This window comes from Neospora caninum, chromosome XI (assembly GCF_000208865.1).
Source record: "Neospora caninum Liverpool complete genome, chromosome XI".
Taxonomy (NCBI): domain Eukaryota; phylum Apicomplexa; class Conoidasida; order Eucoccidiorida; family Sarcocystidae; genus Neospora; species Neospora caninum.
In genome coordinates, this window is record NC_018397.1 from 2,206,615 (window position 1) to 2,344,925 (window position 138,311).

The 138,311-nt window shown below is 54.6% G+C and overlaps 14 protein-coding genes across 14 annotated transcripts in view; 6 read left to right on the top strand and 8 right to left on the bottom strand.

Moving 5' to 3' along the window:
- The window catches only part of NCLIV_055750 (conserved hypothetical protein), a gene marked incomplete at both ends in the record, with an annotated part of 5,342 nt that extends 694 nt beyond the window's left edge, over positions 1-4,648 (bottom strand). The window contains 6 exons of the mRNA XM_003885129.1: positions 693-831; positions 1,004-1,269; positions 1,481-1,624; positions 2,323-2,782; positions 3,249-4,119; positions 4,545-4,648. Coding sequence (XP_003885178.1) covers positions 693-831; positions 1,004-1,269; positions 1,481-1,624; positions 2,323-2,782; positions 3,249-4,119; positions 4,545-4,648 — 1,984 coding nt within the window. The remainder of the gene's footprint in view (positions 1-692; positions 832-1,003; positions 1,270-1,480; positions 1,625-2,322; positions 2,783-3,248; positions 4,120-4,544) is intronic.
- A 3,787-nt stretch (positions 4,649-8,435) lies between these two features.
- Positions 8,436-12,452, top strand: NCLIV_055760 (conserved hypothetical protein; the record flags this gene model as incomplete). Its single annotated transcript, XM_003885130.1, has 6 exons — positions 8,436-8,934; positions 9,795-10,179; positions 10,596-10,843; positions 11,206-11,322; positions 11,801-11,892; positions 12,141-12,452. The coding sequence occupies 6 exons, from the start codon at positions 8,436-8,438 to the stop codon at positions 12,450-12,452; spliced, it is 1,653 nt and encodes a 550-aa protein (XP_003885179.1).
- A 4,165-nt stretch (positions 12,453-16,617) lies between these two features.
- NCLIV_055770 (conserved hypothetical protein) lies at positions 16,618-17,808 on the bottom strand (the record flags this gene model as incomplete). Its single annotated transcript, XM_003885131.1, has 2 exons — positions 16,618-16,689; positions 17,482-17,808. The coding sequence occupies 2 exons, from the start codon at positions 17,806-17,808 to the stop codon at positions 16,618-16,620; spliced, it is 399 nt and encodes a 132-aa protein (XP_003885180.1).
- A 2,519-nt stretch (positions 17,809-20,327) lies between these two features.
- Positions 20,328-24,027, bottom strand: NCLIV_055780 (conserved hypothetical protein; the record flags this gene model as incomplete). Its single annotated transcript, XM_003885132.1, has 2 exons — positions 20,328-22,265; positions 22,591-24,027. Coding segments are annotated over 2 exons (3,375 nt in total), but the record flags the coding sequence as incomplete, so codon positions are not given.
- A 2,512-nt stretch (positions 24,028-26,539) lies between these two features.
- NCLIV_055790 (conserved hypothetical protein) lies at positions 26,540-39,888 on the top strand (the record flags this gene model as incomplete). Its single annotated transcript, XM_003885133.1, has 15 exons — positions 26,540-28,105; positions 28,539-28,772; positions 29,080-29,306; positions 29,718-30,341; positions 30,721-30,892; positions 31,298-31,427; positions 32,116-32,256; positions 33,129-33,493; positions 33,934-34,305; positions 34,881-35,303; positions 35,733-36,176; positions 36,757-37,618; positions 38,260-38,600; positions 38,961-39,373; positions 39,801-39,888. The coding sequence occupies 15 exons, from the start codon at positions 26,540-26,542 to the stop codon at positions 39,886-39,888; spliced, it is 6,402 nt and encodes a 2,133-aa protein (XP_003885182.1).
- A 3,339-nt stretch (positions 39,889-43,227) lies between these two features.
- Positions 43,228-47,718, bottom strand: NCLIV_055800 (Serine/threonine protein phosphatase 5, related; the record flags this gene model as incomplete). The annotated part of the gene is made up of 8 exons (XM_003885134.1): positions 43,228-43,333; positions 43,648-43,709; positions 43,973-44,163; positions 44,596-44,731; positions 45,139-45,294; positions 45,810-46,324; positions 46,667-46,783; positions 47,205-47,718. The coding sequence occupies 8 exons, from the start codon at positions 47,716-47,718 to the stop codon at positions 43,228-43,230; spliced, it is 1,797 nt and encodes a 598-aa protein (XP_003885183.1).
- Positions 47,719-54,358: 6,640 nt separating this feature from the next.
- On the top strand, positions 54,359-55,697 carry NCLIV_055810 (hypothetical protein; the record flags this gene model as incomplete). Its single annotated transcript, XM_003885135.1, has 2 exons — positions 54,359-54,757; positions 55,461-55,697. The coding sequence occupies 2 exons, from the start codon at positions 54,359-54,361 to the stop codon at positions 55,695-55,697; spliced, it is 636 nt and encodes a 211-aa protein (XP_003885184.1).
- Positions 55,698-58,607: 2,910 nt separating this feature from the next.
- Positions 58,608-73,699, bottom strand: NCLIV_055820 (hypothetical protein; the record flags this gene model as incomplete). Its single annotated transcript, XM_003885136.1, has 29 exons — positions 58,608-58,753; positions 59,057-59,382; positions 59,546-59,813; positions 60,519-60,849; positions 61,183-61,320; positions 61,585-61,707; positions 61,802-61,900; positions 62,108-62,203; positions 62,542-62,688; positions 63,074-63,243; positions 63,361-63,481; positions 63,953-64,121; positions 64,388-64,545; positions 64,747-64,859; positions 65,007-65,214; positions 65,946-66,139; positions 66,447-66,528; positions 67,011-67,112; positions 67,543-67,656; positions 67,829-67,984; positions 68,467-68,676; positions 69,295-69,484; positions 69,814-69,973; positions 70,269-70,621; positions 71,149-71,274; positions 71,873-72,065; positions 72,475-72,627; positions 73,271-73,433; positions 73,583-73,699. The coding sequence occupies 29 exons, from the start codon at positions 73,697-73,699 to the stop codon at positions 58,608-58,610; spliced, it is 4,926 nt and encodes a 1,641-aa protein (XP_003885185.1).
- Positions 73,700-95,151: 21,452 nt separating this feature from the next.
- NCLIV_055830 (hypothetical protein) lies at positions 95,152-95,935 on the top strand (the record flags this gene model as incomplete). The annotated part of the gene is made up of 2 exons (XM_003885137.1): positions 95,152-95,347; positions 95,811-95,935. 2 exons carry the CDS (start codon positions 95,152-95,154, stop codon positions 95,933-95,935), a joined length of 321 nt encoding a protein of 106 aa, XP_003885186.1.
- Positions 95,936-97,369: 1,434 nt separating this feature from the next.
- Positions 97,370-101,566, bottom strand: NCLIV_055840 (conserved hypothetical protein; the record flags this gene model as incomplete). Its single annotated transcript, XM_003885138.1, has 4 exons — positions 97,370-98,166; positions 98,789-98,879; positions 99,639-100,662; positions 101,085-101,566. The coding sequence occupies 4 exons, from the start codon at positions 101,564-101,566 to the stop codon at positions 97,370-97,372; spliced, it is 2,394 nt and encodes a 797-aa protein (XP_003885187.1).
- A 2,088-nt stretch (positions 101,567-103,654) lies between these two features.
- NCLIV_055850 (uncharacterized protein) lies at positions 103,655-104,875 on the bottom strand (the record flags this gene model as incomplete). The annotated part of the gene is made up of 1 exon (XM_003885139.1): positions 103,655-104,875. One exon carries the CDS (start codon positions 104,873-104,875, stop codon positions 103,655-103,657), a length of 1,221 nt encoding a protein of 406 aa, XP_003885188.1.
- Positions 104,876-108,516: 3,641 nt separating this feature from the next.
- Positions 108,517-118,203, top strand: NCLIV_055860 (hypothetical protein; the record flags this gene model as incomplete). The annotated part of the gene is made up of 14 exons (XM_003885140.1): positions 108,517-109,325; positions 109,814-109,953; positions 110,413-110,554; positions 110,755-111,154; positions 111,595-111,790; positions 112,066-112,397; positions 113,434-113,878; positions 114,387-114,521; positions 115,013-115,185; positions 115,542-115,751; positions 116,317-116,454; positions 116,934-117,039; positions 117,491-117,774; positions 118,096-118,203. The coding sequence occupies 14 exons, from the start codon at positions 108,517-108,519 to the stop codon at positions 118,201-118,203; spliced, it is 3,618 nt and encodes a 1,205-aa protein (XP_003885189.1).
- A 2,019-nt stretch (positions 118,204-120,222) lies between these two features.
- NCLIV_055870 (putative TBC domain-containing protein) lies at positions 120,223-131,263 on the bottom strand (the record flags this gene model as incomplete). Its single annotated transcript, XM_003885141.1, has 6 exons — positions 120,223-120,337; positions 120,824-120,975; positions 121,253-121,598; positions 121,918-127,262; positions 127,760-128,188; positions 128,516-131,263. 6 exons carry the CDS (start codon positions 131,261-131,263, stop codon positions 120,223-120,225), a joined length of 9,135 nt encoding a protein of 3,044 aa, XP_003885190.1.
- Positions 131,264-134,968: 3,705 nt separating this feature from the next.
- NCLIV_055880 (ATPase, AAA family protein, related) overlaps positions 134,969-138,311 on the top strand; it is a gene marked incomplete at both ends in the record, with an annotated part of 10,365 nt that continues 7,022 nt past the window's right edge. The window contains 4 exons of the mRNA XM_003885142.1: positions 134,969-135,013; positions 136,155-136,263; positions 136,693-137,163; positions 137,743-137,849. Of these exons, the coding sequence (XP_003885191.1) occupies positions 134,969-135,013; positions 136,155-136,263; positions 136,693-137,163; positions 137,743-137,849 (732 nt within the window). The remainder of the gene's footprint in view (positions 135,014-136,154; positions 136,264-136,692; positions 137,164-137,742; positions 137,850-138,311) is intronic.

Below are 138,311 nucleotides of genomic sequence, written 5' to 3' on the forward strand. Positions count from 1 at the left end.
GAAGACACAGAGAGACACTCGTCCCCTCTAGGGATAAAGTAAAGGTTCTCTGCTTAAACTTCACTCTGAAATATATACACGCCGATGTCAAGTGTACATAAATACAACCAGTTCCTCAACATATGGGTATATGGACAGATATAGATTTATAGGTATAGATAAATGCATACATACTTAGCTACTCATATACCTACACACATGGATACGCATGTATATACATGAATAATTGCAAAAAAAGCAGAAGGGAGCAAGGCCTAGTTCGTTGTGGAAATAGAAGATGTAGCTACAGTTACACATTTGTAAGCAACCGGAGGTAGGTGCACGTACATCTACATGTGAGCCGCTGAGTGCGAACGCTGTCGAGTTTTTGTCCTTCTCGTCTACCAGGGAGATCCGGTTGTGCCACCGTCAAAACAAAGGGGTGAACGGTCCGTAACGAGAGGAAAGGAAGGACACAGACAGCAGCACGGACCGAGAGAAGAAGAGACGAAGAAGAGAAGACACGGGAAGAGAAGAGGCGACGAAGAGAGAAAAGACGAAGAAACAAGAGAAGAGGAAGAGGAGACGACGGGCGAATGCCACACGTTGCCTGTCCATCGGTTTTTCGTGGATAAACTCCACCAGAGGAACGTGCAAGTCTAGGACGGCTTCTTCGAGGCGTGACGCCGGTGAGGGAGGAGAAATGCGCTTACCCGTCGTGTTCTCGATCTGGACGTACATGAAGGAATCCATGAGGGCCGTTGTGACCTGAAGAGGCCGACGGACGCTCAGCGGGCAGAGCGCGCGGTGCTCGACGACTGCACTCTGCATTTTTGTTCGCGCGGCGGAAGCCTGGAGGCACAAGGCGCAAGCAGAGCACTGCTTTTCGTGAGGATTCGCTGCTTTCCTGTCTCTTTTCTCCTTCGCCCGAGGCCTGTCGACGTGTCTCTCCCTCGTCGACGCGCAGCCTCTCTGGCTTCCAGGCCGGAATCTCTGTTTTTGCGTCACTTTTCGTTGGCCTCACCCCGATAGCGAGAGAAGAGAGCGACTGGACAAGGATCTCCGTCGTCCTCCCAAGGCGGTCGCCAAGGCCGTCGTCGCGCAGCGGCTGTTCCTCCGCACCGAGTGGAGGCGCCCACCACGCTGCCGTCCCCGGGCCTCGCAGGTCCCTCGCCGAAAACGCTCCGAAGCGCGCGCCCGTCAAGGAGGACGAGAACGGGACACTCAGCAAGTCGAGCGTAGGAGCTGCCAAGTCGCTCTGGAGAGACACCGTGGAGGCCGCGCTCAGCCCTGAAACAGCCAGAGAGGAGAGAGACAAAAAGGCGGCAACGCGGGATCGGAAAGACACAACTGCAGGTCTTTGGCAAAACTGAGGGGCAACACGAGCCGAGGAGGAAAACGGTGGAGAGAGAGAGAGCAGGGAAAACGATGAGTGTCCTCAGGCCGCCTCAAGAGTGGAGATTCGACAAATGCGTGTGGGTGTGTAGGGCATGCGACCGACCGTGTGCGGCAGCCCAAGTGCTGAAGGGGATTTGAATGGATTCCCGCATGGCGTCGATGGGAGAGAGAGGCGACGAGTCGACCGGCGTGACGGCGAAGGCCAACTCGAGGAGCAGCAGCTTCCCAAGATACTGGGGATTGACAGCTGTAGACAACAGAGAAGCAAACGAGAGAAAGAAAGACAAGGTGGAGACACAGGAACGGACACGCGCGCGAGAGACGCGAAGCAAGACGAAGAAGAAGGAGAAGGAGAAGAAGAAGTGAACATCGACGGAACAACACAACTGCGGACCAGCGCCGCGGGTGAAGCGGGAGCGGTGACCAGTAACCAGTGAAGAGAGAGAAAAAAAGGGAGGAGGGCCCCACAGCACGTGTAGACAGAAGTGCAGAACGAAGAGGAGAACGAGAAAGATGTCAAAGTGTCCGAAGAAAGGAAAGCGGGGACCTGGCGAGACTCAGCTCTCACGCTCTCGGCCCAAAAACCATCACCACTTTAGGGAGATAAAAGCGCAAAGACCCATCCTGTTTCGTCCTCGTGGCGTTTCAGCGAAAGACGAAAACGCATACGAGTTTTCCTTGTGGTCCTCTTCCGCAATTTACCTTGAACTCGATAGTGCCGCTCCGTTTCCCCCGCCCCTGGTGTAACAATCGCTGTTGTGGCCTTCTCACGGTTTTCGTCTCGCGTCCTCTTGAGCTGTTCTTCCTCTCTCGGTCCCTTCTTTTCTTGCCCTCGCTCGTTTGTCAGTCGCGGCGGCGTTTTCTATCCGCTGGGACTCTGCTCCCCCCTTCGCACCTTCCCCGGGTGTCCCTGCCTTCTCCCATGTGCGTCTCTCCGCCGCTTACTCATCGGGATTCGAATGTCGACGATGAAACAGAATCTCTCGGAGCGAACTTGTCTGAGGACATCCTCAGAAATCCCTGCTTTCCCGAGCATGGCCGTGTCGATCCGCGTGACGGCGCCTTCTCGTGAATCTTCCCCGTCATCTCTTCGCGTCCCTTCTTCAGCTCCAGTCCCTTCCCTCGCTGCTTCAAGGCCGCCGTGGCGACCCGACGCCGCGAGTGCTGCCTGCGTCTCTGCCTCGTCAAAGACCCGCCGATGCTGCGTCTCTGCGGCCTCGCCGTAAAAAGAACGGGGCCCAAGCGGCGCCTCTTTCTTCTCTCCTGCGGGCGCATGCGCCGCGCATGCAACTGCTTCGTAGGTGTACGGCGTGACCTCGACGCTCGCGGACTCCTGAGTGTCGATCGGGAACGCCTGTGCCTCCCAGAACTGGCAAGAGAGCGCGGAAGGCTTCGACTTGCCTGGCTGAGGAAAGTGTTTTTGTCGCGACAAGAAGAGACCGCGAGGAGACTGGAGGCTTTTTGGAGACAGTGCGGGAAGGAAACGAGCCGAGAAAAGAATGCGGCGCGTGCGCGCGGACCGGATGGGATGGGGGCGATGCTCCCGGAAACACCGAGAAGGGAGTAGAGAAGAAGAACGAGAACGGAACCGGCGCACACACACACACACACAGTGAACGACGAAAGAAAAAAGGGGACAAAAAGAACGCGATACTCCCAGAACAAAACACGGAGACCCTAGGTCCCAAAAAATCGAGTCACTTATTTCGCAGTCTCTACATATTTACAGATAAGTACACATAAACGTATATATATATATATATGGAGATGATGGCCGGTCAACGTCTCTCTCCACGCACAAACACAGAGACGGGAGAAAGATGTAACTGTAGCAGATATGCGGAATGCTCGGTGATTTTCCTACGCCTCACCTTGCCGGGCGTTCCTCTGGCGTCAGCTGAGACCAGGTCGACGGTGGCAGAGAGCGAAGAGAATTTGCGAATCCATTCTTCGAGCGCGACGGGGCCCGCCTGGAGAACAGCCTCTGTGGGAAGGACAATGGCCGCCAGCTGAAGCAGCTGGCCTTGCAAGACTTGCTGCGGTCTCCACTCTGGCACGTCCGGCAGTCGGCCAGCCGCGAGGAGATATTTGCACACTGCGAGGACCTCATTCGCTTCGTCGGCGTCGAAAACGTCCTCGCCTGGTGAGCTGCGAGGCCCCAGAGAGTCTCTGTGTCCCTGGTTCTCGGCGCGTCCGGGCGCCTCCGGCAACGCGGCGGCCTCACGGCGCTTGCCTCGGTGTTGGGCGGCATCTCGGGAAGCTCTCCGAGGCCGGGGAATGATGCCTGCTGCGAAGAGATCCGGCGGATAAATGACATACACCGCTGCGTCGTCGAAGCCGCAGCCTTTCTCAGCTTCCGCCTCTGCGGTGCCTGTCTCCGGACGGTCCCTCTGCGTCTCTGGGCGTGCATGCGGCGCCCCGCCCAAACCCGCTCCGGCGCTCGCCCGCGCTGTCTCTGCCCTCTCGAGCCCGGCCCCGGTCTCCGCACTCACAGCCAGGGGACGCGAGGAAGAAAACGACGAGGAGGGACTGGCGAGAAAGCCGCTTTGGTACGCGTCAGCCTCTCCACGTCGGGGCGTCAAGGTCGGCGAAGCCTCTTCGAACGGGCGAGCACTGCGAGCGCTGCGAGGCGAGGAGCGCGAAGACGCGAGGGGACTCCGCGGGCAGGGCGGCGAAGTCGCCTGGCTAGTTGGGGCGCAAGACGACAGCGGCTGAGGCGTGGATGCTCCGCTCGGAGGCATCCTGAAACAGCGCAAAAGAAGAGACAAAGGAGCGACGCGCGTCAGGCGCGCAGCACCGGACAGGCTCGGCTTCTCGCAAGGCCTTTTGGCCTCGTGTCGAGAAGCCGCAGAAAACACCCGAACGCCAGGACAAACGCCGAAGGAGAGACCAAGGAAACACAACAAAAACCCATAAAGAATTCACATGTACGCAACGATACAGAGAGGTGTAAGTTTTTCGGGGTGGCTATATGTACATACACATAAGTATACAAATACAAGTGTATGTGTGAACATATGTATATCGATGTGTGTGTAGTGTCAGTGAAGAGATCCGCAACTCGAGTGATGAAAGGAGTCGATGGGCACTGGGGCGGTGAGGGGACGAGTACCAAGATTCAGAAGGAATGGAGAGGAAGAGCGAAGCCAGGATCAAAGTTAGCTTACCTGCCTCCGTCATTTCTGCCTTGACCTGGAACATTGAGCGACCGGGTCCTGTCCCCGACAGTTCCGCCTCCACCTTCGCTGCCATCTTCCGGAAAAGAAGCCATTGAGACAGGAGCCGGCAGAACAGCCCTGCCGGCCGTGAGGATTTTTGCGGGACAAGAGTGGAGACTGGACCGCCAAGCGCGTGTGGGGGCGTTAACTTGAAGAGATACCACGCTCTGTAGAATCTCTGGTATGTACACAGCGAGCCCTCGCCATGTATATCTATGTCTTACGTCTCCACATGTATATGTGAGGGTGTGTATCAAACGGTGTACGGGCGTCTAAGAACGGGTATGTCTGTTGCACAGCCCAGCTTTTTAGGCCCGCATAAAGGTCTTGGCAAGTGTGCGTCCATTTGAGGAACCAGACGGACTGCGCGCGGACGAAACCCCGGCAGGAGACGACAGCGGACGAAGAAGAAAAGAGCAAAAGAGAGGCTGAATCGTAGAGCAGACTCACGGGCACGAGGGGCATCAAGTTTCACAGTGTATGGAAAGCACAACCAAAGGAAAAGCCGAGAGAGAGGAACAATGGCCCACACAGCGTCTCACGTTATTGTGAGTACGAACGAGCAGTCGGAGCATCACGAGGGAGCGAGTGAAGGCTGTGCAGAGAGGAAGCCTTCCGTAAAAAGTCCGAATGCGGAGAAGCGGGGTAGGTCCGAGGGCGTCGGGAAGCGTACTCAAGAGAACGACTATAAACAGAGTTTTTCCACATCAGCGAGAAGCCGCCTTTTTGTCTCCGGTGAATCGCGCGGAAAGGCAAGGGTCGGAGAAGGCGCCGCTCTTAAGTAAAGCAGCGCGAACGGCAGAAAGAGGAAAACGAAGCGAGAGAGAAAGCGCCCTGGGGACGCGCTTCTTTCGGTCCTGGATCAAGGAAACGCCTTAGCAGACACCCAGGTCGTCTCAGAAACAGCCGCGCAGAGTGGATTGCAGAGAGGCCACGTCCGTCCGCCTCGTACACATCTGCATGTCCGCATCCGAATAGACAAATATGTGTTCAATAAACGTGGATGTGTAGATCCACAGATGCGTTCGCTTGTTTTTCGTCCAATCGGAAACGCGCAGTTCCTACTGAGCGAGCTCTGCCCGTACGCGGCGGCGGCGGCGACTCACTGGGTCCGCAAAAGCCCGCCGAAGGAAAGAGACGATTGGCGGAGAAAATTGAGCGGAAAGAGTACCAAACACGAAGTTTATTGGGAAACTTCAGACCATGTGAAGCAAAGCGTGAAAAAACCGACCAACAAAACGCCGCTAGCGCGCATGCAAGGTGGCTTCTTGCTGGCTCAGATCACGCGCACTTACGGTGTCTGAAGAACTCGATCGTTTTGAGTGTGCTGTACTCCGCGAAATTGCAGCCAGAAAAAGGATATTCCCCCGCAAAAGGTTTCCTGGAGTCTCCTATTGTGGGAAACGAAACGAGAAGCATAACTCGCCGACGTATTGTTATCTCTCCCCTGCCTTGGCGTAACGTTCGGGTCCTGCGGCGAATTTCTTCCGGGCCTCGAAACCCTGTTGAGTTGGCTCAGCGCTTTATGACGTTCCGAGCTTTTTTCAAGATCCCAACAAATAACCGATACTCTGGAACGTGGAGAAAGGCTCAATTCTCGTCAGAACAAGAGAATGGCGTGGATGTGCAGGCAAATGTCTAGCCCGTTCACCCACCCCCCTCGAAAAAGTTCCTGGCTAACGCCATTCTCTCGTTTAAAATCCCGAGTCGTTCCGCTGCAGTTTCCCTCGTTACACCCTTCAGGTGGAGCGTCCTGAGACCTTAACATAGGCATTCAATGAACTGGAGAAGAAAATCCCTACAAAAGTGCCTCTATCCCTCAAGTTGCAGGTCACTCGGAGGGAAAAAACATCGGTGGACATGGGCATCGGACACCTGCGTTCCAAGGTTCAAGTTTCCTCTGTTGCTGTCTTGGTCCCTGAGTAGCAGGGAAACCGAGGTGCCCGTTCTTTTCGAAACACAAACCGCCGAGATGGTTAATCGTATAGCACTGATTGTGGCCGGCCGGACAGTCTAGACACGGATTCAAGTTTTCCACCGGCTGGTCAGTGCCCGTCGGGGCGAGCTCCGGCGGTTCTGTTCACGGAAAACATCATAGCAGCCAATTTCTAGCGCTTTAAGGTTTCACGAAACGCACATCCCTGAAGATGAATCACAGAAGAAAAATCGCTGAAAGGGTGAAGTGCCCTTCCTGCGATTCACGCACCCTTTCAGCAGCACGACACAGGCCCGTCTTCGCGGCAGGGACAGCGCAGTGCGGTTATTCACCTCCACAGAAAATCTCAGTGATTCTGAAACCTTTATGGTTTTCGCTGCAGGACATCCGTACTTGGTAAGTACTAACATCTGGCTAAATGACTCTAAATAAATAGTGCAGAAATCAGTGGGCTTAAGCGTAGTTTTTGGCTATTCGTCAGTAGTCAGAATATCAATGCCGGTAGAGTCCGCTCGATCGAGGAACAGTGATACGCAGTAGTGTAAGATATACGTTACAGCTCTTGACTCAAGAAGATGCACCCCGGGAACTCCGAGCATCTAGTGAGCGATACTTCCTGTCGCGTGACCTTGACGCAGAGTAAGTTCCACAACATCGTGTGGCGTTCGGTCGAGCAGAAATATGTTGGAGGCACACAAAACCATTTCCGGCATGCAAGTCCGGTTTGCCAGCCAAACGAAACCCGAAAGTGAAACAAGTGCCACAAATGAAAGCAGCTACTTATGGCAGACAAAAAAGGGTTCAAGAGCATCGGTTCCTGTCAGGGGTCCGGGCTTCTCTCGGACTGCGACCGTGCTGTACCATGAAATCCGCTATAGCGCACAACTTCAGTAAGCTTGAACCGCATGGTTTCATCGTGTGAGGGAAAAGGTGTATGGCGGAACATTAGAACCTTTTCTCAAGTATGTGAGACAGTTCCATAGATGATAGCGGCTTCACGGGGGGACTCTCTTCTGACAAGCAAAACCCGTGGTAACCCTATCCGCGCCGCAGCTGCCTCCACTGTGATTGAACAGGGCTGAAGCTCCGGATGTCGTTAACAGGTCGGTAGCTGGATTTATTACGCAGCACGAATTGGGTTTTTTAAGTGTCATGGTCTAGCATTGTGTTTCCAGAGGTTCGTGTTTTTTTGTCAGAAATTCACAACCTCTGTCGACAGAGCGCGGTGTCGACAGCAGAGAACGCGAAAAGGTCACTCCACACTGGCTGGTTGAGCAGCATAAACGCTGCCGCCAAAAACACGTCTACCGAGTCTCTGACGCTCCTTCTGTCCCCTTTACAATCGAGGAGTTTTATGTCAGGATGACTCTTTGGAACACAAGTCTGCTCTCAAGGATGAATGCAAGCATAAACCGCAACTGGGCAGCGCGTGGTGCCTTGCATGCCCAGCGGATCTTGTTTTTCAAGACACGGCACGCGCCACGTGGTAAAGCCTTCGCTCAACTAGCTCGCTAACCCTGTTGAGGGCGAGACGACGGCACGACTGCTCATTGGAGATTCACGGCGATTGTGCCACCGATTTTTTTCGTGTGAAGTGTTGGTCAGAGAAAAAGTTATCTGCTCAAATCGGAGGCGATTTCCCGGTCCCTGCAGTGTCTGGACAGCTCGAGCCATGAGGCCGCTGTTGCCACAGGACGCCGCGGGACTCTGATTGTTGCCAAACTTGTTCTCGACGTGGAGTGCTGAGTGTCGGTCTCTTTTCTTCCAAAAATGTCCAGTCAATTCCCATTTTCCCTGCCGGTCTTGCAAGGAAAATGATAGTCAGGCTGTGCGGGCGGCTCTCGAGCCCCAGTAGGGCCGCCTCCATTCCCAGTCGCTCGTTTCGCTATCTGGCTCCCGACGCCATGGTCCCGCCGGGATCTTCCCGTTCGTTCCGCCTTTGTCTGTCGTCACATGTCTCTCGACAGGCCCTGCTGTTTTTTACTCTGTCTGCCCTACCTTTCTTTCTGTGTCTTTCGTCCCTCACGCCTGGGTTGCCTTTGCCTGTCCAAGCGCTTCCACCGCGGTCGCGCCTCCGGCACTCCAGCGGACATTTAGAATCACCTTCATTGAGTCCTTCCGCGCGGATCTTCCTTGAGACGTCCGAACCTTACGATTCCCCCGAAGACGATCTCCTCGAAGACGGCGATGATCTAGAACTCTCCGGATTGGCCGACGATGCATATCGCACGGCTGGAGGCATTCGCGGTACCGCCGGTTCGGGTGGAGATCCGGCAGACGCGGATGTGACAGCTTTGCCGGGTCCCGTGTTGCCCGCGTCAGACGCAGGCACAGAAACTACACCTCCCAATGATGTCTCTGCCTTTCCATCGCGAAGCTTGCCAACGGAAGATGGCAGCCAAGGTAGGGATTTACGAGCGTCACTGTTTCTACTCGACGATCGTGGTGCCCCTGTGGGGTTGTCCCTCGTCGAGATTATAAGGAAGGCACTTGAAATCCCAGGGAACTGGCATCGCGCTGAGACGCTTGGTTTCTTTCGAATAGTTGCGAAATTCTCATCCTGAGTGAAGTTGTACAATGAATACGCAGTGCTGTGCATTAGGCAATGCTCCCACTGGCCACAACGGTGAAGCCCCCCGAGCCATCAAGCTTGAAAAACTCAGTGTCCGTTTCCAAGCCGAAATCCAGAGGTCACATCAGAACAGGACTCTGTGAAAGTCGCTGCCTAACGTATATCACAGATCGGAGTGGTTGTGAAATTCGTCTCGCTCGGCCGCAAGTTGGTGCCCAATGCAAATCTCTCTTCTGATGAACGTGTCGCCTGTCGATCGTTTCGGCAAGCAGCTGAAAGACACTTTGAAATCCACATGTGGATCATGTTGTAAAGGGTCACGTTGGTGAGGATCCCAGCTTTGTTGGCGAAACAGACTCTCTTTGCAATACAACGGATGAAAATCTACGTTTTGTACATGCTGGGAAACGTACTATCTTCTCTATTTGCTTGGGGCAAAACCAACAGTGCGTCTTTTCTTTGCAAATAAGTGAGATACGGCAGGCATTCGGAAAGGAGTGCCGGGAGGTTCAGCCTTTGAGCAATCTCAAACCCTGGTCCGTGCTTGGGCCAAGCTTTGTTGCCTTCTTCGGCAAGCGCCACGCTGCTCCGCCAAAGTTCATTTGTGGCCGCAGCCAACGGCGTCATGGCGGTTTTCAGTGCTCTTCTTGTATACATCTTGTGTTCCCATCTTTCTCCTGTATGTGCGTAGATATCAACAATCTGGATGCCAAAGCGGACGCGCTGTCGGGGATTGGGTCTGATGGCAAACTCAACGATTATGACATTGACCTCGGCCCGACGGCGTATGAGAAAATCAAAATGAGTCAAGAAATTGCGCGCGGAGCAGCAGAAGAGGCCATCCCGAGCGGTCCAGAAAACACGCCCTCCGTTGAATCTGACGGTGATGTGTCTGAAGGCGTCGGCGGCCAGGCGAAAGAGAAAGCGAAGTCAAGTAACAGCCTGGAAAAAGAAGTTGCGCTCCCTGAAGCAGCCGAAGGCTCACCGTGCACAAAAGCCTCTGTAGAGACTCGCCTTAAGGAAATCGGGTGTCCTTTACAACTCACGAACAAACACTTCGCACTCGACTACAAACAGTAAGTTAGATGTCTATGTTTGAGAAGTAAACCTCCCAACTTTGTCGAATATCGTGAGACTGTAGCAGTCACCTGGTATTCGAACAATAATTCTGGTTGCACTTTGGAGCAATCCAAAGACACAGACATCGGGAAGACGATGCTGCGAATACTTTTCGCGGAGTCGAGTCAATACCGTTTTTCAAATAGGAAGTTTACTTTGGTACTACGCTGCCCATAAAGGTCAGGGTCTATGCAGTCGTTCCAGGGCGGAATACTGCAGTAAGCAACCCCACCTACCCGGGAATCAGACTCTAGAAGAAGCTTCTTGGGCTGTTCGGCACGAGAATGGAGAATCGTCGACCAGATGCAGGGAATGGGCTCGGAGCGTCTATTCGCTGTAACTGGCTTTTGGTCTGCCTCTTCTTTGCACTCAGAGGAGTCCGCATCAAGGGTCGCGAGTTTAGAGAGGAGAGAGCGTCGAAAGTTGCCTACGTGCCTCAAGCTGTCTCTGAAGCCCCCTCGTACGAACCTCTCGCGGGCATCGTCCTCGTTGCTGATATCGATGAGCCGGGGATCGGATCTGACGTACGCCTGTTGCATCTGGTCGTCCGTCCAAGCGTGTGCGAAGAAAAGGGAGCAGAGCGCTGTACAATCCCGTATCTGCTTCCTCCCGTCCCAGTTGGTGAGTCTGGGTTGTATAAAATTTGTCCTAGTTTGCTGTATGTTGTCCGACCGTTTTTACTGTGGCCTGACGTGTTCGCGTGTAGTGTCAGCGACAAAGGGTACTTGAATCCCGAAAGTGGTCGAATACTCTCAACCACACTCAGCTAGGCCCCCTCTGAGGTCGGTTACCCGTGTCTGTTTTCCTTGCTTCAATCAAATACCCGTATGATCGGTGTAGCCTTTTGGTGACAAGTTTCATCTCGAAAACGTATAATCAAGAGCAGTATTCTTACACAGATTTTGCTTTTTTGGGTCCTCGTACCGTATCGACGGAACACTTTTGGACGCGGTGCTGTATTCGTATCCTTTTCAACTTTTCAGCGGAACCGGCGCACCGAATCGTAGCTCTGGGTTTCGATTCACCAACGGGAAAGCGTTTTAAAATCACGGAGGTCTTGAAGCTTATTCAGCAGAAACCTCAAGATGTCGACCTTCGACGTAAGTGGTTGAGATACCAGCAGTCGGCACCCCGTCATCTGCACGGATGCGATTCGCTGGGGGCTTAAATCCCTGCTTCCCTAGTTCGCTTCCATTTCGTGTCGCTCGGGTTGTGCCTTGGCCAGAAAATAGGTTGATGCGAATCCGCGTACTAGTTATATTACTGATGGCTGACCTGCCAGCCTCCCCCGCCAATGTCCACCGACGACGTAGCGGCGTAATTTCGTTTGCTCCACGCGGCGAGCGTCTTGCAGTACCGTGTGTCAGACACTTGCGCAGGCTTGGTTTTATCGAGACAAAAATCGCGGGAAACTTCTGTTGTACTACTGCACACCAGCCTCCGGAGAAAAATGGGATCTACTGTCTTGGTCAGTATAAGTTTTCTTCCCTCGTGTCATGCTGATCGAAGGCAACTAGCGATATCCGTTATACATTTTTTCCCATATCATGCGCATCTGCTGCCCGCTTTTCCTCGTAGGTGTCTCTCTTTCAAGACTCATCGAAGAAAACGCCGAATTCTTTCGCGTCAACACTGGGACCACCGCCTCCCCTTCTTGGAACGTTTTCAAGGTAAACGATACGTGTTTTCTGAAATAATGTACTTCGGTCTACGCTACGGCGTACACGTTTCGTGCGGTGTATTGCCTCGTTGTCCCTTCGGTTTCAGTCGATGGGTTAAAACTGTTTGACACCTTGCGTCTGCGCTGGCGACTTTTCAAAGCACTCTTTCATGTCCTGCGGTAGTAAAAGGGCGTTGATTGCTGTAAGAGTGTGACATGCGGAGCAGCAAGATTGCGCATGTGGATGTGGCAATGCAGGTTTATAACGCGGGGCAGGCCGTGTCTTCTGGGGAAGGATCGAAAGCTCTTTCCGCCGTAGATGTGCCCAGTAACGAAGTGTCGAAGGACGCCGGCTCGGAGAAGCAAGCAACTGAAACTGCCGAGGCCCACGAAACCGAAGGTGATGGCGCAACGAAACCGGAGTTCGGCGGGTATTCTCCAGGTTCTGGGGGCCAACTTAAGCCTTCGACTATTTTTGGCTACGTGCTCGGGAGTTTGCTTGTCATTGCCGTGTTCGTCGGCATTGTCGTTGTCACATCGGACTGTGTCTCCGGAGCTACAAAGAGCTGATCGCTATTTGACCCTTGAACTGCCTGTGCAAGAACATATATATATATATATATATTGAACCGCTGACTGGCGAATTCCAACACGTTTTAGTGCCGCAAGCGCATTGCTGTCGAGCGGTTCTTTTTACTGCACCCGGTGGACAGTGGAGCGTGCACGCAGGAGCGGCTCTCATTTTGTTTTGTGCCATGAAATGTCGCTGGTGGCAATTTTCTTTGGAAATGCTTCAGCTGTACCTGCAAACCAAGGCAGTGCTTCACAGCTTGCACTCTCCCTCTCCTGAAAGTGCATGAAAATATATTTGCTGCCCTATGGTGCCTTTGACTTCGTGGGGAAACTTTCTTGTTGGTAGGCTTCCCCATATTACGACATTGGTCGACTGCCACTAACGCACGCGCGAGGTGCACGGAAGAAAACACGTGTTCACATGTCGAGGAAGTTATCCAGGAGAGGGATCAACGAGAGTAGATTGGCTCATTACAGGCAATACGTTCTTGCGGATTCCGCTGGACCATTCTAGTGTTCCAAGACGGCCAATGTGGTATCTAGTTAGCCGGTAGACCAGTGACAGCAGCGTATCTTAACGGCTTCACCTACAGTTGCAGCAGCCTCTGGCAGCGAAGGAAAAGGGAGCACGGGTGTCTAGATTAACACTGCCTGGGAAACACGGATGTTCTGCTGGTGCAAACGAGGTAGGTACTTCTCACAGAGTATGTTGATTGGGTATGGAATCTCTGCTGCGTGAAAGATGGCCACTAATGAAACGACACCCATCGAATATAGAGAGTTTGAATGTCGACGACACACCGCCAGCATGATCTAACGAATGTTTGCTTCTATCGACATGGCGTGGACCATAATGGTTTTGTCGTCGGCGAGAGGCAGCTGCATTTTTGTTGGACGGCATCGCTGAATTTGGCATTGTCCTGCACGCTAATGGTTACGCCTGATGGCAGCGCTATAGGCAGCCAACATACAGTTGCACGGGTTTTACATCGGCGAACACCAAGTAATGAAGATTGCCGCAATGGCGGCTCACGGCGTGCTTGTTAATGGGAGAGTGGACCCCTCTGATTCATTGTTTGAGTCAGTGTCAACCCAGTGTTGCCGCGAAAAATAAGAATTTTCGTGTGTGGGCGAATGTCATGTTCATGCGCTGACGGTAACCCGATCGGTAGTAAGTCGGCTGTCGACTGAAGTGAGAGGCTGCCATTATTCTAACAGCCCAGGAGACGCCAACTCTGGTTATGACCACACAAAATGTGGAAGTGTGTAAACGAGCAGAATGTCCGATTCGTGCACGCAATTGCTAGGGCAATGCACGGTTGCCGCGGGGCAGGTTGGTTTTCAAGATAAGCATACTAATCCTTGACACAATCGTCAGGTTGGTCGCGTCGTAGCCAATAAATCGTTGAGCCACCGCGGTCTCTTCAGCCACAGATATATCCCACGATAAAGTGAATCTGCTGTGAAATGCTTCTCTATTCAGAGATCTACCGACAGATGGAAAAGAGCTTCGCTGTTTTTTAAGCTAACACTTGTTCGACCCAACGCGACTTCTGTTGTGTATTAAGCACAACCATTGTCATTTCCGCTTCAACAACCTTCTTTATTTTCTGTACATGTCGCGGGCCAAAAACAAGTGGCGTTGGTCGCATGAAAACAGAAGAAGAAGAGAGTCAATTTGCCTCGACACACTAACCACAGAAGCGCAAAGCCGAAGCGTGCCTGCGGAGAAGCCGTGGTTATACGTTAACCTCGTTGAGGAGACGAATCAAAGGGTTGAACATCTCCGTCGGTCTTTGGATGGTCTATGCTCGTTCACCGACAAGAACTTGATGGCATCACTCTGAATCTCATTAACACCTGAAAACAGCGTGGGGGGGGGGGGTGCGAACGGATGAGATGTACCCACGCACTGTCTCGTTTTGGGGAAGTGGATTCGGTTGACAGATTTTCTTCTCTGTAAAAGTCAACACCCTTTTCCCTATTCTGGAGCTACGTGGCTCGTCAGTTACTCGATAATCTCTTTGACGTCTTACTCGACTGTACAAATAAAGAAAAGATGGACCGCCAAGGGCCAATACGCTTTGCGACTTGCACGACTTCCTGGCAAATGTACAAACAACTTCTGCCGACGGCTATTTCCCATTGCATTGGCATCCTGCTTCAGGTCGGGGGCGTTCTTCTCTTTTGCCAGGCTGCAGCAACTGGGTAAGCCTCTCGCAAGGTGATGAGTTAATCCAAGAGTTCCCTTTTTCGGCGACATACCCGGTTTCAACACGCCCTGGACAACATGCGCGGAGGCGCAGGAATTGCCGGTTTTTGGCTGTCACGAAAAAGACCTCGGATACCGAAACGGGCGGCCTGACTGATCACTATTCAGAATCATCAGTTCAGGCTAGCAGCCGAATTCAGCGTCGTTACTCCTTTGGAATAGGAGCTTTAGTTTTTACCGAGTCGCAGTCCCTGTCGGATCACTTAATCACCTGCACACGGAAGGGAACGTCAGTTTCTGTTCTGTCCACTAAGGAGCGTCCTGCGGCCGAGATCTTCAAACTGTGGACATCCACTGATACTGCACACGAAACAAAGGTACACATCGCGGAGGCTCGCCGCACGGATCACGCTGTGCTCTCCCCTGCACCGGTGTACCTTCCTTGCTTGTTAACAGGACGGAGCAACAGCCACCGATTGCTCCTCCAGTAACCGTTTCTCCGTCGGGCGGCACGATTGGTATCTTGGTTATTATGTTGATCGGTTCAGTCTTGGCCACATGGTGCAACTGGCACCTCTGGTTCACACGGAGACTCTACGCTGTACCGAGGACTGAAGGCTCACGCATTACCCGGTCCAGCGGAGAGTGGGCGATTCAATAAACCAACAGAGCCTCATGAACGTGAGAAGAGCGACAAAAGAGGCAAATCAAGAGCTGCTCATCCCAAAAGAGGACTAGCATCATAATCTCAGACGTGGCGTGGATCTGGGCGGCTGCTTCCGCTCTCGGGGTCCTCTGTTGCTATGAGAGGAAACTAAGCGCCGGGAGTGGCGCACTTGGTCGCACGGACATGCGTCGACCTTCAAATACCCCACCGGCCGGGTTCTCTGCGAGTTCCTTCTCCTAGTTGCTACTGCACCGATACCCCGTATTTGCAGTTTCCCGTCTACAAGTTGCATGCTTTTTCTGCGGTTCGCAGAATTCCACGGTGACGTATATATCGAGTCCTACCCTATGTGGCTGCAGGGCTCCATGCAAATTTAGACAGTGCGTGGAGTGTTCTGTTCCAGGTATGTCCATGCACTTTTTTGAGAATCACGTGTAGGGATTCCCCTCTCATACAACAGTTCGCATGTGTCTAGCAGGCCGCACACGCGCCGCACTGTCGTACCCATTTGGGACGTTCCAGTCAGTCTTCTTGGATGACTGACAGTTCCTCCATGCCACGCAAGACAAAAGTTCTCCTTTGTCCTCAGTCGGCGACGTGGAGCTACCAGCTAGATGTAAAGGAATCCGCTGGGGCATGTTCTTGCACTAACACCCACACCACACGTCTCCCGCAGATGAGCAACTTTTCGTGCGAGATCATAGGCCACGTCACATCTGCGTCTTTGTGCCAGAAGGGTGGGCTGGCTTGCGCTTATCCTACTCTTTCCCGTGGAGAAGTGATTCTCCAGGTCCTACGGAGCCACATATTGGCCACGGAAATGCCTGAGTGGTCCACAGCGGAATACGCATCACGCTACGAGTGGGTACTTTGTCACTGTGTGCGACGGTGATCAAACAGATGTGACTACTTCCCATGATGTCGCTTGCCTTCGCTAAATGTGGCATAATGCAACGAAAACGCGTGTGCACTCGCAAGCGGAAGTATTTCTAGGAGACACGTTCGGTAGCCGGTTGTACCGACAAACGAGGAGACGCGTTACAATATTCCACGAGACTCGGTCTTCACGCGCGACAAACGACAGAAAAGAAACAGCTCCCTGGAGCAGGAGCAACTTGAACTTTTCTTCAATCCTTGAAACGCGCGCTGCAATGGAGCACTCGGAATCGCGAGAGACCGACCGAGCAGGTGGTCCGGGGAAGATGGGAAGGGCAGCACAGTTCCGTTTTTATGCAAATTAGACCATCCTATGTTTTAACGAAGTTGTTGAAAAAAGTTTTCCCTCACGACAAATGGGTGTTCTTCCCTGCATCATAGTGGAACAGGTTCCATCCGGTCTCGTAGCGGTGCCCATGCTGCAAAGCGGGAAACACGCAGCAAGAAACAGCGAAACTAAGGTCGTGCTGGCACGACTTCAAAAGGACACTCCCGCGAATCCCAAGTGAATTTACAATGTCAGTGGCTTTGTCAGGTGTACCCTACGATTGAGCGAACCCGGCCCGCGCCTCTGAGCGGCAAAGCTAGCTCCAAGGGGGTTGTTCTCACATCAGAAGAAATCCGCGTGAGGAGTCGACACTAGCTCCCCCAAGACTACGTACTCTGAGCTCTAACCACGCTGCCACTCAACGCACGTGACTGAAGACCATGGATAATCTCTGTCTCTGCGAACACAACTCGTATCAGGGTCAGGATCTTCGAGATCCGACTGCACCTCTCGATATGAATGCATTGGTGCCACGGTTGCTTGGAAGCTGCCTTAGGAGTGTGACTTTGCAACCGTAGATGAATTCTCACGCATCCGCGACTCGAACAAAGTTTCTGTTGGTCTGAAGCCTCAATATTAATGATCCTTCATAGAGCATACATGAATGCTGCCACTAGCCATCTCCCTTGTTTCCACGCATGACGCGGGAAAAGGCAAGGTCATTCTGGTCAGCTGCAAGGGCGGTAAAAAATGGAAATTGTGCCTGTGGCACGGCCAAGCGTGTCACTAGGTTGTTGGCGAGGGTGGTACGCCTAACCCATATCGGTTTAGGGAGCGCTGGAGGGATCAGATACGAAGGCGTAAAGATAGTAGATATGGCCACAACTAGCTGGAGGCGACGACAGCTCTCATCCACAGCTCCCTCGGTTTCCTTTAGGCTTACTTCGCTGTAGTATTTGCTCAGTTCGAGCTTCGTGTGGATGCAAGGGACGGCGACAAGCAGCACGCAGAGAGCAATGATGCCTTTTGTAGGGTTCTTCTCGACTCCCGGTTGCACATTCGTCGCCTGGTTGCAGATTTCAGTCTGGTACTGAGTCGGGCGGGGCTTGGCAACGAGCATCTGAACGGTGTTGTCGGCCAAGCTAGCCTTGCTGCTGAAATATCGGCTCCGCAGACTCTGGAGAGAAGACGACACCGCACTGCGTGCCGCCCCCGAGCAGGCAGGACGCAGGAGTGCCCGGGCAGCTGCTACAGCGGCTTCACCCAGCATTTTGTCGGCCGAAGAGAAAAGTAAGCGGCACGCAATTTTGGTAAGAAGCAAAACTACATCCAAGGCGCCCCTTCCTGAACTGTGGAAACTGTCGGAAGGGATGACCTCGTGTGTACCGAGGATAAGCTATCGAAATCGACGCGGAAGAAAACCACCGCCGTGGACAGGGCACAATTGGCGAATTCGAGGCTGTGATTACAAGCCGGACTCTTATCCACCTTTATGTGACTGGTCTTGTTCACCTAGAATGCGTTTCTCAGAATGCAACCGCATGCAAAGGGTAACAGAAAATCCTGGCCAACGGCAGATTCGATTTTTACTAGAGCGCCGGTGTCTCACTTTCGCTCGCCGTTTATTCGGTCGCTCTCTGGGTTCCTAGTACCCCGGGTTGTGCATCCCTGTTCAGCAGCATCAGCATCCACAATAACTCCCTGGCTTAGCATTTTCTCTTCTCCTAATGCGCAGCTTTCTCAGTTTCACGGCCGATGACTTCGGTAGGAAGCTTCGCAACTGTTCAGGGGAGTCTTGGTCCATCAGGAACTTGCGGCGGGACCGGGCTAGGACGAACGGAAAGCAGTTACAGCTGGAACACGCGAAGTCCACCACGCCACGAAATCGTGAAGCGCCGCCGTCAGTCTAGCGTTTGTTCAATACTCATATATTTGTATTGCGCTGCAGTGTTAGCCGAGAGAATTGAGGAGTGGAAAGCGATAGGAAGCCTGGCCGCAGCATGTCCTCCGCATACGCTCTTGTAGAGTGACTGATCGCCAAGCAGAGAACATGTTTGAAGGAACGAGACACGCTAGCCGGTTGGTTTCTCGTATTTGTGAAAAGGAACACATCCAATCTCACTCTGCGGATGACGAGAGCGTTCCTCTTCGTCCCGTCTCCATTTCGAGCCGTAGACGACGTGGTCTGTTCCCGGTTCTGATCCGTGTGCTGTTCTGTCAATCTCGGGTTCATCTTCGTGTCGGGAACAACACTAGAGAAGCTTTGCCTTCCTTCTTGTCAGAACTGTGTACAAATCTTGAGGGGGCATGGCATCCCGCTTTGCCGTCAGCAAAGAGTAGGTATTAGACCCGGGGACTGGCAGCGAAGAACGACACATTGCTAGACGGAGCAGCGTACTGTCGCTGTTTCCTTGTTGGGAACGGAGACCGTTGTGGTTCTGCCTGTTTAATTCCTTCCATCCTTCAAGGCTAGATAGGAAGCCCGTTAACTCCCCTATGATCCTATGCTTTTTTTTTGGTTCGTTCTCAAGAGATTCAGAGCGACCTCGGTCTACAGACAGTTCCAGTGACATGTAGAACTAGACGTTTGCACCGTAAACATGAAACAGTTCGTGCCCACAATTATCGTGCAGATTTACCTCGATCGCATGGAGGAAAGTTGCTTTCTGCAGTTGTGAACTGAGTTGTCGTACAAAGGCACAGAGCTAAAGTAGAGGAGACACTTCTTGAGGATTTGGGGGCATCAACGTCGGATCGAACGGTCGTTTTATGTTTCTTTGCTGATCAACATACGCGCGCGTTTGAATTCCTGTAAGTACGGAAAGCTGTGTCCCCCTTGAAAAAGTTAGGATGCCGTTAACTCTTGCTGACAGATAAACGGAGACTATGAGGAAAAAAAGTACTCCCCAGAAAAAGGTAGTTTGTATAAACCTAGGAATCCCATTTTATAATGTGTAAAAATACACATAAAATGGGATTCCTAGGTTTATAGACTGTATAACTGGAGTTATAGTTATTTAACTACCGCTTGGAGGAAGACGAGACACGGCACTCTCCAAATTTTTTGTGACGAAAGATGGAACAGGCTAGTAGCAGAAAGCTGCGCTTCCCCCGTCCCACCATAAGTCTCCGCTGGACGTTTTCAAGCGAATCTTGAGCAGGCCTTTGTGAAGTTTTTTTTCGCTTCCGCACTCACTCAGTCTCAGGAGGACAGTGCTACTAGTGGCATGCCCTGTTTTCCTCTCTACTGCTTCAGAACTGTTCTCAGGGAAGCTAATTCAAGACACAAGTTGGTTAAAACCGTTCGTTGCGACAAACCAATTCTGACGAAATGCCTGGGATGCGCTGCGATAGGCTCCCTCCTCGCGACAACGGCCCATCCTGTGTTCTGGCTTTTCCTTCTGCTCAACACAGCTCTTAAACAACTCTACAGATGAAGCATTCATCGCCAAAAATGCACAATGGAAAACGAATCGGGAAAACACGGAAAACACATATGCACGCGCAGAAGCGCCAAATCAGTAGGTACGTACATACGATATCCATATCTTCATCCACACAAATACACTCCTTGACAGATGCATGCCGCCATGCTGCCTCTTAAACTGCTGTATCAGGAAGGAACACGCATATGCATAAATGCAGCTGTACAAATATACCCATACACGGATCTATTTATACATTTCAATAGACACGCTTCAGTTTATGTCGCAACTCTTGCTCAACTCCGATGTTCTGGCTGCTCGGATCTGCTCTTTCCGGTCATTCTTGTGAGCTCTGTGTCGCACCTTTCTGGCGTCTCTCTCTGATTAACTGCACAGCTCGAGCCAATCGGGCATTCGTTTCTTTCATCTGCCGCAGGACGGGTGACACGCTGGAGGCTTCGTTTCTGAATTTTTCCAACATTTCCATGTTTATTGTGCCTCGATTTGCACTTCGCAGAGCTTGAAACAGAGCTTGAGGAGAAAAGGAGGTATTTGCGAATCTTTGGTCCCTGCGTGTCCCCTCAAAACCTGAGGTGTCTATACATCCGAATTTCGGCGAAAATGCAGATCCGCGTTCTCTCTGCTGTTCCTTTCCGCAGTCAGACTTGTGCTGTGTCTCAACCGTCTCACTGTCGTCCACTACGTAAACACTCACGGACTGATGTTTCTTCACCCGTTTGTGCTCCCTTTCGTCGGTGATACCTTTCGAATTAAGGCTTTCTTCAAGCAGAGATATGCACGAAGAGAAGCCTGAGCAGCTTCGACCCTGGTGGACGCCCATCGCCGGCACGTCTTTGAGTGAGGCAGAAGCCGCAAATAAAGGAGAGAGGCACGACGAAGGGGATGCGGACGACGACTGTGAAGATGAGGAAGGCGACACAGGGGGAGGGACGGGCACAGTGGAGGAGGACGACGCGGAACTGACTGAAACGGTTTTTTTAGACGCGAGAGAGGAACTCTGAGACGTTGCGTTAGGCCCGAGCGGCGTCCTCGCCCGTCTCGGTCTCTCGCCCGCCCCGTTGGTGGTCCAAGGGCCAGTTTGAGCTGAAGAAGCATCCGGAGAGCCAGGAGACCTGAAGGCTGAGACGCCAGAACCAACCTGACGAGCGGCATCGCTGCCGCTCCCTCGCCTTTCTGTCTGTTGGGACCGCCTTTTCTTCGTCAGGATCTCACCAGCAATCTGGTTTCGTCCCTGCACGCCTTCTGGTCGTTGTTCTACACCGTTTTCTCTCGGCCTCGGTCTCCGGGAGTTCGCTGGCTTTTCTCTTACACTGTTTCCCTGGTTTCTTTCGTCACTGTCTCTCCCTTCCATGGAGAAACTCGGTTCGTCTTCGCACAAATCCACGATTTCTGGCGCACCTACCCCCCCTTTCTCTTCCTCTCTTTTCCGACTCTTTTCCTCTTTCCGAGATGGATTTTCCTCTTCGTTACCAGGGTTCCTGTCCCCTCGACAAGCGCGCGTGCCGTCTGTTTCCTTCTCCGGCGCAGTCGCGTCGCCTCTTTCCTTTCCTTCCTGGGTCCTCCGCGGCTCTCCACAAGAGACCTTGCCCTCCGGGCACCGCCGCTCCCCACCGCGAAACAGAGCTGTTCCTTCTTCTCCCGTGGCCGCGCCTTTCGCTTCATCCCCCCTCGCTTCGCCGCAGCCTACTCGACGCACGTTACGCCTCGGCATTCCACTCCTCGCCGATCTCGAGCCGACCGAGGACAAAGACGCCACCGAGGCGAGAACAGCACGCGAACAGCCGCGCTGTTCGCGCGAGACACCGGAAGAAGCGAGAGGCGCGCATTTGTCGGCAGTCGCCTGCGCTGAGGACGACGCGATAGACGCAAACAGAGGACGAGTCGGAGAAGCAATCTTGGGTTGTGGGAGAAAAGAGGAAGGACGCGAAGGGGAAAAGGCCGGGCTGCATTCGAGGCGAGGAGCACTGGGAGAGGGACAGGGAGATTGACATGAGTCAAGGAGAGAACACAAATCGGCCCTCCGCTGTCGACTGGCCGGAACAGTAGAGACGCAAGATGACTGAGGAAGGAAGAGAGATGAAACGAAGGAATATGTTGGAGCCTGAGCCGAGGAAAGAGAGGGAGACAGAGCCAACCGCGGCGGCAGGGTTCCAGGATGCCTGGGCACGGAAACGAGGGGATAAACGGAGGAAAGGAGAAGGCAGGGAAGCGAGGGAGAGGCTAGCCAGAATGCGAGACGAGGCACTGGCCGAACTTCGACAAAGCTGCCTGCACGCACCACCGCACGCAAACGGAAACAATGCGAGTGGCAGCGGCGGGGCAGGAAAAAAAGAAGAGGGACCGCACCCCCAAACGGGACACTGAAAAACGGACAGGCGACACGGCCCAATGCTGAACACAGCCGCGCGGACAAGCGTAGATGTGTGCGAGAGGCCGTGGAGGCTGAAAAGGCTCAACTCCTCGACAGAAAAGACGCTCAAAGACCTTGTACAGCGAGAGAGGGAAACTGTTAAGGAGGCAACTGTCCAAAAGCGTCCACAGGAAGATTTCGAGAGAGAGGAAAGCCGAAAAACGACTCTTTGCAGACTCCTAAAGAGCAAAACAGTCGGGAGAAAAGAGAGAGTTGACCTACTTGTTAAGTTCTGCATCTTCACCAGTAAATCGTCAATGTCCTGCGACGTGCACCAGTCCCACGGCGCCCCAGTTCCCACCCAGTTTTGCTCGATCAAAACAGACCACAATTCCTCGGTTTCTGTCTGCCTGGTTTCCTGACGCCCTCCTGCGGTTCTCTGCACGACGCTGTCGTTGCTGCAACGGGCACCCACGAGAGAACGGTTTGTCACCTGTTCGTCTCTTGAAAACTTCTCTCTCTCCTCTCTCGCTTCTCTCGGGTCTTCGTTTCTGTCACCTTTCGCCTTCCCCTCAGCGCCTCTGTCTCCCTTGTTCCGGTCCTCCAGCGTCTCTGCATCGCCTGCATCTGGTTCTTCTTCGCCCCTTCGGGCTCCGTCCTTTTCCCCTCGTCGATCTGGAGGAACGCACGGGGACGAGGAGAACGAAGAACGGGAGGCTTCCCGGCGACGACGCCGTCCGCAGCTGCGGCGGGTCCTTCGGCCTTGCGCTTTGCGGGATGAAGAAGGAAGAGAACCAGAACCAGCGTGAGAAGAGAGAGACGTGTAGGGAGGAGAGCAAGAATTGGTGGAACAGGGAGAGACGGAGGGAGCGGGAGAATCAGCTCGGCGAGCAGAAGGCGAAACGACAGAACCCGAAGATGCCGCGCAGGGTCTTGGAGACGACGACGGAAGGATCGCGCGGCTCGAAGACGGCGGCCTCAGAGCCGCAAGAGAAGTCGAGATTCCATCTGTGAGAAGAAGAAGGAGAACGTCAGCCCGTTCTTTATGCTTCTCCACAGCTAGGAGCCTACAGGGCAGGAACTCGATGCGCCTCAAGTCCGCTGACAACTGCGCCATCCGCAACTCTCGACATTTTGATCGCGACAAGAACACCGAAGAAGAGCACGAGGGCGACGACGATGAGAGAGAAGGGGTGGTCTGGGCAGGAACGGAAGGAGACGACGTGGGAGTCAAGCAGATCGAGGACGAAGTGGAGAACAGAGCAGGCCAGGAGTCGGCAGAGGAAGAATCCAGAATTCGTCGCTGCATGTGAGACGTGCCACCGGAGGGACTCGCTCGCGGCGGGGTTGGAGGTGATTCTCTCTCTCTGGTCGACGCTGTCGAAGGCAACGCATTTTCCTGGTTGGCCTTCTTTGTCTCTCTCTCACTGTTTCCCTTTTCTTCCTCCGCTCTGCGGCTTTCTCCGTCTCTCTCTTTGTGGCCTGTTTGTGTGGTCGCCTCTGTCTCTTCTGACGCGCCTTCTTTTCCCTTTCCTCCATCCTTGGGTTCCTTGGTCCTTCCGCATCCCTCCTGCTCGTCTTCGGACGAGAGAGCTTGCTCCGCCTCCAGGAGAAGTCTGTCGCGAATCTCTAGCAAGAGAAGGTGTTCGGTAAACTCTCTTATCCACCCACATTGTGCTCTCTTCTGTCCCATTTTCGTCTCCCTTAACTCTCTTGACAGAGGCACGTCTTCCTTGAGAGCCTTCTTTGACCTTGTGGAGTCTTTCTGTCTCTGCCTTCTTCTCTCGAGTCTGGTCTCTAGCGTTTTTAATTCATTTCTCTTTCTCCTCGCCTCATGCACGGAGAAAGAGAAATGAATTGAAAACGCTAGAGACCAGACTCGAGAGAAGAAGGCAGAGACAGAAAGACCCTCCTATGCGTCCTGTGTCCAGCCCGGCTGTTGGGCTGTTCTCTCTTCCTCTCGTATTCACGGAAAGAGCGCTCCCAACCGCCCCGGGAATATGCCGTCCTTCTTCGGGGTGTGTTCGTGTTCGTTTCCTCCTCTTTCCATTCCTTCCCTGTTTTTCGCCCATGTGTCGAGTGAGGGAATGACATTCCGACGTTTTGCTGGGCTTCTCCCCTCGACCACCAAAGCGGGGGAAGCGCGGCAGACGACAGACCGGAGAGAGAGTGCCGGTCAACGGGTTTCTCCTTCTCGTGGCCTCATGACTCTCGCGTTCCTCTCCTTATCCATCCTTTACCATTTCTTCTGGCAAATAGTCATGAAGGCGCGTTTCCCAGTGTACATCCACTCCAAAGAGACCGCCACCGACCTGAGGTGCCTGGTGTACATACACCTCGAGTGCGGGAGAGGTTGGTATGTGATGCGAGGTGTATGTACCCCCCATGAAAAGAGCAGACGGCGTCGTGTCATTCGGGGGAAGGTACACTTGAAACCAAAGAGGAACACACTTCGCTCGAAGAAGAGCGGATCGGAAAGAAGAAAAGAGAAACAGACGAAAGGAAGAAAACGGCAGCCACATGAACACCCCAGTCCTTGATTAGTTTCTCCCAGTGGGGGACGAGAAACACCACCACAGAAGAACAAAACTCAGTTCGCCGGCGCTACTGTGACCGAGGGACTGACTGCGGTTTGTCACCCCCGGCGCTTTTCGCGTAAAACATTTGAATCTCTGTTGTTTTCTTCTTTTCCATCGAAGCACATTCTCTCCCTCTTTTCAGTCTGGGGTCTCGGATGTCTCGCTTCACCCTTTCTTAGAAAACCAGCAGAAGGAGAACGCAAGTCTGCTTCTGATCTCCCGCTTCGGACCATGCGGCCGCAAGACACCCGCGCCTCGCTACTAGAACTTCCGGCAGCTGAAGAAATATATCCTGCGTTTTTTGCCCATGTGTCCCTTCCTTTTTTCTTCGGAAGGCCCAGGGAGCCTTCTCCTCCAGAGATGAAATTTCCTCGCTCGCTTTTCTCCGTTTTTAATGGAGAAAACCACGGAAAGATAAGCCAGACGCGGGCGAGCTGTACGGTCACCGCACACGGCATCTGCCGTTCGTCACCCTCGTGTGCCGCCTTTTCTCTGCTCTCGCACCACACGAAGCAAGAAGGCCGGAGACGGTTCTATGCGTCCCTGCGCGTCGCGAATGTGCACAGGACGAAGATAAAAAGTTAGGGAAAACAGAGAAACCGAGAGTTGAAGGGAAAGGCCTTTCCTCGCTTCTCTCTCGAAAGCCCCGCGCCCCCTTTTCCTTCTCTTTTTCTTCTAGGAGAGAAAACGTCGAACTGGCTCGGGCGCAGCTCCCGCCCGCCTCGCCGGTAGGACGGACGAGAGACGAGATTCGACTCTCGGTTGGAAAAAGGGAAGCGGAGATAAAGAAGCAAGGGAGCAAAGGCGCACTGCCTCTGTGCAGGCAGAATCCTCTTTTCCTCTTCGTTTTCGAAAACGCGGAAGAGGCGTGGCGACAGAGGCTTGGCAGGTCTCGTGGCTCGCAGCCTCCAGCGAGAGGCACAGCTTTGCGCTGGGTGTGCGTCGCCAGCGGTCTTGAGCGTTAGGGGATAAAAGGGAGACAGGCAGCGCGTGGAGGGTGAGGAGCGACCGAGAACAGAGCTAGACGGGCGCGGGAAGAAAGCCACAAGAACGGGGTCGTTCTCTGGAAAAGAGAAAGTCCTGCCTCGAGAGACAGGGGAGAGGGACGGAGCAGAGTGAGACAAGCTGAACAGCACTCCTAAGGCTTTTTTTTCTCGCCAGTTCCTACTTTTCTCTGTCCGCAGACCTGCACACTGGAGGAAATAGGAATTCGAGAGCGAACGCGGCCACGGCAGCCGAGTCTTCTGGTAGAGAATCGGAGAGAAATGGAGGCGAGAAAGAGACAGGAGGAACTGTGGAGTGCCTCGCGAATTCGTGGTTTTTGTGCGCCGTGCTCTCCTTTTTTGTAAAACACGACGTAGACCTGTCGACATTGGACACCCGTGCGCTTTACACGAGGGGGGCGTCCGGCGGTCTTCTCACGTTCGAGCTTCCTCTCGACTTTCCGTGTGTGTGTTCCATTCCGCGCTCTCTTCTCATCTCGTTTCCCTCGGCGCAAGGACTCTCTCGCTCTGTAAAGTTCTAGCATCCTCTTCCTTCTTTTCTCTTTGCTCTCCGTTTTCATCTCTCTCCTCGTTGCATCCTCTGTCTTTTCCTTCTCTTTCTTTTCCTCTTTCCACCTTGCCGATGGCTCCGCGTCGGAAGCCTTCCTCCGTGGCGAGGAAGAGCACTCCGCCTCGAGGAGGGCGAACAGAGCTCTCGAGAGGCGACTCCTCTTCCCAGGCCAGCAGTCCCCGGAGGAGCTCGCCGCGTCTCTCTTCGTCTCTGTCTCCTTCGCCCCGTTCCTCAGCGGCTGCGAAGGAGAGGGGGAGACAGAGAGGGAGCCGCGTACGGGAGGAAGCCTCCTTGGAAACAGATCGCGAGGCAAAGGTCGAAAAGGCAAAAGCGAACCAAAAAGAGAGACAGAAACGCGACTCGGCGCCCCCCAGCACTGCGGTGGCTTCTCAACGAGGTGTACATACAGCGGACAGAGGGTGCCCTGATTCACGGACGTCCGCAAAGCAGCGGAGGCAGCCGGTGCGCTCTTCGTCGTCTGACGAAAACTATCAAGAGAGCGAAGAAGAGGAGGAAGAAGAAGGAATGAGCGACCGGATGAGGAATGGAAGAGAAGTGAAGAAGGCCCCAGCTGATGCCTCTCCATCTTTTCAACGTCCTCGGCGCAGTGATTCCGCTTCGCCGGACGAAAACACTGCGCCTTCCTCGCGTCGCTTTTCCTCCGAGGACCGATTTCCTCCTCCGTATCCTCTGCATTCTTCCACGGCGCGCGAAACCAAGCGAAAGCCAAGCTCTGCCTCTGACCCGACCGTTCGCATTTCCGCACGGGCGCCGCCGAGGGCCGGGAGTGCGCGGGAAGGTTCTCTGCCTTCGAAAGAGGGGAAGAAAGAGAAGACTGCAAGCTCGCCGTCGGCTTCTCGTCAGGCGTCGCGCGACAGCGTTTCGCGCTCTTCTGAAACGCTCTCAAAGGCGCCAACCTCTGGAGACCGCGCGCCTACGGCCCCGCTGCCAGAAATTCACGAGGCGTTCGCCAAGTCCCAGACCGACTCGTTCGCGTTGCCGCAGGCGCCTTTCTCGCCGCCTTCGAGTGTCGTTACCGCTCGGCGCCAAGCCGACCAGCTGGTTCCCTCTTGGGTCCGACACTACCTCTCCGTTTACTCGCGCTTCACGGCTCGGGAACTCTCCCTCACTGCGGCTCTCGCGGGCGTTCGCGGCCTGCTGCACGAGGCCGCCGACGTCGCCTTGTCGGAGGGTGGAAAAGAGCGAGATGAGACAGAGGGGAAGAAAGAGGAGACGCGGAGGCGCGAAGATGGGTGGCGTGACGAGACCGCAGTGACTCCAGAGCGCCTTTTAGAAGTCGTCTTTCGCCAGTGCTTGCACTTGAGTCTGACGCTGCCGAAACTGCCGGAACGCGAAGGCGGCAGGTTGTGCGCCTTCTTCTATCGGACCCTCGCGAAGCTCGACGAGGCCATCAGCGAGGCGAGAAGGAAGAGAGAACGGCGCCACGGACCCAAGAGCGAGGAGGGAACGGCGGCCGAGGAGGGGACGAAAAAGACCAGCGACGCGCAGGAACGCCGGGCGGAAAGTGCACGCCTGGAGGACGCACGCGTGCTCGGCGAAGAGGCAGAAGACGGAGGGAAAGTCGAAGGAAAGACACGCACCCCGGAAGATGAAGCCTTGAGATACAGATATGTCGAGGTACGCCGCACATGCTTGGAACTGCGCCACAGACGACGCTCTTTCCCTTGGTGCTCTGATTCGTCTTCCACGTCTCTCCTGTCCTTGTATCCTCCATTTTGTTAAGCTTTGTGCCTGTGGTCCCTCTCCACGATTCTTTCCTCCCGATTCCCCGACGTTCTCTTCTCTCTGTGTCCGTCCCACACACGTCGCTGTTCTGTTTCTCCCCTCTTTGTTCCCTTTGCGTTTTCCTTCTTTCTTGTCTCCCTTTCCCTCCAAACTTGCCTCTTTCGCTGCGTCACTCGCTTCTTCTCTCTCCTTGTCCACGCGCCTCGACTCGCGGCGTTTCTGCACGCTGCGCCTGCTCGTCGCCTTTCCTGGAGGCCGCTTCTGTTTCCGCTGTCGCTCTCCCGTTTCTCCACCTTCCTGCTGTCTTCCTCTCTCGGCCTTGCAGGCGCTCTGGTGTCGCCTTCTGCCTCAGCTTCTCTGTCGTTCTCGAGCGGCGCGCGTCGGCGTCTGCTGCTTCCTTCTCCAGCTCGTCGGCTGGGGCTGTGGAACTGGGATTGAAGTCGCAGAAAGCATTCAAAAAATGCACCGCCAAATTTTGCTGCAACTCCTCGGAAAAAGCAAAGAAGCCGCTGTGCGCCGCATGGCCCTTCTTCTCCTGGAACACTTTCAAACGCCTCTTGTAAGGACTTCCGGCCTCCGCAGAGAACAACGTTACGTCCTCGTATACCTCTCGTGTCTTCACACAGTTAAAAAAGGCCAGCTGTACGTACACGGCCTATTACAACTGCGCTTCTCTTCGTATACGTGTCACGAATGTGATGTCTCATTTGTGCATCATCTATATCTATCTATCTATACGTATATATACGTATGTATCCCTTCGTAGCTTTTTTACATATATGTTTTCCTAGGATTCTGGCACTGGATCAAGAAGTTGCGTTTCGTGCAAGTCTGAGGTTCGTGTTTTCTCTGGTTCTTCGTCTCAGCCGTCCTGCGCCGTATGGCGTGCTTTCATGGGTCACTTGACCGACGAGGCACCAGCCGTCCGACGAGCAGCCGTCTGCCGCATTCTTCTTCCCCTTCCGCACTCGCCCGAGTCGCCGCATGCACCCGCCACTCTCGAGTTTGCCGCGGCTGTTTCCCAACTAGTCACTCGCCGCGCCTGCGATGCGTCAGCTGACGTTCGCGCCGCTGTGTACCGGAGACTCGCCCAGTGAGTCTCCAAGACAGTCGAAACGGCATCGAAAAGAAAGGACAAAGTGGAGAACAAGCTACAACAGAAAAAGGGGAAACCTACACGATATATACATATATATATATATATATATACGTATTTGCCTGTGCGCAGGCATGATATGCTACCAACGCACCTATGCATATATATATATATATATATATATGCAACGTCTACTGATCTGTCTACGCCTTTCTGGGCTCTTTCGCTCTGTCGAAATGCATCTCCCTCTACCTGTGTGTTCTCTGAGTATCCGTCGAGGGAGGAAGCAGTCGAGCGAAGCCGAGTTTTCTCCACAGGCCTTTTCCCCTGGTATATGCATGCCTGTATCCCTTCGTGTGCATATTTATGTGTGTATGCATGCGGCTGTGCTTTCGCGTTGCTTTTCAGCAATGACGCGTCGTTCTCTGTGGAGCAAAAGAGCTTTCTGGTGATGACGGGTTTGAATGACAAAGCGAAGGGGGTTCGGGAGGCGTGCAGTCGCATGCTGCGGCGCTGGCTGCAGTTGCGCCATTCGACAGCGCCTGGAAACCCCCCGCGGGAAGACGCGCGCGACCGCGTTTCGTCTGGCGAAGCAGGCGAAGCAGCGGAAGGCGACCGGGCGGAGGTGGACGGCGAGCAGCTGAGGCAGAGGGACGCCGGAGCCGGCGACGACGCGGGGCTTGACGGGGGTGGAGTGCATGCGTGGGAGGGAAGAACCAAGCGCGAGGAAGCAGAGAGACCGCCGCACGAGCGTTTGGAAGAAGAGCGGGAAAGAGACGAGATGGCGACGTTCACGGCCTTCTGCGAGTCTCCTCTCCACCGGCTCGTCGACGAGTTGATGGACAATATGCCGTTCAACGAAACTGCCATCGAGGTCCTCGTCAAGGAAGTCTTGCTCCACTGGCCTCAGGACTGTCGCCTCGACCTCCTCCGCAGAATCCAGAGAAACGGAAAAAACCTCTCCAAGTTAACCGCTTCCGGACTCCTCATCCTCAGGGTGTACATGCAGACACTCGCTTCCGAAGAAGACCGGTAATGATACATATATATACATACATATACATATATACATACATATACATATATACTTATATATATGTATGTATGTATGTATATATATATATATATATATGTATAGATAGTCGTATTGAAGGAGACACACTCAGTGGGCTTACAGATGTGTTTCGGCGGCCAAGTGTAGTCGTTGTCGCTTCTTTATCTGTGTAGTTTTTTGCTTACGGTAAGGTCCCCTTTTCCTTCTTTCTAGATCTCCCGCTATGCGTGGCTGCATCCTTCTGTTTTGTCTCTCTCTTTAGAGGTACTTCTTTTCTACCGTTAGACGTGCGTGTCGATCGCCGTGCCGCCGACCTTTCTGTCTGGCCTTTGCGTGGATTTCTTGCGCCTTTTTCAGAGCGAGCCTCGACGTTCCGGATCTCCACAGACTCCTCCTGCAGCTGCTCGCGGCCTGCAGGCATCACGAAGAGGAACAGAAGAATGCCGCCGCCTCGCAGGCAAAAGCGGTCGGCTGTAAAGACCCGGTAGCTTCTGCGCAGGTCGAGTCACAGCTGCAAGGCACCGAGGAGGTACACGCTTCTAAACTTTCAAATTTACCTTGAACTGTCAAGTTCACCTGTTTTTTTCTTGATCAGGGAGACCGATTCTGGCACGCACACGTGACGTGCGTCACACACGTGATGGTTCGCGTGATGAAATATATCCTATTGCGTGCATAGGCATGGGAGTTCATCTTTAGAATCTGACGAAAATCGAGTGCGTAACAGCCGTTTGAAGCTTATTGCCCTTGCGACCCAGGATACATCCGTAAACGTTTCACACAGAAAAATGGTCTGGTTCCCACACATTTGTCGGTTTTTTCGTGTTTTCTCGGTTTTTTCTTCTGTCGTCGTCCGGTGGCTGTGCTGGACGCCAAGGTCCGCGTGTGGACAAAAATACCCCAAAATCCGGCCGTCTTCTCCCTGTGTTTTTAGCACCTCTTGACCCTTAACGTCTGCCTTCGCCAGTTGCTCCTACTGGCGTGCTTCGTGGACATTGCTGAGCAACAGCAGGCGCGCCTCCTCGACGACGCCTGCGAGCAAATCCTTCTCAAGGTCCCCTTGGGTGAGAGAAACAAAGCTGCAACACGAACGTCGACTCTCTCCAAACGCACCACTCTTCCTCTCTAAACCTACGAGTGCATCTACCGATCTCTGTATGCTCTCTCCCGTATCTGTGTGAATGTAGATTTGTCTGTTCAGTGACGTGCACAGCTTTCCTCTCTCTTTATATCCGTGAAGCTGAGTATCTGCTTCCACATACTTTTATGCACGCACGTGCACGTACGGTTGCAGGCAGACGCGTCCGTCTGGCTCTTTACCTCTCTAACGCAATTCAGGCCTCCGCTCTTTTCTCTCTATACCCTATATACAGTTACATACATTGATATATATTTATATATATTTATATGTATATATATATATATATATATCCGTGGGGCGGTTGGCAGGTGTCTGTCGAGCACCACGTGCGCCCAGCTTTCGCCTCAGAGGTTTTGATTTGGGTTTTGCGTGGTGCGGTAGCGCTTGCCACGGTTCGAATATGTGGGCTGAGGCAACGCCCGCAGGCGCGTTGGAGTTTTGCGACACGTGCGGTTCATGTGGAGGACGTTTCGGCCCCTCTCTGCATCTCGTTCGTCACGACTCCTTGTTTCAGTGCCGCCGGAACATCTCCGTTCCTCTAGCAGGACGCGCTGTGTGCCTTCTCCATCTCTCTCTATGGATTCCTGGCTTCTCCCCAAACTTTCCTTCAGTTGACTGCGCGCGCCTTCTGGCCTTCAATATCGATCCCCTGGAGACGCGAGTCACGCCCCTCTCTCCCGGTTTCGGAGATTCCGGACCCACGCATGCGTCAGGTTTTCTTGCGTCGTCGATTGGGAATGCTCTCTGGCCGGGTGAGTCAGTCCCCTCTCATTTTCCTTCTCATCTTTGCACGCGTCTCGTTCTGTTCCCTGTTCTGTGTTCGACTTCTTCCCGTCCTTCGTTCGGTTCTCAGGTTCCTCTATTTGCTTGTTGCCCGTCTCTCCACCTCCTTCCTTTCGCTGTCTTCTCCGTCTCTGTTTCTTCACGCGTCGCGGTCCACGTCTTTTTCCCATCTTTTCGCGTGTCTCTCCGTTTGTTTCTTTCGCAGGCTACTGGATGCGTTGTTCCGCGTTGGGAGCATGCGTCCAGCTGCTGCGCCGCCTGCAGCGCGTCCTTCACGCCGGCGAAGAGGCTGACGCTTTCCTTTTGGGGATTGAAGACTCCGCCCTCGACTCGGACGGGAGGAAATCGGCGTGTGCGAAAAACCAAACACTGGCGCGCATGCAGCAACTCGAAAACGCCTTCTCCGAGAGGATCTGCACGCTCATTGCTGAAATTCGAGAGCCTCTTGACGGCAAGTCTCTCCCCCTTTTCAGAGATGCAGAACGCATGCACGTATATGGAGTCCCACACAGTTCTATACTTGTACAGTTCCACATACACACACACATATTTGTATTTATCGGGATGAATTTAGCGGATGCGTGAAGTCTTGATTCTCCCTTTTCATACACTTGAAATAGTAGCGAGCAGGAGTTCCTCTCCGCTCGGCCGCCCGCGCGCACGCGTCGGTCTCGCTGTTTTTGCATGGACCTGTGTTTCTCGGGGTGTCTGCATGCGCCTTTCTCTCTGTATTTGCAGGATGTGCAGTGCGCATGCGTGTTTGTTTCCCGGCGGCGTTGCTCGAAGCGTTTGAATGTAAATAGATCTGTGCGGCCTACAACCTGTGTTGCGTCTTTCTCAGTTTGCTGCGAGGATGCGAACCTGGCGACCGCGCTGTGGTCAAACACGGAGGAAGTGGATCCTTTGACAGTCCCAGTGCAGGCGTACGCGATGCTGCCTCTGCAGCAACAGCACTCCGCATTGCTCGACGAGTTGGCTGGGCTTCAACAGAAGTCGAGGGGACTGTTTGAAGTCGCAAACTCGCTCCGAAATTCGGCAGCCGACAAAAACGGCGAGACCCAGCAAACCGCGGGGAAGGGGAGACCAGGCGGCGAGGAAGGAGGCGAGCCGATGGCGCATGCCGTCCAGCAACAAATTACACGCACGCAGAAACAGTTCCAAAGGACTGCAGGGCTGGCGCTCGTTCTCAACAACGAATTGCACGCTGTGAGACTAAAGCACAGCTTGTTAGAAAAGGGATTCGCGGCCGAGCGTTTTCTCCCGAGAGGAACGGCCGTAAAGAACCCGCGATGAGGCGTGTTTCCTCCTGCCACACAAGAAAGGCTTCTTATGACGTTTGGGGTGAACGACGCATCCAAGGGCGTTCTTTTTCCTGGGACACACGGCGCTGGCGCCAGGGGAAATCGGGACGACGTGCACAATCCCTTCAGGCTCCAGACCCGTCGTTTTTTCCGGCCTGCACGGCGCCGGTTTCCTCTGCTCTCTCCTTTGTCCTCTCACTCTTTTTCATTCCTTTGGTCTCTCCCCTGTTGTATCGTTCATGCATGCTGTCTCGCTCGCTCTCTCGCGTTCTAGAGCTCCGTCGCAGGTTCTTCGGCGCTTAACCGCCCCCTTTCTTTTCCCGTTTTTTCGGCTTTCCTTCGCAGCGTTGGTTTCGCGTGTCCTGCATTCTGGACGCTTTCTTTGCTCGGTCGTCGAGCAACGGCAGCGTCGATCCTGCTCTTTCCGACATTCCCTCGTCCATTCTTCTGCCTGCCCTAGAGTTCTACTGCAACGAAGCGGACGCCTTCTCGTTCTGCGTCGCGTCGTGCTGCTGCGAAGTGTGCTGCGCGGCGTCTTCCACACCTGCGTCTCTCACCGGAGACAAGCGTTCGGGAGACGCATCGGCGAGGCGCGACGGAGAGGAGGCCGAGGAAGGACAGAGCTTGAAGTGCTGGCGAGAAAGAGACCAGCGACTGCAGGAAGCGGCGCTCGGCATCCGATGCAAGAGTCCACTGCACAGCGATCTCTGCGAAGTGGTAAGAGCCCGAGGAACGAACAGCGGGGGTCCGACGTGCTAGGCGCGGAGCGACAAATCCAAAACAGAACGGAAATCGCGGTGCCGCGGCGCCTGCCACACGTCGTGGAACCTGGAGCTCATCCGAGAAGAACATGGAATATGCGCATCTAATCAATATATATAAGTATATATCAGTATATACAAGTATATACAAGTATGTGTATATATATATATATATGTCTGCGCATGCAGACGAAAACTATGGAGGAGTCTCGCGCGCGGCGCCGTTGACAACCTGTTTGCCAGTGACGCGTAGCCGACAGAGTTTCTCTTCTGGGAACTTGCGTCTCCTCCCCTTCTTGTAAGGGCGGCTCTCGTTTCGAGCACCTCGCCAGGAGCGCACACAGCCTCGGACGTTGTCTGTGGGCCGTCCGGGCCTCTCTGCGTTGGGGGATCGGAAGGCGTTGTGTGGACGCGGTGCCGTATTTCCGATTCAGCGCCTTCTAGAGGTGGAAAGGAACGTTAGGAACGTGTTTGCATGCATCGGGCGTTTCGCTTCCTCTGCCGCGTGTGTGCGCGTTCGCCTGCTGACAGCTGGTGACGAAGTCGCTCGGGTGCTTCTGCTTGTTGAGCACGAGACACCACGAAGTAGCGAAGCAACTGAAGGCCTACCACGTGTCGCTGCTGGCGTCTCTCGGAGAGCTTCAGTCCACCTCTGCGTGTCTCCAACAGAGTCTCAATCATCAGCAGGCGCTGCTCGTGGAAGAGCGCGAGGCAGAAGAACGTCTGTCGAGACGCGAGCGTCGCCTTTTGCTTCTTTTGCGGGAGGAGGAGGAGCGAGAAGAGCGGGCTCCCAGAGAGGGGCGCTTGGCGAAAACGCGCGACAAGAAGAAAGGCAAGAGCAGAGAAGAGAGGGAAGTCGACATTGAAAGCGCGCGTCAGGGCGTGGACGAAGCGACGGCGGCGACCAAACATGTGGCTGAGGAGTGCCGGAAAATCGCAGCGCAAATCCAGGAGGTGAGGCCCCGAAAAAAACGCCGCCTGGGCGTTTTTGTTGCGTGCGGAGATCACGGGGAAAGATACGGCGTGTGTTTCGTGTCGTTCAGGGAACGCTCTCTCTCTCTCTCTCTGTGTCGAATCGCCCTGCGGATGTGCGTTTCTCTTGTCTTCACGCGTCGTTTGCTTTTTGTGCTGTTAGATCTTTCCCTTTCTTTTTTCCGTGTACACTCCGTGTGCTCCTGGAGTCCGCGCGTCTCCCGCGTGGTGCTTTCGACATGTTATTCCTTTCCTTTCAAATGTTCGCGCTTGGCCACCCGTTGCTTCACGCTTCGCGTCTTTCCCCGCCTCTCCCTTTTTCTCTTCGATGTAGCTCTGCCGTTCCTCCTCGCAGGTGTCTGTCTTGAGAGCGTTGCCGAGCTGTCTCTCCGTTCCCGCGCCTCTCTTCAGGCAGAAAGCGCGTTCACCTCCCACATGCTTCGCTGCGAGCTCTACGTCTGTTTCCTGGGAGATCTTCTCCTCTCTCACCCTACGCTGCTCCAGTCTGAAGTGGCCAAACAGTCTGTTCTGCTGCCGTCGCCCGAAAACGCCAACTCGTCCTCTTCGCTGCTGAATCTTTTGTGGCAAATTGCGACGGGGGAAGAGGCGTCGACGAAACAGCTGCAGAGCATGGCTTTGGCAGTGCTTTTGAAGCTTCTCGTCCTCCCTTTGGCAGAAGACGAGGAAGGCAGGGAGGCCTCAGGCGACAGGTTGGAAAACGCCTCCCTGCAAAAGGGGGCGGACGCCTTGCTCACACATCTGCAGCGCGTCGTCGGAGATCGCTTGCGCGTGCTCTTGGAGGTGGTGTATCTACAACCGACGCTCGAGAGCGGATCTCGAGAAGTGATGAATTACGTAAGAAGCGTCGATCTCACACAACGCGATAGAGCAGAGAGCGTTCTTCACACGCCTAACCCCTGCGGATGGCGCCGCAGCGCTCTCCTCTCGATCCTCAACTGCGCTCGAGTTTCGAAGGCGTCCGTCCCACACGGACCGTGCACGTTTTGCAAAATCACGGGCCAGAAGTGGATCCAGCGACACCCATAGCGAGATCCAGGGATTTTCCGCCACGGACCCTCTGTTTCGTTCTTCCACTGGTTTGTCTCCTCAACAAATCCCCGCGACCTTCCGTTCCCCTCGGGTTTCTCGCCCCGCCTCACCGTGGTGGGCGAGGGAGAACGTTTCCCTTATCGGCACCATACCGACTGCGTTTTCCCGCTGGAACGTGCTTCGTGGCCCCCTTGTTTTTTGTCGCTCTGGCATCCTTTCTTTCTAGCGGTCTCCTCTTCTCTCGGAACAGCCCCAGCGTTTCCGTTTCGTCTCTGCGCTCGTCTCCGCACACGCGTCGGAGGTTCTTCCTCAACGTCTCCCGAGTCTTCTCCAGCGTCTCACGCAGTCTCCCTGCGCATGTCGATTCTCTGCCTGCGGCGTACAGGTGCACTCGGCCTCCGTCTGGGGTTACTCCGCCGACACAAAGCTCCTGTGCTTCACAATTCTCCAGTGTTTCGCCTCGCCACTGCTTCCTCCTGCGGCAGCGCGCACGGCGTTCGGCGCCTTCTTCGGCGCCTGCCGACACCTCGCGACGCACGGCCTCCGCGGCGTGTTTTCTCTCCACTTCACCGTCCACCAAGAAAGCGAGAGACGCGAGAATCGTCTCTCTTCTTCTGAGCCAGTCTGCGAGGACGCTCTCGCCGCCTTCGTGGAGGAGCGCGTGAAGAGCGGTGCGGGCGAGTGGACCGAGACTCAAATTCTGCCTCCGCTCCTCAAGATGGCCAGAGACATGAAGAAACTGTTCCTCTTCGCCTTCAGGGGCGTTCGCAGCGTCTGCTTCGCCTTTGCGCTCGCCAGCCTGTCGAGTGCCGAAAAGAAGAGCACTGCGCGACGAGAGACCAGCGCGGACGAAACAGACCCCGAGAGAGAACAGAGCCAAGAGAAAGAAGAAAAAGACGGAGAAGACCGAGAAGAGAGAGAAGAGAGAGAAGGAACGGAAGTCGCAAAGGAGTATGTGACGCGGTATCTCGAACTGTTGATTGTTCTTCTCCTCGTCGCCGACGAGTACATCAGGCCTCTTCTTCTTCTACAGCCGAACTTGAGGTTCTTCGACGTTGTGGCTTTTGCTGTCTCGGGCTGGGTCGACGGCTCTGCCGAAACGGGCATCCCCCGCGGAGACAAGGGACAGCGCGAGAGAGAAAAAGAGAAGGAAAAGGAGAGTCAACTTCGATCCCTTGTCGACATCCACGCCGCCTGCGACGCTCCAGGATGCCTGACTCTCCTCGTCGTCGTGCACCACCTTCTTCGTAAGCTTCAAATACGCGCGCAAGACTCCCGCACACCTTTTGGTCACTGGGACGTCTCGAGCGTGTGTCGGTCTCTTTTTCGCGGCCTCGCGCTTCTTCCGGTGTCTCTCTCTCAAGGGGAAAAATCTCCCTGTCTGTTTTAACTGGATGCGAAAGGACACTCACCTCCTTCAACCTCGCGTCTTGTCTCTGTCAACCAAGGGAGATCGCCCGATCGCCGGCTTGCGCACTCTGTCGCCTGCACTGGGGGCGAAGCCGGAGAGCGCGCGGCACTCAAGGAGTGAAGGCGTCCAAATGCACAGGCGCGCCTGGCGGAAGAACAAGTGAAAAAACACACCCTTTTTTTATGCACGGCGTCCCAGTTGGGTGCACACACACGCAACGAGAAATACACGTCTGTATCATCCTACACAAGTCTAAATATATATGTCAATATATAATAGAGATATGTGCATATATATATATATATATATATATGTATATATGTATATATGTATATATGTAAGCGCGTTGGCGTCACGCTTTGGTGACGTCTCTTTGGACGTCTGTATACCACCTTTTTATGAGTGCCAGCGTATATATGTCTGTGCATGCGTTTTTCGTTTCTTGACGTTTGCCTTAATTTGCGTGTTCGCCTCCAGGTGAACTTGTGGCGACCGTCAGTGCCTCGGCGCCAGCGTCGGCACAACCCAGTGCAGTGGCGAGTCACCGCCTAGCGACGAAGGTGCTGTCGGAGTCGCTCGAGAAGTTGACGTTCACTTTGTTCTCTCTCGTGTCTCGCCACGCAGACGGCCAGCTCTCTGCGTTTCTCAGAGAGGACAGGCAGGAAGGGGAGCCGCGGGAGAACCTGCAGGAGCAAACCGAGATCCAGAAAACGGTGGAGCATCTCCTGCAAAGGAAGAGCTGTGTCGACCTAGCGCAGAGAATGAAAGAGAGTCACCGTTATGCAGTGCAGGAGCAAATCGCTGAGGAAAATGCCGTGGTAGGTCTGGCGAGACGCGCACGTCCGGGGCCGTCCGTTTCCACTTCGCTTCGAGCTGTCACCACGGCCCGACTCCAGGGTGTGGGCGTTTGCCAACTTTGCGCTCGCGTTCGCGTTGCGTTCCGAACGTGTCTCTCTCGTTTTTCTCTCTCTTCCCGTCTCCCCGGTTTTGTTCCTGAGACGTTTCGTCTGTCGATTTTCGACGCTGCGAGAGCCCTGTCTGTTGGAGCCGTCCTCGGTGGGTGTCTGCAGCCCTCGGGGGACAGCAATCGCGCGTGGGTCGGCATCTCTTTGTCTGCTCGTCTTTTTCGAATCTCTTTTCGATCTTTCTCCACTTTCGGTCTCCTTGTGTCTGCGCAGTTTGCTTCGCCGTTTCTGACGTTCCCGTTCGCGTCCCTGGACGTTCACCAGACGGCGTCGAAACTGCAGGAGGCGTTGCAGGAGCGGCAACGTCGCGTCGAAGAGCGGGAGAGGCGCCTGGAGGAAGATCGCGATGCATGCGAGAGCTCGGAAGAAGAAATCGAAGAAAGTCCTCCCGCGCGCAGAACGATGGCGCCTCGAAAGTGTAAACAGGAGCCTGTCTGGCCACAGGCGGCGCACCCGCGGGACCGGAGACAGCGCGAAGAAGAGAGCGACTTCGAATCGTGCGAATCGCACAGTGGCGATGAGGACGACTTAGAAGAACCGAGCAGCGAAGAAAGCAGTGAGGACGAGGCTTCCAGCACCAGGAAGAAAAAGACGTCCAGAGCCCAGAGCAGAAAATCGACGAAACGGTAAGACACCGAGATGGTATGGAAGGCTAAACCGGTCGATGACACACTGAGACTCTCGAAGGACCGGCTTTACATTCCCTGACTCGTAAACAGCCTCCGCCATGTCAGAGCCGCCAGCCCTCGATGCGACAATCTACGTCTATCTGCATATCCCCTGTTCACACCTACCTAAATCTCTATGTATATCGTGAGTCATTACGTGCACACTCGTGGCTCTGGCACCCGCATCTGTTTGCTTCTACACAGATATAAACTACATGTACGTACGCGTCCAGCAAACATATACATATACATATATATATATATATATATATATATATTTCTGTGCATGATAGAATATGCGTTGTGCTATGTGTGTGCATGCACACGTGAGCGGAAAAGTTTCAAGTTGACGTCGGCTCGTCAGGTTGTGCCTTTTTGCATGCAGAGCCGAGTTGCGAGGCATGTCTGACCGAGGCGAGAGCGAAGAGCGACGGTCTGCCGCTGGAAGAAGAGTGAAGCTGGAGAGGATGTAGGCAGACGAAACGTCCGAACAGGATTTGTTTTGGCGTGTAAGGCTGTCGAAACTATGATGCTCTCTCGTGTCCTGGCCTCTCTCGCTTTTCTCTGCTGGAGAGGCGGGTGTTTCAGCGACGTCTCGGTGTCCGTTCGGCGTCGTAAAAAGTCACACCGCGCCATGTGCGTTTTCGCGTTGCCCGAACGAAGGGAGGAGCTGCGTCTCTGTGCACGCATGCGCGCCGTCAGAGAGCCCCCGGTCCGATTCTCAGCGCCTCTAGCGCTCGATTCTTTTCGCTCTCATCTACTGGGCCTCCCAACTCCTGACGCTCTTGTAGGAATCTTGCTATCGACCAAGCGTGTCTGTGCACACAAGTAAACGCACGTCTACAAATAAATAAATAAATATATACATATATATATATATATAACATGAAGAAGTTGCAAGTGGACTAGAAATATGAACATTTCGAGACTATTTCTGGTCCTTTCCGCGTCCTGATGAATCTCTCGACGTGCTTCCTTCGGTTGTTCCTTTCACAGAGAGCGATTTTTCTTTCCTGCGACTCCCCTGCATGTCTTCTCTTCCGCGCTCGCGATCGCTCGCGATCTTCGCCCCTTTTTCCAATCTGAAACAGTTGTCTTTCCTCGGCAGTTTCTCTCCGTTTCTATTGCAGACCCGCGAGTTTGCCTGGAACGCCTCGTTCGCGATAGACCCGAGATGGTGGGTTAAAAAAAGCGAATTCTCGACACTGTCTTCGATTTCAACAGATTTACCTCGCGATTACTTTCCCCAAACCTTCCGCTCTCATTTGGCGTCGTGTGCATCAACTTCTACTCCGTTTTCATCTCCACGAAAGAGCAGATTTCCGTTCCTCGCCGTTTCACAGAGTGCAAGTGTGCGTTTCTCTCCAGTAGTCCAACTCGTAGTATATACTCCCCAGAAAGAAAAGGAATCCTGTCTCAGACTCTGTCCACGAAGAGACTCTTGGCTCTCGAGTGTATCGCCGTGTCCTTTTCTCAGATGGCGAAAACTTCTGCACTTCCCGTATCGACGGCCCGTAGGCGCCCGCCGTCGACGACGCTCTACTGCGACACATCGAAACAGATCTCTGAGAAACAAAACGATTCGGATGTCGCGGAAGAGCAAAGCAAAGACGCTTTCTCGAATGCGTCCCGAAGGGCGAGAGGGGCTACCGACCACCTCCTTGTTGCGCTCACGGCAACTGCAGAGATTCACCTAAAGAGTCTTGTCGCTTTGCGTCCGTATGTCTTTTCCCTGTATCAAATTTGCGCATGCACAGATCTTTTTCGTGCCGGTTTCCCCGGAGACTTGTGCAAGGAGCGTCGGCGCTGTGGCCGAGCAAAAATGCAGTTGGATGAATGTGTTTCTCTCCATAATGCATGCACGTATAGGCCTTCTCTTGGCTCCTGCGCATCTTGTATTTCTACAGTGTGCTCGTGCGACTGTTCATACCTTTTAGAGGGTACGCATTTTCTGCTCCAAAAAAGCCCTTCTGTTCATGTGGGGAGGAATTCCTTCGTGTGACTATACGCACTTTTGTCATATATATATATATATATATATATGTACGGGCTTGTAGGTATGCAATGCATGTGTATATATATCGAGGGAGAAAGGACGGAAAGAAGGGAGAGAAGTTGACGTTCACGCTCTTTGGCGCATCGCACAAATCTTGCTTTTGTATCAGCCGTAAATCCTCCTGTTCAACTTTGAAGGCGATCTTGCCATTTTTATTCGCAATAGCAAATGCAAACTTACCAGGTAACCACCTGCATGCATGCATCTGTTCACATATATGTACTACATATATATATATATATATATATATATAGTATATAAAATATATGTATATATAATATTGTGTTGTTGCTAGGGTATGCCGGTGGGAAAACTTTGGCTGTGCGTGGAAGCTTTAAGAAGACGTTTTGAATGCCTCTTTAGCAGAGACTGAGGAGCCTTACAAAGCGCTACACACGGCGAGCCGTCGCACCTGTCCCCACTGTCTCTTTTCCTCCAGTACACCTCAGCTTCGCAAAGAAGAGAAGATGAGGATGAAGGCGAGCGCAAAGGCGGACAGTGGAGACAGGCACCAGAAGCGAGAGGCGCTGGACAAAAGAGGAAAGAAATGAGTTGCAAAGTGCTGGCAGAAAAGAGCTCGACAAGTCTTGGAGCGCGGGAAGAGCGGAAGGAGAGGAGAACAAGGTTCACGGGCACGTAGAGTCACGCGCAACCCTGGGTGTGTGCATGCATTTCGAGCGAAAAACAATTCTACACAAATCCGTTGCTTCATTTCTTTCGAAAACACCGGTTGTCGACAACATAGACTCGCACAGGATGCAGAAATGAGGCGGCTGTACAGCTATACCGCTTGTGAAAATGCGTTTCCACGCAACCACGCCTCTTTCATGTTCACGCCCACGCCACACGGCGTCACCGATCTCAAAGTCGACGCGTCGCACGAAAAAAAGCACCACCTCTCACAGAGGCAGCAAACAGCAGCTCACCCAACGATACATATATATATATATATATACGTGTATATTTATATATACATGTATATAGTGGTGTGGTTGTGCATCTCGTGGTTCACGCGCATGTGAAGCGCTTCGTCCTCTGCACGGGGAGGGACATGCAGCGCGAGGTCAGACTGCTCTCGAGACGCAGACGCTGGGTCGACACAGGAGCGGTCTATGCAGGCGAAAATCGGCCGTTTTCTCTGTGGTATGGTGCAAAGACAGGAGAGGCGAGGTGGGAGAAAGCGGCGATTCTTTTTAGAAAAGCAGACTGCCAAGCAAGCGCGAAAGGCAAAGCCTAGAGAACGAACACGGCTTCCAGTTTTCGATCGCGGAAGACACGGAAATGCATGGCGGAGACAACGTCAATTCGCCGGCTTCTCGCAGTTCCACCGAGCGTTTCAGGTTTTTTCTTCCCTGGGAGCGCTGCAGGTTTCTCTTCGCCGCTTCATCCTCTGATCTCCTCGGCCATCCGAAAATGAGGGAACCCAAAAGAGAACTGCGAGGAAGAAAAGCCCCCACGCGGCGCAGAAGCACCCGAAAAGCGGGAGAAGCGCCTCAAGAAAGCAAAGAGCCGCGCGCAGAAAACAAGACTGCGTCTTGCCACGCCAGATGCCAGAGAGCGAACCTGCCGAGTGGCTTTTTTTCCCGCCTTATATACGGAGAGCGAGGAGGAAGGAGAGCGCGACGCAGAGGCCACGAAGACAGAAAAGGAAGAAGGCGAAAAAGAGAACAGCAAGAAAGCTGACGAGGAGACCAGTGAGAGGAGAAAAAGCACCGTGAAGCGAAGAGAGAGGAAAGAGATGCAGAAAGGGAGAGATCTACATGAAGCTTAGCATCGGATTCGCGTATTGCATGGGGCGCGTCGCGGGATGCGGCACGGCTTCGAACTGCGTGTATTTCGGCGTCAGTGTCTTTCCATCGAGCCTGAAGGAAAGGCAAGAAAACCCACAGAACAACGCTTTTGACAGCCTAAAAAACAGACAACAACAACCTCTCACGTCTACTGGACCATCCATACAGAGAAACACATGTCTACAGAACGCAGAAAAAGCGAGAAAGAGATAGGCAGAGTGCTTGGCGTAGGCAGCTTACGCACATGATTGTACATATATATATATATATATATATATATATATATAGTTATCTAGATATCTAGCTCCAGACATGCCTTTAAGGTGCATGCGCGTTGTGCTCCGGTTGTCGCTAAAACAGTGCGTGGAAACGCAATTTCCCCTTACCTGACGAAGGCACCCTTGTTTTTCATTTGGTCGCAGTAGTTCGGTGCGCTGAAGACGGTGACCTGAGAGAAATAAACAGAGTGCATTCGCATCGGACGTCTTTTGCCTAGAACATGAACGATGTGGAATAACCTCTTCCGTTATATAATTTCGAGCCTCGAACGAGGACCCGCCAAAAGCAGACAAAAAACCCTCTCTCTGTGCTCTCTGCAAGAAACGAGGAGCCGCGAGGCTTCTTGCCACGAAAACCCGCGCGTTTCCTTTTCCTCGGCGCGGTTCGTCTAGGATTTACGGTTTACGTTCGCGACCCTCCGCGAGCGCTTACCAACTGGCCGTTGTGACACAATTCGTAGCCTTCGTCCTTCATTTCGTGCGACCGAATGACCATCTTCAAGTTGTTCAATTTCAAGAACGCAGCAGTCACGTCCGGGCCGAACTGACAGGCGACGCCGCGTTTCGAAGGTGAACGCCCCGGCAGCGGCGACGGGTCGGACCAGAGGAGATCCGTCATCAAACCTGGAGGGGCCACCGAAAAAACAGAAGAAAAGCGACTCACAAAAAAAGGAAGAAAAACACTTCGATTCACATCCAAAAACTCCGGTTTCCCGCACACGATGCCACACCAACACAGGCCTCGTCCACAAAAAAACATATATATATATATATATATATATATATATGTATGTAAATGCATGCATCTGTGACTCTCCATATCTATCTATACATATATGGGGAGATGTATAGACGTAAGAGATAGTCAAGAATATATCTATAGGCACATAGAGGTAGATCTATCAAGATCTATAGAGGTATGCATATTGATATATATATATATATATAGGTATCGACGGCCATGCATGCAAGAAATCTCCAGTGGCTGCACCGTGTATATGCAGTGCGTGCGTAAGTATCTAGGTGGATCCGGAAAAGCGTTCTCTGTTTTCTCACCTCCATCGGGAGGTTCTCTGTCTCTGTCGATCTTGCTGATTTCGTCGAGAGTGACGTCGTCGCGACTGAGGAGCCCGCCGTGGACGACAAAGACCGCGTCGTTGAGGACGAACGCCAGTGGCAACAGACGGAAAGACTGAGAAAATGCATGCACAGAGCATGCACAGGCCAAAACACAACACGCGCGCACATGGATAGTTTTCAAGCGCGCCGACAAGAAACCAGAAGCTTCGCACATTCTCGACATGCTTCTGGACTGCAAGAGAGAACAAAGCAGTGTGTAACGGGCACGCGGAGTAGCGAGTGGGATAAGAGACTTGTAAAAAGTTGCAAGAGCATTCTAGAAGTTACAAGAGGTTAAAGAGACTAGTTAAAAAATAGAACTGTACGCATTTAAGAGGCACCTGCGCTCCCGTCGTTTGCAGCAGACCCAGTCTATGAAGAACCCAGATTCAGTTCGAACTGGAAAATGACACGTGAGTGCATGCGCACGTCTGGTACTCGCCCCCCCCCCCCCCCCCCCACCCGCTCGCAGCCTCTCACCTCGCAGAACAGGTTGTAGAGACGCTCGTCGTATTTGTGGATGACTTCTCCTCGGAAACCGTAGAGACGATTCATCTCGAAGGTTTCGTGGTTTCCGCGAGTCAGGTGAAACGCGTCGGGGAAGGCCAGCTTCGCCGCATACAGCAGAAGAATGCACTGAAGAACAGCGGAAAAAGACACTCCGCAGTCGCCTCCAGAGACACGCTGTTTGGTGTTGCGTCTTTTTCTCTTGCATACAAACCACGCGTACAAAGGCCCTCTCCTTTCCACGCCTTCTTTTCCTTTCTTCGACGCCTTTGGTGCCTCTACCCGTCACTTCTGACCGCCCGACAAGTGCCAACAGAAAGTAGACATATATATATATATATATATGAGACGTGCGTATGCATGCATGCATACAACATACATAACGTATGTATGTGTATGTATATCACTTCCATACGTGTGTATATGCACGTTTACATCTATGCTTGAGTTGCAGTATGTGTACTTAAACCGCAGGGGATACACCCGCATGTCATCTGCCCACATATAGGCAGAGCAGGAGATACTGCGTATGCTCAACCACCAGCTTTGATGCCCCATATATATATATATATATATATATATATATATGCTGTAAGACAAGCGTGATATTCTTGCAACGAGATGCATATGAATGCGTCATATACCTCTACGGAAAAGGACCCTCTGTCGACGAAATCGCCGTTGAAGAGGTAAGGATTTTGTTTGGAAGGCATTCCGTTGATTTCGAAGATGTTGCACAGGTCGTAGTACTGTCCATGAACATCTCCGCATACAGTGATTTCTTCCTCGTCGCCAATGCGGATTCTCTCCAGTGTCTGTAGCTTTCCCAGGAGAGAGATCATGTCCAAGACCATACGGTAGGCGAATTGCTTGTGCAGCCGCTTCGAAGTGTCTTTCAAGTATTCCTTGAGACTGCCAACGAAGTCGGCAGAACAGTAGTTGCCACCCTCAGGCGCGTAAACCGGGCCGTCGTAGCTCTTCTCCACGGGCCAGAGTGTCTCCACACCTTCTTTCCGCACTGCCTCAGACGCCCGCATAGTCTTTTCCGTCTCGATCGCCGCCGCAAACGCCTCCAACCGAATCTGCTTCTTGCACTCTTGCAGCCGCGAGACCACACTCGGGTCCGGGGTGGTGGACAGAGCAATTACCCGCTCAAAGTCTGACGAAAAACAAAGTGGAAAAACGAGAAGAAAAGAAGAAAGTCACAGAGAACGAACTGGTGAACAGAGGAAACAGATGCTGTATACGGAAAGAAGAAAACTCGGAGCCGGGACGAGAAAGCGAAAAGGCCGAGGCACAAAGAGAAGAGAACACCACACGTGACAAGTAAGAGACGAAAGCTGTCGAGAGAAGGCGGGAAGGAAAGCAAAGGACCATCTTTTGCACACCCAAAGACGCAGACAAGAAGGGAACTGCAGCCACGGGAGGTTACCGAAAACGGGGGTCAAGAAAATAAGAGAATAGGGAAGCCCTGAGAGAGAGAAACTCTTTCCATCTTTACCTTTCTGAGCCTTCTTGTAGCGAGACAGACAGCAGTACGCGCAACCGCGGCGATAGTAGGCCTTTGCAAACAGCGGATTCAATTGAATCACGCGCTCCGCATCAACCACCGCAGACCCTGAAAAAAACAAGGCACGAACACGCTACATGTACACAAAGCCAAAACACCAGTGTCGAGGCCTACATATATATATGTACAGATGCACAGGCATATATATATATATACGGCAAGTTCATTGTCTGTGTGTGTCTGTGTGCAATGATGCGGCACTTGTCCAACTGCGTATCTACACACATTTACCTTCCGACTCTAGACAGAGGTATACGCTTGCATGAACCGTCGAACCGTCTCCATATATGATCATCCTACCCCTATGCATATATATATATATATATATATATATACATACATATACATACGGTAGTACGAAGTGTCTCCATGCAGATATGTATGTACATACAGCGTTCAGCGGACGGCCTATAACGCGAAGCAAGTTCCTTCTCGCGACGTTTCGGTTGCATGTTCCTGTTTCTCTTACCATAGTTTTCGAGGTTGATCTGGCAGAATGCCCTGTTGCAGAGGAGAACTTGAAGAATCTGTTTGGTTTGCGCAGTCATTGTATTGTCGCATATCAGGTCAATTGCGGCGGTGTATTTCTCGACAGCTTGATGGAAAAGTCGGGTTTTGAAGAACTCATTTCCCTCAGCTTTCAGCTTTTCTGCCTCTGCCACCATATCCGCAAAGCATTCTTCCATCGCTGCTTCTTCTTCGCTGTTGGCGTTCTCGGCCCGCCTTGCTTCTTCCAGAGCCGCCGACTGCGCATCTCTCTTCGGCACGCCGCTGGGTGAGGACCCATCTTCTGTCGCCTGAGGCTCTTCGGCGGCTCCGGTGTCTCGGCAGCTCGCAGCATCGGACCCACAGACAGGCGCGGCGACACGCGCCTTTCCCGGAGCTGCCTCGCTCTCTGCCATGGCTTGTGCGTTGCCTGCGCCGTCTGTTGTCCCGCTCTTCCACGCCTTCTTAGGGCCAGTCTCTTCCTCTTCTCGCCGCATTCAGCATTCACTCAGGTGCAACCGCCCCAGAAAACGAGGAAGGGAGAAGCCGAGAAAACGATTCAGGCTTCCGCACCGACCCGCCCGGGAGGCGAGTGAAACGAGCAGGCGCAGAGACACGCAAGAAAGCGAGGGTGGGCACGCGCGGGAAGAGGAGGGAGAAAACAGGACGAGAGGCACCGAGGGGGGAAGAAGCTCCTGGCAAAGGCGGAAGGCGAGGTCAAAGGGCAGGAAAGTCGCGTTGCTGCCTTGACCCACCGCAGCTCGTGTCGCCCGTTCTTCCGTGTTCCCGAACGCGACTCGGTGAAGGGGAAACCGTTGCCTCTGTTGAACAGGCGCACAACGGTCCCAAAGACGCTGGCTAGTAAGTGAAACGCGAACCACAATGAAGATGAACGAAAGGTTGGGGCGGGCAGGGGGTTCGCAGCATGCAGAATGCCCCTCAAGAGAAGCGGGAGGGTGAAAACGGTGGAAGTTGAATTCACTTCCGGAAAAAAATTCAAAAGGGAAAGTTTCTTTCCTCAGAGTGGAATACAATGCGCAAAGAAGGGTCCTTTCTTTCCAGGCGCCGCTCCGCTGGTGTCGCCGCGAGGGGAAGACCGGAACCGAGAAACGGACAGAACAGAAAACGCGTGCGGTGCCGTGAGCGAGACTGAGAAACTCGAGCAAAAGGTGCAGCGGAAGGGAGGTGAAAAAAGGATAAAAAGCGCGGCGCATGACCGTGAAGAAAAGATGCCACGCAGTCCGCGGAGAAAGCGGTTTCTTTTCTTCCCAACTTTTTCTCTCCCCGCTTTGTGCTTTCGCCAGACACACACACACACACGGTGTACATACAGGGCAGTGTGCGGCCTTACTCGGCACGTCACGCAAAGAAGATGGCGATAGGCGAAGCTGCGCAGCATACCCGGTCATGCGTTCACAAATCCGTGTAGCACAGGACTTTTTCTCGTTTAAAGTCTACACGTCACCACTTACTCGTAAACAGATGTGCAAAGAACGTCATTTCACCTGCATCGACAGCCGCGTGGACAACTCACCGTTGACCGACTGTGGGATCCACGGTCAAGAAGCCAAGTGTGTTGTCGAATCCAACACTGATCACCACGTACAAGCCAGGATGCCTGCTGAGCGTTCAGACCTCGACAGGAAACAGTCACCTCTGATGGGCGTATTCAGCCTCTAAATCTACAATCGCGTATCTATTGGCACAAGATATCCCTTTTCACTCCAGTGAACATTTCTTCGAAACTCAAAGGGGGACGAAGGCCCCGGAGTTATCACGTGATTCAACGTAGATAGATCCGCTGGTTACTCGCAGCTCACCTAAGAGACAAAATACAGGCGACTCCGTGCTGACTGGTTTTCCTATGTGGCTTAACCGTCACTCGGCCAAGAGGCAGCATCGGCCCGTGTGCCAGTGGGTAGGCCACGCTCGGCAACACTTTGGCGCTGAGACTTCTGTTTTTCTGTCTTTCAGACACTCGGACATGGAATCTGGTCTACCCCTCCAGCGGAGGAGGAAGGTACCAGGCCCACGCTACGCTGGCAGGCTCCCCGAGCACGTGGAGTGAGGCTCTCGCCTGTGAATCGTGTCGAGTGAATTTCGCTAGTGATACGGGGGTGCAGAGGAGAAGGCCTTGGCCGTGCGCGGCCGACCTGCTGCAAATCTCTGCCCTTACACTGCGGGTGGAAATCCCCAAGCCTGGGGCGTAGAGCAAGTCGTACAGAAAGTGAAGCACAGCGAGACCCTGAAAACGGACAGGGGGGGATTCGCGAATGCATGAAGCGTACGGACGAACCACTTCTAAACAGGTTACGTTCTGTCGTCATAAAAAGTGAAGGGGCTACGTCGCCTCTGCCCAGGATATCACCGAGTGAGGCGACATGGGAGAGAAACCAAGGTGCTTCTATGTCTGGGGCTGCCAGACTGTTTCACCTGCAAGTGCAACAGGGACCTTGGAAGAATTCGCCTTTACCTATTTCTAAACAGCAGATATCTCTGGGATATATTTTGTTTCCCAATCGCGAGTAGCAGGCATCCTGGACGGCGGATCACAGTGTTTCCCCAGCGGATGTAGCGGCCGACGAGAACCAGGTGAAATTCAATGGAAAACCTCAAATATTCGTGCAGATGATACTCTTGAGAAGGCCAGAGAAAGCGCGGATGAACTCGAGGCCACCGTACCCTTGAGCAGTCACGGCCACCCCAGGACCTGCTGGTGGACTTGCAAGGCACGAACCCAACGCTGGTTTCCGAAGAGAAGCCTTCCACTGGAGCTGCCATCGGCTATCGTTGCCCTAGCGTGACTCAGAGGAAACAAGAGAGACAGGTACAATGAATACAGAGGACATAGGGCGGTTGGTGTTCAGAAAGAGTAGCGGCTGACACACATAGCCTTTTGATTTCTAGAATCTCAAGCTCAACATCGAATCAAAACGCACAGACAGGACAACCTGAAACCCACGCTTCCACTGATTGTATTTGCGAGCGTGATTAGTTCACCTAGCCAACACGACCTGGCTGTTTGGAAGCAACTCCCTAATGTAAGGGTAATTTATGTGCAACAATAACACAGTTGGTACGAAGTCGAAACAAGGAGGCTACTTACTCGTCTGGCGATGACCTCCTTTCGGGTGTCAAAATGCTCTACCTGAAGTGTCTGAACTATTTGGCAACTGGCATGGAAAGTACCCTGCTGTGGGACGATACGGTTGTGCTACGGACGTCCGAATTTGGATCCTGGCTGGTGGCATGCGCTGCATTGACTTCCGCGAAACACCCGTGTAAATGTGGTCTGCTTGCACTGGGGAGTCTATTGAATCTGTTTTCGCCCGATGGTGTGAAACACATCCAACTTCTTGCTTCATCAAGCTGCAGACTGCGCCTTGGTCCCAAACTCGCACTCTGTTTTGTGGCATGCGTAAATGCAACTGCGTTACCGGATGTGCGGAGACGCCCCACTTCTCTGAGTACGGGGGAGTTTTTGCAGATTCGCGATATAACAGGTGCGGGCCTCGAATTTACTTGTTATTTTTTGCATTTGTCTGTAGTGACGCGAACAGCAACTGGGTGGACAGCATACCATAAACCCGCTACATATAGAGAGACGCCTAAAACTGTGTGAATATTTCTTTTTTTGAATTGCTGTGCCGAGAGGTATTGCCTTCTTTTGTGGAACTGGTGAGTGTGCCACACCAAGACGCCTGGTTAAGTTCACTATTAAACCTTCTCGAAATCAAGCGGTACGGATATTCGTACCAGCCTGCAATGCATTAGGTTCACTTGCTTTTAAGTTCCGTACACATTGGCTGAGGAGGTCTATTGTGAACTGTCGTCGTGGGAGCCGACTCCGATCTTTAGGGCCTAAACTGGGACATGTCACATACGTGTTAATTTGCTGAGGCACTCGCCTGACTCCGGCGCCGCCGAAAGGCCCGATAAATCCAGCTATTTGTGCTCCATGTGCCGCACGGGACCTCAAACTCAGGCAGCGCTGACGGGTCAGCCCCGAGGCGAAAGACAGGCTGCAGCGGGTGTCGAAAAAGACCGTTACACCACGCTCAGTGGAAATGTGTGGAAGAATGCAGAATACCAGTTGTACTGCGCCTCCGCATACGGCATCCTAGTCAATGCAAACCGCAGCCTGTGCCTTCCGTCTGAAGCATCTCTCCCCGAAGAACGCCGGGTTTTGAAGAGAGGACCGCGCATATATTTTAGGGCATCGTCCTTTATCCCTGGCACAGGTAGACAGCTGGGACCATTACCAAATCCACCATCGTTAATACAGACAGACCTAAGTACTCCGTAAACTCGTTTCCCTCGTTTCCTTATTGTGGAAAGAAAGCGTCACCGAGGCAGGCGCGTTGGCGCCGCACGGAACGCGGGAGATCAGAGTAGCAGTGTTTGATTGCTTCTCACGACTGAAGTTGCGGTCCAGATGCCCCAATAGGTTGCTACCGTGCAGGGATCTATGGAAAACAGTTCTTCCGCCGAAGCGGAACCTTCAAATATGTCGGAAGACGATGAAAAACAGGAAAGATTGCCGTACTCCGAAGCCGCCTGCCGACAGAGGAGCAACCCGTTCGTACTGTGCTAGTAGGCAAGAATGCGTGCGCCTGTTTGCTGTCGTGTACTCCAGAGACTTCGCCAGTGTTATCGAAAGGGTACTCAGTCCTTGGGTAAATCAGGGGTGTGGCATTCTGCTGAGGAGCAAATCTGATAGATCAGGCGTGTAGAATTGTATCTTTCCTCTGGCCAACGCTCTCAGAGTATACACACTGAAGTTCTGGTCCGTCTTTTGTGTTGACCAACTGGCGACAGAATCAAAGACACCCCGGCGCCCAGACTTTGCCTATGAATCATTCGAAGTGAAGGGAAACTGGACAGTCCCACAGGAAACCCTAGTGCGCCAGAACGATCGACAAGACGGCAATTCCGCATCACAGCGTCGAACCTTGAACGTCGAACCTCTGCTGGCGTTACGGGCACACTCTGTTCTCGTGTTTACACGAGGGCTCCTACAGCCTATGTTGAGGTTTTCAGGTTTCTCGGAAGCTGTATCCCGCCAAAGAGTGATTTTGAGGACAAGTTCTGATCCGTCTTTTTCGAGCTTGACCGAAAAGACGAACTCGCAGTGAACCGCGCCGCTGGCCATCCCCTCTCACTCGGGCTTTCTCAAGGTTGGGGGGAAGGCCCCACGTTTGCGCGTTTCCTGCTCTGCATTTTTCACGCTTGTTTTCTGGTGTCTGTTCGATTTTTTTTCGACTCGAGCTGCCTTCCTTGTGTCCATTCGTTCTTCAGCTTTCTCCTTTTCTGCCTGGGAAACTTCCCCAGTTTCTACGCGCGCATGCACTGTGCGGAGACTGCGTGCTGTTCACACATGATGGTACTTCCGCTCTCCAGGCACTTGTCCATCGGAAACCGCACGACGCGTTCCTTCCGCCAGCGCGAGGGTTCTCTGGCCTCGAGGAAGTTGCTTCACTTCAACTTTTTCACAGTCCCTTCGACACCCTTTCGTCACCTCTTTTCCGACTCATCAGCCTTCCGTTTTTCTCGTGTCTCGCGGGCTTCGCCCCCTTCCCCGCCCGACTCTTCTCTGGCCCCCCACTTGACGCCGCGATTCTGCCGCGCATGTGGTTTCTCGTCACGCGCTTCTGCTGAGGTCTCTCCGACGTTTTGTTTCCTCGCCTGTGCATTTCCCGATTTCTCTCGCCCCTCGTTTCTCTCTAGGCGACGAAAGGTGCCTTTCCCCGCTTGCAGTCCCCCCTTGTGTCGGTCCGTCGTCTCGTCTCTCTGCCCGTTGTCGAATTTCCCAGCGCCGCTCTTCTCCGCTGCCCGTCGGTTTCCCTCGTCGATTTCGCCATCTCTTGACCCATCTCTCGCTTTTTCCAGAATCCTAGCTTCCCGCCAGAGAATCTGTGGGAAAACCGTCGAAGGTCGCTGCCTTTCGTACCCCCCAGGGAAGAACGGGAACTCGCCTGACGTCGGGCGAGCTCACGCGGAACAGAAAGACACGAAATCCCCTTGTGTCGTCTGTATATACACTGCAACTGGCTGTTCCTTGTGCGACAAAGCGACGTTCCACGTCCGCCGCATTCTTCGCGGGCTCTCTGTTCCCTTCGTTTTCATCAGTTCTTCCTCTTGCACTGGACAAGGCACCATTCCCGAGAGCGAGGACCAAACGAATTCTTCCGCCGCTTTAACTTCCGGTTCCGGCCTCCCCGTGAAGTCGGCCGCGGTGTGTTTGTCTGCACAGTCCCAGCCTCCGCAACCCGCAGACTTGCCGGCGGGTTCTGCCTCGTCTTCGCCCAGGAATTCCTCCCGGTCTTTCTGTCCCTTCTGCGTTTCATCATCGAAAAGAGACCCCGCCTCACTGTCTGCAGGTCAGAAGGATCGTCCAACTGTCGTTTGTGTCGTGAATCTGGATCGGCTGCGTCCCAGTCAGCTGGGTCCACACACTGCAGCCTTGCAAGAGGGTTTTTGTCTCTGCCGAGACTCAGACGCGTTCTTGCCTCTCCACACTGAGGGCGTTTCGCGTCTGAGAGAGAATCTGCCTGTCATCTCCGTCGATGGCCGCATTGTATCCTCACTCCAACTGAACGCTCGCGAGATTCGGCACGCGATTAAAACTTCCATTTCTCAAAAGCCGTTGCCTGCTCCACAGTAGAGAGGAAACTGGAGACTTCGTGGTCAAGAAAGGTCTTTCTGTGGAGCGTTTGTGTCTCTTCTCCATTTTGTGACGGTCCGCCTCAACTCTCCAGGTGTCGTCGTGTACGACACGAACACCGACGCAGCTTCCTGACATCAGCATCGTTTTGTCTCCAAGCCGATCTTCTGGCGGTACTTCTTCAACGCGCCGCTGCAACTTTCCGTCTTTGGGTTTCTTCTTGTTTCCCTTTCCCCCCGGGTCTCACTTCACCAGAACTCCTTTCCCTTCTAGTTGCCATTCCTGTGTACCCCCACCCTTGCCACGGTCTCCCGCGCATCCCTTCGCCGCGCTTTTGGTTCTCTCCGACTTCTTGCTCCGGCCCTTCTTCGTGTTCGCCTCTTCCTCGTCTCTTCGCCTCTTCTTTTTCGTCCTCGTCTCTTCGCCTCTTCTTTCCTCCCTCTTCTCTTCTCGCGCTTCGTTTTCTGGACAAAATGCCGCCGCGCCACGACCTCACACGAGAGCCCTGCCCCGGGCGCATTCTTGAGGACCTCGGCGGCGCTTTCGGCATGGGAGCTCTCGGCGGCTTTCTGTGGCATTTCGCCAAGGGGTGGCGAAACTCTCCCAAATACGAGAAGTTCGCAGGGGGTATGCTCTCCGGGTCCATGAAATCGCCCCTCGTTGGGTCCTCCTTCGCGGTCTGGGGAGGCCTGTACGCGACGTTTGACTGTTCACTCATCTACTTGCGCGGCGGCAAGGAAGACAGCTGGAACCCCGTCCTCAGCGGAGCTCTCACGGGAGGCGTTCTCAGCATGCGAAGCGGCTGGAGAAGCTGTATGAAAAACGCCGCTATCGGAGGCGTTCTCCTCGGAATCATCGAGGTTGTGCAACTCGTGAGTCCCGGCCTTCAAAATTCGATGCGCCTTGGAGGGAAACCAAAAACTGTCACCCGCCTCAGATGTTCAGGAAACACTTCGCCGTCCTGCCTAAATACAGTTGTACACTCTGACCAAGAAGCACAAAAGTGCATAGAAAACGCTATAGATAAACACACGAATACCTACAACCTATATGTGCACATGTATGTGTGTAGCCTCGCAGATGTAGTAGATGTGTACATAGGGGACATGGCTTCAGGCGAGTGCATACGTTTTGTGGAGGCGTGGTGGAGGGACACCGAGGAAGGCGCTGGGGGTCGTAACAGGTCGTTTATCTAAAACTTTTAAAAACAGAATTCCCTTTGACGATGAGGAAAGGACCTCTACCCTCTGAAAGGGCACCCGAGCTGCGCTTCACACACATACACTTATCGAGATATCTAGATATCTATATATCGATGTGCATATATATATATATATGTATATTTGTATCTACAAACCATGTGCTTCTGGGTTCAGGCTTGCTGTGCGTTTCTGAATCCAAACTCCTGGACTACCATGGTACACGTATACCCTTGACGCGTCCGCTTGTGCGCTTGGTGTCTTCCACGGCGTTCGTCTCGCTGCTCTCGTGTCTCTGTTGTCCATCTTCCCTTTTTGGTCCTGGCCGTTTCCAGCCCGGCTGCTCTTTTTTTTCCCTCTCGTGTCTCTCTCGCAGGCCTTTCAGCGCTCGACAGGCGAAGGGCCGACGCCGCGACAGCAGTATCGGCAGTACTTGGAGATGGAGCAAGCAGAGAGGCGCGCACAAGCACAGGCGGGGTCTTCGCCTTCTTTCTTTAAACGTTTCTTCACTCCTGGAGGAACGCCGGGAAGCTCGAGCAGCGCCAGTGGCGGAGGCACAGACTCGGGAGCCTCGGAGTTTTTGCCGGAGAAGCCCGACGCGCCGTCTGTCTAAAGCGGGAGGAGACGGCCGGGAAGAAAAGAGGCGAAGGGGAGAGGAAAACACGTTCTGGAGCTTTCTTCTTTCCTGCCGAGCAGCGAGGAGACGGCGCCCCGCGGTGTCGTGGATTCGGGATGTCGATGCTTTTCTCCTCGGAAAGAAGAGACAGCAGAAAGAGGTCTTTTGTGGGGGGAGAGTGCTGGGTCCCCAGGGCGAGGAACGCACCGGCGCAGCTTCTGCCTCTCTTCGTCGTCATTCGCAAAGACAGCCATTTCGCTTTTTTGCTGGCTGCAGCACTGCGTGGTTTCTTTAGTCTCCCATGACCCGTTTCCTTCTCTCCAAAGAAGGGAAACGCACAACCCTGAGGGAAGGTCGCCCCGCCGTACCTGCGCTCTCACGACCGGCTCCGGTCCAGCCGACGCAGCGCCGCTCGTTACCTTCTTAGATCCTTTTTTATGTTTTTTGAGCGTTCGATCTGTCCGTTAATGCATCTGCACTTTTCTGCGAATATCTGGTGTACAGACACCTACTCCGACGTTCCGCCCTTTTCAGTTCCGGGCGTTTATTCGTCTTTCTGTCTTGACTCGCTGCGATGCTTTTCTCTTGCCTCTATGGGCGAACCGTCGTTCCTTTTTCAAGTTTCATTCGCCAAAGTGCTGGATGCATGCAGTTTCCTCTCGCTCTCGGCGTGAGGAAAGAGCGTCTCCGGGATTTTCGGCCCGCCTTGGACTTTCGACTCGGGGGAGGAGAGAGCTGCGCACAACCAGAAGAAAACTCCACGTTGTAGGGATCGGGAAACACACAGAGACAGGAAAGAAGGCGCCGCGCCTGTCTCTGTGGTCAAAGCCAGGCAACGAAGGCCGCCGACGAGGTGTTCCGCTCTTCGAAGGATTGAAGCCTCGAATCTTGCGAGGACGTTTTTCCCTTTCGTTTGCTTCTTCAGGCGGCCAGGCGCCTTTCTTTGCACATGCTTCATGCGCACGAGCAATCGTGAAGTACACAGTTAACACCGACTTTCCGAGGAAAACCAGAGACACACCGATGGGAACCCATGCTTACTCAGCCTAGAACCCGGATAGACAAAGAAGCGAGGTCTCAAACAAAGACCGGCTGAATGAAGAAAACGATGTCTCCCAGGTTTCCCGGGTAAAGATATCGTGGAGACAAAAGGAATACACACGAATACTTCATTCTCGATCTCTTTAAAAGCAGGGAGAGAACCGTCTATGAGAAAGGTGTGTATACGACGTGTCTGTGCAATGTCACACAACCGGTTGCAATAGCCATACACCTTAACTGCAAATGTGTATGCATCGATATACATATGATACACCTCTACCACGACGGCTGCCTGGCGCGTCGCTGCTCGGCTGTAGTTCTCTATGCGGTGGCATATGTAGAGGAATATTGCATGTAAGAATGCATTTCTACATACATACGTGCATATCTATATCTCCGGAGCTCCATTCCTGAGTCTCATTTTCTCTCATTCTCCTTCCGTCTTCATCTCCCATCTTTTCTCATTCTCCTTCCATCTCTTCGTGTATGGGTTGCTAGAGGCTGTTCATGAGTAGGCAGAGGAGATTGAGAAGCAAGCTCGAGAACCGTTTCCCACGGGCGATCTGTCGACGAGAGGACGGTTTCTTTAAGCCGGTGTCCCTTGACAGCGAAAAACCCGCAGACACAAAACAGGTGCGTCGACCTCAGGAAAGCCTCACACAGGGTGAGAACGCGCGAGGTTCACTTGCCAAAGATTATTCCACAGTTCAGCCTATCCCCCCCCCTCTCACGGGGAAAAAATCAAAACAATGTATGTATCGATATGTGAGATGCGTTTTGGTTCGAAGGACATGTGCTGAGATGACGCTCTGACAAAAAACACCCCTCTTGTTTCACAGTCTTGCAAAGAGGATAAACATGCAGAAACACGCAGACCCTCTGTACACATTGCGGAGTCAAATCAATGCCATAATCATGTATATACGCATGCTGTCTACATATATACGTAAATAGATTAAGAGATGGACTTGACTACCGACAGGTAGATATCTGTAGGTGATGGGTGTACGGATAGAGATCGCAATCTGCTTATCAATGCAAATCAGATAAGAAGCAAAAGGTTAGCTCGGTTGGAAAGGGAGGGACATATCGACTGGCCTCAACGGCGGGTGAGTCGAGGTGGCGAGGGGAGGGGCGGTAGGACTGCAAGAAAACGCACTGCTGAGCAACGGACCGCTTCCAGATCCTCTCTGTGTTCGAATATGAAGGTGTACCAGCGAGACAGCATCTGGAATCGAAGCACTGAACTTCGAATCGTCTCACACTCGACTTCCTGGCACACCGAGCGCCGACTTTTCTCCGTCTCTCTGTTTTCGGAGAGCTCGTCGCTCCTCGTTCCTGCGTCGCTCGGGACTGTTTTTCTTGCATTTTTGACCGCAAAAATGCAAGAAAATCACACACGCGACAAAGCTCGCTGCAGAGAAAATGCTGCGTTTTGGTGAACTGGCAAAGGGTATAATCATCAAGACGATCGTACTATATACCCAGATAATAACCCATCCACTGACCACACTTCGAGTTCAAGCCGGCGGCCTCAAGCAAGAGAAGTGAGACACACTTCTACATTCTACGTTTCTTCCACGCTCTCTCTGTAGACATGCATGCGTGCATTCGCACATGCACATCTATCTATCTGTCTATATATATATATATATATATATATATATATTATGGATGCGTGTGCAAGTCTATGCATGCAAAAACACGTGCAGGAACATAAAGGAGAGATCGGTTTTTTCACTGTGTGCAGTAGCATCAGGATGCGCTTCTGCTGTCTCCGGTCCGGAAAAAAAATTTTATGTACGCCTGGTTGCATGCGCGTGCACGTGTCCGTTTTCACGATGGACTGTTCGCGTTTCCTCCCCTCTACTCTTCGTCGCCGTCGCTCGCGAACGAACTCTCTGCACTCTCATCGTCTTCTTCCGAATCAGAAATTTTGTACTTTTTTGGGGAGGCCGCTGCCCGCCGTTGGGGGCGACTTGAACGGGGCGAAGGCTCGACGCTGTCGCGATCTGTGTGAAGGAGAAAACGCGAAATCTTGGGCGGACTAAAGGTGAAGTCGACAGATCGAGAAGAGGCTCAGACACGCGCGAGCCCGCGCGTCCAGAAAACGCGTCAGACACATCGAAACGGAAGGGTGAAGGCACACGACAAAGACGAACTGAATGGCAACTCACGGGAGACGGATACGAAAAAAATAGAAGAGGCCATGAAGAGGAAACGAGATCCTTTGTGTCGATCTTCGGTGTCCAGCCTAGCTCTGACTGAGAGTTTGCTGCGCAAGAGAGAAAGGCCTTCTTCCTTTCGCGTCTTACCTGGACTTTCTTCATCTTCGTCACTGCTCGCTTTCTTCTTCGGCGTTGACTGTCTCCGAGCCTTGTTCGCCTTCGTTTTCGGCGTCGACTCCAGCGAAGCCTCGGCCTTCCGCTTCTTGGATTTCGTCTCCACTTCCTCGTCGCTTTCGTCTTCGGAAGAGAGAACAAGCACCTTCGACTTTCGTCTCTTCTGAATGCCCTGGCTCCCCTGACTAGCCACGCGGCTCCTCTCATTTCCCCCCAAAGAAGAGGAAGAAGAGACAGGCCGTTTTGTGGTCTCCTCGTCAGAGAGGAGAAAGAGAGACGTTTCCGAGCGGGCGGCGACCCTGCGGCGCCGGGTACAAGAGAAAAGGACGCGCAGATGAAAACAGACTGCAGAGCCCTCGCTTCGCGTGACAGATGAAAAAAAATCAAGACTCACACGCGACAGCCAGGCGATGCGGGCCTTACCCCTCTCTCTTGCTCAATCTTTTCTCTCGGGGTTCCTACCTCGCAGAGCCTTCCGCGGGCGAGTCCGGCGCTGCAGCCTCTCCGCCGTTTTTCTCGTCTGTTTCTGTGTCCTTCTTTTTCTCAGTTGTCGGTTTGTTCGCGATTCGCGACCCGAAGATCTCTTCCAGAGTCATTTGCTTCTTTTGCGAGGAAGACGCGTTCAAGATGCTACTCGTCGAAGAACCCATCTTCAGCCGTTCGAGGAGCGACAGAGGCTTCGTGATAGTCGGTGAAGGAAGAGAAGTTTTCGAGCGATCAGCAACGCTCGCTGCACAGACAACCCACAAAGTCGCGACCAATGAAAACGTCGTCACAACTCGACACATACATGCGTGCACACATTCAAAAGCATTTTCTGTAAATGTCTGTATATATATATATATATATATATATAATGTTTGAGTATTCATGCACACACACACACACGGCGCGGACAGAGGACATGCGCGAAACTGAGCGACCGGCGGAGCAAAAATCAACGGCGAAAGGACGCGTCGCGACCCCATAATGAAAGAGAGACAGAGAAAGAGAGATAGGGACAAAGAGAGAGAGAAACAGAGAAAGAGAGATAGGGACAAAGAGAGAGAGAAACAGAGAAAGAGAGAGAGGCACAAAGAGGGAGAAACAGAAAGAGAAGCAGAGGGAGAAACAGAGAGAGAAGAAAGAGAAACGGAGGGAGAAACAGAGAGAAAGAGAGAGAGGCACAAAGAGGGAGAAACCGAGAGAGAAGAAAGAGAAATGGAGGGAGAAACAGAGAGAGAAGAAAGAGAAACGGAGGGAGAAAGAGAGAAGAAAAAGAAACGGAGAAACCGAGAGAAGAAAGAGAAACGGAGGGAGAAAGGCAGTCGTGTGTGTGCGGTGGTCGGCGAGCTGGGGTGTGATGTGGATGAACAGCATCACGTCTTGACCGTGTTCGCCTGGGAAGTACTCGGCGACCGAAAGAGCGGCGAGGCTGCAAGGGTGACTTCCGTACCTCCGTTATCTCCCTCGGCGCTCTCCAAGGGCGCACTGACGTTCGTGCCGTTCGCCGCTGCGGCGGCGTCTTCTTTCTTCTTCGTTTCTTTCTCGTCCTGACTGTTTTTGTTCTGGACGGGGGTCGAGGCGGTCGGGACGGCGCGGCGGCGGTCCGAGGACGCTGGGGTGTTTGTACAGCTGAGAGCGCCAGCGCTAGCAGGCCGCGCACTCGGCAGAGTGCCTTTGCTTTTCGGCTTCTTCGCCGGCGTGTAGCTTTCTTCGTCGCTTTCGTCGATATCGCTCTCTTCTTCAGAAGACTCCGAAGAGATGCTTTCCTCGCTGGACGTGCTCTGGAGCGAAAACAGAAAAATATCGAGAAACGTCTGAGAACGCGAAGGCTTCCGAAGTTTCTCCCTATGCTCGACGGCGCGTCTTCGCCTGCCAGCTGGGACGTTGTTCACGATTTGACAAGAAAGCGCACTCGCTCGAATTCCCAAAAAGGCCGGTCTAGGCTGGCTAGGTTTCGCCCTCTTCTCTACGGAACAAACGCTCGCTGCGAGCAGATCTTTCCGCGAGTTTTCGTTCCTGGGGGTGCTTGTCTCTCGGCTTCCTGCTCTCCCGCGTGTGCCTGCTGGGGTTTCCACTCTCCTCTGTGCCGGCTTCGCATTTCCCGCCCGTCTCACGTGTTTCTTCTTCGCTGCCGGTTTGCCTTTCTGAGGCGCGGCTTTGAGCTTCTTCTTGGCCTGGAGCAACGCCTGGCCTGCGCGAGCTTTCTTCTGGAACCTGCGGCCTTCCTGCAGGAGCATCTCGTCGATTTCGTCCTAAAAGGAAACCAAGAGAGACACTGGAGATCCCCGCATGCGCAACAGAGGCGCCGGTTGGCGTCAAGACAGCACTCGAGCGGGCCTCTTCCCGAAACTCGAGGAGCGGCCCGAGACAAATAAAACGGGAGACGGCACGGGAAATTTACCGCGTCAGGTTGAAAGACATGTGGAAGCTTTGAAGAAGGACAGAGAGACAAAGCCTCGCACGTTGTCTTTCTCGTTCACACGAAACGCCTTTTTGTACGAGCTCTTTTGCGGTACCTGCTTGTCTAGGGCAGCGACGAGAGCGTCGAGGTCGCGCTTCCAGAGTGTCTGTACAGACGTTCGCTTCAACTCCTCCAACTCAAGTTCTTTCTCGCGCATTTCCCCGCGCAAATCCTCCACCTGCATAGGGCGGAACAGCCGGAAACGGAGAGTATATGAAACGGAGACAGACAGGCGAGACAGCAGGGAAAGGGGAGCGAGAAGAAACACTCACTTTTTCCAGCGTCAGACTCCACATGGGCATTCCCAGGAGATAGTCGTAGTGCTTCGCAGTGCACCCTGCAACGATCTCTTCTTCCTCCTCGCCGCCTTCCTGGAAAATCGGAATTCGAAACACCCAAATAAAAAGCTGCAGCCACAAAAGGCGAGCGAACTGGCGAGATGGAGAGACAAGCGGAGGTGAGAAAGGCGCGCGGGCCGCACGCAGTCTGAGGAGGCACGACCAAGCGAAAAGGCAGGCGAAAGACACTTGCGGAAGACGACGAAGTGTGGAAACCACGAGAGCGAAATACTGATTTACCGCCAAAGCTTCGTCGTCCACAGCGATGTCTCGTTTGAGAGCTGCTCGAATGCCGGCGTTGGCGGCGTCTTCGATCTCCTTCATGGGATCATAGCCCTGGAAAGAAGGTGGACAAAACCACAAAGTGAATTTTAAATTTCCGAAAACATGGACGAAACAAATCGCAGACGCAGCTGAAACGCCAGGCTCGCAGGGAACGAGCAGAAGCCCCACCTGTGTCTCTCTGTCTCCTCTAGGGACGTCCGCTACACTCACGCGCACGCAGCCGGGTAGGAAACGGCGTCAAGGGACACTTCACCTCCCAACCTTTATATCCATTCAATCGTAAACACGATCCTTCTGCCTTAAGCGACTCGGCAGACACTTCGCAGAGCGGAGAGTTGCGTTCTTGCGTTGCTTCGGCAAGGTGCGTCGTCTCTGCGCCTGGGGTCTACCTGAGAGAACAGTTCCTCGACGAGAACTTTCTTCCGTTTGTTGTTGATGATGAGCTGGCCGTTGACAACTGCGAGAATGAATCTCAGACGATTGCTCAGGATCCTCCGCGACTTCTCGAGCATCGCTAAGCAGTACGCCTTTCTTCTCTGCAGCAATTAACACAGAAAACGCAACGAAGCACCAGGCCTGCCACAGCTGTTCCACACACACGGCCTCGCACCTTCTCTCAATTCCCAGCATCGATTCTCAGGCACATACATGCATTCGTGTACATACGCGTCCCAGACCCATGTGACAAGCTACGCATGCGTATACCAGTACATACATAGGTACATACGTATGTATATGCCTACGTATGTTCATGTATATATACATATATATACATATACATATACATATATATATTTACATGTACCCATATTAACATATACACACATATATACAAATATATATATATATATATATATATATATATATGTATCCGTATACGTAGACACGTGTAGGAATGCGAGGGATTATTGTGGCGCTTACGTGGTAGAAATCAAGTCGAATGGGGGCGAATTCTTTGATGATCTCGAGCTCGTTGGCGTAGCGTTGCACCCTGCCGTGGGGGTCAAAGAGCGTCAAGTTGGTGGTGCTGAGAGACGTCTTGAGCTTGAAGTATTTCTCGAGGCCTTCTCGCTCCGGCCTCTCGAGGCGCTCTGAAAAAACAAAGGAAACCCGTTTTCTTCTCTCTTGGAACTCTCTCTCTCTCGGCGGAACGCCCCGCTTCTGTCCTCTCTCCGCGGATGTCCACCCGTTCTGCATGGCCTTCTCACCTTCCGAAACCTTCACAGTGAAGTGGATCTCCTCGTGCGAGCTGCAATCTCGATAGTCGGCAATCAACGTGTCCCGCTTCTCCGCTGTCGGGAGATTCTCCTCTAGCCACTCTTTGTAGTCCTGCAAAAAGCGGAGAGACTCGAGGTGAAAACGCCCTGCACATCCCCAACTCAGCCCCGATGCCTGATTTGGTTTTACATCGAATTACTATAGTTGCCTTCCTCTGGGATATGGATTCCCAGGGGGACAAAACAGCGACAGTCCACGCTCAGTCTCTACCAGAGACAGTACTTTTGTGACCCCAGGATGGTTTAAGAAGCCAATGTTTGGGCCGTTTTAGCGTCCGAACTATGGAACCACGCGTATCAACTTTGATGCACACATGGACATACTCCTCACATACATGTGTGTGTGTGCCGCGATAGAGAAAAACACGAAAAGTTGCCTAACCATTTGCCTGCGTATGTATGTGTATATGTAGTTTTCGCGGTACGCAGCCCGTCCCTCTTCTCCCTCGCCTTGAAAGCTTTTTTTCAATGGAGCTGGAAACACCCGCGAGACGCTTCCCTCCTTGTCTGTTGTCTGACCTACCTGAGTCCACTTTTTGATGGGCAGTTCCGTAATTTCGAACGCGCCTTCTCCGCATTTTTCGACGAGGCCGCTCGTCTCGAATCCAGTGCCTGCTGAATTCTCCTCAATTTTGCCTCGGAAGCCTCGGTACCAAGGAGTCATTCGCTGCATCTCCTCGCCGTCGATGTATCTATCGAAAAGGACAAACGAAAGACGTCTCAAGCATGGCACGAGCGGCGACGCGAGTTCAGTTCAAAGCCGCTCGAGACGTGCCTGTCTCTCTGCATCCTTTCCGCCTTTTCGCACTTTGTGGTTAAGAAACCGACTGTCCACAGTCTATCTCTCTCTCTTCCCCCAACGGGACAGCGCTACATCCCCGCCAGGCCGATTTCTTGGCGTTGGATTCTTCCGTTTCGACGCGGTCTTCTCTGTTCTCGCGGCTTCGTTTCGACGAACCTTCTCAGGTTTTCGATGACGTCTCTGGGGTTGTAGTTTGGGACGAAGGAAGACCAGCCCGTTCCGATGCCTTCGCTACCGTTGATGAGGACGGTGGGGATGACGGGGACATACATCTTGGGCTCGATTCTCTGGCCCTCTTCGTATTCGTACTCGAGCTGAGGAAAGGAGACAAAAGCACGCGCGTTTCCACCAGCTGCGGGTCGCCTCAGCCCTTAGCAGGTTCTCTGCTTCTGCGTCGAATGGGAAAAGCGAGACAAAAAACGGGCGACGCTCCCCGGAGGTCTGCGAAGCAGCCCCGCTCTCCACTTCTCCTTCACACACAGATTCTCTTTGCCCCTGGGAGAGAACGGCCTTACAATCGGATCGTCAGCTTCGTGGAAAACCAGGCGTGTGTAGAAGGCGAGGCGAGTGAAGATGTAACGAGCAGCCGAAGCGTCTTTTCCACCTTCTTTCCTCGACCCAAACTGACCTGAAGAGACACAAACGAGAGGCGGTGCCGAGAGCGGGGTCTACATCTGTCCTCGGATTTCGGGAGCGAGACAGACACGATTGAAACGTCGGGAAGACGGAACACCAGAAGAGACATGTGGAAGAAGAAAAGGCGACGCCCTCTTACCGACAGGCTCCAGAAAGTTGAGGTTGTTGCTGCCGACGAAGCGCTGTGCCATGGTCACAATCGTCTGTTGCAGACTCGCTTCTCCGTGGTGATAGGCACTGACTTCAGCGACGTAACCTGCCAGCTGCGCCACTTTGATCTCGTGCTTCATGTTCTTCTTGATGCATGCAAACAAAACTTTGCGCTGCCCAGGCTTCCAGCCGTCGACCTGAGAGGAGCGAAAAAGACAGGAACAAAAGGCAGAGCAGAGAGAGAAAACGCGCGTCAAAACTGGAAAAGACAGGCGCCCGCTCGCCTCCGTCTCCTCGTTCGGTCTGACGCGTCGACGCTCGGGCCCCACAGCGACACGAGAGCGACGGAGTCTCTTCTCTTCTGCTGTCTTTTTCTCTCTTTCCCTCTCTTTTTCCGTCTGCCTGTGCCGTGTCGGTCTGCGGGATGTATGGAGAATCCGCTGCTTAGAGACGCAAAAAGACGTCTGTATCCGCTCGTGGCCAGGTTCACTGCAGGGAACATGTGCGGGTGAACTCGGTCTCTTCTCGGCGTCTCGAGAAGGAAACAAGCGCGATTGAGGGACGACTCTCAGGAAAAACATGGAGGGGGACCGTGTCGACATCCGCTCGTTTCTCTCGCGCCCCAGTGAGGAAAGAGAGAATTGTCCCGCGGCCTTCGCGGCGGCGGCCGGGTTTTCATGCGACGTGTCTCTTTGAGCGTGAGAAGAGAATTGCCCACAGACATACACCCTCAGAACCCATGCATTATAGAGAGAGGGATGTGCATGTGGAAAATGGCTGCATGCAAACATATACGTATGCATGTCGGTATCTGCAAATGTGTATGTGTGCATGTGTATATACGCATCCGTCTACAGATCTATAGAGTGTATAGTTGCACATATTTGTGCGCCGGAACAGGCAGGATCCATTCGGATTCGAGGTTCACCAGCTGTGGAATGGAGCGTTCTGTGTCGTATCTGGAGAAGAGAATCAATTCCTTGTTGACGAAATCGGCGTAGGACAAGCTGGAGGCATTGTGATCGACGAAGGTGCCTTCTTGGTAGCTCTGCAGCCAGCGCTTGCGGTCTTCAGCCCGCCGTTTGTTGAAAGCCATGTCAATCAACTCTCCATCGTGTTGACCTGAAGAGTGGAACGGCGTGAGAAAAAAGATCGAGGTAGTGCGGCTAGAAGATCAGAGGGCTACAGCAGGCGCCGGAGAATCCGTTGCTTAGAGACGCAAAAGGACGTCTGCATCCGCGGCCACGTTGGCTAGGTGAATGTACTGGAAACTACCCTTCAGGCCCAGCGCATATTTGAAAAACCGAATTTGCAGAATGTAACGCAAGTGTAACAGGTTAGGGTAAACCCAACTGAGGCCGCTTGCGCTCTGGCAGGTGTCCGTTGCTCGCTCTGAAGAAAGAGAAACGGAAAAACAGGGCAAACTTACCGGACCAAACGAAATCGATCTGGTGCTTCGACAGGTCGTTGAAATACTCCTTGAACTCGCGATCCGTCGACGTTCCCAAACCCTCGAGAGCGCATGCAGACCAAAAACCCAAAGCGGATGCTTCTTTCCTCGGAAGACACGTAGATCATCTATGCAGACACCAGTCTACACGCATGTTCGTGTGTGTGTGTATACAGGTGAAGACCAAGCGAAAGAGAGAAAGAAGAAAGAGAGGAAGGAATGGAGACCCCGGGAGAGACCGGCAGGCAGCATCGACCCTATGGGCACTGTCTCTAGGGTCATTTTTGCGCTGTCTCCCCTTCGTCGCGGCAGGGTGCACGCATACCTACAAGCGCGCACGCAAGTCCTGGCAGGCGAGTTTAACAAAAAACGATATGAGAATGTGTACATGGAAAAGTGGATTGGAACGCATGCGACGGTCTCATTGTTGAACGGAAAACGCGAATCGGTGCATGTGGTGATCAGTAGGAGAGAAAGCCTGTCAACTTCCGCGAGTGGTTTTATCGAACGCGTTTGACCCGAGTCGCGGCGAGTACTCGGTACCTTGTAGTATTTGATTCTCCAGCCTGTAGTGTTGCAAGACCGCTTCCACTGCTCGTACTCGGGGATGGTGTAGAACGCCTTCTCGACGTTGTTCTTGGAAACCTGAGGCGCGCAAAAACAGAGCGCCGTAAATCAAAAGCGAGACGACAACAGGACACGCGAGACGCATCAGAAGCAAAAGAAAACCCAGCTGAGGGGAGACGACGGCACGCCGAGCAAAGACAAAAGAAGAGAGAAGAGCAGGAGACGAAGGACGAGGAAAAATGCTTTGAGGCGACACACGCAGAGCGCGGAGCGAGACACCGCGGGGGATGGATGTCGGGGAAAAAGATCCCAAAAGGAAAGAACGTTTTGAGCGCCCTTGTGTTGCGGCAGCATGTTTCGTGGCAAACGCTTTTTGCTACACGTTTCCAAAAGAGCCACAAAAACGCAGCCAAGAAAGAGCCGGGGAAATACCCGGGGTTCCACGCGAGCTGTACGCGGATCCCTTTTCCGGCCTTCAAAGATCTCGTTTGTTCGCGCAATCTCTCACTTTGACAATGGGAGTGAGGAACGCCTTGAGAAAGCCTCGGCACTTGAGAAGCTGCGGCCAGTAGTGATGCATCATGTTGATCAACAACCCCTTGATGTGAGATCCGTCGTGGTCCTGCAAAACAAGAACAGCCACTTCACGCGTCAGGTCTCCGACCTCTCTTTCTCTCCACTCTGCTTCGGCGTCTCTTCCGACTTCTGACCCTCTCTTCGTCGCACGCGCCGTCGCCTCTGGAATGCGCCGTCACAAAAAGTGGTTTTGGTCCTTGCCGCCCGTCGCTTCTTACTTGATCGGTCATGATCATCACGGAGCCGTACCGCAGGCCGCGAGCGTCCTCGGTTCTGTCGTTCACTTGGAGGCCGACTATCTTCAAGATGTTTTGGATTTCTTTGTTCTCCGTCAACTGTTTGAACGACGCATCGCGCACGTTCAGAAGTTTACCCTGAAAAAGAGAAAGACCGAAAGATCGAGGAACTCGAAAGATAACGCGACCAAGCACGCCTCAAGTCGCTTTCATTTATCCGTACACTTATGTCTAGGAGACACACCGCTACCTCTCTCGCGCATCCAGTGGTCTGTATGTACACCGGAGTTCTGCTGTCTGAGCCGAAATACGTCCACGAACACAAGCGCCCATGCAAAGACACAAAGGCGGCCATCAAACATTCAAAGCCGTATCTACACACACATTCAACAGACAGGGGCACCGACGACAGGCAGCATTGCCGTGTTTCAAGAGCTGGACAAATCGCAGAAATGAGATCTGTAGCGGTGATCTCCGGCGAGATTCGAGAGCCAGCAACAGCCAGGAACCTCCTCCCGAACGAGGGCTGCTCCATTTGAGTGTCTGCCGCGAGGCTGCACGTAGCGTTTCTGGTTCAACACGAGAACGCCAAACCCCGTGAACGTGAAGACAAGATTTACCCTCAAAGGGAAGACGCCGTAGCGGTCTCTGCCGACGACGGAAAGTCCAGCAAGACAAGACGTCTTGGCACTGTCTCCTTCCGTGAGAATCAGCGTGCATTCCTGCGAATGTCGTCCTCCCGCGTCGTTCGCGTCTTCCAGTTTCGGGATGCCAGAAAGTCGCTCGCGGCCTTTCGTCTTGCCCACTTTCATCTGTTTCCGCAGCTCCACCTGGAAAAGAGAGCCGCAAGTCCCGAAATCCCAGAGGCCAAATGCGAAAGAGCGACACCAAGTCCAGGTTCCAAACGCAACTGCTGGCGAGCACCCACGCTGGGCCACCCAATTTTTGCTTAGCACAAAAGAACTGTTTCAAACACGACAACTCTACAAGGGGAAGTGCGAGATGCTTTCAAATATAGGCCAGAGCTCCCTATACTCCGTGCATTTCACCTGGTCATGACAAGCGCAAGACAACTTGGATCCGACAAACCAGGCCGTTCAAGACCTCAATCAAGAGTCCAAAGAAGAAGGCCAAGCGAGAGAGGGAAGTGAGCCCCGAGAAGGAGACAGCCGGCTGCCGTTTCAGGGGAAGAAGTGGAAGGGGTCGGTGGCCGGAAATTACGAGTCCAATGCATGCGCAAACACCTGTCTCCCTCGTTCTCTCAAAAACGGAGATGCGGCGAAGACTGACAGGAGAAACCTAGAGATGCCTCCGTTCGCCAGCCGTCTTCCCCCGAAGGAAAAGAGAGATCCTCCGAAGAATGGACTGTGTTTTTTCCTGGATGTTCCGCCTCGAGGGCAACTTCACTCGCACTGTTTCTTGCGAGGATGCATGCGCGTCTTCCTCACCTGCTGCTTCGTCTGGGCCCAGAGAACGACGTTCTCCACGATGGACGACTTCACAACCGCGCCGATGGTTTTGTCAGCTAGCGTGCACTTGCTGCCAAACTTGGCAGGCTTCGTCGTCAGCGTTTCCTTCGTTTGCGAATCGAACGCCGGATTGACAATCAGACAGGAGACGAAGATCCAAAGATGCTGCCTGCAAAAAGCAGAGAGGAGACAGTCGGAGAGGAACCCGCGAAGAGTGGTGCAGAGACACTTTTGGCGGATGCGGGCGAACGTCGACAGGTTCAGGAATCCAAACAGGAGAACAGCAGAAACCAGTCAAAAAGCGCACACGCAGGCAACGCAGAAGTTGACGGTCTCTCTTTCGCCGCAGGCACTTCCCCGCCGAATGCGAAAAGAGCCGGAAGAGACGTACAGGGGGCATGCGAAGAAGCAAACGACTGGATTACACAGATAGCGTGAACAAAGGCAGAGAGGTGGAGACAGCCCCATCGGCAAGTGTCGCCAACGGGTAAGACGCACTTGACATGAGCAGCTTTGATTTCCATGCCGCCTTTGTTTTTTGTGTTTGCTTTCTTCACAATGGCCGCGAGGAGAGGCTCGAGAACATGCGTGACGTGCGAGCCGCCCTTTGTCGTGCAAATGCTGTTGACGAAGGAGACCTGTTGAAACTGCCCGCCATCTGCAGACGAGGGAAAGAAGCCGAAAGCAACAGGCACTGCCGAAACCTTAACGTCACCTCGAACAAGCGACGGAGAAAGCCGCGCCAGCCGTAAATTGTCTAGGCGAAAGTGGGAGGTTTGAAGAACCGGAGACAGTTGCTCGCGCAATCCGGGCCCGCATGCAACCCTCTGTCTCGCCACTCTCGGTGAGAAGCGAGTTCGCGCGCCGCGTCCGCTGCACAGGCTTCACCCAGCGACTGGAGTCACGATCTCCGTGCAGAAGAACGCAGGGAGAAGTGCTCCTTTCCGCCTCACCGGTAGAGGAGATTACGATTTCCCATCTCCATTGTTTTTCGTGGATTTTGATGACTTTCGTTTCGACGCCGTTCTCGGTCTCCTCGTCGTCCTGGCCGTCTTTCTTCCGCTTCTTCGCCCCCTTCTTGCGTTTCGGCCCTTCGTCCCAGTCGTCGTCAGAATCGTCGCCTGCGTCGTCCTCGTCCTTCTCCTTGCGCGGCTTCTCGCTCTTCCGCCCGCCGAGATACAAATCCACGTACTGGCTGAACGAGCTGACGTCGATTCGCGTCCCGTTCAAGAACACTCTCACCCCCGCCGTCCCAGCCAAGTCGTACGCACGTTTCCGCAGCAGAGAGAGCGAATCGTCGTCGAACCTGCGCACAGATTGCAGTCGCCGGAGCGCCGCCGGTCCGCTGGGTGAAAAGGCGTGAACGCGCAACGCTCGCGAGTCGACGCCACTTGCGCTACAGTCGACCGTAGTATGCGTCCACATCGATACCCCTCAAACCGAACAAACAGAAACATTAAGTACCTGGGACACTGAATGTATGACTCCAGTTACGAGACACAGACAACCGTGTTCCCTTGCGGCGGAAGCAACCTGTGTCTGTGTACAGAAATGTGTCATTGTAGCAACCGCACTCACAGGCACACGAACTGACGTATCTTTGTGAAACAGAGAGTCAAAGCTTCATCCTCTTAAGTACATATCTACATATACACGTAGGGGCAGATATTATATCTGGACGTATGGATCAAACATACGCATTCATAGGTATGCAAGTGCACGCGTGTTGGTACATGTGCAGAAAAATATAAATGCACGTGTGTGTCTTTCCGTCGTCGTATTTGGAGATCGGCCCCGGGGAAAAAAGGGACTCGAGTGGAGAAAGGAACTCACCCCCTCATGCCGAACTTGGCGAAGTCGGGAACGAATGAAATCTTCACGTAGTCTGTCCCATTATAGGAGGAGATTTCCGGCTCGGTTTTCTGACCCATGTTGCGCGTCCAAGTCATCTTAAATTTCCTGCATGCATGCAAACCGAACCGCGACACAACGGCGCTCCTCGCGCGGTGTACATACCGCACGCGTGCTCCCGTGAGCTCGTCTCGACCCACGCAACGCAACTTCTTGCTTCTGCGATTTCTGGAGATCTCTCTGCCGGCATCAGAAAACTGCGTGTGTGTGCCGTGTGAACCCATGTGAAAAGCATGTATGTATATATATATATATATATACGTAAAGTTTCACGTGCCTATGCATATCCGTTTGCTTTCCTTTTACCACCGTGTATCTACCGGTTCGTCTCTTTCTCTGCAGTTAAGAGTGTTAGGTCCGTGCATTTACGAACTCGTTCCGCCTGCGAAAGCTCCGACACTCGATGCATCCCGGCAAAATACAAAATAAAGCTAATGAACATGATCGCAAATAAATATTTCGCTACCTACGCATACACGCATATATATATATATATACATACATCATACTGAAATACAGATTAAGGTGTCCCTCCACATAGGGGCGTTTGATAGATGTGGACCGTGGTCCATTTGCGGCTCGACGTGTGCATGCCGTTGTTAATGTTTAAGAGATCGCTTTTCAGCCCATGTTCGCCTCAGCGTACTTCTTCCTCTCGCCGTCTGCGCATTCGACTGTGAACTCGCTACTGAAGATGTTCGTCAACTTGGCGCCGTATCCATTTCGTCCTCCTGTGACACGGCACTCGCTGTCGTCGTAGTTGTCACTCGTCAGCAGCTGTCCAAAAATCATTTCGGGCACATACACCTTGTGTTCTTGGTGAATCGCGACAGGAATCCCTGAGAACCACGCACCCCAGCAAGCACAGAGACGCCATTTTCGAGCGCGTGAGAGAGAAAGGAAGAGGGCGACGGCAGCAACCTTGTCGACAAGTAGCGAGGGAGCGGTGGCATCGCGAGAGAGAAGCGTGGAGACCCCAGAGACAGTCAGGCAAAAAACTGCAGATCGCGATACGGGCGGAGATGCGTCGTTGCCGGTGACCAAGTCACAGACAGAGCGCAAGGTGCACGCGCCGCCGGAGAGGCTGCGAAAACGCCTCTCCGCCACTTTGTTTTGTCCGCGATACTCCGGTCTCCCCTTCTGCCACGCCTCTGCAGCTCTCTACAGACTCTCCTTCGCTGTCTCTGGCTTTTTCCTTTTCCTGCTTCGCGACCTTTGCTCTCGCTGAGCCTTTTCTCTTTTTCTCACCTTCACCATCGTTCCAAATGGTTATGCGACCTGCCGATTTGTTGATGTCGATTTTAATGGCTGACATGCGGCGGGCGCCCGGCTTCAGCGGCTTTCCCTTTTTCTCTTCGCCTTCGCGAGCCTTCACGTCTGCTGCGTTCACCAGAATTTCATCTGAAAACAAGACAGGGGCAAAAACAAAGAGAGGAGAATAGAGACAGTGGTGAGAGGGAAAGAGACGGACGCACACACGAGAGTGGAAGAATGCAATGCACGGGAAGGAAACAAGGGAGACACAGTGGCGCAAGCCAGAGAGACAGTGAACGAGGGGGGAAAGAGCCGCAGAGGAAGTGGTAGGCAGTCGAGGCAGAGAAAGAGGAAGGGAAACGGAAGGAAACAAGACGAGAGGATACGGAACCAGAGCGACTTGAGGCACAGAGGGAGAGTGAAGCAGAGAACGGAACAGCCCGAATTTTCCTCCCGAGTATCAAGGGTAAAAACAGTCGATATGCATATAGATGCCTTTAAATGCAACCATACGTGCAGGCACGTATCGGCACAGGCACAGAAATACCTACCTCTCTACACAGAGCGATATATCTACGGCTAGATGTGTGCTTGGTTGCAATCGTAGCATGGATCTGCGAGCGGTGTGGATGGTTCGCACGCGCACAAATTTATATACATGCGCATACACGTGTTCAGAAAGAAATGGCGATGAACGTTATGGGGCATGTTTGATGCAGCAAAGAACGGCATGTCTCATTGTGTCCATATATGCGACACCTGGGTAAGCGAATGGATTTTGCCGACGTACCAACGATTTTGTAGAGGCCAGGGACGTAGTTGATTGTCTTGTAGACCATGCACTCTTGTCCTTCTTCCATCACCCACAGCGACTGTGTATGCATCTCCGTACTGCCAATGTACGTGTCGGGTCTCAGAAGAATGTGCTCCAACTGCGATTTCTTCTGGTAACGCTGGAAACGGGAAACGCCAAAGGAAAAACCGATGCGGTTTCATCAAGATACGCCGTAGCTCTTATCCTCTACAAGAAAACAAGAGAGCTCGGAGAGCACTGACTGTGTCAGCAGGCCGTCCGTCTGATGATGAACTCACAAACTCCTACCTGTTCAATGGTCTTAGGCTTCCCGCCTCCAGATTTCTTCCCATTCTCCGGTGTCGAACGAGGAGGAGACCGTGAGGGAGAAGAGGACTGGAAATCCTCATCCTCTGAAGAGGACATGGTGCCCCAAGGTGTTTGGAGACCAAAGGGAACTAGAGCATGGCCAACAGAGGAGGCGTCCCCTCTGTTTCCTTCCTTCGAACACGACTATCTCGGGAGAAAATCGGTCTCCACCTCCTGGCTGCTGATCTTGTTGCACCCTCAGTGATTGTTCTCCTCGTTATGTTCCAGAGCAGGAGGGACAGATGGACGCGGGCTGGCCCGTTCCAGCAGTGGTTTCATTTCGGTGGAGCCGATGACCAGCGAAGATCCTCAGCAAGTGCAATTTTGAACGAAAAGACGACAACAGGAGCTCTCCTACTTTGTGTTTCCACTATTATGTCTGTAGAAACTTATTAGAGATTCAACTGACGGCAATCATCAAAAATTGCGAGACAAGAAGGTTCAGCGACCGCAGTAGAGGCGTCTACTGTCTGTCAACAAGATCGCCTGGCGGAGAACCCACAACGCCGAGACACAAACTTTCAACAGACTACAATGGCCCACTTGCAAGAATTAGCTTCCCAAATGAATCACGCTATAACAGGTGTTAATGAGGCAAGAGCAGGAAGACAGCGAAAGCAAAAATTGGTAGCGGAAACAAGCAGAAAATCCTTTCTCGGTGGCACACCAGCGGTGCACATTACTGCAGAGTTGGTACGGTGTACCTACACGGCAACCGACCAGTAACGGAGTTAACAACATGCACAGAAGTGGTGGATGCCGTGTGGTCAGGACGAAACGGAGGAGAAAGAAATCAGAGAAAGCCACCTCGCTTCCACGGCATCCGAGGAGACATGGACGAATGAACAGCGGACTGAACGGGTTTGGTCCGACGGAGATGGAAGAGCTGCAGAAATGAGGCCTTGAAGACTCGTGTGTTTCCCCGCTGAGTCTCGTAATGATCCAAGACGCGACGGTGAAACATGGGACGCCACTGCTTTCCTCGAACTTCATCGGCTGGCTTCTGCGAGGGTTGCAGAGGCTCTCTTGCACGAAGGATACTGGGCACGAGAGCAGCCGACCCACTTGCGACTGGCCACGGAATCTACAGCTCCCCGACGTGATTCTCCCTTACGCAAAGCATCCACAAACAGAGGAGACACACCATGTAAAGTGAAGAGAACTAGAGGAAAAATTAACGGATTTTCCGTTTTCCAGTCTGTTCAGCTTCGTGATGGAAGATTCCAATGCTGCATGCAGATTTACTGGTACCCGGAAAGGGGGGTGGTAGAAGCCACGAAGAGGCTGACAGCACTGCATGAAGACACGTGTCTCGACGGTTGCTTGGTCGGGAGACAAGCACATAAGAGAGACGCCGTTTTCTTTCCAATTCCCTGCTCTAATCTGCTCTCTTACCTTCTCCCCGAAATGATGGAACTCTGGTAGCGATCCCGTTCCTTCTGGTACACTCGAGGACACTCGACAAACCGTGCGATTCCTCTTCCCGCAAGGCACAGGACAAGATAAGCGGAGTGATGGCAGAGAAAAGATTCTCATACACGACCGGTAGAGCACACAGTTCACCACACCTGCTAAGAAAGTGCTTGAAGGGCGCGGAAACTTCGTCGCGTCACGCCTTGGAAGACGTGAAAAGTGAAAGATGGCCCAACAAAGACGTCATCGGCACATGGGGAACCGCCTGAACGTCGGCTGCAGGCATCAGGGAGTGCAGGTCTCTGAGCTAGAAGGTGGTCCTCAGGACCAGTTTTCCTTTTCCGGTTCGTAGATGCAATGTAGTTACAAATACCTGGCACTCTGGAGGAGCGAGATACTTGCGATAAAGTGACGCCACGCTATCACCGTTGAATGACGCCTTCATGCATCAGGCTTCAGGTGACGCAGCTCCTGACAATTTGGAGGTCCATTCCAACGCAGCGGCAACTGTGATGGCGTTCCTTGCCGCTTCATGGTGCAGAGGGCAGCTGGCTTGCGCCGCTTTACACTGACTTGTGTTTCTCGTTCTTTGTATACGAAATTCGAGGAATCAAGTGTGGCTCTGCCATCTCCAGCCTAGAAATTCGTAGTGGACACGGAAAACCGCATAAGCATGTTCTAGACGAATCACTGCATTCGTAGGACGAGGCTCGCACAACCCTGCTTCATCTGACTGACGGGTTATCTTGAGTGAATATTTAGCAAGTGACAATCAGGAGTTCGGTGGTCGAGACCGCGATCACCCGCTTCTTCGACAACACTGAATCTCGTCATGTCGGTGGGGAAGGGAAAAGCGAGCGCATCAAAATCCGCCATGAGGATGTAGTGCTCTCAAGCTAAGGTCCGATCATCATAAAAAAGGAGTCTCTGAATCCCTGCGATATGCATCCGTTCCCTCAGCAGGTGTTGATGCATCCGAATGGCAACGACACAATCAGAAGCAAACAATGTTGTCGCTTTATAGCAGCTGGTAAGGCGAGGCCATGACGAGAGCTTGACGAAGAGTTCTACAATATGGTCTGAAATTGCAGGTGTCGTGTTTCAATTTTCCCCTCGCGTAAGTACTGCATCGGTGCCGTACTGTGTTCTATGGTTTTCACACAGTGACATGGAAATCCTACGAAAATACGTTCAGCAACGAACTTTGCAGAGTTGCTCACCCTCGAAATAACGTCAGCGTTCTAAAAGGGCAACTCTATGGCCAGTCTGGCGGTTTCCAAAGCGTGTTTCGCCATATCCATTGCGTGGTCGGCAATTCCCTGCTACTTTTGAGCAGTCGCAAAGTTCGTAGGTGCATTCATCGCATTTTGTGGAGCCCCAGAAACTGACGTGACTATTCATCTGGAAAAAAGAACCATCAGAAAGAGAATGCGCAAAACCTCAGAACTGGCCTCCTGGATGCGTGACGTGTCGAGGATACGAACGACAATGGGACGGCTGCTGCCAAACGATCAACGGTAAAATCGGCCCGGCCGTGCGTGTCTCCCAAACGCGTCCTGAACAGTTTTTCTCGCTACTGTGAAACTCCTGCTTGCTCATTACGGCCTCAGGATGCGTGTATGTTTGGGTGCGGAACAGTTCAACTCTTTCTTGAATCAACACCCTCGCGCGGCTGCAAATGACTGGAGATTCCTTGTGTTTTGCTGTCCACACGTGCGTTGCTAGGGAAGCTCCTCTTCTCCTGACAGCGTTAACGACTAAGCGGGTTCGCAGCGAGCCGAAAAGAACGTCGTGGACGCAAAAGTCATCGCAGAAAACTCTGCGACAGCTAGTCTAGCTGAGGGAAGGTACATGGCCGTCTTAACCTATGGCGGCGACCCTTAAGGTAACGTCATTTAAACCGACCTGCTACCTCTCACCCTTGTTTTTCTGTCGTGAGCTCTGGTCGGTGTGCTGGTTTGCAAGGGTGACTCACGAATAAGACATGCTGCTTCTCAATTACGGCTGGACGGAAGCAGGCGTAAATGCTACGCCGGGCGTAGTGCTTCGAATCACAGACGTGTGAAAGGTCCGCGTTCAAGACGTGTGCCGGTTCTCAGTTTGAGACAGGAACTACACTTTGGTTTGTGTGCATTCTGTAGGACTACGGATGCATTATAATAGAACGGCCACGACTCCGACGGACTATTCAGTTCACTGATGCTGGCAAGGAACTCCCCACATGAACTTCTAACGACTCTGGCGTTAGACGGCAACTTAGCTTCTATCTGCGATTAAAACTGCGCCTCAACATCGGCGTTTTGATCCCGGTTACCGAATCATCGGCGGCTGTTGTATTTGAACAGCCAAGCCGTAAAAAAACTTAGGTATGCAGTTCCTCAAACGGGCGTTGCACGGTCTTCCTACAGCATGCGCCAACATCAATTTTTCGTTTGGACTGCCTTGATGAGATATGCATCACACTACATACACACGGAGAACACGGTCGGGTTCACATTATTCGTGACGGCTGCATCAGGACTAACACTGCCCCAAACAGTGGCTACCAATTGCATTATAAAATCAGTTGCGACATATCGACACGGAAGGTACATACGAACAAAGTGACCCCGGCATCTACCGAGGGAGAAACTATCTTTGGTCCCAAGTCCGGGGCAACCCTCCTAAGGGGAAAGAGCCAGGGACAACCTGGCAGCATCCAATGCTTGTTCCGCCTGGCCAATCGTCCTAGCAGCTAACTGTCGCTCCTCATCCGACTTGTCCGTTTCATCAAGCGCCTGGATCCTATTCTTTTGATCTTCTGAAACCGCCGCGATAAGAATGGCAGCCTGCTGAAGCCGCTCCCCCAACTCCGTCAATTCATCTGCGAAGCTTTTGAGGATATTGAGCTCTCCGACGCTCCTGATAATTTCGGCAATAAGTTCCGACGTCGCCTCGATGCGAGCCCCCAGTCGGCTTACAAGAAAAGACTGCCTTGTAAGTTCCTCCGTCCCGCCTTGAAGCGAGGTGATCAACTGACTGGCCGTGCGGGGTTTCGCGTCTGAAGCGGACAGGCGACCCGGTGCGCTCGCCTGGACTGAAACCACGCAAGCGACAAAAAGCAAGCAACCAACGGTTTCACGAACGTTCTTCATTTTCAGGAGTTCCGCGCTTAGAAATGAAGTCTACAGTCGGAAAGGACATAACAAAGAGCAGAAGGGTATAATCTGGTTACCTTGTCCCGCGCAGGAAGGACGGGTCGGCCGGACGGTGATGATGCCACTTACAGGGTTACGTGGGCAACTTTCAGCCCACCGGTGTCTCGATAACGTGAACGTTCGCGAGCAAGTACCTTCCACCGTGACGTCGCGGCGCATCCTTGCCGTTGGAGATGACCCCGGTCACCTCCAGTCTTCGTCTCGCGCGGACTGTCGCTGCCCACCGCCATCTTCTTTGACAGTTGGCGGGGAAACATTCCGTGTTTTTAACCAACTGAGCGTTCAAACCCCCCCGGTTGGTATTAGTAACGAGGCAACAGACTCAAGCCTCAGTGGGGACGAATACAAGGTTCCACTGAGCCGGCAGCGCCCGCAGCCCCCAGTTCCTTGTCTCCTTCCGTCGGCGGTCACTGACTTCCGGTGGGGTGGGGGATTGCCCCTACCTTAAACGCACGGCAATTCGTCCTTCGTCCCGGTTAGTCCCTCAACACGTTCTCAAGGACGGCTGTCTAAAACGTAACCCCCCTCGGCGCAACGGCAGCTCCGAATAGCTGGCTCAAGAAGCCGTCTCAGGGCGAAAAGGGAGATTTCCTCCGGATGTCCTTTCTGTTTTGAGAAGATGCAATGAGTTTTGGCCTCACACGTTTCACATGTCGGGGCGTGCAATGGCCAGAAAGAAGGATATTCTTTTTGATTGACGTGGCGTTATCGTGCCTGTGCTTCCTGTAGTTACAAACTGCGCAGCTGGCCTAGAGTGTACGCTGAGCAGACATGCGGCAGCCCGCCGCTCACTAGCAGGTGAAGAAGCAGTGCACTCCTGACTAGCAGCGTTTCTCTCTTTTGCCTGGGTTCACAAATCTCTGATTGAGGCCAATGTCTTCGGGGGAAGAGCCTCCTGCAGTGCCTGTTGCGACCTTCTGCCAAAAAATACGCGTCCACGTCTGTGTATGGTAACATACAGATGCATACACATGTGTGTGTAATCTGCAGAAGTCACAGGCGGTTTTGTTTCCGCCTTTGTGTTGTCATGCGTTGCATCTTAATTGGCTGTTCCCTTGTCACCACTTCAGAGCTTTTGCTCATTGGCATACCCCTTTTCTAGCTGTCCCCTGTCATGCGAAGGCCTCTCTGATTTGGGTTCTATAAGTACATACCCCCGCTATACGCCAAGCTCACCGAAAATTCGGTTCACGAGGAAGAAATCCTTGTTTTAGTCCCCAGCATGAAACGCGTCTCACTACCCTGGGCTGGTAACCACCAGTCTAGCAGTATACAAAGCCTTCTCTGCGTAGCCGATCAACCGTTTGGGCAGTGACGTTCTTTCCGGTTCGCAAAGGTTCCCCAGTCCCATGCGTTCCCCTTTACTGCTCTTTCGACGTGAATTCGATGAGATAGGCATACAACAAAGCGCCATGTGGAATGAATCTCGTGCTACAGGTGAGTCTGGAGTCGAGCAAGCCTCCGGCGTGCAGAAAGCTGTGAAGCTGCACACCACAATGGTGCCTGAATGCGTGCGCGGGGAATCGTTTTACCAAGACACACATTCCTGTGTGAGTTCTTCTCGCCTGCGCTGAAGCAACGTAACCAGTTACTGTTCTATGGAAGTCTCTTTCCGATACGGGCCCCACCGTCACGCGGCTCTCTGGAAGGAATTCACAAGTGCCACATAATGCAGACAACGAGCAGGCCCCCGCGATTGCTCTCATTGTTTGCTCCATAAGGCACGTTCGAGAGGTGACAGCACGATTCGCTTTTCACACCTGAGGACTACATTCGAGGAAATACCCGTAATATGCAGGCGCCGGAGCTCCGAGCACTTTCGGCGCGAATCAAACAACAGTGAAGAATGCAATAGTTGTTCGACCTCGTTGGCTCGATCGACAGTTCTTTGTGGCGCTAAGTTTCAAGTGAACGGTCAGAAAACTGTCAGGGGAACTCTGCAACAACGGTTCCTGAAGTTTCGAAACCAAAACGAACCAAAAGATTCCACAGCTGGGCTGTTCTGCTCGTGTTGCCCGGGTGGGCAACACGTGCGTACGAAGGCGGTGTCTTGAAGAGGTACCTTTCTGGCGAGAGCCTCCAAGGGAGGGAAAGACACATTGACGACAATCTTTCCGGCAGTTTTGGTACCATGTCAGGCTCAGGAAAACCAAAAGCCCGTCTGCCGGAACCCCGAACTGAGTGACTGCTCGATCGATCCCACACGCCATCCCTCCGTCGAGAAAACACTTTTCACACCTCGTCTCCATCGGAAAGAAAGGTTGGACATGGTCACCTGGTGATGCGAAACTTGTCCATCGGGGCACCCATCACAAGAAAATTTGCGATTCGCTGCCAAGGTCGCTGGACGTTTCTCCGGCGCTTCTCCGTGACGAATCAGCGCACGTTCCCGAGAGCAAATCGCCCTTGGAAATAAGAGAGTTTCGGGGCATCGAACGCAGGTGATCTGATTCTGAATCTGTTCTCTTGGACCTCCCAGCGCCACTCCTGATAGAGAACACTCCACTTCCTGGGAGTCTCCGCTATTCCTCACGCGCCGGTCGCCCTTCGCTAACAGTTCCAGAAAGATCGAACCATGATCGTCTCTCTCAGCTCGTTTTTACAGTTGAAAACTTTCCCCGGACGCCTCGGGTACCGTGTCGACTGTATAGATGCCCCACCTACTTGCTGACTCGCGAAGCGGGCGCTTGTTGCCGCCTGTGTGCTGGCCGAGTACCTCTCTACTCCCCTGCAGTGCCTCTTCGTGTTGAGCGTTGACCTCGCACCGCTGGGACATACCCAGTTAGGAATAGCCATACAGTCTCACCTCTCTCTTCGGTGTGTCACTTATTTCTCTGAACCACCGGCAACTGGGCGCCAGGTAACCGCCGCTCGGTTTCTAGAAAGTGTCGCGGAACCCGGTTTCATTTTTCCTGGTGTTTCACTGTGGCGACTTAGAGAGAGTTTGACATTCGGCAGACGACAAGAAGGAGAAGGGGACGAAGCGGAACGAGGCGAACAACTCACGTGCTGGTTCGCACAAAGAAGCTGGACCAAATGCCGTACCTTCTCGTCGCGCTCTGTGCATCCCGCGATGAGTTGCTGCGAAAGAGCGAGGAAACCGGAAACTACAGAGAAGTATAACTGTCGACTTCCTCACATGGGCCGTTTGGAAACTGGCGCGACGGGCGTCCTCACTACCTGTATGCGGCGACTGGTACCTCGGGTTTGTGGAAGGACAGTCGTTGCTCTGTGTCCCTACCAGAGAACATCTACAGATGCGTTCTGGGCTTCGCCATGTGTGTGCCTCTCCACTGCAACCTGCAAAGACGGGCTAAACGGGTTTCTAAAGCGCCCTGAAACCGGGTGGAAAACGTAAAACGGAGAGTTCGAGTTTCGACAAGTTCAGGCACTTCAGACGAGACCAGGCGTCGGGGAGAAACTAACTTCCACGAGATGCTGAAGTTTTGCTTGGACGGGAAGAAGTGTCGGAGCGCGTTGGCCTAGCTCTCGCTGCATGCACTGCAGGAGCTTTTTCGCATTCTTCTCAACGGTGTTGACCGCCACCTAAGATGAAGCGCCAGGGGGGACACGAGAGACTCAGCGATTCGACTACGGCGCAGCAACAAGCGGGTGAAGGATGGGCGCGAGAAATGGAGAAGGTACCGAGGGTGGAGGCCACAGAGAAGCCGAGGAGGAAACTGGAAGAGAGAAAAAATCCGAAATGGAGAGAGGGGACTGAAGAGACAGAGACACATTGAGGGAGCCCGAGAGAGGGGAGTCTCTCGACTCGAGAATCCCTTCAAAAAGAGCTGCAGAGAAACGAGAAAGCGTACCGCGACAGAGGGATGTGTCCTGCGTTTCATGAAAGAACTCACGAGTTGCCCTTCCTTCGCTGTTCACCTTTTCCTCTCTCGCCCCCCACCCTCTCTGTCTCCTCTCTGTTCTGCCTCACCGGCGACTGGAGAGCGCGAGATACAGCTTCTGCTTGCTTTCTGTCCACTCCCGCGTTCGCTTGATTCTCGCTCCCTTTTCCGTCGTCGCTCCCTCTTCTCCATTCCTCTCGCGTTCTCTGCTGTTTGTCTTCCCTGGCTTTTTCTGAACGCGATTGCCGAGGAGAGACGGACCGGCGATCAAAAACTCGACCGCCGCCCCCTGTTCGGGAAACAGGCTAAGCGGGGACACGAAACGACAAACACAGACAGACAACGATACCAAAACGATGCGGGCTTGCACCACCAAAACTCCGAGCGCGCCCGTTTCACCTGGACTGCACCAAGAGACAGAAAACGCCGTCCTGATACGCCTGCAGCTGCCGATATGTGAGGTGTAGACTCACAACCTAAGGACAGTTAAATAAACATTTATATATATATATATATATGTGTGTCTATTTATATATGTGTATATATGTATATATATATATATATATATATATATATGTATATATGTATGCACGTTACATACATTGATAGAGCCCACACATCCACACATATGCGCATAATGCGTCTGCATGTAGGGTGACATGCTTCCGTTCGGCGTCTCTCCAAATAGGGTCAACCTCAGGTGTTCTTTACGACGTGTGGTGTTTTCCTTCCTGTCAAGTACAGCAGTTGTTGCCATCCGCCTCCAGGAGCTTCGCCCGGCACGCGCCTAATAATGTCAGGTCCTTTCGGTGATCGACGGATCGTACCTCCGTTCTTCCTCTGTGCGCGCTATCCTTCCCGTCTCCCTCGCAAAGGCCACTTGAGAGTCCTGGGCGACTTGCTGGCCTTGATCCTTCCTTCTCCGTTCCTCTCAGAGAGGGGTTCGTCCGTCCGCTTATTCTCTCGCCTTCCGCCACTGGTTGAGCCTCCCGGTGTTTTTCGGCTCGTTTTCCTTCTGCCTGATTTCTAGCTTTCTGCGCATCTGCCAAGCTGCTTCCTACGCGCCGCGGGATGAAACACAGATGAGCCTGGGCAGACGGCGGGTACGCGGGTCTCCACGTGCGAGGCGTCTTCTCGCGCGCCTCTGCCTGCGTTCGCGGCGTGACTGGAGGCGAAACATGCGCATTTCTGGGTGTTTCGTCCGAGCGTTTCGATGGCTGCTCATCTCGACCGCCGCCCCAACGACAAACACCCGACGCTCGAACAGAACGGCCAGTCCGTCGCCACACGTCTTCTTCCTCTCTTTGCCTGTTCCCGTTACGGCGCAAAACACTTCCAGTCGGAGAAAGTGTTTGGAGTTCCCGTTCTGTTTCCTCCCTCGCTTCCTCACGAAACCTTGTCTCTTGTCTCCGTTCCCTGTCGCGACTCGACAAGGACGCGTACGTGGGACGCGCTTCAAGAAACGAGTCTGGGCACAGCCGCTTGCCCTTTTCAGGGAGATCAACGCAGACCTCGCGTTGCATTTCCGCCCCACTTCTTTCCCCCACTTGAGGCGTAGGTCGGCCCACGCTTCTGAAGCGAGAGGGACATTCTCTCCCGTCCGTGGGTGCTGCCGCTGACTCTGACGGCGGCCTTGGTCTCTCGCTTTCTTCTGGAGAGACCGGCAGCGTCGCGGCGCGCCAGCGAGCGCCTGGTCTGTCTTTGCTCATAGACCTGGGCACGTTTCCGTGTTCCTTTTGCTTCTCTCGCCACGCGGCTTCGCGCTCTCGTCTCCGGACAACTTCTTCTCTCTCCGCCTTCGCACAGGCCTCTCGAACCTCAGGAGCACGGGTCGGGGAAACGCTCCGGCCTTTGCTTTGCTGCTCTCCGTGTTGCTCCCTTCGCGCGCGAGGGCTGCATGCGAGGCACCCGTCAAGACGCGTTGAATAGACGTAAGACGCGGAAGGGATGCTCGTCGACGCAGGCTGCGGCGGGTCAGAAGGCCACCGCTTCGAAAACGAGGAAGGGACAGGGATTTTCATGGTGGGGTTTCTCTGGTGAAACAAGTCGAGTCTGAGCTGAGGCGACAAGACAGACTCACGCTCGTCCTGCGTTTTTCTCGGGTGACACGCCGAACAATGAAGATGCGGAGAAGGACCACTGGAGCGCACGTCTGACCACGCCGACAGAACGCCGGTTCCCTTTTCCCCTGGACTGCTGCCTTCTCGCGACCGGTTGCCTCTTTCTTCTCTCTCTCTTTCGCCTGGCGTGCGCGCGTCCTCAGATTCACGGGCACGTCTTTCTCGGCAACACTGTCTCTCTCTTCGAGGGGAGAGAGAAGTACGCGACGGGCGGGGATTCCGAAGACAGACGACGGAAGACAACGGAGGCAGCGACTGCGCACGTCCCTCAGTTTTCCGACTCGCTTTCTTTCCCGCGGTGGCTTCCAGTGCCTCCCAGGCGATGCACTCCGAGGGAGGCGAGAAAGGAGCTCGGAGACCGCGAAAAACGCGCCGATCCGATTCGTGCAACGCAGACGTTCCCGCGGCAGTGCGTGTCGTCCTCACCGACGGAGAAGAAGACCGGCTCTGCGGCTTCACGCCGCTTGCATCCTTCATGTCTCGACCCTGCACAGAGTAGCGCAGTTGTCGCTGTCTCTCTCGGGAGCGCCTGAGCTGCCGACAGGGAGACTGCTGGCGGGGCGAAGCAAGAAAGCGCGAGGGAGAGACGGGAGGAGAAGCGTGAAGGCGAGGAGACGCACGCGACGAAGACGGGACAAAGTGCGAGAGAGAAAGATAGGCGGCGGTTTCTGGAGCCGCGCAAGGGCGGGCTGGAAGCCTCCAAGCGAACTCGCGCTGAGCCTGAAGCAGAAACATTCCAGGAGGGAAGGCCAGAGGGCGACAAGCGAAGACTCGTGCGGTCCGAGGAGCGAGGCGTCGAGCGGCACACCACCAAAGACACCAGGGACGGAAAAAGAACGCATATCGAATGAGAGGAAACGCAAAATGCTGACAGGGTGTCTCTGCGCCGAGGTCGAAACGGCGCGCGGTAGAAGGGTCGTGAGCCCGCCAGGAGACAGGGACGGCGAGTCGACACCAACGAGAGTGGAGAAACGCAGCAAGGAAACAACGAACCGGCGAAGAGAAAAAGGACCCGACAGGGGAGAGGCACTTAAGCCGTTTTCGTCGTGGACCTACCGGGACTAAATCCTCTTCACACGTTGCAACGTGGAATGGAAAGTCTTTCTCTTCGTCTTCTCTTGGAAGGCGCCTCGCGAGTGCTCGCCGTAGAAGAGAACGCAGACGAACCACTTCGAGCTGCAGATCTTTTTCTCTCACGAGACGCAGCGTTTCGCGTTCTCTGTTGTCCTCCCGGCGCCCCTCGTGTCTTTTCTGACGGGACGCGCGGCCTTTCTCTGTCTCTTCAACTTGCTCGGCATCTCGCTGTCTCGGTCTCTCTGCCTCTTCGCTTCCTCCTGGCCTCACTCCGCGGTCGTCTTCACGCCCTTCCTCCTGTTCTCGCTCTCCTAGTACCGCCCCAGCTTCTTCCGCCCGCCTCCCTCTTCTCTCTCGTCGGCTCCTCTTGGATCGTACCTCCTCTTTGTCGCCTTCACCCCTGTCTCCGTTCGCCGCAACGCGGCTCGCGTCGCTGTCTCCCGCCGATGTTCCTGCGGTGGCTGCTTCCGCAAGAGCCTCCAGAACAGTTCGCTTCTGGCTGGCGAAGCGCTCTGCAGGCGAGAGCCAGGCCTCTTCTTCCGGGGTCTTCAGGGTTGGTTTTTCCGGATTGCGAAACGCAGGAAACGGGTCTCCATGCGCAGCTGCTTGAGATTTAATCCTTGCGATGAGGGGAGCAACGGCGGCCCTCGCGCGCGGTTGCGCTTCTTCTCCGGTTGGCCATTCTTCGCTCTCGCCTCCTCTCAGCCCGCCGTTCGGACAGCCTCGACGTCTCGCCTTCTCCCTCTCGGGCGGTGTACGTACACCCGCGAGAGCCGCACGCGGGGACCGGCTCAAAGAACCGAGAGGTAAGGAAGAAAAGGCAGGCGACAAACAGGGAGAGGGCGACAGGACACGCGTAGAAGGAACTCCACGCTCGCGAGGCAAACGCCTGGGTGGCGCCAAGACTTCCTCATGCAGGCAGACGTGTCGTCTGTCGTTTTCTCTGCTTCCCGCTGCATCGTGTTCCCCTTTCTCGCCACGTCCTGTTCCTGAAAACGACGAAGGCGGACACACCGCGCTTCTCGAGGGCTCTTTGCTGCCGCGGTCCTCCTCGTTCGCCTTCTCGCCACCGTCTTCTCGCGTTGTTCCGTTGCGGCGTTTTACCTCTTGTTTCGAAGTCGTTCCGGCTGCCGACACTTCTCCACTCCCTCTGTCTTCCTGTTTCACGGGAATCGCAGCCGCGGAGACCACGACTTTTCTTTCAGTCCCGGCTTGGAACGAAATGCGTTTGCCCAGCTCGTGTGTGCGTTGGGAAGCAGGCCGAGAGAGACAGGCTCGTCTTAGGCCTGTCTTGGACTTGCGTTCGTCTGCGTCTGCTGTGCCGCGTTTCGCTCCCCCGGGCTCCTGGTCGCCTGCGCTGCCCCGCGCTTGCGCTCTTCCGCGGTCTGTCGCCTTCGCTTGCTCGTCCCCTCCTTCGCGCTTGTTCCGCTCGCTTGGCGAGTCGCCAGAAACCGGTGCGGCGCGCACAGGTCGACGGAGAGAGGAAGCAGAGAAAGAAGAAGAAGAGGAAGAAGAGGAAGACAGGCCGATGGTTTGCTTTGAACCGCTTTTGGAAAGGAACTTCGCTTGCTGGCTTCTTGACGGCTTGGCCATCTGAGAAGCGAGCGGCGGTTGAAATCGATCAGCAACATCCTCTGAAAAGCTCGTCGCTTTTAGAGTTGAGGGTGTGCACCCTTTCTTGTTTGCTTTCGTGCATTGCTCATTGCCAAAGTGGAAACAGCTGTTCCACCGACGAACACCCAACCGGGTTCTCTCAGAAGAACAGGAAAGAGAAGAAGAGGCAGAAGATGACGAAGAAGATGAAGAGGAAGAAGCTGAAGAGGAAAAAGCTGAAGAGGGAAAAGCTGAAGAGGAAAAAGCTGAAGAGGAAAAAGCTGAAGAGGAAAAAGCTGAAGAGGAAGAAGCTGAAGAGGAAGAAGCTGAAGAGGAAGAGAGTGGCGAAGGCTGAATGGAAAGACCTCGCTTTTCTTTTTCAAGTCCGTTTTTCTTGTCTGCTCGACACGAAGAAGACGCACACGAAGATGAAGAAATCGGAGTCCTGTGTTGTGTTACTTGGTCTTTGTTTGGAGTGCTGTTGTCATACCGAGTGACCGACAAAGCCCAGTCGGACGGCGCAGGAGAGGAAGAAGAATGGCGAAGCGAAACGGTCGGAAGAGGAAGGAGAGACAAAGCAGCCCCCTCTTCATAGACGGCCACTGCGCTAAACGCTGAAGAAGACGAAGAAGGTGGACGTCTCCACTGGTAACTCGCGGGTCGGGAAGAACCCGCCGACAGAGGATTCATCGAAGAAGCAGGGACTGTGTGTGTCGCCTCGGAGTAGAAGCGTGAGGGAGTTGTACTTCTCCCTTCTTCAACTTCGCCTTTGTCGTCTGTCGGAAACGAACGTGTAGACTTCCGTACAGAAGTGCACCGCGAAGGAGAAGGCAATGGACGGGGACTCGAAACGCGTCCTCTTTCCACCTGATTCGCCTCATCCTCTCTCTCGATTTCCCTTTTCCCTGCTGGCCATCTCTCTGGCTCCCCTCTGGATGTCTCCACCCTCTCGTCGTCGTCTTCTGTCGCGTCGTCTTCTGTCGCGTCGTCTTCTCCCTCGTGTTCGTGTCTCTCGTTTCCCCGTTCCGTTTCTCGTTCTCCTTCGCCGGCTGCGCCCTGCTCGTTTTTCTCTCTCGCAGGTTCTGAGGCGTCGGCCGCGCTCGACGCGTGCTCCGGCCCGATCCCTTCCCTCTCAGGGGCCGCCTGTCTCGTCGCTTTCCCCCGCAACTTCGTCCGGCTGTCTCTCGCGATGCCTGCACGTGTCCATTCTCGCCACCCGAGAGCGGCGGCGAGGCCTGCGAGTCCGCACGCGTCGCGCAGCTCTCCACGGCTTTTCTTCGGCCTTCGGGGTCGGTCCCGGCGCTTCTCAAGTCGAGCGTCTTCCCGCGGCAAGAGCTCAGAGGAAGGAAGAAAAAGCGGGAGACAGCGCGGGCCGTGCAGAGTCCCGCGCTGGAGCGCGTCTAGCAAAACCGCGGAGGGCCCCGGCGACCTCGTCAGAGACGGCAGGACAGAGAGAGCGAACGCTTTCGAGTGTCTCGACACCAGATGCCGGAGAAGCTGCGCCGCAGGAAGCGCGGCACGCGCGTCCACCAAAGATGCAGGCGGTTGAGAAGAACGAATCGGAGAGGAGGGCGAGGAGGAGGAGGGCGAGGAGGAGGCAGGAGAGACAGCAGTGGGCGAGGTGTACAGACACTGGGGAGAGTGAAGGTACACCGACGAGGTCATCGACTGCGGCAAATAAGGCTGCGGAAGATCGAGATACTCCTGAAGCAGGGAGAGGAGGCGCTTCGAGCCCTCCACTGAAGAGGCAGGAAAGCCAGGAGAGACGGCCTGCTCAGGAGAATTCAGATCTTCTCCTTCGACCGGCGCGACGAGGTGGAGAAGCGAAAGAGTCGGCGAGGCTCCGACAGACGAGAGGGCAAGGACTTGAACGCGAACAAACCTTCGAGAGAAAGAAGAGCCGCACGAAACGCGAGCAAACGAAGCGGTGTGAATTCGACTTCAAATGCACGCAAAACGCCCTTTCCTGGTTTCTGTGCTCTTCGTGGTCGCCTCTCTTGGTGCGAGGCTTTCCCTCCCTGCATGTGCGTGCTTGAGCGGGGTTGTGTCTCACGTGGAAAGCTGCGGAAACAGAGGACGGAGAAAGCAGCGCGTGTTCGTTTTCGTCCCGTCGAATGTGCCTTTCTGCAATCGGCCTTCTCCGTTTCTTTTCACCTTTTCACGCTCCTTCGGGGAATTTTTCTGGGAAGGGTTTGTGCCCCTGGGTGCAAGACGGCAACTGCAAACTCACAGGAGACTAGCCGATTCACCCTCATCTCCGGCCGTCCCTCCTCGCGTCTCTGGCCGCGGCTTCATCTCCGTCCCCGTTTTCTCTTCTTCGTGGCGCCCGGAGGAAAGACTTGCCAGTCGACACTCCCGCAACGTGGCTTTCGCCCGGCTCAGACACTCGCGCACCTGGCGCATGCTTGTTACGCCGACGGTTACGAGGCAGCTGGAGTGAGCCCCCGGCTCGGTAGGGCCGGCGTCACATCGAGAAGAAGCGGAAGAAAAGGAAGAGGAGGAAGAGGAGGAAGAGGAGGAAGATGAACAGGGTGAAGAAGAGGAGGGTGGAGATGGCAAGTAGCGAGCGAAGCAGGCGACACAGAATGAGGGAGAGGAGAAAGGCACAGGCGAAGAAGAGAGGAGATCAGTCGCGGTCGCTTCGGAGACGCAGAGGACAGAGAGACCGAGAGAGAAGGAGACAGGTTCGCCTTCGCTGTTGGTTTCCATCTCCAGGAGACATTTTAGGATTTTCTCGGCGAGACCTACGTCCCTCGCTTCGCGGTTCTCGTTTTCCTCGCCTCCCGCTCTGGTGCCTTTTGCTTGGAGGCTCGGTTTGCATTCCCTTCGCCTCCCCAGGAGAGACGGAGGCAGCTCCAGCTCGGAGACATATGGCGAAGGGGAATGCGAAGGCAAAGGGGAGGAAGCAACAAGGGAGCGTTTTGCCTCACCTGTCTCCTGTCTCTGCTCCTCCTTCGCCGTTCCTCCTTCCCGGGCATCAAGGAGAAACACTGTCGCGTGCAGTCGATCTGTCACTAGCCAGTCGACGACGCTTTCAATCAGTACCTTTTCTCCATCTTCTGTTTCTCCTCTATCTTCTTCTCTGTACGCTGCGGTTTCGTCTGTCCTCTCTTCTCCAGTTTCTCCTCTCGCTCGCTGTCTCCCACCCTTCCTCTGTCCTCTCCAAGCGCCACCGTGGGTTACAGAGCTGACGCGCCAGGACTTGAGGCGCTTCTGCACTTGTTTTTCTCGCATGTCGTCGCATGCGCCCGTCCTTTCTTCTCCGTCGTCTCCGACTCGACGCTTCGCTTCTCTCGCTGCATGCGCACCTGGTCGTTCGCTCTTCCCCGCGGCCGCTTGGCCTTCCTTCTGCTGGCTGTCCAGCTCAGACTCCACTAGGTGTACGTACACCCGGCGGTGTCGCGGCGGGAAGGCAGGGGAGGACAGCCGGAATTGAGGGTTGGCGTTCAGGAGAGAAGCGCGCAGAGACCGAGAAGAGAGTGCCTGCTTCGGGGCAGGAACGCAGCTGCTCGAGAGGAACGCGAAGAGACGAGTCGAAGAGGAGACGGGAAAAACACCCGAGGGAGAAGACCGCGATGCTGCGGTGGAGGCTCCTCGGTTGCTGGCCTCTGGCAGCGAACTGGTTGGGTGTATGTACACGTGGCTCTCGAAGAAGCCGAGGCGGGACGACGAAGGAAGCGGGAAGGAATCGAGGGCAGAAGAAAAGGAAAGAGACAGAGAACCTTCCTGATGCGCATGGAGACACTTTTCAACAGCCCGCAGAGAAGGCCAGCTCCTGTCCTTTGCTTCTCCTTCCTCGCAAAGGGACTCTTCGCTGCTCTCTGTGCCGACAGTGTGCGGAAGTGCCGGGAGGTAAAACGACAGCGGAGACGACGGCAAAGACGATGGAGAGAAAGGCCGAGGCTGCGGCGACAACTGTCCCAGTTCAGATCGCGCAGGCGTCGTCTTTCCTCTCGCCTTCCTTTCCTTTTTCAGCTCAGCATAAGCAGAATGCGAAGACGACGAAGGCGCGAACGGAGACCGATCAAACCGCTGCCGACGCTGAGGTGTACAGTGAGAAGGAGACGAGGCAGAGGAAGAGGAAGGAGAGAAAGAAGGACGTCGACGAGAATGAGAGGCGGAAGGAACGCGACGCAAAGACACAAGGTGCGTTGCTACAGGAACAGAAGACAGAGAAGAGGAGCGAGGCGGGACTTCCTCGTCTGTCTCCTGAGAGGCGCGAACTGCTTTTCGGGTGTCACTTCTATCGACGAAGTGGGTATCTGCCTCTCCCTTCCTTCCCGGTGCCTTCGTCTTCCTTCTTCTCCGGTTCTCTGCCCGTGCTTCTTCGCGCACTGGCAGTCGATCAACTGTCGGCGACGAGGAGTCTCGCCTGTCTTGTCTTTTCCCCCCGTCTCCGCTTTTCCCCCGTCCTCCCCTTCCCTTGGCGCGTCTTTCTTTCCGTTCTCCAGGGCCGGTCGCAGGGCGAAGTGGCGAAGTCGAATCAGACGAAGAGAAAGGAGGTGAATGTACAGAGGACGAAATCCCCAGATCCTCGCCCTGTCTGCATGCAGAGGGGCGTGGAAAAGCGGTTTCGAGCTCTGCACCCAACTGCCGTATGTGTCGCCGCGTTCCTCTCTTCGCCTCCACAGGCGCTTCGCGTTCTCGCTCTCTGCGCATCGGTTTCTCCTCGCCACCAGACGAAGAAGAGTGAGAGGCCGGGGGCGAAGCTGAAGAAGGAAGAGAGGAAGAAGACGGTTGCGGGACTCTTGTGTTCTTTGGCAAGAGCTTTGAATGCGAACCGCAGAGTTGCGCACCCGCACGCGATCTTTCCCGTTCCCTCTCCCTCGAACGCGGCAAGAAATAATAGTTTTTCCGGTTCGCCACCACCTCGGGATCTTCGGCTTTGTTCTGACGACCGCGTGTGCCTCTCGGGTTCCCTTCTGGGCTTTTGTCTCCCTCTCCTATCTCTTCTTTTTCACTGGCTGCTTCCGAGTCGTCTGTGCTGCGCGGCGTCTCTTCACTGCAGGTGCCTGTCGAGGGCGAAAACTCAGAAACAACTGGAGAAGCCTGCGAGGTGGGAGGATCGCCGCCGGCAGCTTTCCGTTTGCTTCCGGGCGCGTCCCTGCAGCCTCCGTTTCCCGAGCACGAGGCAACGCGTGACGAAAGAAAGCCTCGCCTCGCAACGCGCTTCGAACGCGTTCTTTCTGAAGAAAGCGAGGAAGACTCCGTTGAGGCGCCTCTGCGCCTGGGACGACGCCGCAGGCGACTCGACCACTCTAGGGACGAAGGCGCCTCCATTTCGCGCGCGAAGCAAAGGGGGAAAATTGGAAAAAGTGGAGGGGAAATGGAACACAAGGCGAAGAAACAGAGAGAACTAGAAGTCAGAGAGAGGAGAAGACCAAGACGCAAGCGGTAAAGGAGAAGAAAGGGGACGGGGGAAAGAGAGAAAACGTGGAAGAACAGGATGAAAGCGACAGAGGCGACGGAGGGCCCAACACATACAGTGAGAAAGAAAGTGAGGCGAAGAGGAGGAAAAAGCGGGAAAACGGTGAAGGTTCCTGTTGTCACTGTCTCTGCTTCCAGATTTCTTTCTTCTCTCCCTTAACCTCGTGTTACTTTTCGCTCGTTGTCCTGGTCCTTAGCCTCGCGCTCCTGTGTATCGTCTGCCTCGAGAGGCAGAACAGCAGGTTGCACAGTAGCAGCACTTGCTATATTTTGTCGCTGTTTTTTCAAGGACAGTTTCCTGTCTCTCCCGTTTCTTTCTGGCCTTCTCGCTAGGTAAAGCTGTGACGCCTCGCCTCGGAGACGGCGCCGAAGGCCCCGTCCTCTGTTCTCGCAGAGCACATAGAGGAAACAGAAACACTCTCGGCACTCCGCGCATGCCCATAAGGGGCTCAGACTTACACATGCATACTTCGCCTGCGCATTCGTCCCTCCATTTTCAGACGCGTCGGCTCTAGGTTGGAATCACGCGTAAACGTTGTACACAAAACTCGCACGCCTGTATGGATACACATATAGAGAACAGCAGAGCAATTTACCGATATGTAGAGAGAGAGAGACGAACGGAAAAATTAGATCTGTGTCACTACGCACAGAGAGACTTTTCTATCCCTATCTCGAGGTGGAGATAGAATGATGTATCTCCACATCAGTGTAAATTAGATGCGTACATGCATGTATATATATATATATATATATATATATGCACGATATGACACGAGCCGATCGCTGCAAATGGTGAAAAGGGATGCGTTTCTATTTGGAGAGGTGAAGGGGTGTGCAAGTCGCTTTTTTGCCGCTGAAACAAATCCGAGAAGATTCTCTCGTTCGTTGGTTCGCCGGGGTCTTCCACAGCTGTTCTGCCTAGGCCTTGGCCTATCTTCCTGAGACCGAAGATCAACAGCAAAGACTTTCTTCACCGACTAAGGCTCTTTTTTCAGACGAAGAAATTTCACTGCAGACGTTCTACGAGGTGGGGAAAAGTATCGCAAAATTGCCGAGTGGAGATACTCTCTAGAAAGCTCACGGGCCGCGGACTGTTTGTTCTCACGAGTTCTTAACTCTTCCTGTTTTGCCGCGAGCGTTGCGTTTTCGCTTCTCTCGCTTTTCCTTTCTTTCTTTTTCAAAGAACAGGGGCAAAGAGGCGCCCCTGTGAGCACATAGAGGAGAGTTTGTGCAACTTTTCCAAGAGAGAAAACGAACGCAGATGCGCGACCGCGCACGGGACGGTCTCTGCTTGTCTGCGGGGCTCTTCCCCCGGGGGGCAAACGCGGGGCGAAAGAGAAAAGGCAGGATGAGAGAGAAAGACAAGGAGCGAGGAGGAGAAAGAGAGGAAGAGGGAAAGGCGGGGAGCGCGAAAGAGACAGAAAGGGAGACAGAAAGGGAGACAGAAAGAGAAAGGGTGAACCCGGAGAAAAGAGAGGAGAAAAGGGAGGAAGAGACAGAAGGGGAGAGAGGAAGAGAAAGGAAAGAAGAGAGAGAGAAAAGAGGGAGAGAAGGAACAAGAGAAAGAAGAGAGAGAAGGGAAATGAGAGCGAAAGGAGAAACAGAGAGGGGTTACATCTGGGTGTGCTTGTTTGGGGAAAGTCGAGGAGGAAGGGCGCACACGGTGGCGAATCACCTTCTCGATCGAACAGTTGCGAAGGATTTTCCTGCGAAAAGAGCGAGACACGCCGCAGCTCTCTCGCTTTTCGTGTGGCTGTTGCGGCAGAAGAGCGCGTAGCGATCGCGCGTTCGTCTAGTCTCTCCCGGCGACTTTCAGGTTTTTCGGAGCGCAGGGAGGCCGTCTCGAGGAAATTCCTTGCGTTTCCTGACCATATCGAAAGACAAACAAAATGTCTCACCGTTTCCACTTCTTCGAGGGCCGCCTTCTCCGTCGTGGTGACCTCGTTCTCTGCAAACATCTCCACCGTCTCTGTACCTCAACCTTCTCGCTTTGCGTCTCAGCACGCCCTCTCTTTATATCTGTGGCGTCAGTTTTAAAAGCAGCAGCTATGCACGATTGCAAGAGGAAAATGAAAAAGTACGCCTCGAAGTCAAGAGGAGAGGAAGAAAAGCGGCCTGGCAGACATGCCGGGACTCAACCCGGCGCATCGGATTTTTGGATGTAGGCGCATGCGAGCTCTCCGCATGCACCGCGACAGTCCTGTCATTTTTTCCAGCATGCACTGCGACGAATATTCGCTTTTCACGCTCGTTCCATTTCTCTCTTTTCCCCTCGTGGACACAGGTTCTTCCCTCGGGTTTTTCGAGTGGAATTCGACCGCGAGCGGCAGAGAGAGATTGCAGAAAGAAGAAATGGGTGAAGAGAAAAGGGAGTGGCCGACCACTTCATCTCGTCTCCCGTTTGCTTTTATAATATATCTAAAGAAGCCTCCCGACAAGCAACGACACACGAGAGGGTGGTAGCCCACCTTTTTGACAGTGCAAGGGGGAATACGGGTCTTTTCTACACGCGCGGCGCTTCACCTCGACGCCTCTTCTCGCTGGCTCTTCTGTTTTCACCGTCTCCCTCGTCGTCTGCTCTTTCTCGTTTCGTGTGCCTCATATCCTCTTTCTCTTTCGTTATTCGTCTCTTTCTCTTGCGTGTCTCTCCATTCGTCTGTTCTCCCCGCTGTCTCTGCGTCTCTCTTGGTCCTCTTCCTCGCCTTTCTGTGCTTCCGCTCGCCGTCGCGTTTCCCGCCGTTAGGATTCTCGCCTTTTCGCGCCCCTCTCGACTCCGATCTTCTTGTCCCCGTTCGCTCCCTTCGTTTCCTTTTCTTTTTTTTCTCTCCACTTTCGCCATGGCGCTCTTTTGTCCGACTTGCCACAACATGCTGCTCGTTCGGCAGGAAGTGACGATGCAGTTTCACTGTCAAACGTGTCCCTACGTCTTCAACATCAAGGAAAAACTGACCAGGAAATTGCCCTTGACTCCTAAGAAGGCAGACGAACCTCTCGATGAACATCAAGAAGCTTCTCGCGGCGCAAAGGCACCAGGTAACTTGCATCTCTCTCTGGAGGAAGCGAGGAAACTCACGTTCCACAGAGAGACCGCGCCGCCCCGCCGTCTCACAAGAATCCGGCGGTAATGGCGTATCCAAAAACTCTACACTTATGGACATATATATATATATATATATACGTAAAGGGGTCTCTATATATCTGGATATATATAGATATGTATTTGAATCCATGTATATGTATATTCATGTATATCTATATATGTATATTGGTATATGGGCGTATGCATTGGGTATATGAACAAACGCTTGGCCTTTCTTCTTTCCACGTGTGTGGATTTACTCTGTTTTCATTGTTCGCTTTCGCTCGGGTGTTTCTTCGCTCTCTGCATGGTGGTCCCCGGTCGTGACTTCTGTCGTCTTTGCAGTCTCCTTCCCTCTCCTTTCGCGTCGAGCAAGTATGCGTGTCTTCTGTGCGTTCTCCGCTCTTTTCTTTGCAGCTTCTTGCCCCAAGTGTTCGCACACAGAAGCGTATTTCTACGAGATCCAAATTCGCTCGGCAGACGAGCCGATGACTGCTTTCTACTGTTGCTGCAATTGCCGCTTCCGGTGGAGGGAAAATTAAAGGAGAGACTCTTTCAGTCTCGCCTTCGACCGCTTGGCGTGCTCAACGCAAGACAGCAAAAAAAGGCTCCACAGAACGTGAAGTTGATGGACCGAAGGAAAAGAGACCGAAAAAGACGAGGGTACGCGTTGCTCCCGGTGGCCGATTCCCCGTCTGTCGGGGAGTACAGTGCGTTTTGCTTGCCCAGGACGTGGGATCAGAGACCGTCAGGTGTATCTGCACTTCTCTCCCTGCGAACTGACGCCCGACAGCTGAGGCGCCGTTTTCGGCGCGAATGCGAGGGTGTCCAGTTCGGCTCCAAAGCGCGGAAAGGTCTACCAAAAGCAGGCGTCTTCTCAGGGGTTAATCTCCCTATTTGCTCTTCGCTTCCTCTCTAAACCTCTCTCTGTGTCTCTGCGCTTTTTTTGCAGAGCCCGTCTGTTTCTGTCAACCGCACGTCTTTTTTCACGGGCTCTTTTGTTCTCGTTCCGTCTGATCTTTCTGGCTGTCGATCTCTCTTTGAGAGTTTCGCGTTTCCTGCCCGACTGTTCCCAAGACAGGTTGCGACAGCGCGCGCGCTAAAAGCCCAAACGCGCTTCGCTGACTGTGTGGATTTTGAATCGAAGACTGCCCCGCGGTCTCCCCTCTTCCCGTCTCCGCAAAGGCCTGCTCGAGCGCCTGTCTACAGGCAATCTAGGGAGGAACAAGAGAAAAGAAGAACGAGAAGCAAGAGAAAGAGAGAACAAGGACACGAGTGACAGCCACATAAGGGAGACAAAATAAAGAGAAACGAATACAGAGAGCGAGGAGCCGAAGGCGAAGCGAGTTTCGCAGCTTGCGCCTTCCTCCAGAGAAGTTCGCAAGTCCCGTCGAGAGCTGCGTTGTGTCAGGGAAGTTTTGCCTCTCTTTTTTAGATCTTTCCTAGTTCGCGTCCGCACACAAAACCGCGTCTTCGGAGCGAGACACTTGTCGAGAGAGTCAGCTGCCCAGGCGCATTCCTTTGCATGCAGGCGGCGTGTGCTACCGTTTAAACTCTCGCGTACCTCTGGCCTCGTCTACAGATAGACACACGCGAAACTGCAGCTGGTTAGGACCAGTTAACAAGTCTCGCTTCTCGCTCTCTCGCACCACGATGTGTGGCAACTCTCGGCGAAGAAGCAACTATCCACACAAAAGAGCGACCAGAATGTGGATCCACGGAGTGGACGTACAGCTGCCGCGTGCACGCCAAGCTTGGTGAGCAAAAAGCGACAGACGTTCCTTCAGGGTTTTCACTTCCCTCAACAAAGCCGCGAAATTGACATCACATCCACCGGCATACTTCTTTTGTGAAAATGGCCCCCACGCTCATTCGGGACTAATATCTATATCTTTACATAAATATAGAGGTGGGGAAAACATGCACAGCATGCATTTCGCCGACGTTAGGGTTCAAGCGCACTTCATAACTGAGCTTCAGTCCTCGCCAAAGAGGCTGTCATCCTCGTCGCCATGAGCGAGTTGCGGATCCTCTGCGCCTTCAGTTGGCAAGCGGTCCTTTTTCTGTCTCTTCGGGGAACTTCCTCGCTCTTCGTCGTCCAAAACATCTCTGCATGTCTGTCCGGCTGAGCTCTCTTCGGGCGCGCTGGGCGCCGCGTCCTCTCTCCCCGGCCCCGCGAGTTCGTCTCGAACTCGCTCCCGTCTCGAGCCATCAACCCCTTCTTCGCTGCTCTGCTCTGCATGCGTTCTTTCCTCTCCATGCATCCTGTCCTCTGCATGCGACCTTTCCTCTGCATGCGTTCTCTCCTCTGCGGCGATCGCTTGCATGCGGCGCGCCTCTTCTGCTTCCCGCCTCTTCCTCTCTTCTTCTTCTTTCTTTAGGCGCTCCCGAGCAGCCTCCGATCGGATGTAGACAACGAGGGACTTGTCGGCAGCCAGGGAGACAACGAGGAGTCCCGAGGGCGAGGCTGCGACTCCGCAAATGAAGTCGGCATGTGTGTGGATGCAAGTCGCGATCTCATCGCCGGCCTCGCCCAGACCCTCAACGTAGCGCACCTGGTAAGACGAAGCGGTGGCCGCAGTCTCGTCGGCCTTCGAGCGCTCCTCTGAGGCGTCTTTCCCGCTCTCGATGCCCGGAAAAGCCGCCGCGAAGCCAGAAGGATCGAGCGAAGCAAAGGAGGCGAACGAGGGGAAATCGAACGCGTTGCATGCAGCAACGGTGACGTGGCCGCGTCGCGAATACGGGCGAAGACAAACTAGCGAGCGCACATCCGCTGAAAGCGCAAAAGTCCACAAAAATCCACCGGCACGAGCCTCAGAGAGACGGCGCCCCCCGTGTACAGACTGGTAGACTAGACTCCCTTGGTTTTGCCGACTCGCATTCCACACAAATGGAAAAGCATACAGAGTTGCAGAGAAGGAGATACGCGCGCAGAAGCACGTCTGTGCATGCCTGTACACGCACGGAGGCAACTGCATGGCATCGCTGGAAAATCTCCCCTCCGTTTGCCAGGCTCAACGAATCGTGAGGAGTGTCGCCACATCGCCGTCGCTCTGTTTATTCATCTACAGAACCTTTTTCCACCTGTAGTTACCGCTGACTTTCTGCTTATCTCCCTAACTCCTTCCATGCCTCCATACCCATCTCTACCTGGCGAGAACCCTGTCTATCTAGATCGCGCACCTATCGATATCCATCTACCTATATATGTCATACTATCTACATCTTTCGAGATGTACCTGTCTAACTCGATATAACGATCGACAAGCACCTACAGCTATCCATGTGTCCCTCCGCATTCCACCACGTCGCTCGTCCTTCCTCTCTCACTTTATAGTGTATACATAATAGAGAGGGAAAAGCAAATTCTTGGACTGTTTTCGTTCTGCTCTTACCGGAGCTCGATCCACTGGCAACTTTGCAGAGCACAATGCTTCTGACGTGGAGCGTGTGCTGGGATGAAGTGTGCAAGGGGACCGGATTGAGCTGGATAACGCGAACAAATCCGTCGGTGCATGCGACGTACAGATGGAGAGGCCCCCGATGTCCCTGCCGTCGAGGCCGCCATGCCAACGCTGTCATCTGCAGGCGGCGCCCAGAAACGAAAAGATTTCAAAATCCACATCCGGAACAAGGAACACGGGGCAAACGAAGCGAGTCCTCTCTCGCGTGGGAAAGTTAAAACTCACAGATCGACATGCGCACTCGAAAGAAAACCAGGAACACTCCAGCATAAACACGACATATACACCCGCATATATATATATATATATATATATATATATATATATATAGGTCTTCATATATACATATATGTTTATTTGTGTAGATACATGTATGTGGTAGCATGTATATGCATGCACATATGCACATCTGCACGTACCTATATGCATGCGCGTATACACTGATATATATATATATATATATATGGGAAAATGTATGGTTATGAACGGAAATTGGCGAAACACTGTTTTGAATGTGGAAGAAGACGGAGTGTTTCGATGCGTCGTTACATGAAGTCGAGAGCCTGGGGCTCGCGAGTCGAAACTGGCTCTTCGTAGCGCCATGGGGGCGGTTGAAGAAGCACGCACAGAGTTCTCAGAGACCACCGAAAAAGCGAAGAGAGAAGAAGAAGACGCATCGGCACTGAAAGGAGACACATCAGTGGAAGGAGACACACGCCCGTGGCTGATCATTCTGGCAGAACACGTAAAAGTGCAGAAGCGAGAAGCGGCCAGCAGTTACCTCGGCTGGTGCGGCCTCGCTGAGTTGGGCGACGACGGTGGGAAGGTGGAGGAGAGCGGGTTGGACTGGGGGCATCGGTTTTCGCTCGTCGAGCGTCTCGTCTTCTTCGTCGCGATCCTTGACCGTGTCTCCTGCCGCCTCGGCCTCCGCGAGCGCAGTCTGGTACGCCTTTTCCGCATCCGCCGCATCCTGTTCCCTCTGCATGCGCTGGCCAGCCTCGGCCGAGTTCGCATCGTCGCCCGCAGCTTCTGTGCACTGGGCAGCTGAAGCCAGCGCCTCGTCGCGTCTTCGCCGGAGCCGCAGGAGGGCGAGGCGTCTCGTCTCCTTCTGGTTCCACGCATGCAAAAGACTCTCGTGTTGCCGCCGCAGCTGCATCAACAGACCATCGGGAAGAAGGACCAGAGCCGTGCAGCCGCACACGGCGTCGCCAGCAGCGAGCCAGCGACTACTCGCAGCAGATGAAGAGGAGGAGGAGGATGTAGAGGGGAGGGGAGGAGGGAGGAATTTGTGCGGGTCCATGGCGACGGTGGCGATGCTGGAGAGGAGGAGAGGAGCGCGGGCGGCGTGGGAGGCCTTTTTGTCGGGAGAGAAGACGAAGGCGGGGAATTCTGCGAGGCGGTGCCCGCTTTCGCAGTGGTAGATGCCGAGGGGAGCTTTCGAGACGCAGTCTTCGCGGCCAACTTGGTCTACGGAGAGCGGGAGACCGCTGCCTGCGGCGAGTGTGCAGCCGTCGGGGAGGAACTCGACGCAAGTCACGTTTGCAGGCGACTCGGCGCCGCCGAGAACTGCGACGGGTTTCGGCCCGAGACGCAGCAGGTCGCTGATGGCTGGGGGCAGCGCTGTCGGCGACAGCGACGAGTTCGACGCGGCGCTCGGATCGGCCGCGAAGACGTCGCCAAGCCACGAGGGGACCGAAGACGGCGAGGTTAAACTCGCAAAGACAGACAGCGAGAGATGCGCCGAGGCAGTCAGCTGCGAGAGCGACGCCAGAGCTGCCGGACTCACGTCCCAAATGTAACCTATTCTGCAGAGGGACAGAGGGCGAACGAAAGGTGGAAGGCGACTTGAGACAGAGAGAAGTGGTTTACATGAGAAACGGTGAACGAGACAGGGGTGAATGGAGATGCACGCGAGAAACGACGAGGAAGGGTGAAGAACCGGAGAGAAGACAGCACCGTCCTCCCGAGGACGCGAGGGGAGTGGAGAGGCCCGACGTGACAGCCGCATTTTCGCGCGGCCGCACTGGCAGGCCAAACCCCTCACCTTTCAGCAGACGTGGGAAAACTTCAAGGTGGTCGGAGCGAGGGCGCACGGGAGACAAGAAAGCGAGAGGAACGCGCAACGGGGTGTCTACGATATGGAGCGCCCTACGCATCGGCAAGGCAGTCAGGAGAGAAGACTGTGCCGCGTTTTTCGGCCTTTGCACTTCTTTTCAAGTGGACTTACGCAGTCTGTGTGGCAGCAGCGAGCCTCTCTCGCGTGCTGTTGAGTTTCAGCTGAACGACGGGGGACACCATCGGGCCGAGGACCCCGACGAACTCCCACTCTGCTCGGTCAGGCGTCTGGCCATCTTTTGCAGGAAAGCGCGTCGCCTCGCCGGTGTCGCCGTCCCCGTGCTGCGCAGCGAAAGCTCTGAGCAGGTCACCGGGGAGTTTCCACACGCAAACCACGCCAGCTATGCTGCCGCCTCCCACAAAGACGTGCGTGTCTGTACAGCACACACTGTAACACCGCTCCAGATGCGCTCCGGAAGGCAGCAAAGAGGCCCGAACGAGTGCTGGCAAAGACGAAGCGACAGAGGCGGGGGAGGCGTGCTGGGACGCAGTAGCGCTGTCGGGAGAAAGGTTTTTCTCCCTTTGGCGCGAAAGCTCCGCAGCCTGGGAAGCAGGCTGGCCACCTTCGGCGGCGACGGTCGCTGCGGGAGTCATGGTGAGTGGTTTTATTTTTTCCAGAGTCGGGACTGGGGCGGCACCCGCCCGGGGTAAAGAGCTGATCCGCGCAGCTGAGCGGCGCGAGTGCAGGAGCGCCTCGCAGAGAGACCGTCTCTCGCTTGTTTGCTCAGGCTTTTAAGGCCGTCTTTCTGCTGCGTTGTCACCCTCTCCGGCACAGACGACGCTCGCCCGACAGGCAGGCGGTCTCGCAGGGAAAGGGATGAGTACCAGGAAGAAAAAACTCGTCGAGGCAGCGCGGGGAAACGGCGCAGCGAAGATGCGACGCAGCCAGGGGCAAGATGCATCCGTCCCTCGACCGGGGTGTCTCCGCGAGAGGAATGGAAGTTCTTGTGCGACGTAGGGAAGCCACGTGGGGCAGAAACACACCATCGAGCCTCTGCGACGTGGAACGAACCGCACGGGAAACCAGCTCTTCCCCGCTGCCTCCCTCGATTCTCGACTGGAAAAGAAAAAAGAGCGGCAGTGGCGGGCACTTGCCGATTTTAAGTAGGCAGGAGAGAAAACAACTCAGCCGCGTCTGCATGTGGCGAGGCACGTCGAGTTTTCCATCTGCATGCGAGCGCGCGTGCCGTCGCAGCGCGTTTTCTCTCGACGTCACGTCACATTCTGTGCTGCTTTTCCCCGCTTCAAAATTCCGCTTATTCGAAGGAGACCGATGCGTCGTGCATCTACGTCGAGCGCCTCTGCTGTGGGACAGCGAGTAAGGGTCGCACAGGAAGACGCGTCTAGACACCGCCGGTTACGGGAGGCTCTCGCCGAGGTGTTTTACGTGGCCGAAACGGGAGCAAAGAGCTCACCGGAAAACGCGACTTGAACGCTCCCCAAAGGCTCCTTGTCTGCCACAAACCCGTCGGGAAGCTCTTCGTTCCGGCTGGCGGAGGAAGGTGCGTCCTAGACAGGGTTTTGGAGCTTCGCGAGACCCCCGGCAGGCTCCTCGAGCTCAAGCCATGGTGTGTCTGATGCAGGTTGGGAGTGGAGCTGACTGCAAAGCACGGCGACAGATGTGAGACGGGTTTTCAGCCTCACGGAGACGACGGAGTTCCCTTGTGACGCTCCTGTCTCCCGCCGTGCTCCCACCGAAACGTTTTGTTCACGGCGTGTGTGTAGCTTTCCGCTGCCAGTGTGCCGTGAAAAGTGCGAAATGTGAGAGACAAGAAGACGGTCCAAGACGCGTTAGGGAAAAATCGCTTTCGCGCTCGGGTCTCTCTTTGGCAAGAAGTCAGCCTCTGTGAAGACGCACTTTCGAACCACGGAGAGTACGCGGGTAGACGGCGCTGTGACTCACTAAGGAAAGGCGCCGACAATCCAACGTGAAAATTCTGAACAGCCGCACTCAGAGTCGAAAGACCGGACTTTCGATTAGCGGATACTGTAGACCTGTCGAAATCGCGGCATCGGCTGCCTAACTCCTGCCTCCCGGCCGTGGAACGAGAAGCTTTTCCAAAGGCAGAGAAAAACACTGAACGCGCCGGGACGTTTCCACTGAGAGAGAGAGGCCGTCAGCGCGACATGGACATCGGTGGGGCAAGGTCAGTCGCGGAACCGAGACGCGCGGCAAAAATGCAGTCCCTAGTTTCTAGTGCATGCACAGAGTTGCCTTTTGACAGTCTCTTGCGCATCAAGCTCATGTGGCTGATACGAGGAATGTTGTGCACCTGCCGTTCGCCTGATCGGCGGAGCACGTCTTTGCTTCGATCACTTTGATCCTCTCTCGAGGGACAAGGCGGTGGTGGCCTTTTGTAACAAGGAGGTTTCTGACAATACCACACTTACACGAGTAAAAAGGCCTGCTTACCCTACGTTTTTCGCCTGCCTTTTCTCCCTACCAATCAGAGACATAGCACCTGCGAACGCACTTTGGGGTGAACCGCGAAGCACTACGGTTCCATGGCGTCAGCATCCTTGGGCTCTGTCGCATCTTCCCCGAAAAGAAAAAGAAATTACTGGACTCGACTGAGCTTTGAGTGCACGAGACGCCCGTGTGCAGCTCGGGACACTCCAGGTAACGACTGGTTTCCACGTAACTCGAGCTACTGAGGGAGACCGGAGACCTCGCGTTTCCTCTCACAGCTTGGTGCCTGAGGCCTCTTCAGATAGCTTCAAACCATACGCATAGACGAACTGCGCAGCCACACGGCCGCCATTGCTCCGCACCCGCTTGTATTTGCCTACGAGGAGAGTGCGCAAGTAAACGCGAAGCTGGTCCACAAGCGGCCTCGGCGCTGAATCCAGTGGGACATCCTGGACGGACATGCTGTTTTGCTCAAGAGACCAAAGGAGCACCTCTCGAAGTCCCTTGCGGCACAGCGGTCTCACGACGCAGGCCATATCGACGAGTTGCGTAAGAAATGGATGTCGCAATGTTACTTCGAGCATCGCAGCTACCGCCGCCGTGACAAACAGAAAAGGCTGCTCAAAAAATTTTATATCAGGCTTTGCTTTCATCCACCGCGTTACAGCCGCAACCTTCCAACCGGGTTTGGGCACTAGCTGTGCGTCTTTCTCGCCAAACACATCCGCAGCGTGATTCGCCTTGGCCAGATATTCTTCGCTGGAGAACACGTCCATCGCGACCAGTTGAATATAGTCTGCCACGGAGAATCCGTCACATCCCTCAAATTTAGTAATGTACATGTACAGCTTGACCAAGAGACGCAGGTCTGTTGCATCGAGCACCGGGAACAGAAACGCGAGCGGCGCTCTGTTGAAGTAAATGTGAAAGTTCATGGACGTGACATGCAGTTTCGAGAAGTCCTGTCGCGACAAGATGTGTTGGGCCACCGAGCGGCAGTCATCTGGGATTTCGACGCCCTTGCAGAGATCCTCGATATTCGGAGGCTCTTGGGACGCTTGTCTTAGGCAAGCGTCGAGCCGGTCGCGCTGGCGGCGCATGGGATCCACCTGAGCGCTCTCCTCGCCCCCTATCTGTCGGCGTGTAGCGGCCCGTTTGGCCTTCTCCTCGTCCCACTCCTTCTGTCGCCGTTCATTGTCCTTCCGCCGTTCGTCCGAGCGCTTTTTGAGAACACGGAGTTGAGACGCCAAATCGGTAACCCCTGCGTCTCGGGGGCGGTCAGCAGGCGCCGCTGCCCCGCCTTCAGCGAATGACAGAGAATGTGGAAGGGAAGCATTTCTGGACTCGCCGTCAGGGCTGAGCATCGCCGCGAAAAGCTTGGAAGCGTCCAGGTGGCCCAGGCTTCGCGCGAGGTTCTTTGCGGCGACGTTTGGTGTCGAAACGATCGCACCAGCAGCGACGAGGGCTGCGAAACAGAGCGCGGGCCGTTTCATCTTGCGCAGAAAACGAGGCGGCGGAGATTCACTCACCAGCTACAGGGCCATGGGTGTTTTGTCGGGCATTCCTGGACAGGCCACCTAGAGCGGAGCCCACAACGGCAGTACAAATTCACAAATGTTTTATGCAGAAGAAAAAGATGCGCGGCTTTCTACGGGTCCTGGACGCGTCGTAACAGCTAGCCGTTGACACAGACACAGAGCCGTCCAAGTTGCGGCATCGCAGAAAAAACGAAGGGTACGAATGCGCACTTGAGGCCAGGAACGCGACACCCTTTCAGAAAAAAAGACTTGGGCAGAGACGGCAAGAAACAGCATGCGAAATCATTTCCACGAGAGAACCGCCGACCGCGACACGGGGCTCGACGGACTTCCGGGATTTGCGCAAGACATGTGCCCGCTCAGGGCAGCTGCGGAGCGAGAAACTGAGATCCGTCAAACGTTTCGTGCCGACACATCGCAGCTGGCCCCCACGCATGCTCCCATCAACGAGGGAATCTGGTGACGTAGACAGGACTTTTTCAGCTTGCTGGCGAAAAGCAGTGGTGGTTTCTGAAGCGTGTCTCCCGAGGGTTGCGTCGAAAAGATCGCACGTACTGAGGCCCGAAACGGTGAAGACAACACCGCGCGGGAACCTACAGAAAGCGGAATCTACAGGCGGGGGCTGCTGCTAGGCGATTCTCTCAGCTTCCCAGACATTTCCTTTCGTGTGCGCGCGGGCAGTGAGACGTAAATGTTGATAAATGAGGTCGGCTACGGGGACACGACACCCGGCGGCGTTGGGGAAACTTACAACGGAAGAGTCTCGCCTCCGTCCGGTGCTTTTCTTGCTGCTCTGGCGTGCCACGCGCTGCGAGCGAAGCGATTGTCTGCACACGCCACGGCTCTTGGTTTTTTCTCGTCTCTCTTTGCTCTCTGCTTTCGCTTCTGCTCTTTTTCGAGCTTCTCACTTTCTGTGGCGTGCGTTATGCCGAGCAGAAGGTCCGTCCGAGCGGAAGAGAGTCGCGGCGGCAGTGTCGCCGCTAGAACCAGAGTTGCCACAGCCGTGCACAACTTCGCGAGTATGAAGCCATGCAAGGGGAACTTACGGAATGCGTCTGAACAGGCAGACTCTCTACGTCGCTTTCCCGGAAAAAAGGAGAGAGAATTCCGTCAGAACACCGTTGACGCCGTCGCCCCACGAAGGCGTTCTCGTGCCGAATCAGGGAGTCTTTCTCCCACGCGTCCAACTGCGGGCGTCGAAAAGCTAATAGAACAGTATAGGATTCCTATGCGCTTTCCAAGCTACAGCATCTCTTAACATGTGTGCCGGAGAGCTAGGTAGGGTGCTGGGGAAGATTCTCTCTCGCGCCGTGGTTTGTGCCTGACTCTGCTAGGCCTGCTGCCTGGCGGTCCTGTCCGCCTTGCTTCCGCTTTCCACTGCCTTTCTGCTCCTTACCTCGACCATGCTGTCATTCTGTCCACTCTTTTCTGGCTGCCAAAAAAGAGATCCGGAAGCTGCGCACACCCCCCGTCTGTCGCCAGTAGTTGCGTCGCGCCCTCAGCGGCTTCTCCGGCGTTTTTTTTCTTCGGAAGCACACGAATGCGAGGAAGAAAAGAAAGCCTTTCCACTTGGTTTCCCAGAACATACACTCATCCACACACCTTAGTCACACTGTTCGTTGCCTTCCCCGAGTTGCTTTTCCTTCCAACTTTAGTCGAGGAAAGGACCGGTACCACGCGCTGGCAGAGCGGACAGATCAGAGTGGTGAAGTTGGAATCGGTTCACACGGAAAGACACGCGGAAATTCTCCTCCGAGCAGCCCAGAACGCAACCGACTCTTCCAGGTTCTTGCCAGTGTCGCACCACTCAGCGAGGTGAACCTACCTGAGCAGCCAATGCTCGCAGTTCACCCGGTTCGATCTCTACAACGGGGCCAGGCTCTACAGCTGCAAAGGAGAACCAGGTGAAAGTTGCGATCTTGTCGCGTGACTCAATAGCTTTCCGGCGCCTTGGCAGCCCGTTGAAAGGCCACCAATGGGAAGGAGGCGCGAGAAGGCCGCCGTCACCCGAAAAGATCCGCTCGACTCGGGAATCGTGCTTGCCGTGCCTGCATGACACTGCCTGCTACGAGTTTGCTGGTTTTAAATCCAGAGGCGACGGAACAAGAAAGAAGCAGAACGAACCCACAAGCGCTGACAAGTTTCCGACACGGCAGGCGCGTTTGCTTGACGGGCTCCACGTTTTGACATATCGACGGGGCAGTCTCGGATAGGGTACTCCTCCTGTCCCCGCTGTTCTGCAAAGAGCCATTCTTGCAAAATCAGCGCCCGCAGATTACCAGAAGAGAGGGAACCACGAGAGATACTCGCCTGCGAGCGCGCAGCTGTATGCGTCGACTGCTCGTTCGGGGCCAGTGCCTCCCTCTCGCGATACTTTCTTCAGAGGTTGGTGCATGCGTTCGACCTGGGTATGTGTCCTACTCGCTTTGAAAGACGTTTGCGACGGTTCGCCTTCGTCTTCCCTCACTTCTTCCTTCTTCAACCTTCTCTTGACCGCTTCGCGCGCTTTTCTCATCTGCCGGTGTCTTTGGCCCTTTTGTTCTGACTCAAAGAAATTCCTTCCCCGCCGAGTTCCTCTCGCTGCTGCGGCGCTCAACTCAAGAGGCGAAGAAATACGGCACTCTCGACTTTATAAAGGTTTTAACTCACCCGAATCAGCCGTCTGCATATTCCTCGCTGTAAACTCCGGGCTTTTCAGCTATTCGCCTTTTTCTTCTTGAGCGTTTTTCGTCACGCCTTCGCCGTCGCATGTCTCGAGGCGCGCCGACTTTTCCGCCCCGGTTTCAACGGAGCTTTTTGCCCGAAAGAACAGCGACAGCAGGCCACCGGTTGCTTCTCGGAGAACGATTAAAAGTCCGTGTCTCAGTCAGCCGGTTTCAGCGGTGGTTTGCCGCCGATCCTCCTCCAGATTTGCGCCGAGATCCCCGTCATGAACGCAAGGTCGACTGCATGCGCTCGACTCCCGCGTTTCTTGCGTCGATTTTCCGCGTTTTCGTAAAAGACAAAGGGAGAAACGCCTTTCGATTAGATGGGCCTTTCTGTCCTCGATTCTGGTTTGCTTGCTGTAAACTCGCAGCACCCCCTTCGAACCCTTTGGTAACCGGTGAAAAATGACAGACTCCGTGAGAAGATGACGCCGAGCGTTTCTTCTTCTCTCGTGGCCCACCCTCGCTGTTTCTGCTCACCCTCTTCCATCTCGCTGCTGCAGGGATTCTGAACTGTACAAGGCTTCTTCGGTTTCGTGCGTTCCCACTTTCTTCGCCTCCTGAGTGTCCCCCTCGCGCACGCGCGCGCCCGCGGCTAACGCCGTTCTGTTTTTCCCGACCCGTCTCCACTCACGCGGCTCTTGTGTGTTGTTTGTCGGCTTCTTCCGATTGCCGACAAAGGCCGTTACGTGGCCACGACGATTACGGACCTTCGAACCCACGAGTTCCGTCTTTGGCGCTTCTCACCCCACTCTGAGGCGTCTGTTTCGTCGGCCCGGAGCCTGTGTCTTCCCCCCGGGCGGGGCGCCTGGCTGCCTGTCTCGCTCGCCTTCCTTGAGTCCTCGACGTCTCCCTCCGCCGCAGGGTGTCTCGCCTGTTTTTCCGGGGAAGATGGATGTCCTGGAACGCCTGAGCGTCATCTCGCGTATCACCACCGAGCTCCACAACCACTGGGGCGTGAACGACAGAGACCTCGCCGAGTTTGTCGTGCATCTCGGCGAGGAGGCGTCTTCCCTCGAAGAGTTCCGGGAGCGGCTCCAAGAGAATGGCGCGGCTGTCTCCTCCTCGCTCGCCGTGTCGCTCTACACGACCATTCAGAAGCTGTCCCAGAAGAAACGGGCATCCGCCAAGGCGAGCGTTCTCGACCTCCCCGGGAAAAAAACAAGTACCGCTCCTTCCTCTTCCGCTGCTTCTGAGGCCTCCTGCGCGCCTCCCCTTCCCGGCCACGAGCTGACAGAGAAGGAGAAGAAATTCCCCGGTTTGTGCATGCCGAACGATTTCTCGCGGCCCGAGCTCCAGCTGGAGCGACCCGACGACTCTGCCCCATTGTCGGAGCATGCGCAGCGTCTGCTGAACGCAGAGAAGGACGACAAGGAGCTCCAGAGAGAACAGAAGGAGGCGCTGAAGCGCGGCAGAGACTCGAAGTTTGCACCCGTGCAGTCTGGCGCGAACAGCATCCCGCTGGGAGGCAAGAAGGCCGAGGGGGAAGCCGAGCGAGCGCCGAAGACAGACGGGAAAGCTCCTGCGCACTACTACGGTAGGAAAGGTCCGATGATTCGATACGCGATCTACGAGGGAGTCGTGGACAAAGTCGTCGAATTCGGCTGCTTCGTGCGGCTCGAATTCGACGAAGGAACCCGACAAGGACTCCTCCACATTGCCGACATGGTCAAAACCGATGGACGCCCTGTCCAGCCGCAGTACGTCTCGGCGTCTTCGCATGCAGCCCGCTTTCCGGGGTCGCCGTTTCCACACATTCCGTCTTTTCCCCATCTCCCCTCCTTCCTTCTCAAAGTCTTCGCCGCGTTGGGGGGGGATGTGGCGTCTGCAGGCGTTCGGGTTCTGCTTCGACACTGTCTCTCCTTTTCCTACACGCTTCGCCCACTCTTTCCTTTTCCTTGCCTGCTTGGGCGCTCTCCCAGGGTGCGCCGGACTCCGCGCTCTATGCCGCTGCGGGCTCAGTTCTTCTGTGCAGAGGCTCTGCCTAGCTTCTCGTCTGCCTGACGCGGTTCGTTCACTCCGCATTCGCGGGCTCCTTGGGACACGCCCCCCCCCCCTGTGGCGAGCTTCGAGCTCGCGCGCGCAGAGCGGTTGTCGAGCGTTTCGTCTCCGAGCGAGACTGCATGCGAGACGCCGCGCTCTCCGGCCGCTGAACGCGCGCGCCGTGCTGTGTGATGCTTGTGTCCAGGGACGTTGTGCACCGCAACATGCCTGTCAAGGTAAAAATCCTTGGCATTGCGGGGTCCAAGATCTCGCTGTCCATGCGCGAAGTCGACCAGGAGACAGGCGAGGATCTCAAGCCTCGAGGCGAATTCGCCAAAAAAGAAGGTAACGCAGGCCACGCCACACATGCTCCCGACTCCGCACATGCTCGACTCCGCACATGCGCGACTCTGCACATGCTCGACGTCCTCCGCCGGGAGAAGCGCCGGCAGCTGGGCCGGTACACTGCCGCAGCGCGAGAGGAGCTCAACAGCCGTCTGTGCGTCTCTTGTGTGTCTTCCCTCTGTATCGATGTGTACCGGACGTACCGATCCACGTGTCCAAACATCTCTCGATCGGTGTTCAAACATCCATATATACTTGTCTGTCTCAAAATCTAGCGGCCCGACTTCGCAGGGGTCTGTGTCTCCGCCTCTCGACAAGGGGACGGCGGTCGTGACACAGGGATTTCTACGTTTGATCGGGCCGTGCCTGGGGAATTCTGTTTGCCGTGCTTTTCACTGTTTCCAACGTGTAAACCCCCTAGCGTCTCGGTTCTGGGACTGTTGCGTCGCTGTATCGTAGAAGACAGCACTGGCGAGATGAAGAAGATTCGCATCGACGACGAAGCAGAAGAGAGAGAGAAACAAGGTATTGGACGCTTGACGGGGATTCGGATCGACTCCAAAGACAACACTGTTGAGTCGCTCTACTGCCGAAAGCGCAAGTAAGGCTCGAATCGCGAAAGGAGATACCTGTCAAATCTCGAGCTTTGGGCGTTTGCCGGAGGCTCTTCGTCCTGCTTCGCGTTGCGTGAATCAAGGTAATTCCCTTGCCGCTTTGTTCCTGCCCGTGTTCGGGGTCTCTCCGTTTTTTTTGACGCCGATCGGTCGCCGTGCCCGAGCGTTCTTGGCTGTCTCTCTGCAGACTCATGAGCGACTTCGACAAGTGGGAGGCTCAGCAACTTCTTCACAGCGGGCTTCTCACGCGCGAAGAGCATCCGCTGTTCGACGAGGAGCTCGGGATCCTTCCGTCGGTCGAAGTGGACGAAGACGTGGAAATCGAGATTCGAGAAGACGAGGCGCTCTTCCTCCGAGGCCAGACGACGCGGACTGGCATGCAGTTGAGTCCAGTGAAGATCGTCGCAAATCCGGACGGTTCCCTCGCTCGCGCCGCCGCCACCGCCACGGCCTTGGCAAAAGAAAGAAGGGAAATCCGAAATGCGCAAGAAGCCGCAATTCTCGACTCCATCCCCAAAGACATGAGTCGACCCTGGGAGGATCCCGCTCCGGGACCGGGCGAACGCACGATCGCCCAAGCCTTAAAGGTACCAAAACGACAGCCTTGTGCCTCCGCTGGCTCTTTATTGATATCCACCGCTCTGTGGAGATCTGCTTTCAACGATATATGTGATGGTTATTCAGCAAGTATGTGCACATGCACACATATTTACCTAGTTGAAGCGCATATATATATATATATATATATTTATATGTATATATAGAAGTATATATGTAAGGATGTATATATGTACATGTATATATGTATATATGCATGTATCATTACATATTCTTTTGCGTAGATGGATGTATACACTAGCCTGCCTACAGGGTCGGTCTGTGGCCGAGTGTATCTGGATCCGTAAGGGGGACTGGCGCGCCGCAAGCGTGTGGAGTCAAGGCGACTCTGAATCTAGACCTGTTTGCTTGCATGCGTGCCATCATGCGACGCACCAATGTTTTCTGCGCTGTGTGTGTCCTTGTCCAGGGGTTAGGGCAGACGAGTTACGAGATGCCAGAGTGGAAGAAGATGTACATTGGGAAGAGCGTGAGCTTTGGGCAGAAGAGTAACAAAAGCATTGCGGAGCAGAGACAAGGCCTCCCGATCTATCGCCTCAGAGAGCCTCTGTTGAAGGCCATCAAAGAAAATCAAGTTCTGATTGTCATCGGAGAAACAGGAAGCGGTAAGCGCCTCGATCCCCCCGTCGAATGTCCTGAAGCCGCTGCGTCCATGCCTGCAAGTGTATACTCTCGTTTGTTACCTCTGTACGCCTGTGTACCTAGGCACACATATATGCATACCCTTGCAAATCGACGCGTACATATTTACACACACATGCCTCTGTTTTTAAATTTAAACATATATATATATACATACGGACACATGTGAGTTGCTATGTGCTAGCGAGTGTTCTGTGGTGACTCGGCACACTGGCGTCATGCCTTTTTCTTTGTTTAGGGAAAACGACGCAGATGACGCAGTACATTGCAGAGGCCGGCTTGGTCACTCCCGGGACAATGATTGGCTGCACGCAGCCCCGACGTGTGGCGGCAATCTCCGTCGCGAAACGCGTGGCGGAAGAATTTGGTTGCCGAGTGGGACAGGAAGTCGGGTACAACATCCGCTTCGAAGACTGCACGAGTCCCGACACCATCATCAAGTACATGACGGATGGAATGCTCTTGCGAGAGGCGCTCGTCGACGCCTCCCTCAAACGCTACTGCGTTGTCATGCTTGACGAAGCGCACGAACGAACCATCAGCACAGACGTCCTCTTCGGCCTCCTCAAGGTACGATTTTTACACGAATGCCCAGACACTGCCAGGTCCACTCGCTTGTAGATGTGTATAAGTGCGTACAGGTGTGTATATGTGTGTATACGTGTGCCTGCATATGTGTACATGTCAGGGTACTTGTGTGCATTTGTGTCTTTGTGTGTTTGTACACACTGGTCGCTGTCTGCGTTTATGTGTGAAGCGCGACTGAAGGAAAACGCGAAAAGGCCTGTCGGATAGGAGTGTTTGTGTGAGGTATTTCCAGGCACGGACACGTTTGCCTGTGATTATTCACAAACAGGCTTAAGCAGATGGAGTTGCGTATAGTTGTAGACTTTTATTGATCTTGTAGTTGTGTGTTTCTGCATGGGTGGCGCGTCGCTTAGTGTCGCGTCGTCGAAGAAAGAAGTTTTACCGCGGGCTTGCGGCGCTCCTGCACACTCCTCGTTTGGTCCGCCCTCAGCCGCTTGCGAGCGGCGGGAGGCCTGGCCACGTTTTCTCGCCGCAAAACTTTCGGTGATGCGAGAAAGATTAGAGAACGAGGAACACAACTTGGCGGCAGATGACGCACCGGACAGGAACGGCCATTGCGACAGATACACGCCGAACACCTGCATGCGAAGGAGAGAACCTCGAACCGAAACGCACCTGTGTCCTTCCCTATACCGCAGATACTACACATACATACCTACACGTAACAGACATACTCATAGATACATAGAAGTGCATACACAAGTGCATATATGCCCGTATGCATTCGGTCTTCGACCGCACAGAGCTGTGCGCATGCAAAGGTGTCCACGCGCGCATGCGTTCGCAGACGTATTTGCAGGCTGACGTCTGTCGCTTGTCTGACTCAGTCATCTGAGGTCCGTATGCATTCCAGAGCCACGAAATTCACGGCGCTTGTTTTGCGCTCTGCGGTGCCCGTGCGCTCGTCGTGGCGTCTGGGTCGAGTTGTGGTTTCCATTTCAGTCCTGCATGCGCCCCTAGACGCCTGCGCGCTCGCCTGTGCGCCACACGATTTGCAACGGGTTTGTGTTTTCTGCAGGACTGTTGTCGGCGGCGTCCGGATTTCAAGTTGATTGTGACGTCTGCGACGTTGGATGCAGAGAAGTTCTCCAACTACTTTTTCAACTCGCACATTTTCACGATTCCTGGCCGGACCTTTCCCGTGGAAATTCTTTACACGAAGGAGCCTGAGGCGGACTACGTCGAGGCGTCGCTGATCACGGTGTTGCAGATTCACCTCTGCGAGCCGCCTGGGGACATTCTCCTTTTCCTAACTGGACAGGAGGAGATCGACACGGCCTGCCAAACGCTGCACGAGCGCATGCAGAAGCTGGAGAGTACCAACCCGCCTCCCCTGATCATCCTCCCCGTCTACTCCGCGCTGCCGTCGGAAATGCAGACGATGATTTTCGACCCGGCGCCTCCAGGATGCAGAAAGTGTGTCGTCGCGACAAACATCGCCGAAGCGTCGCTCACCATTGACGGTAAGGCGCGAGGCGCAGCGCGAAAGAGAGAGGCAGCGAAGGCGGGAGAAGGAGAAGCAGCAAGAAGAGAGAGGCAGCGAAGGCGGGAGAAGGAGAACCAGCAAGAAGAGAGTGGCGACGGCGGCCGAACCCCCGCAGTCGCCCTGAGGGGCGGCGACTCGACCAGCCCGCTAGCGGTCTTGGAAGACAAGAGAACAAAGAGAAAATTCGGAAGCGTATGCCAACTCTTCCAGAGATGATCCTCGCTCTATGCGAGCCGTTTCCAGGAATGCAGACTCATTAAAACGCACACGGCCTTACAAATATACACATATGTATATATATATATATGCGGAGGGAATGTACCGCGAGTTGGAGTACGGGTGGGTGTATCCACACACACACACACACACACACACGCGAGCGCGTGCATTTAGGTCACCGTTTCGTGTGTTTTTCTCTGAGAAGCGCAGTTCCGTCCGTTGTCCAGTGAGAGGTGTCGGCTTGTGGTGGCTGCTGCTGATTCCAGGAATCTACTTTGTCATTGACCCGGGATTTGCCAAGATGAAAATGTACAACCCAAAGACTGGCATGGACAGCCTTGTCGTCGCTCCCATCAGCCAAGCAAATGCGCGACAGAGAGCGGGGCGCGCGGGTCGCACAGGTCCGTCGCCGTGCACCCTCTTTACCAGCAGCTTTTTCGCGTGTGCCGTCGATCGCCTGCCTCCTCTCTGTTGGCGACTCTCTCGCCTCTCGCCTGTGTATAACGGCCGCCGCATTTGAGGCAGTGCCTGTCCACGTCGACCTTAAAGTAGTTCTGTCGCTCTTTGTCTATTTCCGTTTCAACCCTTTTCTCTTCTCGCAGGGTCGGCATCTCTCTCTCTCGTGGCCCCCTCAACCTCTATCCGTCTCTCTTTCTCTCGAGATTAGGATCGCGCCCTACTCGTGTCTCGCTCCTCACCGTTCTTTCGCAATACGTCTGCGTCCGTGCATGCGTTTCGATTTCCCGTCTGGTTCCCGCGCTGCTGGTGTGTTTCCATTCTGGAGTTTCGGCGCTGTGAGAGGCCGCGTCGATTTGCGCCGGCGCACGTTCCCCTTTTTGTCGGCGTCGCGAGCGCCTCTTTGTCGGGTTCTGTCGCGCGCCCTGTCTCTCAGGTCCCGGCAAGTGCTACCGGCTGTACACTGAGCAGGCATACCGTTGCGAGATGCTGCCTGTGGCAGTGCCTGAGATCCAGAGAACGAACTTGGAGAACACTGTGCTTCTTCTCAAAGCGATGGGCGTGAACGACATGCTGAACTTCGACTTCATGGATCCGCCACCCGTCCAGGTGAGGTCTTCGCGAAGGCCACAGCCAGTACACGGCTCCAGCAGGACGTGGGGAAAATGATGCGGAGCGCCGTCCGACCCTCTTCTTCCTCGCAGCATGACAGCCAATGCATGCAAGCAGATTAATGTGTATCTATGCATACACATCCTTCAGCAAGTATCTGTGTGGGAAGCTTGATAGGCATTGATTTGTGCATGCATTTACCATATATATATATATATATATATATATATATATGGTTGAGGGTGTATGCAGCTGCGTATATGCGATAGGTAAAAATTTATGGTTGAAGGTAGAGGGATAGATTCCATCGGGTGAATGCTTGGTTCTCCGTTTCCTCTTTTGTTTCGTTTCAGACTCTGATTAATGCCTTGGAGAGCTTGTATGAGCTAGGAGCCTTGGACGACGAAGGCCTGCTGACGCGCCTTGGCCGGAAGATGGCGGAGTTTCCCATGGAGCCGCAGCTGAGCAAGATGCTTCTGGCGAGTGTCGATCTCAAATGCAGTGACGAAATCATCACGATTGTCTCCATGTTGAGCGTACAAAACGTCTTCTACAGACCGAAGGTACGAGGCGTAAACGGTGAAGGAACAATCCCTTCTCTTCAGCGAGATGGGGCGCAGTGGCCAGGAGTTCTCCCACATGCAGACCGAGGATCTAGGGAGTCGTCGCGTGCGTCTCGTTAAGGAAAAGGCTCTAATCACACGCCAAATTACGTATGCATGAAGCGTGTGTAATCTAGCTAGCTATATATATATATATATGTATATATGTATTGACCCATTCGTGTATATTTCTGTATGCATGTCAGTCCAGCTACGTAGGCATACGCGTATCCATATGTATGTGTTTATGTGTTTATATTTGTATTTATTTAGGTAGATACAGTGTGCAGGTGGTCGCTGGTGTCTGCCGAGGGGATGTCCTTTGTGTGAAAGAGAGACATGGTCTTCGTGGGCGAAGGAGAGATGCACACAGCGCCGAGGGACACTTAGGGTGCGTCACATCCCTTGAGACTGTCGTGGGACTCGGCGGACTGAAGGTCAATCAGTTTCCTTGGGAGGCGCGTGACCAGCGAACGGTGCAAACCGTGAGTCGGTTCCGTTTTTCGCGCGCCTCTTGGCTTCTCAGGACAAACAAGCCATGTCGGACCAGCGTAAGAGCTGCTTCCACCAGCCTGAAGGAGACCACGTGACTTACCTGGAAATCTACAGAGGCTGGCAACGCAACCGCTTCGCCAATTCGTGGTGTTTTGAGAACTTCGTCCAGGTTCGTCCGACGCAGGCAAAAAACGTGTCGCCGAGACACACTTCACAGCTCTGTCCTTTTAGGCAGCTTCAAACAGCTGAATCGACCTGTCGGTCTTTCTAGATGCCTGGCTGTGGCGACCCGTCCGTGCGTCGCCCTGTCTGTCTCGGTCCGCGTATATCTCTACGTATTGCCTACCTATTTCTGCCTGTGTATCGAGTATCTGTATGGCGATGGTAATCTGCGGCGATGTGTGGGCGCCGAGCCTCCGCCTTCACTCAGTTTCGCAGCCTAGCCGTTCCTGAAAATCGTCAACCTCCGAGAGCCCGTGTGCAAGTACAAACGCTACATATATATATATATGTATACAAATATGGATATCTAAACATATATGTATACATGCAAACGTAAGTAATATTGTATGCCTTTACGGGGTGTTTGTGTGAGGTGTTGAGTGGCGTTTTTGTTTTGCGAGGCTTGTGTTTTCTTCCAATTTGCAGAGTCGCGCGATGCGGCGCGCTCAGGATGTCCGAAAGCAGCTTATCACAATCATGGACAGATACAAACTCGACGTCATCTCCGCAGGCAAAGACTACAATCGAATTCGTGAGGAAATAGTCTCACCTCTCGCTAGGAATGCATAGAATTTTGCGTTCGCCATCAAAACTGTACACATCGATTGATTCATCTCTCCTTGTAACAAGAACAAGGATGCAGTGTCTGCTTGTTTATATATATATATATATATATATATATATATATGTCTGAAAGTTTTCTGGCTGTCCCGCTCTATGGATACCTATCAGTAAATGCGTACGTCTACGTATATCAGTGTAACTATGTGGACGTCTACCTGTATCTCTCTGGGTCTCTTTGCACAGATGTTCCCATGCGTGTAGGGGATGCTGCGTGTGAATGCAGTAGGGTGTTTCGCGTGTTTGTTTTCAGTCTTTTTTTCGTATGGGGATCTGCTTGGCTCTGTGGGGCTGTTCTGTCCTCTCCGGGCGCGCGACTGGTTCGCCTGGGATCCCTCGCCTCGTGTGTCGCTGGTCGCCAGTGCGAGACGTCGCTCTGCCCTCTGTTGCCGCGTTTCTCGTCGCAGGCCGCTGCATCTGCGCGGGATACTTCCGCCACGCGTGCCGCCGTGATCCTCAAGAAGGCTATCGCACGCTGGTGGACCACACGCAAGTCTTTTTGCATCCTTCCAGCGCCTTGTACAATCGTCACCCTGAATGGCTTATTTACCACGAACTCGTCCTGACCACCCGAGAGTACCTGCGCGACTGCTGCACAATCGAACCTCAGTGGCTAGTCGAAGTTGCGCCCAAGCTCTTCAAATTGGTAAGGCCTTCCCTTTTCCCTCACATGCCTATCATATACTCTTGGGCACCTGTGTAAACAGAGATATGCGGAAATGCAGATGCAGATATGGCTATCTCTAGGTAACAAGTTATACGTACATATGTGTGCCTATCTATAGATACCCACCTGCAGAGAGATGCTCATTTCATTTGCCCACACATAAAGCATATATATATATATATATATATATATCTAGTTGGTGTCGGGTATACCGGGGGTGTGAAGCATTTTCATGCGTGTGATTGTAGGTACAGGAGTGCATTTTGGTCTTTTCTACTCTGCTGCGCGTGCGTTTTCTAGGCGGATCAGCAGCGGCTGTCGAGGAGAAAGATGCGCGAGAGAATAGAGCCGCTGTACGACAGATTTGCAGAGCCGAACGCGTGGCGTCTGTCGAAGCGCAGGGGCTGAGGAAAAAAGAGCGAGGAAGGAAACCCCGACGAGAAGCCCGGAAAGGCGGAGAGACGCTCCGGAGACGCGACCAATGGGGAGCAGAAAGAAGGAAAGAGAAAGCAGAGACGCGCGCGCGCGTTGTCGCCGCGTACGGGTTTACGCATGCACACCGCATTTGGCGTTTGCTTTCTGCGGCGCCAGAGCTGTGCCCGATTATTTGGGTGTGGGTGCTTGAGAAAAGTGCAGAGGACGCTGCGTGACTGTTTTCTCAACTTTTTTGTGGAAGAGCGAGGCTCTGCACGACGGAAAGGCGACACTTATGCAGAGACGGATTTAGGCGCTTCGTCCCGGCTGACGTCGAGAGAGACTCGAGCAGCCTCAAAAAACTGTTTTCTGGCGTTGTTCGGGAAGAGCGAGAAAGCGTCGACAGGCGCGAGTGTTGGGAGACACAGAGGGAAGGCGACATACAGGCGAGAAGGGAAGCGCACGTCCTTTCTGCGATGCTCACAGCCGTGTAAACGCTCTGAGGTTGTAACCTTATAGCGATTGGATAGGCAGGCAGGCGCGGGCGTTGGGACAGGCGTGTGCGCGTCTCTCTCGGAGAGCTGTCGCTCAGACATAGCTGTGTGGTGCCGCGAGTGCACGCCGTGGACGATGTGCCAGGGATGCGGTGGGGCAACAGGGAGGCGACAATTTGACAGACTTTTTCCGGAGAAAAAGGGAAACTCCCCCCCGGACACGAGAAGCACCATTGAGAAGGACAAAAACGGAACACAACCCAGGGGCGGCAGAAGACCAGACGGCAGGAATCGTCGAACTCAGGGGAGGAGAACGGAAAAGTGTCCGCGTGTCTCTCTGCGACCGGGCCTTTGCCAGGTCCACAGAAAACGGCCTCAAAAAATACCAAATGCCAAGAAATATCCGGAAAAAGAACACCGAATCGAACCGTGACGCTCCTTCGCAAGGCCTGTTCTCTCGTCCTTGGCGACTCTAGCCTCTCCATGTGGCACACATCGACATATCTTTATCTACCTATATATACAGCAGTGTGACCATCTTTCCTCATGCTATGCCCATACATCTCTCTCTAGATACAGGTAGACATGCTCCCGCTAAATACGTGCAGGATGCATGTGAACTTACCGGACTCAGGGTTTGCTGCCCGATACACTTCACATACATATCTACATACGCATATATGTATGTAAATATAGGTGTGCGTATATTCTTGTAAGGATGTGCGTTGGACGTGATGACATTCAAAGATGGAGATAAAAAATCCGAACAGGCGCGAAGGTGCTCAGGGTGAAGGGTGGCGACTGCCGCAGTTTTCTCGTTCGAGGGTTATGGCGAGAGAACCAAAACTTGTCACACTAGACGACCGCTCACATGTCGCGTTCGTTCCTGAAGCGGCCCTCTCTGACCGATCTGAAGTCCTGACAAATCCCTGAGGCAAGAGCGCGCCTCTGAATCGCATTCCACCGCCCGTTCCCGGATTAAAAGGCCATACAGCTCGTGTAACTCCCGCTGAGAAAGGCTGGGTGGTAGCGGCAGACCGTCCAGTTGCCAAAACGCGCTCTTTCTGCGAACCGCCGGCGCAAGCCTCTCCACTTTCCACGAGACGATGCCCACGCAAAAAACGCCCCCCACTCAGGAGGACGCCCTCGGAGGCAACAGCGGGCCGATATGCCCAGTTCTTTTTGCCGGCAAAAATCGCTCTGCATGCAAACTCAAACAGCTACACCGTGCACGAGAACCCGCTCGATATCGGGAAAAAAAGCCGAAAACCGGAACGCACATCGACAGATTTGCCGACATTTTCTTCCTTCTTCGGCACAAACGCTGACACAGCGTCAATGTTTACATGCATGCAGGCATACATATACATATATATGCATATATATAGCAATTGCATGCATGCATGCATATAGAGGTTGGGACGCCGGTTGAAAATTTTGAGGCTTTCTGTCCTTGGGCGGGCTGCAGAAAGGGAGGAACTGAGAGCCGGCAGGTGGCGCCGAAGTCGTGAAGCAACCGTCAGACGGCCGTGCGCGTGGAAGCGTTGAGAAGCTCGGTTTTCTCATCTGCCGCCCGCTGGTTCGCCAGCAGCCGGCTGTATTGCTGCCGATCCACTGGGCACACGTCGACACACCTGCAATCGCAGAGAGCAAGATCCCACGAAGACAGCGCAAAGAGTGACGCGTCGCTTTGTCTCCTCGCTCCCTGGCGACTCCTCCCTTTGTTTCGTCTGCACGAAACCATTTGGTTGGGGGCTCGCGTCCGTCAACCTCGGTAAAACGGGGGGTTGCGTTCGTTTTTAGAAAACGTTCACCATCCGCTGTAGGAACCTCACTTTCTCGCGCAGACCTCTGAACGTCCCACTTTGGGCGCTATCCGTCCACTGCGGGGACAGACGCGAAGCTGAGAAACCAGTTGTAGACTGCCCCGGCACCGCCTCCACACTCTGGCATAGATCAAATAACTGAGGCGCCACGCCGCCGGGCTCTTTTCTCGCCACGGGGTGAGGCCGGACACAAACGGATTTTGAAAAACGCGCGACGCTTCGCCTGTGCGCGTAGCGCTCAGGGTCTCCTGGGAGCGCGTCTCCATCCTTGGAGGTCATTTGATGTTGTCTTACTGGAAAAACCGCTGAGAATCGAAGGCGCCCGTCTCGTCGTCGTCGGGCCGAGCCGTGCGACTGAGAATCACCATGCATCCCTCAAAGGAGTTGGCGAGGAGCTCCGCTTCGTAGTACTTGAGCAGACCCAGCGCCACTTGAAAGGTGAAGCCCTGAGCGAGGAGACAAGCAGACACACAGGACCGAGGAGCCAAAGCGTCGCGTATGGGGTGACACCGGAGAGGACACACACACACACACACACGCACACACACAACGGGTTCTGAAGGCTCGTTCGGTGAGTCTGTCTTTGGTCCCCTGTATCTCGGTCAGCCATGCGTCTTTTCCTCCACCGACTCCTGCGCCGTTCTCAAGGCGCGGCGACTGGAGAGAGACAAGCTGTCGGCTCCGCCTTTTTTTGCTTCCCTTTTCTGCGAGTCAGGCGCCTACCTCGCCCAGGAGAAGGATTGCGTCCCACGTTTGGCAGAGAGTCTGAAAAGGCAGAACGTTCGCGAACAGAGTCTCCAGCCACTGGAGAAGATAAAGGTTCGCGTGGATCCGGAGACCCTTGAAGTGTCGATGGAGGGACGGGACCCGACTCCGCAGCACGCCGTCGAAGAACTCGAACTTGACGGAGAGCAGACGGCGGCTCGCTTGCTCGGCAGGCGCGTAGAAGTCGAGCAAATGGAAACTCGGCAGCAGGTTGACGAAGGCGACAAACGCAGCGGGCAGAGACATGAAGCAGAGAAGGATCGATGCCAGGCAGTCCATGCCCCGCACTGCGCCGATGTCCGGCCTGCAGCACAACACCGAAAGAGACGGTCTCGAAAACGTCGCGATGTGCAGCACGCCACACGAAGTCCCGAGTTCTCCACTCCCAGGAAGGCCTCTCTCTGACAGCCCGTGAACGTCCGCAAAAACCGTTAGAAAAAAACTCACAGCTCGCACGACACCCACTTTCCTCACACCAATTAATAAACACGCGTTGACTTGCCTACTGCGTTACCTGATCCCACGCATCTACATATATATATATATATACATCTCTCTCTCTCTCTCTCTCTATATATATATATATATTGAAAGACGCAGTCCCGCTGTTAGGTGTGACTTACCGGTAGAGTTCATAAGCCTGGAGAAGCCGTCGGACAGCTTCACCTATGGTCATGCCTTCACTTCCATCGACTCGTCCTGTGGCGGCGATTGCCCAGGGTCGGATGCTGTGAAGGTGCGCACGTCTGCGCTGGTCTTGAGTTTGTCCCCTTCGGCTTTGAGCATCTTCCTGCTTTGAGTTGGGTCCTCGTTCGTCGTCTCGCTCTCGCTTGTCTCCCTCCTGCGTGTTGTGCGGTTTCTCTTTCTCGCCCGGATTCACTTCGCCTGCAGGGGAGGCGTCTTCCTGTGCGTCCCCAGACGCAGACACTCGAGGATCTTTCGATCCGCGCCTCGGCGCACTCAGCTTCTCGGACTTGATTTCTTCTCCCTGCCTCGGAGGCTTCGCTTCCTCCCACACGGCCTCGCGTCTTGCTGTCTCCTCCCCTGGGTTGCTTGCACGGTCGGCACAAGCGTTCTTCTCTCCACAGCCGGAAGGCGCCTGCGCAGCCGTCATCCGCGCGACTGTCTCTGCGCTCGGCGCCGGGCGGAAACAAACACTCGCAGGTGCGTCTTCCCGCGCGGTGGAAGGGGCGTCACCCTGCGGTCTGTGAGACTGCCGTTTGTCCCCGGAGACGAGTCCCTTCTTCCCCTCGCTCCCTTCATCTCGTCCTCTCTCTGTCAACCTGCCGCCTTCTTCGTCGGCCCCGCACTCGGTCAGCCGGGCCTCGAAGAGACAGGAAATCAGCAACTCCGGTCCACACGCCACTTTCTTGTCCACAAGGTACCAGAGACCCGCGCCGGGGTACGGCAGACCTATCGACATCGAGGGGGTGGAGCGATCGTCTCGACGCAGCACCGGCCTGTGCCCGGAGCCAGGCGCTCGGCAACCTTCAGACATGAAGGGAGACGAGGCCGAGACTTCTGTTCGATTCGGCTCACTCTGACAACGCTCCACACTGCATGCACCCGCACGCGTCGTCTCTGCCTCGCGCGCGGCAGCCGGGGGTGTCTCCGTCGACGGCGGCGGGCGACTGGACTCGGCTTTCGAGCGTCCGTTGTCCAGTCTTTTCTCGTCTTGCTGCCGCCCTGTCCACTCTCGCCTCGTTCGCAAGTCTGCGCCGCCGATCCGTCCCGAGTGTCCCCCGACCCGGCCGCCCGTCACAGGTGTATCGCCCTCGGGCGGACCGGCTCGTCGATCGCTGCCATGCGCGCCCCGCGTCTGGAGGACGCCGAAAGGAGAGGCTGAGGAGCGCGACGAGCGGTTTCGGCTTCGCATCGCGTCCTGGGATTTCTGGACGAGGCGTCTTCGCTGCAGGACGAGAAAGAGGAGAGAAGAGAGAAGGCCTTCAGACACGCGCTGCTCGTTCCCGATCGCGACACCCCACAGGGTCCCGCGGAGCTCGCCGGGCAAACCCTGGAGCCAGAGCTCGACGAGGGCGGTGGAGACAGCGGTCTCTAGCCGCCGGCCGCGGTCGAGCGAGAAGCGCGCCCCGAAGAACTGGGGAAACCAGACGCGCCAGAATCGCCGGCTTCGCTGCGGCTCCTCGCCCCAGGCGCGGAAGTCCCTTTGGCTCGGGGCCCGCGAGAGAGCTGCCGACCCAAAGGAGGGCGCTGGCCGGTGCGGCGCCTGCGGCGCACCGGCCAGCGGCCGCAGAGGATTCCCCCCGAACGCCTGGGTCCCCACAGCCCGCAGGCCTTCTTCCCGTCCGCGGAATATGCCTCTCTCCTCTGCCTCGCCAGCTATCGCACAGCCCGGACTGAAGCCGTCCCGAAGTTCGGCTCCAGACCCCAGCGACCGTGTCTCCGTTCCGCTCTTCACGTCTGCGGATGCCAAACGCGAGAGCGTCCCGACGAGCACCCTGGGGGTTCCTCCCGGGGTGTCTCCAGCGCTTGGGTTCCCGGCCGCGCCCTGCAGGGGGGCGTCGGCCGCCGAGGAAAACAGTCCGTTCGGGGCGCATGCGTTCGGCATGACGGCCTCCTGGAATACACCATCTCTGACCGCCGAGGAGGTGCGGAGGTAAGTCGAAGATTCGGCTGAAGAGGCCGCACCCGGGCTAGGGCCTGCGCGCGGGCTGTCAGCCGGTCTGGGCCGGCTGCTTGCAAAGAGCCACGCGAACCCGGCGAAGGAAGCGAGCGACCGGTAGTTTCGCAGCAGTGCTTTGTGCTTGCCATCGTCGGGCGACCGCCTCTCGTCGCCCCCGACTTGAGTGTCGTTCTCTACGGAGATCGACCCCTCGCGGCTCGTGCGGCTGGAGCGCCGGTTTGGGAGCAAGAAGCGCAGAGGAAAGAAGAGTTTCTGCCCGAGACTCGCCCCGTGTGTGGGACTCCGAGTTGACGGCCGGCCGCGTTCCGCACCCGAGAGCCCATCTCTGTGCGACCAGAGCGACTCGAGAGACGACGACGGCACCCTGTCGGCCCGCAGCCCCCCCGCACGACGGCCCGGTTCCTCGGAGTGAGGTGGAAGCGTCGAGCCTTCTTCTCTCTCGCCTTCGCTCCCGACTTCAAACACCTCGAAGAGCGACGGCGGGTCGGACCCGTCCACGCAGTTCCCTTCGCCTCGGCCGACCGCTGCCCCGTTGACGGCCTTCGTCCCCTTCTCCAGTCCCGGCTTCTCGTCCGCTCCGTCGGCGCCTGAGCCGGGGCGTCGTCCGGCCTCTCCAGAGCCCCCGAGGCCCCACCACGTGCGAACGGCCGCGACGAGCGTCCCCGTGGAGAGTCGCGCCGGCGGTCCCCACGAGGACAGCCCGGAAGCCAGACGCGGCCCTCGAGGCCGGTGGTGCGCCGTCAGATGCCGCCCGGTGGCTCTCCAGCTCGCTTTGGACCCGAGTGTCTCCAAGTGCGCCGCCTCCAATCGCTCGCCGAGGGTTTGTTCCCGTCTCCAGAGCCCCCGGTCGCCGACCTCGGACCGCGAGACCGACCGTAAGCGACTGCCCATGCGGTCGTGGACGATGTCTCCGCGAAGCATGGAAGGGAAGCGTCTCCAAGTCCCGATCCGGGAAGGCGCGCCGGAAATAAATACGGGCGATCCGCCGGTCGGGGCCTGGGGGACGGCCCCACACGTCCAGCACTTGTCCCAGTGCGGGAGAATGAGCGTTCGCCAGAGCTCGAGCTTTTCGGCGGCTTCTTCTTCCCGGCGCTTTCTGCGGCGGGCAGCGACTTCCGCACTTTGCGCGAGCGCGTGCTGCTGCTGCAGCAGCTGTTCGCGGACTTGCTGCAGCTCCGCGATCTTCGCGTGAAAGAAGGACAGCCAGAGGGTGAGAGGCGCCGCAGCAGCCTGGCACGGCTCGCCGCTTGGCCCGAGCCGCCTGGACCCGGCGACCGGCGGCGAAGGCGAGAAGGGACAGAGAAGAGACCCGTCGAGGGGGGCGAGGAGGTCGAGAGACCGCGTGACAAAGTGGAGGGAGAAGCAGCGCAGCTCCATGTCCTCCGAAAGATCAGACGGCTTCGTGTCTCGGGTGGAGAGGCAGCCGAGCGTGATGTCGAACAGCTCATCGAGCGGCAGACACCGGGGACTCCGCTTCCCCACCTTCATCGCGGCACTTCCGCCCTTCTTCGGATCCCGCCAGCACAGGAGCGACCGCTCGCTGTCGACCGACAGCAACCGCGGCTTCATCTTCCCGTTCCGGCACAGCTTGAGAAACACAGTCCCGCGCTCCAGGGCGGCAAAGGACGACGAGTACGGAGAAAAGGAGAGAACGCTGCTGGTGCTTCGCAGGTTCGCAGTCAACGAGCCAAACGTCGGCACGGACGGCGACAAGCCCGAGGCGGTGGACTGTCGAGACAGCTCAGACGTCCCCCGCAGGGAAACGCCCCGCGAGAACACCGACGCCTGGTGCATGTAGTTCGGGCCCTCAGACTGCATGCGCGCGATGGTGCGCCGGAGCAGAACCGGCGACTGGCTTCGCAGCGGCAAGCCAGAGGCGACAGGCGCCGCAGATTTCGGAGACTCTCGGCGGCTCACCGCCCCAAGCGATTCGCTTCGCAGGCTCCGAAACGCGCCGCCAGCAGCACTCGACGACGCCGCCACAATCTGAGGCGACGATCTGCACTTCAGGAGACCCCGCCCGTCGCTTGTCCCGCCGCACTTCCCCTCGGCGAGCTGCGGCTCCAATTCCGACGTATGCGAATTGCAACCAAGCGCGCCAGGGCGCGGCAGTCGGCGAGGTGATGGGGTCTCGGCAACGGCCGGGAAGGCCAGCGGCTGCGTGAGGTGAAGGCCAGGCGGCCGAGTCGACACGCTAGCCGACGAAGAACAATACGTCGGAGGAACGGGAGCGCTTGCTTGTGGAGGCGCGCTGTCACGGCAGCCCTGGTCACCTGGCGAGGCAACAAGAGTCTGCGAAGCTTGCGACGCCGCACCAGAAGGTGACTTGGAGCACACGCCAGCGGCGTTGTCAGGAGGCGGAAGCCCCGGAGATTGACAAGGTGAAGAAGACGTCGAAGAGCTACACTCCGCTGCATCGGGGGAAGCCGAGGGCGCACCGGCACTTTCAAGCACATCAGAAGGATCTACATGCCCTGACGCTTCGCAGCTGACCGAAGAGGCAGGAGGCGAGTCAGAGGACGATGCCCGTGCAGAGCCTCGTACAGGTCTCACTGACACAGCGGGGTTTGAGTTGTCCCCGTCTCTTCCGTTTTTGAGCGTTTCTGCGGGCGGCGCCCCATCGTCGCTCCGTCTCGTTTCCGCTCCTTCAGTGGTCGCTTCTACTTTTTCACCTGCGCTGCCGTCAACGTGTCTGGGCGTGCATGCGCCCGAGCCCGGTGGCCGGTTCGGCCTGTCGCGATCCACCTCGTTAGCGCTTCCGCCAGGAGGACGGACACTTCGAGGGGTTGCCTCTCCGGTAGGCTGCTCAACCTCTCCTCGATCTCCAGTGTCCCCTGGCCTGCCTGCCTCTTTCTTCCCGTCTGCGGTGTCTGCCGCCCCGCCCGACTGTCCTCCCGCGGAGTCCTCAGCCCCGTCCTTTCGCCGGACTTGAGAAGTGGAAGAACGATGACAACTCTCTCCCCGCGCACCACCTGGGGACTGCGACGCTTGTCGCCTCTCTGTCGGAAGCGGCGACGACCGAGAGACAGGAGCCGGCTGCGGCGCCAGAGGATCGGGCGATCGTCGGCGGCGGTCTCGACTCGTGCTTTGTCGTCCTTCGCGATGAGAAGCCTCGTCACGGCGTCTGGAGGGCGCGCGAGAGGCGAGCGAGTGCGAACTCGCAACGTCCACTCGGCGCGAAAAATGCGGGGATACCCCGGAGACAGAGCTCGTTTTGACACGAACGTGCTGGCCCTGAGGGAGCGTGGAGACACGGAAAAACGGGGACTCTCTCCCCGCAGCGTATCGCAGCACGCGGGGGTCTCGGCTCAGGCGGAGATAGACCTGGACAGCCCAGCCGACAGACAAGAAAAAACAGAAAACAGCCACACGAAGAAATGTACACGAAAAGCGACCTGAAAGGAGGTGTCGACGGGAAGTAGGAAATAAGGACAGGTCAGGAGACAAAAGATCGAGAGGAGGAAAACGACACAGCGAGAGGAACAAACGGCGTCGGGTGGCAAAACGTATCCCACCAACAGACGGAACGAACGTTCATGAGAAAAAAACCCACTCTGGGACGAATCGCGAGCACAACCACGACCACATCGAAGACAGGAAAACGCACATGCATCTATTTTCTCGCGTTCTTTGAACTCCATCACCCTCTCCGTTCTCGCTCAGTGCACCTTGCATACACACACTGGTGCTCAGCAACGAGCCTACGCAATCGTCAGCTTCGGATCAACACACTATGTCTCGCCTTCTGCTCGTCCTTTTTTTTCTCTGTGGAGCGGCCCTCTGGGTGCAATTCGCATCTGCCTGTGGGTTTTTTGTCTCACCTTGTCGGCATCTGACATGTGCAACTTGAACTGCTCTGCAACGACTCGGTCGTAGATGGCGTCGAGTGTTTTGACGTCTAGGCCGCTGGGCGTTCCGTCTCGGCCGCGGGTCATCCTTCGCCAGTCCTCCTTAGTGATTTTCCTCTTCACGTTTCGGTTGTGGCGATCCGTGTGGAGAAGCAGAATCGCGTAGGCGAGAAAGTGTGCAGTCTCGGCGTCCATGTTCTGCTCGGGATTCTGCTGTACGTACAGCTCCGCGAAGAAGTACAACACTCTGTAGAGTTGCTGGGATTCGCCAGGAGGAATGAAACGACTGAAAATCGACCGAAGCGCCAAGTCGATACTCAGACCTCTCACGTCAAAGAGCGACGAGAAGGCGCGAAGAATCGAGATGTTGAAAGGCGACGCGTCACCAAGCAATGCTCCAACCTAAAAGCGGAAAACAGAACGACAGTCGCAAAACTCATCCAGACTGCTTTCCAACGAAGACCCTTCGTCGTGGCCCCATGTAATCATTCATCCATCTATACATCCTTGTCTACATATTTATGGGTTTTCAAAAAGCAACACACCAAGATACAACGATCTATCTACCTATTCTCTCTCTCTCCCCATATATATATAATATATATAATATATAGCTGTATCTCTTGCTTTCCTGCTTCTGCAGCTTCTGTTGGCATCTTCTTCCCGGTGTCGCTTTCGGCTTTTTATTGCTTCGCTTCCCCGGTTTTCACTTTCTTTCTCTGGCTCTACCTTTCGCTTGTCAAGGCCCGGCGTTTCGTAGAGAAAAACGGCGATCGCTTCGGGATCTGTTTTCCGGAGGATCCCCTGCTCTTCGAGGACGGCGACTGCAGGTTCCAGGCCGAGCTGGTTGAAGAGCAGAACTGCCTTGTCGAGGCAGGCGCGGAGTTGCGCTTCCTGTCGCAGTTTCTCTGTCATGGCAAAGTGGGAAATGTAGGCGCCTTCGTCGTCCTCGCCCCTTCCTAGCGTTCGTCCCCGCTTCATCAGAAAACGCTGCAGCGCACTGAGGCGACCAACCCCAGACAAAATACTCGGCCTCGACCAGAGGAGTTCCCGAGACGGAGAAGGGGTTCGTCCCTTCCGCGAAGTCTCCCGTCGCACAGCGCCCGTGTGAGAAGGCCTTTCGTGATCGGCACGTCCGCGTTCCATCTCACGGCTTCCAGCCAACCCCCCGACTGTTGAACTCGGCGCGCTTGATCCCGGCGACCGCCACCACCCAGGCAAGGGACCATCTGCGTCCCCCGCGGCATGCAGGCCTCCCCCGTAGCCTCCGCAGCCCTCCGCCGCTTCATCGACGCCGAATACGGCCGGGAAGGCCTGGCCTGGAAACGCAAAGCCGAGCTTTGAGGGAGCGAAGCGAGTCGGGAATGACCCCAACCGGGACGGGTCAGCGCAGGGGAGGAATGCATACTCAGTCCCCTCTGCGCAGTACGGAAAGAGACTGTCATCGTCTTCGGAGGACGAGGCAAACTCCGACCCCGATGACGCCTCGGGAATCGAGCGACGGTGGCCGCGACGGCCGAGAGTACTCCACATCCGATCCTCGTCCCCGCGAAAACGGGTTCTGCTGCGGCACTCTGACCCTCGCACCGGAAGCCGCCGTGCACTCCCGCGAGAAGACCGGCGAGAGGGCGGCGCCGAGACGCGGTCTGCGTCATCTGGAGAAGCTGAGTACGACGACAAACGCGACAGCGTGCTGCAGACGCTCTGGCTGTCCCCTTTCGCTCGCCGCTCTCCATCTCGGCGCCGGGAACGCGCTGCGAGCTCTCCAAGTGAAGGGAAGGGAGGGACACCTGCCGCAGTCCGAGGCGCGGCCGGCAGCAAGTCGCTGCTCGTTCGCCGAGAGCGACGGCCACTCTCTTCCCCGCTTCGCGCGCGTTCTCCTCGTGATCGGTCCCTCTCTGACGCCGATGGCCTCCGGCTCGCGCGACTGATTTCGTGCGCCTTGCTCCCAGAACTGCGTCGACTTCCAGTCTCTCCCCACTCGTCTCGCCTCCCCCTCGCCTCTCCAGCTTCGCCGCTGCTGCCGTGGCGTCGATTCTCTGCTGCAGGCAGTGGCGGCGGACTGGGTGCGTGGGGAAGGTCTCCGTTGTTGGCTCGGCTGTCGGCGTGGAGGCCGGATGTGGCGGGTGACGGGGAGGCGCCGTCACGGTGCGGTGACGCCGCGGCGGCGGAAGCAGAGTGAGCGATCGAGAAGGAAGCGAATGCATTGATGAGATCTCTCGACGAATTGGCCGACAAGCCTCGGCTGCTCTTTCTTTCCTTTTCCCGCACAGGTGGACTCGATTCGGCTCTCATCACTGGGCGCGAAGTGGATTTGGAGCTGCGAGGCGACGCAGCCCGAGACGACCTTCCTCTGGCCGCAGATCTCCCGCTCTCGTCCTCGAAGCCTGATGCAAAGCCGCTCCACGACTCTCGGCGGGGCGACGCAGGAGCGGACGGAGACTCCAAGCCGACGAGGCGAGAAGCAGAACGGTGAGGAGGAGACAGAGCACACGACGAAGGGGACTTGCCGCTTCTGCGAGGCGTCACAACACTCAAGCCGCGGGGGGGACCAGGAGGGGGAGGGCGAGAAGTCGCCACACCACGATGGGGAGAAAACGCCAAAGCAGCAGAGAAGGAAGGACGAGTCGGAGACGCACCAAGGTGTCGGAGTGCACGATACAAGGAGGAAGCCGGCGGTCGGTCAATCGCTCCGTCTTTGTCTCTCTCGACAACCGCAGAATCGGAACGATTTCGATTGTCGTTCCTCCCCTGTCTCCGATTCTCGTGGCCGAGCCGGTGGTCAGACTCTCCACTTGCTATTTCGCCCTCGCCCCTCCAGATGGGAGGTAGACGGGTCCGCTCTGTTCTCCTGGGGAATCCCGTTCTACACTCTCCTTGAAAAACAGAGCTACGGCGACTGGGGCTGCGGAAACTTCCACTTCCTCCGAAATCTTCTCGTTCGTCCTTGTCTCCGTCGCTACTTTGTCCAGCGAGACTCGACCGTCGCCTCGCTGTCTTTTCCCGTCCCCAAGGTTGGCCTGGCCACTCGCCTGTCTCGCACAGAGAGACCCCCGGTTTCAGGTCCGGTGAAGGCGCAGAGTCGCACGCATCCTCAGGCACACTTTCGTCGACGCTACCACCCGTGTCACATCTCATCGTATTGGGGGCCTCGCGAAGCCGCCGGTGCCTCGATTCCCCCGAAGAATCAATGTGCGAATCATCCGCTGCTCCCAACTCCTCTGGTTGCGCGAAACCATCCTCCCTTCCGCCACGTTTTCCTCCGTGAAGAGCACCGGAAGAGAAAGACTCGGACGAGGAGGGAGCAGGATAGAAGGCGGGAGGTTCTTGAGCTACAGGAGCGTGACGGTTGGACAGAGCCTCCTCTGGAAGGGGCGGAGATTCTCGATGTCGTCCACGTAGTGGGAGAGCCGCGGGATACTCAGCGGACCGGCGAGGGCGGCGACGAGTCTGAAGCCGAGCTGCTGAAGGCGCCATGCTAGAAAGACGCGGAGGGAGGAAGGGGGGGGAAAAATGTCAGACGGAGAACGAGGATGTGAGACGGTTGGATACGTAACAGAGAATAAGAGGAAAAGAGACAAGAAAGACTATACCGGACGTAAGAAAAGTAGAGGAAGAATATGACGGCCCCGGAGAGGGAGCGAAAGACGGCCGAGTTGAGGAAAACGGCGCATGACGTCGAGGAGGTTCCCTGGTTGAGGGTAGACGATGTTTCGCCGCTACTTTCGGCCTTGTGTTCTGTGGTGATTCCCTTCCGTTCACCAGAGCCTTTCCTTATCCTGCTAACTTAAAACTCTGTCTGTTTCGGGGGGCCTCCTGCACAACCGAGGTGGGCCATTTTTACAAGGATGAGAAAGGCGCTAGAGCTGCATGGCTTACCGGCAAAACCAATCCTCCGCACCGGGTACGCCTGAAACCCATCCACGGAACCCTGAGAACTGTATATAACACGGGCAGACGTGCATATCTGGGATGATTTGATCAGCAAACTCGACAGCGCTGCACGACGACCTCCCTCGAGAGGTGCGCCGACATTGGCAGGCCCTCCCAAGGAGCCCGAAGGAATCGGGCATTGACCCGAGAAGCAGACACAGCAACAAAACAAAATCCCGTCTAGTTCCGGCGTTTTTTTCGAAACGGGTACGCGTCCCTCAAATCGTCTGACCAGGCCTTCGAGAACGCTCTTCGTGCACCAGGTATCTGTCAACACCCCGGAAAATACAAACTCCCGGCCACTGGGAGAGTTTCGACTGACGAGAACGGCGCAAACATCCGTAAGCTCCTCTCCACGAAACTTTCACAGTGCTGCCTGAAAAAACGATTGTTTCGCCGGCCTCTTCTGACTGGGAAAATGACCAAGATTCGGCCAACCTCCCGGGCACGGAACCCAAATGCCCATCGGCTTGATCGCGACAGTGCTGTACATACACCCAGACGCCTCACGTTTGCAAGGGTCGAATTCGCAGGAGGTTGTGAATTATATCGCCTCAAATGGTCCTTTATAGCTCAGAGTACAAATCCGATCTTGTTTCGAGAGTTGACGGTCGCTTTCCTCTGAGCTACGCTGAGGAGGCGCGCCCCCTCTGTCCAGCTGCGGTTTTCAGCCCTCCAGAAATTGTGCCATTCTGCCCCGTTCCCCAGAAACAAAAGTGGGAAACGAAGAATCCACTAGAAACCGTGGAAACGACCGAAAGAAGCACGCGTGGAGCAACAGGAAGCACGCCGGATCAGCTTCTTCTGTCTTGCTTTTCGCTTGCACGCTCATTCGCGTGAGAGTGGAAGAGCTACTGCGTCCTTCTACTCCATCAGCGATCGAAATTGTCTTTATAGGAGCAGACCCCTCTCCGCAGCAACTACAGCCGTGAGCGCTGAGTTCCGGGAGCAACAACGCCGGAAACATACGAAAACAGCAGAAATGAAGTGGACGAACTCGGTTCGTGCGGCCGAATGACGGGAGAAGGGGGCCGTCCCAAGCAAACTGCGCGCACTACGACATCTCAGGAGAGGTCCGTACCGGTACATGGCACAGTCAGCCTCGGCCTCGCGTTCTCTGGCTCAACAGAGGCGAGGAGGAGAGGCGGAAAAAGTCAAAGAAGGCGAAAAAATCTGCTCCAGCCGCACAAGCTGCCGTTGCCGTCGGGTTCTGCCTCCTCATAGTGAGCTCCGCGAACACCGCGGATTCTTTGCCACAAAAAAGGCGCTGACACTGGCCCGCGGTGATAACTCGAATTTTCTCGTCGACGGGGTGCCCGCCCTGTCTCGTGCCGCTTCAGCAGGGAACAGCGGACGCTGTGTGACTGCGTCATTTAGCGGAGAAAGGGATTCACGACGTCTGATTTCTCGAAAGGACAAACGCAGGAGTTAAAACTGACCCCTCAGTCCACCGTAAGAATTTTGAAGAAAGTCCGTTGAAAATCTCCCCGCCTTTTTCTGCGGCGCCGCCTCCCATCGATTCAGTAGTAACGTCCCCGAGAAAACGCTCTCCTCATCGCGCCGCCGCCGCCAGATCGTCCCTCGCGGCTGACACCAAGGCGGGTTGCTGGCGCTTCATTATTCGATTTTGTCTCGAGGAGGATTAAAAAGCACAAGGGGTTCCAAAATTTCCCCGTCTTCGCGCCAAGAGCAAACATGAATGGCCGAGACTGATTCAAATCACCGGAAACACAGCCAGTTGCCTGCGTGGTTCGTGTTGTAGCGATACTGGATCTGAAGCGTCTGGGCGGCAAACGAAATGCAGACAGGCACGGTAGGCAGCGTATGTCTCTACACTTTCTGCCTCTCCTGTGAGTTGTCCCTTCTCAAGTCGCCGCCGACAAGACTCTCTCGCTCTTTTGGTGACTTGTTTAGCTGTGTCTGTAGTCCTGCCGCCCTCCCGCAAGCGGTGCTGAGTTCGCAGGACCAGTCACGGGGATCGGTATTTCGCTGGCCACAGCACTGATATACATTTACGGAAAAACGGTTTCGGTCACTCTACGAGAACATGTGGAGATAAGAGCCACCGAAACCTGCCGCATGTGAGACACGTCAAGAAAAAGGACTGTGGCACAGTCGACACACAGTTTGTGAGCGGGTTGTCTGTATCTCGGGAACACTCTTTTACGCTCAGGGCGTGTGCGGCAAACCGGAAATGCACAAAGAACACGGCGGGAAGGTGGAGGGTGGCCTCATGTCGCATCACGGCCTCAGCGAAACAAACTTGGACGAAAAGAGACCTGCAGATGTTATTTTTGAAAGCAGAAAGGGCTGGGCAGAGGCGCGCACACACGGAAAGCCGGGCGGGTTGAGTTGACCCTGTGAGATAGCTACCGCGACACGAACGGGCGACCGTGAGGAGGGAAAATTCGAGGAGATTTTTGCGATGTGAACGGGAAGTGACAATATGACAAGGACACTGGAAGACAAAGCTCGGTAAATATTCGAGAAAAGAAACAAAAAAGCTGTGTGGAACTGACTAGGCGTAGGAGAAGACGGCATATCCCCGGCGATATCGGCGCATACGCGGAAAGCGAATGGGCGACGGGCTATCGAGCGATTGGAACGCGCATGCGCAAGCGAAATGTAGTGCAGGAAGAAACATGGACAAGACACAGAACGGCAAGAAAAGCGAGTGTATCAGGAGCAGAGAAGCTCGGAAAAAGGCTCCTGTCGCGCCGTATCGAATGCGTTCTATGTCATAGAGATTTTCTCTCGTCTTGTTCCGCTACTCTCGGTGTCCTAGTCGCTTTCTGGCAAGGAGCGCGTGTGCCGGTCCTTGAGAGGAAACGAAGAAAGACGAGACACGTTTCTTCCTCGTCTCCCTGTCCATGTTGTCTCCTCCTCGTTGGACCGCTGTTTTCTATCTCTTCAACGCACTGAGTCTCTGAGCCTTTTCCTGTCCTCAGTCCGTCTCCTCTCTGTTCCTCTCTCGTCCTCTTCCCCTTGCTGGATGAGTCTCTACGCACGCCTCGGTTCTCTGTTTCTCTCTGCCGTCCGTTACCCTCTCGCTTTGTTTCTCTCTTTGGTTTTTCGTTGCCGACGCCGACCTCTCCTGCGGGTTCTTCCTTTCACTTTCGCTCTTCCGCTGTCCTGCGGAAGTAGCGTTCTTAAAGGTTCTTGCGGAAAATCGTGATACACCGCAGATAAAATTAGAACCAATGCATTGCCTTCTCCCCCCTTTTCAGCTGCCCGTATCGGAACCGAACAATGGTTGGAACAGAACAACTCGTAGCTGAGGCTGTCGCGGACGAGGTAAGCTCGTTTGGTTTCCCTTCTTCTCTACTTCTTCTCTATCTTTTGTCTTTATTCCTAGCTTCTGTGGTTGATTGTTTCTTTTCTGTCGCTCTCTGCCGTTGTTTTTCTTCTGTCTAGCGTTCTTCTTGGTCGTTTTGTCTGGGTTAAAGTGGAGAGAGAAGAGATAGCAGTGCCGAGGAGAGAGAGACCTTTTGCCACTCTCATCGTTCCGAGGATGGCGCAAGAATAAAGCTCGGCCGCTCAGCCGCTGTGACCGTGAAGCGCATCGTTCGCTCCAGACTCCTTGCTCGTCATTCTATCAGCGAGGACGGAACTGAGTTTTTGGGCTGCCGTGTAGGGTGGGCAATACATTCGTCGTTTCCCATTCTCTCACGAGGAGTCGCAGATGTCTTTGATCTCCACCATAAGTAGCTGGTGACTGAACATCTCTTCGTTTTCTGGAGGTATTTTGCCAACAAAACGCGTGTGCACGCACATTCACGCACTCGCTTGTGTTTGCTGCATTGGACTTCTATCGTGGGCATAACACCCCGCATATGCATCGTCATATACGCAGATGTATCTAAATTCATTTAATAACTTTGGTTTTCTTTAGTTGCAATGACCTTTGTAACCCAAAGAAATAGAGGTATCACTACGGCATATAGATATACTTCTGAAGCATCTTACCCATATGCTATTTGTGCATTCTGCGTGTGTAAGTGTGCGTAATTCCATGGATACATGATTCATTTTTTATTGCCAATCTGAATGCCGCGCAAGTTGGCGCGATTGACGCTCCGAGGAGCTGCGACTACCCTGTCTCAAGTGTGCTTATTTCTGTATGATTCCTCGATTGCCCATCTGGCCTCGGCAAACAAAAGAGATCTAGTTCTCAACGAATGCGTACAGAGCAATGTCTCGCAATGCTCCCTCGCTGCCTCTGTCTCTTCTACTGTCTGTACAGCTCGCCGCGTCCCTCCGTCTCTCCTCGGCCGCTCGCAGTTCCTCGTCTCTGATTCCCGATCGACGAGAGAGGGCTCGACGCCACCACGAACTCGCATGCATTCTTCACGCTTTCTCTTTCCCCGCTTCGGGGGCTTGGCAAACTGAAAGCGAAAACGCTTCGATCGATCCTGCACGCTTCTTTTTTTCGCAGTTCCCCCCACAGCTGGGGCGAGGAGACCACTCGTGTGCCTGTCAGGACGCGCTCGCTTCCTTGCCATCTCAGGCGGCATGTGACCTCGCCGAAGATTTGTCTCCCTTTAGTGAGTTTCTTTCTTCCTCCGCCGTTTTCAACTGCGGACCTTTTCGACTCGACGCACTCGAGCTCGAGTCTTATTCCGTTCCCCGTCGCTTTCCTGCTCGGCCAGACTCACGCTCCACTTCTGTTTCCAGTCCCGCCGCGGACCGACCTTTGTCTGTTTCTTCGCTTGCGCGCGAAGACGACGCGTCCCTTCTGGAAATCGCGTGTCACGCCGAGAAAGGCGCGCCCTCACCTCTTTCGCGCATACCCCTGCGAAAGAGGAGAGCCGAAGGGGAAGAAGCGAAAGGTGAGGACGAGCACGTCGCGCACAACCGGCCTGCGAGAAAGCGACAGCGGAGCAGAGACGCCTCAGAGCCCGCTGATGAAGTACCCTCCTTAGGCGGAGACGGGGGTTCACGTCTTGCTGCGCATGTCCTGGGACGCTCCACAGACGAGCCTGACTCAGACCACGACACGTTCGCATGCGGAGTAACGAGCGGCGGAGGCGACCTGCAGCGTCTATTTTCCGCTCTTCCTCTCTCTCTCGACCGCTACCTGTTATGGAATTCTCTGCTCCCGCCTGAGGCTTCCTTTCCCTCGGATACGTCCCCTGACGCGAACGCGGCTGTGGTGGAAGAGCACCGGCGGGAGCTCGCGCATGCAGTGAAGCAAGCGCAGACGCTGCAGGACGCGAACGGTCATTTGGCTGCAGAAATTGGGCGTCTTCAACAACAGCTTGCCATCTCCGTGCAAGAGAAGGAAGCTCTGAGTCAGCAGATCCGCGACCGGCAGGCTTCGTCGTCGCATGCCTCGTCTCTTCCTCTGCGCCGCTCGTCTTCTCCCTCGCGGGCCTCGGCCTCAAGGGAGAACCCGAAACTCGCCCCTTCCTCTACGTCGACAGTTGCTGCATCCGCTGTTGGCGGTAAGCGATTTACTCGAAGAGGCATCGAGAGGGACGCAGAAAAAGGATTCGTCAAGCGTACGTCCGCGGCTACTCGTCCTTTCTGCGAGGCTGCCCGCGCGCGTTGGTCCTCGATTCGCGTACTGTCGAAATTGCGTGGTGTGGCCCAGCTTCATGCGTCATTCGGCTTCGATGTTTCCCCCTCCACTGTGTATATCGGCTAGCCCGTGCACCAGAAGGAGAGCACAGAGGTGGACTGGACTAGCTGCCGCCAGGTTCTGTCCATCAGCCCCGTGTCGGGTTTTTGTGTCTGGTATTGTTAGGTTTTCTTTCACGCAGTCGCTATTGCTTCTGTTTCCTTCTCAGATCTCATCCTCTGTCCTCTGAAGCTCCGCCGATATATCTCGAGGGGCGCCACGCGTTTTTCTTCCCGTATGTGGCTGGATCTGTGGCACGGCGTTCTCGCTCGCTGTTGTGATCGTGTGTCTTCATCATGCCTCTTCCACGTCGCGTCTCGCTTTCGGTTCCCTCGTCTTTCTTATCTGCATGCGCTGCTTTCCGCGGTTCTCTCCCGTGTGTGTTCGCGTGTTTGCTTGTCAGCTGGCGGCTTCTCGTCGAGTCGCCAACTCCTGCAAACTCGACGCGAGCGAGGCCTCCTCAGTCCTGACGACGAAGCCGCGCTGCATGCACTGGAAGAGGAGCAGAGAGTGAGAGGCGAAACGAGACAGAAAACCATATATACGGAAAAGGGAAACAGCGGCAGGCGAGAGAAACGCTGCGAGGAACTGGGCGAGGGATGCGAAGAGGACACGCGTGAAAGAAGCAGCATCCGAGCAGCAAGCGACAGAAGGAGAACGAAACGGGAAAAGAGTGATCCGCATGTGTTTGGTGACAACTTCGAGAACAACGCGAGGGGCGCTAGAAACCGAAACTAGAGATAAGGATAGAGAACTCCTCGACGTCCCTTCGTGTCAACATGAGTCGCACGTGAACATTTGCGCGTAGCTGTTTCTTCGTCGCTGGATATAGACAGAGTATGAGCTACATGAGCATGCAATTTGAATAAACCTTTTTCGGTATATGGTATATACGTATCCCATCGCACACATCGACTGCGTGTGGAAGGAGGCCCGGCTTTCTCTGGTATGCCCTATATATGTATATATATA